The sequence below is a fragment of the Crassostrea angulata genome, chromosome 9 (genome assembly GCF_025612915.1).
Source record: "Crassostrea angulata isolate pt1a10 chromosome 9, ASM2561291v2, whole genome shotgun sequence".
Taxonomy (NCBI): Eukaryota; Metazoa; Mollusca; class Bivalvia; order Ostreida; family Ostreidae; genus Magallana; species Magallana angulata.
Window position 1 is genome coordinate 18,452,970 of NC_069119.1, and position 141,490 is coordinate 18,594,459.

General features: G+C 33.2%; 6 protein-coding genes, 1 long non-coding RNA gene and 1 pseudogene across 7 annotated transcripts; 3 read left to right on the forward strand and 5 right to left on the reverse strand.

Moving 5' to 3' along the window:
* Window positions 1-4,475: 4,475 nt before the first annotated feature.
* LOC128162373 (uncharacterized) lies at window positions 4,476-8,698 on the forward strand. Its single transcript, XM_052825541.1, has 3 exons — window positions 4,476-4,694; window positions 5,176-8,388; window positions 8,585-8,698. Exons 2-3 carry the CDS (start codon window positions 5,719-5,721, stop codon window positions 8,597-8,599), a joined length of 2,685 nt encoding a protein of 894 aa, XP_052681501.1. The 5' UTR covers window positions 4,476-4,694; window positions 5,176-5,718; the 3' UTR covers window positions 8,600-8,698.
* An 8,001-nt stretch (window positions 8,699-16,699) lies between these two features.
* Window positions 16,700-48,674, forward strand: LOC128163488 (uncharacterized). Its single transcript, XM_052827103.1, has 25 exons — window positions 16,700-16,788; window positions 19,007-19,145; window positions 19,928-20,181; window positions 20,914-21,095; window positions 24,252-24,361; window positions 28,804-29,069; window positions 29,432-29,593; window positions 30,125-30,165; window positions 30,324-30,424; window positions 30,737-30,884; window positions 31,688-31,735; window positions 32,112-32,192; window positions 33,002-33,265; window positions 36,142-36,405; window positions 36,602-36,865; window positions 36,956-37,216; window positions 37,754-38,011; window positions 38,304-38,564; window positions 39,663-39,920; window positions 40,185-40,446; window positions 41,205-41,272; window positions 42,243-42,463; window positions 42,825-43,118; window positions 43,804-43,951; window positions 48,529-48,674. The coding sequence occupies exons 2-21, from the start codon at window positions 19,020-19,022 to the stop codon at window positions 41,254-41,256; spliced, it is 3,663 nt and encodes a 1,220-aa protein (XP_052683063.1). The 5' UTR covers window positions 16,700-16,788; window positions 19,007-19,019; the 3' UTR covers window positions 41,257-41,272; window positions 42,243-42,463; window positions 42,825-43,118; window positions 43,804-43,951; window positions 48,529-48,674.
* A 3,318-nt stretch (window positions 48,675-51,992) lies between these two features.
* LOC128163487 (interferon alpha-inducible protein 27-like protein 2B) lies at window positions 51,993-57,180 on the reverse strand. Its single transcript, XM_052827102.1, has 4 exons — window positions 57,033-57,180; window positions 54,794-54,946; window positions 54,231-54,367; window positions 51,993-52,778 (listed from the first exon to the last, which is right to left on the reverse strand). The coding sequence occupies exons 1-4, from the start codon at window positions 57,109-57,111 to the stop codon at window positions 52,626-52,628; spliced, it is 522 nt and encodes a 173-aa protein (XP_052683062.1). The 5' UTR covers window positions 57,112-57,180; the 3' UTR covers window positions 51,993-52,625.
* Window positions 57,181-60,049: 2,869 nt separating this feature from the next.
* Window positions 60,050-63,240, reverse strand: LOC128162178 (uncharacterized). The gene is made up of 4 exons (XM_052825365.1): window positions 63,053-63,240; window positions 60,821-60,973; window positions 60,267-60,403; window positions 60,050-60,091 (listed from the first exon to the last, which is right to left on the reverse strand). Exons 1-4 carry the CDS (start codon window positions 63,129-63,131, stop codon window positions 60,050-60,052), a joined length of 411 nt encoding a protein of 136 aa, XP_052681325.1. The 5' UTR covers window positions 63,132-63,240.
* Window positions 63,241-86,351: 23,111 nt separating this feature from the next.
* LOC128163773 (uncharacterized) lies at window positions 86,352-89,407 on the forward strand. Its single transcript, XR_008240861.1, has 3 exons — window positions 86,352-86,824; window positions 87,879-87,945; window positions 89,212-89,407. It is a non-coding gene; the product is annotated as an uncharacterized LOC128163773 (long non-coding RNA).
* Window positions 89,408-94,369: 4,962 nt separating this feature from the next.
* Window positions 94,370-100,922, reverse strand: LOC128162179 (uncharacterized). The gene is made up of 4 exons (XM_052825366.1): window positions 100,835-100,922; window positions 96,816-96,968; window positions 95,869-95,996; window positions 94,370-94,555 (listed from the first exon to the last, which is right to left on the reverse strand). Exons 1-4 carry the CDS (start codon window positions 100,920-100,922, stop codon window positions 94,403-94,405), a joined length of 522 nt encoding a protein of 173 aa, XP_052681326.1. The 3' UTR covers window positions 94,370-94,402.
* Window positions 100,923-103,311: 2,389 nt separating this feature from the next.
* On the reverse strand, window positions 103,312-112,654 carry LOC128164362 (uncharacterized; annotated as a pseudogene).
* Window positions 112,655-132,843: 20,189 nt separating this feature from the next.
* On the reverse strand, window positions 132,844-136,286 carry LOC128164361 (interferon alpha-inducible protein 27-like protein 2B). Its single transcript, XM_052828158.1, has 4 exons — window positions 136,102-136,286; window positions 134,052-134,204; window positions 133,434-133,570; window positions 132,844-133,054 (listed from the first exon to the last, which is right to left on the reverse strand). Exons 1-4 carry the CDS (start codon window positions 136,178-136,180, stop codon window positions 132,902-132,904), a joined length of 522 nt encoding a protein of 173 aa, XP_052684118.1. The 5' UTR covers window positions 136,181-136,286; the 3' UTR covers window positions 132,844-132,901.
* Between the last annotated feature and the right edge of the window lie 5,204 nt (window positions 136,287-141,490).

Below are 141,490 nucleotides of genomic sequence, written 5' to 3' on the forward strand. Positions count from 1 at the left end.
TTGTAAAAAGCGTATCTCTACTGGTATCAGTACTCTGCAAAAGTTGTGCCAAGAAATAATTGATTTGCAAAATTGCATGAAGTGCAAGCGCTAATAATAAGATATCGAAAATATTTTCTTCACTCTAACAGTGCTACAAAATTTATTCTTTAAGTATCATCGGTTTACATCAAGGTTTATACGCAAGATATCAGAAACGGAAGTAACTGCTTGACAGTAAAATACCGCTTCAATTACTAGTATTTTTTTTAAAGTTATAGTTTTAATGTTTTAATTAAATGCGATTCATATCTTAACACAATCAGATTTGATAAATTTTTTGAACATTTTTTTAAAAACTCTAAATATAAAGCTGTACAAAGACCAAACTAATCACTAGAAACTTAAGGAAACCAAACATAGTCACTAGAGACCAAAATATCTTGTTGTACCACATCGTATCAATACTATTTTATTTTGTATCTAAAAAAAAAACACCAATATTTCCGTTTGTACTTGCTTTATTCTTTACTATTAAAATTTTAAAATATATTGAAATGGAAAGAAAAATTCTAGCAAAAAAACCTAAAATATATAAGGAATACGAAACGAAATATTTACAAGAGATAGGAAAATCTCAAATGCCTGATTATATACATTGTATAGTCTCACAATGAATTAAAACATCCTACTGTCCCAGTTCCACTCTGTCAAGTTGTTTACAAAAATAATAAATTTTTTTACCAAGCCAGTGCTACTGTCACGGTGTGACTTTCAATCTTTAGGACTATTTCTAATTATTGTGTAAATTAACTTTTTCGGACTTTGTGTTAATTGCTACAAAAACTTTTCATCTATTTCGACAACTGTTTTATAAACGTTATAAATTCCTCACAGCATTAATCCCACCTGAGGCTCAATCAGTGATGGACAGCTCACCTGATACGAACAGAGTTACAGCTCTGAACCGACAAAAAAGTTAACGGGGTTACAGCTCTCAATGCTGTCTGTGGTATTACCATTACACCATATACTATTGGGGTTAGCGTTCAGAACAGTAACACCAGGTTTGCGGAAAACCTCGGTCTTAGTAGACTAAATATATCGTTCTACTTTTATTCGTATAAATATTGTTTTTGTTACACTATTAATAAACATAATTTACATGCATAAATCAATAAGGCCATATATCTTTTATGGCTTTTGGAAAAACCACAGTGACTGCTTCTGCACACTTTAATGGCGTATTTTTTTTTACTAGTTAATTGAAAATGAATTATAATAAGTCGATACTTTAATCAATATTCATTTCAGAATTAATCTTTAACTTGTTACTTTGTTTTACTTCGTTTTTCTTTAAATTTGTTTGTAGAGTAGACCTGTAACATTAACCTAACGATCGTAATCAACCCCCCCCCCCCCCCCCCCCCCATTGATTATAAATATCTTTTTGTCATGTTTGTTATGGAATGCCAGATGCTCGACCACCACCCGTGTTCACTTTGATCTATTTGTTACTTACATGTTTATGATAGAAATATGATAAACTAAATTTATGACCGGGCTGTAATGATTTATCACGTGATAAATTGATGACCGGTTGATTCCTACAAGTAGCCTCATCACCTTCGCCATTTTTATAATCGCACGTGCGCTTTCAAAAAGACAACAGAAGAGATCGAGTAACCTCTAGGCCTAAAAATCCCGTCATATTTTTTTTTATATCTATTGAAGAAGAATTAAGGATGGAGAAGGTAAGTGTAAAACATTTGTTTTTAAGACATTTACGGATAGTTAAATAGGTAGAAAGCCTGTAGATCTGCTCCTAGCCTCATAATATGTTTTGCAAACACAGTAAGTGATTATAAATATAATCATATGTTTATATTTTCCCATTCATATTTATCTGAGAGGAATCTTTTTCACTGAAGGCCCGAAGAAAAATCGGGGGGGGGGGGGGGGGGTGTTACGTACGCCAGAGAGTAGGCATTGCTTTTGCACTGAAGGCCCGAAGAAAAATCGGGTGGGGGGAGGGGGTGTTACGTAGGCATCAGAGTAGGCATTGCTAAGGAAAAAAGGTTATCAGGGGACACATCAGTAGTGTCTTTGTTTTATATAACTTACTACATGTCAGAAAAGGGAGAAACCCCCCCCACCCCAAGTTACATATTCATCAGCTGTTCTGTATGTAGTTGGCATTATGAATGTGTACATGTATTTTTGAATTGACCATTTTAAAAGTATTACAGTTTAGTGTTTATTCACCAATCAAGGTCCCTCAGGGGGCATATACATAAAAAATAATATCATAATTATAACAAATAATGAATGAAATAAAAGCCTAGAATGTCCAGGATCATATTACAAGCAACCATATGCAAAATGATTCGATCAGTGTAAGGTGGGAACATAGTAAAGGACTATGTGCGGTATGGTCTAATATCGGCCCCGAATTTTAACCAATTTTTATATAGTGTTGTATAAAAATCAAATCTTCATAAATCATTGTACAGTGGACGCCTATCACTTTAATCTTGATTTTAACCACCATTGCTCATTAATTAGCAATTTATCTATGACGTCAACTTCATGACGTCATTTCTTCACTATGACGTCACTGTGGTGATAACCTTTTGCACCCTTATTTTAATATGATTCTAACTATCTTCACCCTTATTTTTAAAGCGCTTTATAAAACTTTAATTTTGGGGACAAAAAATGCATAAAACCGCACATTGTCCTTTTTATGGTCAAAGTGTTACATTTATAGGAGTATATTGATTTTACACACTTATCTACAATGTACAGTGTACTGGTTGTGAGTACGGTATAGTTATTTTATCAAACCTTGACAGAAACTAATGTATACATGCAAGGTTATTCTCTCGCCATATGTTAATTTCACCTTTCTAAAATTGCAAAACATTTGCCCATTTTATATCACCCAAACACAGTTGTTATTTTCATTAAAGATTGTGTACCTGTTTTTCAATGTTTTAGCAAAAGAGGACAGAATTTACTCAAGAACAAGTAAAGATGTTGGAGGAGGCATATGAAAATGGTTTGAGGAAGGGAAAGACCTGGTTGAGTGGTCGCCAGGAATTGGCAGGGAAATTAAATTTAACAGAAGTTCAAGTTAAGGTATTTTTTTTCATATGTTAATTGTTTTCTTTTAAATAACAATCACATTATTGCTTTAAATTGATTAAATGCTCTAGGTTCATCTACTGTGGAATCATTAAAATTCGTGGTGGCTCAATTTTCGTGGTATTCGTGGGTAGCCCTCGCCCACGAAATTACATCCTCAACGAAAACTAATTATAAAAGGTTTGGCTTACCTACTGAAACTGAAAACTGACTCATCCATGAAATTAGATCCCCACGAACAAGCAAAAAACCCACAATCCACGAAAATTGGCCCCCACGAAATTAAATGATTCCACAGTATATTGTTTTCAAAGCAATGCCCACTAAACTCAAGGCCAAAGGCTTGACTGCGGTTTTCTGAAGGTTGTCTTTTATTGTTGTTATAAACTTGTCACAATCTAACTTTGTTCTCAAGAACCATAGAGTCAGTTTTTAATGAAAAACAACAAAAAGCATTTTCTCTCTTTAGTCGTATTAGCTAATGACGTCATGTTACTGCAAACTTGAGCTGACCCAGCTGTGTATAAAATAGACTGGCACAAATGATTGATAGGGATAAATATGCGGTATACTGTATTCATTCTTTTCTCCTTTCCTTCTATAGAAGGTGCTGATTGCTGACCCTAATCAGTAAGGCAATATATGTATACAATAAGTATTACATCCTCAAAAATTTTGTTATTTGTCGATCTTCATAGGCAATTTGAGCTAGGAAAATATATTATAAGGAGGGAGGAATACAGGAGCTGTAGATGTGCCTTTTAGTTTTGCAGGGGTTCCTGGTTCAACTCTCAGTCCAGATTTAGATTTTCATTTTTTAGTTTGTGTTTGTGCACTCAAATCCTAGGTATATTACGCACATTACATGAAATATTGTAATGGTTTATAATGCTGTTTAGTTTTTATAATAATATATATGCAACTTTATTTCAGAATTGGTTGGGAAATCACCACAAGTCCAAAAGTGGACGTACAAAACTTATTAAAAGGACAACTCTTCCAGCCGTAAGGCCAACTGCTTATTCCTTATTTTGTAAGGAGTACTCCAAAGGTTAGTTTGAAATGTTTTTTTTTCTTTCAAAAAATCATGCATGCTTTGAGCAGTGGTTAAACTAAGTGGCATATCTAAACATTAAAACATGAAATATATCAAAATGTGCTTTTTATCATAATACATGTAATACAATAGTGATTGTTCACTGACTCCATCTGAATCTGTGATTTTAAAAAATGCATACTTATGCTATAAAAATAACAATTTAAGGCCTGCAACTAGCCCCCATTGCCATTGTCACAAATCAGTATCTACTGGTATTGTATTTGTCTTCTTTACATATTAGTATCCTGTAGGGACCCTCTTTAACGTTCCTGTGTAACTAGTTTTTTTTTACCCGTAGTGTACCTCTCTGGACACGGTGTCAGCTATAGTACGTATTGGTCAGCTTTTTTCTATTGTTCGTTTACTTTATTTAAACTGCCGCATTGCAGACCTGGCAGACAGTGGCCACGTTTTCCCCATGACAGGTATGAGCAGCTAAGGTTTTGAGTAACCCTTTCTCCTATTAGGGGTAAGTTAAACTATTTTATACTTTTGTAATTTAACTACGGCTCAGTCTTTTTATATTACTGTGGAGTTTATATTAAGTATTTTTTGTTACTTTTGATATACTGGTTTTACGGGGTAGAACTGTTAAACATAGGTGCTTGCTCGCGCGTGTTCCTGTGTGGTCACGTGTCGAGTGTGTGTGCTTTATATTGCGATATAAATGCATGATATACTTGTATTTTTGCCGTGTAGTTCGGTGTACTTGTATATTGTCCGTGTAGTACGGAGTATTTGTATATCGTTTTGACGTGGTTTTTCTGTGTTAAGTAGTGTGATACTCTTAACGTTATGCAGTGATCGTATTCGCTGTGGTTTCGTGCTATTGTATGGCGTGCTGTTGTTGCCATAATGTTATATTTTAAGTCCGTGCGACTTAGCCTATGTTTATGTAAGGTATATTAATCATGTAACTCAAAATATGTTTATTTGTTTAATTTAATAAGGTCCCTATCCAGTTTCTGGCAGTCCATCGCCGTGGTAATACCTGTCCGCCACTGTCTCACGCCATGCCATATCTATCCACTACTCTTCTACATGCCTGTGACGAAGACTATGGACATCAGAAAACTTAAATATCTTATTGTTTATAATATGTATATTTGTTTGGTTTTATTTTATATAAAAATTGTAAATATAAAACGAATTCTTGTTGTGTTTGACTGAACAGTCACGACGGCTGTCGTGACAAATGGTGTCAGAAGTGGGATAGCTGTTCAGTCAACACATTTTTATTTGTAGTTTATTTTGAATATTGTTCTTAAGAACTTATACTTCTGTTATATTTTTCAGTGGAATGGCAGATTTTTTTTGTGGCGTTGATATATGGAAGGGCCCCGAACGGAGAAAGGTTGCTCAGGTTGTGTATATGAAATAACTCTCGAGTGTTGAGAGGTCAGGTATATTGATACTAGAAGCATTGTTTTTATTTAAGCTTTTTCTTTTGTAAGAATATTTTGTTGATCGTTGTGTTAATTAGCGTAGTTAAGATGGAGTCGCCAACACTACAGGAGCTAACAGAACACGGGAGAAAGATGGAGTTGAAGGGGACAGACCTTCAGAAATTCATCATAGATCAGCAGACTCATTATCGGGAGTTGAGAGCAGCAGAGAGATCTAAGGAGAAAGAGGAGAGAGAGTATCAGCTGAAGAGAGAAGAACTGGATTTGGAGAGGATGAAGTTAGCGGAAGCTAAAGGTATTGCTGAAGCTGAAAGTAAGTACAAAGAGACGTTACTTAAGCTTGAACAACAGTTACAAGAAACTAAAGCTGATATTTCTAGTAATGCTTCTGCTAAAGTGCCTAAAATGCCTTTCTTTGAAGAAACAAAAGATGATATTGATTCATATTTACCTCGTTTTGAGCGTTATGCTACAGCACAGAAGTGGAGCGGCGAAACGTGGGCGGTAAACCTTAGTGCGTTGCTACGGGGAAGAGCGTTGGACGTATACTCTCTTCTGCCACAAGAGAGGGCCCTAGACTATGCAACCCTGAAGGCAGCTCTGTTGAAACGTTTCGAGAAAACCGAGGATGGGTTTAGACAGCATTTTCGCAGATGTCACCCAGAGAGAGGTGAGACGTTTACCCAGTTTTCTGTTAGATTAGCGAGCTATCTCGACAGATGGATAGAAATTGGGAAAGTGAACAAGACTTTTCAAGGACTATATGACTTAGTACTTCGTGATCAATTTCTATCAGTATGCAACAAAGACTTGATTTTGTTTCTTAAAGAACGCATTCCCAATAATATACAAGATATGTGTGCTTTGGCTGATCAATATAAGGAGGCAAGATGTGCTAACATTCAAACCTTAGTCAATTCTAGCAGAAAGGACACATCAGTTGATTCTCAGAATTCTAGCCAATCCAGACCTCAGCTTCAGCGGGATCAGAAGGAAACTGCATGGAACCCCAAAGATCAACCACCCAAAGCAAGGATGGATATTACGTGCTACAAGTGTAAAAAACCAGGCCACTTCTCATATCAGTGTTCAAAGGGACGGAATTCTGTTGGGATGGCAGTCGACGGGAAAGGATCTTCGGATTACAGTAATCCAGGCAAGTGCGCTGCATTTACTACAGTAACTACTACATCATCCGTATCCGCAGCAAACAATTTTAGTATACTGAACACTTCTTGTAACGCTAGTGCATCAGTAGGTAGCTTGCCTACAAGTGATGGTATACTTAATGAACATTTTGTGAAAGTGTTGAGAGACACGGGGTGTAATGGGGTTGTTGTTCGTCAAGCGTTAGTTCCAGAGGAGCAACTGACAGGGAACAAGCGGCTTTGCATCCTTGCAGATGGATCGCAGATTGAGGCACCTATAGCTCGTGTGAGTATTGATACGCCATATTTTGTGGGTGAAGTTGATGCTTGGTGTTTGAAAAATCCTCTATTTGAGCTTATAATAGGAAACATCCCAAAAGCCAGAGACCCATCTGATCCAGATCGAAACTGGAAGCCGATTCAGGTGAATGCGGTGATGACGCGTCAGCAGGCGAAGCGGGAAGGTAAGAAGGACAAACCTCTTCATGTACCTGACATAATTGGTCCAGAACTTGCGTTTAGTCCAGATGACGTCATCCGAGCTCAAGGTGAAGATGAATCGTTGCACAAGATAAGGCAGCTAGCTGAACAACCTGCAGACGAAAGCAGCAAAGTCCGATTCTTCCGGAAAAACGGTATTCTTTATCGATCTTTTCAATCACCTACAGTTGAAAATAATAAGAAAATATCTCAACTTATTGTGCCAAAACCTTTGAGAAACAAAGTAATGTCTCTTGCACACGATTCATTAATGACTGGACATTTAGGTTCAAGTAGGACAGCTTATAAAGTTATGTCTGAATTCTATTGGCCTGGGGTGCAGGCAGATGTGCGTCGTTATTGTAGATCGTGTGACATTTGTCAGAGAACGACTCCTAAAGGAAGGACAACAAAGGTTCCTCTAGGTGAAATGCCGATTATCGACGTCCCTTTTCAACGTGTTGCAGTGGACTTGATAGGACCGATACAGCCAGCTACGGACCGGGGCAATCGCTACATTTTGACGCTGGTGGACTTTGCTACTCGTTATCCGGAAGCCGTAGCACTTAAAGGTATAGAGACAGAGAAAGTTGCTGAAGCTTTGATTGATATATTTTGTAGAATTGGAGTTCCGAAAGAAATGCTTACGGACCAGGGTACGCAATTTACGTCAGAGCTGATGGCAGAGACGAGTCGCCTTCTTTCTTTTAGGCAGCTTACGACTACACCTTACCACCCGATGTGCAATGGTCTTGTTGAACGCTTCAATGGGACGCTGAAACAGATTCTACGGCGTTTATGTGCAGAACGACCGAAGGATTGGGACAAGTATTTATCAGCAGCTTTATTTGCATACCGTGACGCTACTCAAGAAAGTTTAGGTTTCTCGCCTTTTGAACTGGTGTATGGACGAACAGTGAGAGGACCGATGAGAATTTTGCGTGAACTCTGGACTAAAGAGGTAAATGATCCTGAAGTTCGTACTACTTATCAATACATTGTAGATCTCAAAGAGCGGCTCGAGTCAACATGCACGATGGCCAAGGAGAACCTGGAAAAGGCAACACAACGGTACCGCGTCAACTACAACAAACGTGCGAAGAAGAGAGATATGAAAGTGGGTGAAAAGGTACTAGTCTTGTTGCCGACATCAAACAATAAACTTTTATTGCAATGGAGAGGTCCGTATGAGATACTTGAAAAAGTTGGTAATGTAGATTACAGAATTAACATGGACGGTAAAACTAAAACATTTCATGCAAACATGTTGAAATTATACATTGAAAGAGACAATGAGAATGATGCAGGTGTTTTAGGAATTGCAGGAGTTGCAGTCGTAGATCTTGCTGACGACGAAGACGATGGTGAAGATGAGCTGTGTGATTCTCCGGGACAAGAAAGAACAGAAGGTGCTAGGGAAGTAACAGTAAGTGATGAACTCTCTGAAGAAGAAAAGACTGAAATACGAACATTACTTGACGATTTTGAAGATGTTTTATCAGATGTTCCTGGTGTGACGACTTTGGGAGTCCACGACATCAAGTTGACGACAAATGAACCAGTTCGTACCAAGCCATATCCTCTTCCTTTCGTTTCCCGGGATACCGTGTGTAAAGAAGTGCGGAAGATGATAGAAGCAGGCGTAATTGAACCGTCGTCAAGTCCATATTGTTCACCCATAGTTATTGTGAAGAAGAAGGACGGGACTAATAGATTCTGTATTGACTTTCGTGCAATCAATAAAATCACTGTTTTTGATGCTGAAACAATCCCTAACGCTGATGACATTTTTGTTCAATTGTCAGGTTGTAGATATGTATCTAAATTCGATCTTTCTAAGGGCTACTGGCAGTTACCATTGGGGCAATCTTCGAAGGAGATCACAGCGTTCCAGACTCCGATGGGTTAGTCAATGCGTCTGCTAGTTTTAGTCGCCTTATGAGAAAACTTCTTGAAGGGATGCAATGTGTTGATAACTTTATTGACGATGTCATTAATATTGTTTTTACTCGTACGTTTCGAGAGCATGTTTGTGTTATGAAAGACTTTTTACAGAGACTTCGTGCTGCGAACCTTACTGTTAAACCTAGCAAATGTTTCATAGGATATAAAAGTCTTGAGTGTCTTGGGCATATTGCAGGAAACGAGGAACTTCGACCACTTCCGGACAAAGTGTCAGCTATTTCGAATTTTGCAAGACCTTCTACAAAGAAGCAAGTACGTTCCTTTCTCGGTCTGGTAGGATTCTATCGCAAGTTCATACCAAACTTTTCTGCTGTGGCAGCACCACTGACAGATCTTACCAAGAAGGGCCTATCAAACAAGGTGGTGTGGGGTGAAGCACAGGAGAACGCCTTTACAGCCCTCAAATCGGCGCTTATGGTAACGCCTGTTTTGAAATTGCCAAATTTGAATGAAACGTTTATTTTACAGACAGACGCTTCTGATTTGGGAGTTGGCGCAGTGTTACTTCAGTACGAGGATGGTGTAAAGAAGCCGGTCGCGTATGCCAGCAAGAAACTTACTAAAGGGCAAGTCAACTACTCCACGATAGAGAAAGAGTGCTTGGCGATAGTATGGTCAGTGCAAAAGTTCCTGCGATATCTATACGGAAGGGAGTTTCTTTTAGAAACAGATCATCAACCGTTAGTATACTTGACACAAGCTAAAGTATCCAATGCTCGATTGATGCGATGGGCATTATTATTACAACCTTATAGATTTCGAATTATATCTATTAAGGGCTCAGATAATGTTGGAGCCGACTGTTTAAGTCGTTTGTAAATATATTTTTGTAGATTTTGCTTATGTATTTTTGAATTTTATTTTTGTGTTTTAAAAGTTCTTCGAACTTTTTTTTTGTTTGGGGAGGTGTTGTCACAAATCAGTATCTACTGGTATTGTATTTGTCTTCTTTACATATTAGTATCCTGTAGGGACCCTCTTTAACGTTCCTGTGTAACTAGTTTTTTTTACCCGTAGTGTACCTCTCTGGACACGGTGTCAGCTATAGTACGTATTGGTCAGCTTTTTTCTATTGTTCGTTTACTTTATTTAAACTGCCGCATTGCAGACCTGGCAGACAGTGGCCACGTTTTCTCCATGACAGGTATGAGCAGCTAAGGTTTTGAGTAACCCTTTCTCCTATTAGGGATAAGTTAAACTATTTTATACTTTTGTAATTTAACTACGGCTCAGTCTTTTTATATTACTGTGGAGTTTATATTAAGTATTTTTTGTTACTTTTGATATACTGGTTTTACGGGGTAGAACTGTTAAACATAGGTGCTTGCTCGCGCGTGTTCCTGTGTGGTCACGTGTCGAGTGTGTGTGCTTTATATTGCGATATAAATGCATGATATACTTGTATTTTTGCCGTGTAGTTCGGTGTACTTGTATATTGTCCGTGTAGTACGGAGTATTTGTATATCGTTTTGACGTGGTTTTTCTGTGTTAAGTAGTGTGATACTCTTAACGTTATGCAGTGATCGTATTCGCTGTGGTTTCGTGCTATTGTATGGCGTGCTGTTGTTGCCATAATGTTATATTTTAAGTCCGTGCGACTTAGCCTATGTTTATGTAAGGTATATTAATCATGTAACTCAAAATATGTTTATTTGTTTAATTTAATAAGGTCCCTATCCAGTTTCTGGCAGTCCATCGCCGTGGTAATACCTGTCCGCCACTGTCTCACGCCATGCCATATCTATCCACTACTCTTCTACATGCCTGTGACGAAGACTATGGACATCAGAAAACTTAAATATCTTATTGTTTATAATATGTATATTTGTTTGGTTTTATTTTATATAAAAATTGTAAATATAAAACGAATTCTTGTTGTGTTTGACTGAACAGTCACGACGGCTGTCGTGACAGCCATTTTCTGAGGTTGTAAGTATCAAAGTTCAAATATGTCTATCTTAGTTTCAAATTGAAATAATGATCTTTAAGTCTTTTTATCCTTAACGGTTTAATTCTGTTCTTAAATGGACCACTATAGTGTTTAAAAGGATTTTCATAAAGTGTAATTTAACTTTTGAAAACTTCCAGCCATGGAAGAGCTAAAAGTTCACATATAACTAACATTTGGTAGAGGTAACAAGATATCTTATTTTTCTGTGTAGGTAAGCAAAAAAGATGAAAAATGAAAAATACCAGCTAATTCAACTGTTGACAGCTGTATCGTGATACATGTACATGTTGTTTCACATGACTAACTCCTGGGCTGCACCAAGATCGTAGCAGCTAGCCTAGCCGTCAGGTCGTTGATATCTAAGTCTATTGAACGGACTGCTAGGTCGAAGATTTGAAGTTGGAAAGCCTACTTACATCGACATAATTTGTTAATTTCAAGTGGAAAATGACATGTTAGAATTCATTATAACTTAAGGGACAAACAAAATATCACTAAATAAATAGATTTTATATTTGATACGAATATCTAAGTAGCGGCTAGGCTAGCTTACGGTTTAACTACTAGCCCTAAGTAGCAGCTACGATCTTGAACGCAGCCCAGGTCTAAAACAAAAAATTGAATGGTTGTCCAGTCTGGGAGTTATATATATATAGACCTGCAGTCATGCATGAGCAATTCGCAATATGTATTGTATCATATTAGATACATGCGCGGATCTAGAGGGGGGTTAGGGGGTCCAGACTCCCCCCTGTAAAATTCGAATTTCTTTAAATTACATATAAAAATAACAAAAATATGTCTCGGAACCCCCCCCCCCCCCCCCTGCACACTGAAATATCCGTCGGACCCCCCCTCCCCCCCGGGAAAAATTTTCTGGATCCGCGCATGAGGTAGCTTGCGATACTCAGGCCCAGGCAGAATCTTGGTGAATAAAATAAAGTTTACTTTGCAAAAAATTTCTCCTGTTTAATGACAAAATTCGCAAAGGCTACTGAAAGAATTCATACTCTTTAAATATTAATTCCCTTTACAATCAGCCAAAGATGGCGGCCAAGGGACAAAACTCAAGTATTTCAACTATTATATTGAGTTATTAAAAAAGATTCATTCCTGAGATCAAAAGACAATACAAGCCCTCCTTTCAATAAGATGTTTTAACATCCTTACCTTTAACTGGACAGTTGACGAATTTTAAAAAGGGATGCCTTTGAACAAATACTGGCGTCTACCCCTTGACCGCGTTCTGAATCTTCATCTTATCACGTGACTTCTCATATGGTGCGAAAAAAAAAACACGTATGCTTCGGTACGGGTATGTGAACGATCAATAAAAAAATGTTAGAAGACGCATGAACTTGTAGGTATTTTATTAAAGAGTTTATGATTATTACCTTCAGATACCCGTGTTGCGTTTTGTTTTATTTTATTAATAACACCGCTTAATTGTGTTAACCAGCGGGTGTGTGTGTGTGGGGGGGGGGGGGGGGGAGTCTTGCGCCCATTTATAAAGCCTATTTGTGGGGGGCCCATTCTACATCTTTTTTCTCTGCATGATGTAGGTGTCTCATCTGTTTTTCATAAAATTACACCCCGCAGCAAATTATATGGGCAATATTTACAAATATTTATTATTTCTATCACAGTAATATAACCATTTGTAATCTAATCTAGAGGAATCAGTTAAACAAAATAAACAAATTATACCACGTAGGAATTAAAACGTACTTTTTATCAAATATGCGGTCTGTGCTCAAAGTCCAATCACAGACCAAATTAATGTTAGGTCATTTGACCTCTATGCAAGATCCTAAATTTGGCTTTCATTGATAATGTGTTTGGCGCACATACATGTATAGTTTTTACTGAGTTTAAAACTGTATGTGGATAAAAAATGACTCCGCAAAGGACAAAAATGTTTTATGATAATTCAGTATATATATATAGACATAAATATTTGAAAATGATAACTATTAATTCATTAAATAATATTAATGAACACAGTATAGATAGATATTACGAATCATATTTGTTTCTTTTCTTTTCTTTTTTTAAATTGAAGGTAAGTCTTTTAAGCCATTCCTCCTCTGCTCAACGAGCTATATGCCGTGTGCGAAAAAGAACGAGGCTTTCCGTACTGCGTCTGGTGTTACTGTTCTGAACGCTAACCCCAATAGTATATGGTATAATGGTAATACCACAGACAGCATTGAGAGCTGTAACCCCGTTAACTTTTTTGTCGGTTCAGAGCTGTAACCTTGTTCGTATCAGGTGGACAGCTAATCTTTTAATTGACTTCTGTTTATGTTTATTTATACTTAAGCTTCTTTCATCTTATTAATCCTTTTATGTACATGCTGCTAAAATGTCCCGAGTTACTCAATAGCTGTTTGATATTTGATTTACTTACATCTGTACTTATTATATTAATCCTTCATTGTGTTGTTCCATTGTTCATTATATATTATTCTGAATTGTAAATTATAGTCAGTTGGAATCAGACCTTCGGTGCTGATGTATACCAAACTCATGTAAAAGTATATTTCATGTAAAGTCTATATAAAAAAAAGTGTGAAAACTAAATCGCGTGTTGGCTTGTTGGAGGTGTTATGAGGCTGGGTCCAACAACAAGAGAATAAGTTCACGGTTGGCCCAGTGTTAGTACTGTACGGGAAAGAGAGCCCCCCGTAATACTACCCCTAGAATCACAAAAGTGACCTTTTAGGTATACCATTTTCTCATCCTTTTCTATTTCATATTTTGAGCCCTAGATTGAAAAGAGGTTTGAAATAGCACCATTAAGAAAAGTTACTATTACAAGACTTTTAGGATGTTTTTCGAAATTTTAAGTTACTAGCACTGTTGTGTGGAGCTGTACTTACACTGGATCATCCTTTGATTATTCATCAAAGTATCAATAAGACCTGATCAATAGAGTTGATTTGGGGGGGGGGGGGGTAGCAGTAGTGGTGAAACAAACTTCTCTGCCTTTTCAGTACCTCATCATCTACGTTGGTAGACAAACGAAATCACAAAACGCTACACTTGATACTGCGAGATTAACACATTTACATATAATTTAAGAAAAATTCAGACAATCTCTTAATCGTTTTTATCCAACATCACCTTGGTTTTGGTCCATTTTTTATTTTATATTACAGTGTGAAATAAAAGATTGGTCAATTTTTGTATAGACTTGAGGGCCAGTTAAATATTCTAATATGTATATACTAGTAGCATATCTCTGCAATATTTTAAACTGAAATGGCCCAGAAAGTGTAGGAACGTAATGTCAGATATCATTCAACATCGGGATTGCAAAGCTGCATGAATGGTTTGACATACAAATGATATAAGATGATCATTAAAGTCATTTGAAACAGTGGGTCTTAAATCCTACTTACAAAAACTCTCTAACATGCATAAACAATGGGAAATTTTGAGATCCACGCATGTTAAGTCGTATATTAATATATATGCAAATTTATAGTTTTCATTAATATCTGTCACGAAATAACGTGAACGTTAACGATATATTGAGACTCGATAGAATGGGAGAAAGTGTAAGGAAAAGGAGAGCGTGAGAATGTGAGAAGGAAGCTGTAAGGGAGGGAAGAGTGTGTGAGAAGGAAGGGTGTGTGTCTGTGTGTGTGTGTGTGTGGGGGGGGGGGGTATTAGAGGGGAGAGTGTGTGAAATAGAGTGTGTTAGAGAAAAGAGTTTGTGGGAGTGAGGGGAGAGGATGAGAGTGGAAAAGTGTATGAGGGGAGAAAGCATGAGGAGGAAAAGAGTGAAAGTGTAAGAGTGGAGAGTGTGAAAGAGGATGGTGTGGTAGATGGAAAAATGTGTATAATAGGGAGGAGAGTGTGAGAAAAAAGCGAGTGGTATACAGGTAAAAATGCAACATATTTTCAACATATGTCTAACATATGTTACTCGAAACATATGTTGAACATATGTTGCAATTTTACCTGTGTAGAAGGGAGAGAGTTTAAGAGAGAAGAGTAAGTGATAGAAGAAATAACGTGAGGGAAAAGTTTGCGAAGAGAAAAAGAGGGGACGGTGTGTGAGAAAGAGAGCCGTTGGGGGGACAAAAAGTGTTTTTGTGGGGAGGGAGTGTGAGAGGGGAGAGTGCGAGATGGGGGAGAGAAAGTGTGAGATGAGAAAGAGTGTCATGGGAGAAAGCGTAAAGGAAGGGAAAAGGTGGACAGTGTGAGATAGGGAGACTGTGAGGAGAGAGAGAGAGAGAGAGAGAGAGAGAGAGAGAGAGAGAGAGAGAGAGAGAGAGAGAGAGAAGAGTGTGTGAGAGAAAAGATTTTGTGAGGGTAGAGAGCGTGTAAGGGGAGAGAGTTTGAGAGTGTTGAGTGTGAACAGGAAATTGTAAGCTAAACAGTTATGCCAAAACTGAAAAAAAACCCAGTCAAAATAATTGTTTGAATTTAACTGCACATCAATATGCAGATATACATATTTTGTCGGCCCCAAGTAAGCCCTTAAAAAAGTAAGGGGACTATAAGACTTTTACTTTAGATAAATTCATGCTGTGTGTCCTCTCATTTGAATAATACACGGACTTTCTTAGCTGCAAATGCAAAGGCGGGATTTTGCACAGAAGGACTTTACTTTGTCCCTCGTTTTTTCTCTCCCTTACTTTTTTCATGAGCTTAAAATATATATATTTGTCTTTTTATATATTGCTGTAAGGAAGAAAACATTCACAAAAACTGATAAATTTGTCATTCCCCTCTTTTTTAGGCAGTGAACACAATCACATCTATTACATACAATTGCTTTAATGTTTAATCTCTCAAGCAAAATTGACAAATCATATCAAATTCATTACCAAAAAAAATTTCCCCGAATAATTCATTGTCCATACATAAAATAATTCAAATATCCTTCCGGGATAGACCTGCTGACGGAACATCTTGCGGTTAATTTATAAAATTGCATAGTTCGACATTTTCTTTCTATTCATAACTTTATAACGCATTGTATATGCTGAAATTTTATTATTCTAGCCGAACAAAGTTAGACTTTTTAAAATTATTTCCAGGCACGTAGCACTATTTTTGAAAGTTGAGGGGAGGGGGGGGGGGATAAACAGAAATCTTAAAATGCAAAAATAAAAAAAATAAATGAAATAAATAAATAGAATTAAATAGAATTATAAAAATAACTTCCTCAATCTTACATTTTACTGATAATTTCAGTGACCCCCCCCCCCCCTATAATTTTTCTCATGCTTTAATCTATGAGTAGATCTAAGAAAAAAAAATTCTTGCGAGAAAAATGGTGAAGGGGATACCTGGCACTATTTTAAAAAAAAAAATATCTGTAGATTTCAATCTAACAATGCTACTGTAGCCAAGACTCGCGGGTGTTGGAATTTACAGGTAAATCTGATCGTCGTCATTCAGCTCATTGTGTTGCTTGTCTTGCTTATGTCAGGTGATTTTAAAAAAAAAAATAGAGGGAAACGGTACATGTATGCGAGAGACAGTGAGTTGTGTTCACAAACAAATAATAACAATACCGCCCTACCTGTGACTTCACCTCTCGAGTGACACTAAACACATCGAGAATCATTTATTGTGCAGGATATATGTAGACTGGTAAGATGTATTTCGATATCTCTTAAAAAGAATTCAAAGTTTAAAATTATATTATAATTATAGTCATATTGAATTAATTCTTTTTAACGTATTGTAATAGTGCCTTAACTCATCTGTAGACGAAATATAGTTTCTAAACTACTAAATATTGTGGAATGTAAAATAAATATATCATGCTTTTGTATGAAGTACAAACCTGGAAGGGGGAAGGGACTGGGTATTCAGAACTGCATACGTTTAAATCAACTCACATGATCTAAAATTACCGAAAATAGCCCCCCCCCCATCCCCCCGCAATCAAAAGTGTCTCTCGCCCCCCCCCCCCCCCCCCCCCCATGTGATTTTTTTTCTCGACCCGCACATGTATGTATGCTATTTGTGATTTATCCATAAAGTTCAAAAATTCAATGTCTAAGTTCTCACGCTCAGCTGTTTGTTTGTCACAACGTACGCTGAACATTGCGATTAACTGCTCAAACATTTTCTGCGTGGATTTATTACAATTAAATCCTACCAACTGTATTGATTGCCATCATACAATGTATAAGGTACTTATAAACTAGTTTTAATTTCATGTAAGAACAGCTCATCGTTGATTAAAAGATAAGAAAAAATTGTATGAAAAGATTGGTTAAGACAATCGATATGTTGTTGTATATTAATAATTTGAATGAAAATCTTTGCAAAAAAATACTAAATATTTTAAATTTTATTTGGTATGAAAGTTCCTCAGGTAAGGGTTCTCGTTCCTAAGTCTCAAGGCCCAAACACCTTGGGGACTTTTCATTTCTGAGTTGACGAAAATTTCCTAAATATAATGTTGGAATGAAAAATTCATACATATTTCATTATAGGCCAGAATAAGTGAATATATTTGCTTTAATGCAAAACTAATTCAAATAAATAAAGGGAAAAATTGACTAGCTAATAGGATTTATGTATCCCAAACTGAGAGAAATTCAAAGCAACCCTCCCATCCCCTTAAGGTGGTAAGGAACATCTGTCGATATTAATGTGCATTAAAGTATATTATAATTGAAATACTTTCACCGGTTTAGAATTTTCTTTCACAGTATTTAACCAAAAAATACGTTTTAGAAAATTTCGGAAAATTTAAAAAATCATTGTTCTCAACGGAATTCGAACTCATGACTTACATGTTTGTAATGAACCCACTAACCCACTGCGCTACGGTGTAACATATCAATGATAGGAAAGAAACTATTAAAAGAATTATACTTGATTGTATTGTTTATTTCGATAAATTATACCACACAACGTAAAGGTGTCACATACCACATTACTTGTAAGTAATGAATTTTCCAATTATCAAATTAAATCTATTCATTTAACAAATTTTTCAAAATAGCGGTCCCCATACAATTCGCCTCAGATGAAATCAGCCAGTACCAGAATTGCATGCTTCCAGATTTACTTTTTGCGTACTGCGTCATCAAAAAGTGGTGTATAGAGCCACCTTAACCGGATTTATGAGTGAAAATTCTTGCATTATTTTCCATTTGAGACTGTTTGGGATCTCAGAAAACTTCGCACAATTTTTGCATCAATATCATTCAGATACTTTCATGCCACGAACAAAGCGCCTTAATCAAACTTTCCTTCAGCTTCATTTAACCTGAAAGGCTAGAGGGAGGTTTTGAAGGAGAAATCTTGGTGTTTTTTTTTTCAGAACATATTTAATAAATATAAAACAATTTTGCAAAATGTGATGCAAGGATATCTTTTGACAGAAGTAAAGTACATGTAATAAAAACATGCTACACCATGTTTAAAAAAAATCTGCATGGGGACAATAACTGCATTTATTGTAATTCGCTACCCTGGATTGGTTAACCCATTTGATAACTTCACCAGAGTATGCGTGGTTTCTTTTTCTTTTTAAATTGTTTAGTATTTTTTCGGAGATACATGTATTTTCAAACAGCGTCTTATAATATCTGCTGTACATGTACCATACTTCTTGGTTTTTCACATGTCACACAATTTGGGAAAATGGGGGTAAATATGTAGCATTTTTATTTGCGTCATTTAATCTTAATTTGCGAATAATTTCTTACAGTAAACATGCAACGGGTAAAAAGCGAAAATTAGATCATCGCGAAAATAACCTAAGATACGGTATTAATTCACCAAAGTGTGCGTCTCTTCATTTTCAGTTCCAATGCATCCTCTTTAATTTTTGTCGTTTGCTGTCTAGATCTGATGGAGAGATGTTGACGATGAAGAGAGTACCGCTGTCAATATCACTGCTGTGTGCGTGGCTGCTGTCGTCTGCTGACTGTTCTCATTTTAGGGGCGGTTCTATGTCGTGGAAACCGACATCCAACGCTTCACAGGTATTATGTACTGATTTATATCAACATTGTAGAAATGATGAAATTTTGTTTTTCCAAGATTAGAATGGTATTGTGTATATGTAAAATTGTACCGAAAGATTATTCAATTTCTTTGAAAGGGTGGTGGTGGAATTAGGGGCGACTTTTTACTTTTACTAAACGACGAACGGTTAGCTGAAGGATTTTAAGGGGATCGGGTGGTAAATGAAAATTGCAATAAATGGCTTTTATATAAGAACCGATGATTTAAACAATGAAATGCTCTCGTTGGTGATCCATGTAGGTATAAAGATATAGAATTTTACATAAACCGCGTTAGCCTGTTATGTATTTTTTTTTCTGCAATGACCGCTTCCTTCATACTCACATGAATCACCAAAAGAAAGCATTTAATTGATTATGCATGTATTTTAATCTTTCTATTAATTCATTTTTGAATTATTCTTTCTTGAAGAGTAAGTACAAGTACCCGAAATTTTCTTGATATAACATCAATAAGTTGATAGAAAAAAACCCCACAATTCTTCGATGAATGGAGTTTGAGTATGACATTATTAATTTTGTGCAGTCCGTGATTTTTTTTAGGTTGCTGAAAATTTTGATCGATCGATATTCATAAACTGATTACAAACGGAATCGTGTAGATTTCAGCCCGGTCAGTTTCTGTATAGCTATGAATCACAATCGATCTTCTTACATAAGAAATAGAGGAGAAAGTACTCAGATAGGATGAGAATATATGATTTTATAAGTTTAAATGCACAAGTTTTCATTTGTTTTAGATTGATATCTCCCACCAGATGGCGTGGAGACGATCCTCCAGTAGCTCCTCTTTTTGTAACGACGCAACGATAGCGACCCAGGGAACATTGACTGTGTCGGCATATTTGTACTGTAGGGTGGGCTGCAACTCATCAAGCAGAATCAGCCTTATGCACGGTAAATGCATTGCTTACAGCGCATCGGAAGACTGGTCCCTCGGAGAGGACTCATTTATATTTAATGTCCCCATCCCCGGAATTAAGTACACATTTAGGTGAGTTGGATCAGGTTCATCAATATTCTTTAAAAACTTCAAAGTGGTACGAAACACTGTTTTAGAAAAAACATCTTAAGGAGTCCACCACGTAAACTTTAACTTTCTTTGAATAATTTTCTAAAATACGGTAGCATGACATTGGCATTCGATCAAATTTAATCACTTCATAGTAAAAATGTCTATTGACAGATCCTACCACAACTTTTTTCGAGCGTAAAACCAAGAATAGATGTAAGAGAGGTAAATGCCAGGGTCAACTGAAGGGCTGAAACACCTGAACTCTTCTCGAAGCTGGATGGTCAACCGATTAACGATCAGATCTACCTTAAATTTTTAAATATGATAGTTTGGGCCATAAACTATTGTTCAGTGAAGAAAAAATCCAAATATGTTAGCTTTATAATTTGAACGTTTTTCGATATCGTTTTACAGATATCTTCATTTAAAGGAGGAAAATATAGCCTAAATATAGCTACGACCATCCGGCCCCTTAATTCTGGATTACGCGCTCTCGAGGCTTTGCAAATTTTGCTTAAGTCGTCATTTTTCAGAAGAAAAAAATATTTGAAAAATTGCAATTGTTTTATTTTTTTTAATATTTAAAACACGCTTAACTTTGTGTGTCCAATCCTATTTTAACGCCAGAAAACTAACAAGCTACCTAAATCATTTAATTTAGAATACTTTCAAGTTTCATAATTTTATGTTTGTTTTACCCGAATTGTCTAGATTAGAAGATTGTTGTTGGCAAAGCATAAGAAATCGCGGCTCGTCCGATAGCATGAGAATGACCATGACTGCTGACCTCCGACCCCGAGCTGACACTGGGGTCATGAACTCCTCACCTGTCGCCACAATGTCACCAATAGTTCGTCTTCTGGCTGGGTGCCAACATTCCTTTCGAATACCAGGTAAACATTTAGAACTTACTGCATCGAGTATGTACATAGAAAATACAACTGAAAATGGTTAATGAAAAAAGATTTTTTTTTCGTTCCTATCTAAACCTTTTCACGTTTTATTTTCTACATCTAAATATTTTTACATTTTATTTCCTACATCTTAAACTCTTTACATTTTATTTTCTAATTTTTCACCTTCTACTATTTTACATCTTCTTAAGTGTTAAACTTACGATGCAGTGCAAGTTATAATTTACTATATTGTCTCCAATCTCCTCGACTTCTTGCGATCGTCATCGAAGTGAAAGAAAATCTAGTGCTTATTCTTAATTATTAAATTTCATTTTTTCAAAGTGATGACAGATTTTACTTTAGTTTGTTTTGCAAAATGCCTCCATTCAAAGGTCTTAAGGAGGCTATATGGTCCACAAAAAGATGGTCATGAAATCTATCTTAAATTTTATGAATGATTTTTGAAGCTACAAACTACATGTATTAACACTGGGCCGGAAAATTATTGCCAGTGTCAAGGTAGCATTTTTGCACCCGCTTAGTTTGCAGTTTCGTAAAAATCAATATACATGTATATAAAATGATAGACCATTGTCTAGAGAGTATTTAACCACTTGTTTTTAAGTGTGTCTCACCTGGCAGGTGAGATATTTACCTTAAAAAATCAGATTACGTATCGGATTTTAAAATCATATGGGAGTTTTGTTCAAATCCTGTCGGAATTTAAACTCCAATAGGTAGTACTTTCAATTTATTTCGGAAATTCCAAATATCCCATACCACCTTAAGCAACGATCTATCATATGGCATATTTGAATTTTTCGATACATGCAGCTTAGACGGATGCAATTATGTCACCTTGGTACTGGCATATTTATCCTGCACAGTGTTTATTATAAGTTAAAACAAAATTCCTTACAATGTCACTTTTTAAAAATTTGAACGGTTTCCTATACAGTACATGTATTTTTATGTGTACATAGCTCGTCTTCTCGAGGAGATCAAAATAGTCTTAAAATGGCCACCACCATCGAACCCTGTTTAATTAGAATCTTGTTATCAGCACATTTGTCGCCCTTTGCAAATGTGACAGCTCCAAAACGTACACAAGCACTTTAGACCAGAAACAAAGGTTTTTATTCTATACCATATTAAGGAGGCTGTATGGGCAGCAAATTAACGTCAGATATACTAAACTTTTAAGATATGATTTGTTTAGCTATAAACTACCGTATATCCGGTAATTTTTGCGATGATCTAATTTTCGCGATCATTTTTGCATCGCAAATATACAACGCAAAGAAATTTAATCCGGTACTGTTTGCTATTGGAAATCTTTTTAAATTGCAAAAAATGAACAGACGCAAATAAAAAAAATTACACATTTTTCCCATTTGCGCAAATTTTATAACACGCGAAAAAAACCCGGATATTCGGTATTATTTAGTAAAGAAAAAATCCATATATTTCACCGCTTAAATTTGGTATTTTTTTATAGTTTTATATTGAGCTCTTTTTCAAAAGGAGATCAATACAGTCTGAAAATGGCTGTGACCATCGAGCCAACTTACATGGTTGTGTTACGAAAGGCTTTACAATAAAGGCTTAAACATAAACAAATTACAACCCTTCCAGTGATGTTTTAAACGTACAAATTATCTGCAATCCCTTTATTGAGATGTTTTAAAGATTTATATTTGGCAATTAAGGAGGCTGGATAGTCAATAAATTAACCATCAGATAAACCTAAAATTTCGAAATGTGATTTTTTTTTTAGCTATAGACTATTTTTTGAAAAGAATGAATCAAATCCAGTTACTGATTTACAAATCATACTGAGACTTTTGCATCTTTTTTTTACTTTAAGGTTTTTAACTGCTCTATGCTGTTTAACATGAATACAATGAAAGAAAAAAAACTGTATTAAACTAAATCGTAATTGATCATTCGAAAGAAGTAAAGTTACCTAACATTATGGAGGTGTCTCATACCTTATAGAGACTGGATGGTCAGCAAAGGACAAGAGCGTACAAGGCCTGACAAATCCCCCGTACCCAGGATTTTGAAATCGCATATGAACATATAAAAAATCTTTACATTTGAAACTGTGCATCAGTACATGTATAATATAGAACTGCATTCTCTGACAAATAAATAATATACAATAATAAATGAACTTGGTATTCATCTCCTTTGTTTTATTTGATTTCTAAGCATTACAGAATGATTTCATACTTGTGCAAGCGCTATTTTTATCCGACATTGTATGTACAGAACATGAACATTACGTAATTGTTGTCATTATGTAAATGGTATTAGATGTTTCTCTCATAATCAATCAAAAAACAGAACAACTTTTACTTAAAGGCAAATGAATTAAAAATAAAACGCCGTCTATAATTCGAACACCCTCTCCATGGAGAAGGATGGACTGCGACCCTCCGCTTATCACACTGAGCTACGTTGACACATAAGAGCACGGGTGAATAAATTTAACTATTTGACAATAATTAATGAAGTAAAACGTTTTTGACAAAAATCAAGAATAAAAGTCAAACTAAACTTATTCTTTAAATAAAAGTACTTTTAGGATGGAGTCAGGACCCATTCATACCTATTTTGCAATTAAGAACAGTGGATGATCCAAGATATAGGCAAAAAACGATGTGCAGCTTAATTTGGAATCCAATATATGTCGTGTTTATAGAATGAAAGCACAATATTGACTTCCATCGTGAAATTTATAATGAAAACAATGCATATAAGTCAAAACTTAATATTCTAACTTGAACTGAAATTCTTTCGTCTTCATTGCTCCGAATTGGGGGTATACAACGCCTTGTACGCCCCTGTTCTTTGTGGTCAGATCTACCTTAAAATATCAAACATGATTTCTGTAGCAATTAAACTATTATTTAATAGAATACAAAAAGTGTTCCCAATATTATTGACATTTTCCTATCTCTTCCTACAAAGTTCGTCTTCTAATAATGGAGATTACTAAGTATTAGTGGTCCTGTATACTGTGTAAGAATGGCGGGAAACCTTATAGAAATGTGTATAAAAATGGCGACGGCCATCCAGTCCTCTTTAAAACTGTGTACGACCCCGGTGTGCCTAGTGATTTTCTCTCTCTCTCTCTGTCTTCCTCAGTCATCGATGCAGACAATGATATCGTGCGCTGCCGATTACCAAATACAACGTTCAACACCAACGAGTGTGGATACCTCTGTGCCGGGCTGCCAGGCAGTGCATTGGACACGGTTCGTGTTTATTTCTGAGGCTAAGTGGTCAAACAACTTACTTATCAAATCAATCTGATTAAGATAAGATTTTTGATCCGCTCCGACAAATTCGATGTCGCTACACAATCAGATCTTTGATCCGCTCCGACAAATTTGATGTCGCTTAATCTTTGTGTATAGAGCGACATCAAATTTTTCAGAGCGGATTAAAGATCTTATTTTAATCAGATTACCCATTGAATCTGCCTTAAACTTTTAAAAGTGATATTTTTGCCAATACACTACATGTATATTAAGTAAAGAAAAAATCCAAATATTTAGCCTCTAAAGTTTGAACATTTTACCATCTTTTGTACAGAGCTCTTCTTTTGAAGGAGGTATATATAGCGGCCTAAATATGCCACAACCATCCATTCGTCTTAAGGAATAAGAAATCATTTTTAAACGTTTATTGGAATATATTAACATATTCAACGTTCTTTGTCTGTGATAACATTACGAATCACTTTTGGAGCCTACAGCCCAATAATTTCATAAAAGATAAGCGACACAAAATTGGAGTGTCTTCTAACATAACCGAAAACGGTATTAATACATAGCAGGTGCAACATGAAAAAAGTGGTTTTAAAATGTTGTTTTAAACATAGCAGAAATTCGAAATATAAATATAAGTAAAAAGGAATCTTTGAATATTATGAGGTGGTAATTTCGGTCACAGCATGGTCAAATCTATCATACAACTCTTCGGACTTTATTAGATTTGACCATGCTCGACCAAAATAATCAGCTCATAATACCCAAAGAATGATAATTTATTCCTTAAAGTCTCGTGATCGAATCTTTTAAAGCACGAAGAATAATTGGTTGATTTAATTTGATCACGTAACTACATTGTACCTGCATATGTATATAAATAGTATTGTAAAGATACAAGTATCAGAATACATTGCATTAAAGGGTAATCATATTTGTTCTTATATGCTTCAGTTAAATACTACATGTAAAACATCGGTATAAATCAATTTACTACATAAGAAATACTTTATAATTTTTTTTCATCTGTAACACTTATACGTACGATAAAGAGAAAGTCCCCAGAAAAATTCAAATTGTTTAAATTGGTTAAATTACCAAAATTATACCTTAGATCCCCGTGGCAAAATTAAATATCCCTCGGACCCCACCCCCTCCAACCCATCCTCCCGAAAAATGTTTCTTGGTTCGCGCTTGCGCATGTGCCACAACCACGTTTTTACCAAGCGAATGATAATTGATCTTTTTATGATATAATGAAACCGATAGGACTTTCTGAAAAGTTTTGTAAACTGCTGGATGCATGTGTATTTTTTGTAAACTGTAGGGTGCATGTGTAATTTTTGTTAACTGTAGGATGCGTATGTGATTTTTGCCTGTGAAATTATTGTAAACTGCAGGATGCCTGTGTAATTTTTGTAAACTGCAGGATGCGTGTGTAAATTTTGTAAACTGCAGGATGCGTGTGTAGTTTTTGTAAACTGCAGGATTCGTGTGTGATTTTTGTAAACCTGTAGGATGCGTTTGTACTTTTTAGCTCACCAAGACGAAGTCAAGGGGAGCTTATGCTATACCCCCGGCGTCGGTGTCGGCGTCCGGACCTGGTTTTTGTTGCAGGTCCTGTATCTAAGTTATTACTTGTCCTATCTTTACCAAACTGGCACGGATGATGAATCTGGACCTACTTATGGACTTGAAAAACTTGGATGCTCCATTCTGGGTTCTAAATTCCAGATGCTGGAGGAGGTTAAGGTTTTTAGAGCTGGTTAAAGATTTTGTTGCAGGTGCCCTCTGATGATTATATCTCAGCTACTACTGGTCTTAACTTCACCAAACTTTAATGGATGGTGTGTCTTATGATACTGGGCACCAGACAGCTTGAATGCTGAATTTGAGCCATAGGTTTCGTATGCTGGAGGAGGTTAAGGTTTTTAGAGCTGGTTAAAGTTTCAGGAGCAGGTGCCCTCTGATGGTTATTTCTTACTTACTACTGGTCATAACTTCATCAAACTTGCACGAATGGTGGGTCTTACTTCACCAAACTTGCATGGGTGGTTGTGTCTTATGATACTGATGGACCTGACAGGCTTGAATGCTGAATCTGAGCCATAGGTTTCGTATGCTGGATAAGGTTAAGTTTTTTGGAAAAGGTCACATGTTTGATAGATAGTAGTACTAATTTAAATTTGCATAATTGATTAAACTATAATATGAACGAATCGCAGAGGTAGCTTCAGATGCAGAGTTTGATCTCCATTATTAAGGATGCAAAAAAATTATCTTGGTTATTTCTGGTCCTAACTTCACCAAACTTGCATGGATGGTGTGTCTTATGATAGGTTTCGGATGCTGGATGAGGTTTAGTTTTTTGGAACAGGTCACATGTTTTATAGATAATAGCTTGCGTAGTTGATTTAACTATAGTATAAATGGAACGCAGAGGTAGCTTCAGATGCAGAGCCTGATCTTCATTTTCAAGGATGCTAAAAAAATATCCTACCTCACTCAAACCTGTTTGTTGGATAGATGTGTTTGTTGTTAAATAATATGATTCGTATGATATAGTATTGTATAATATGATACACTTTTGTTTAATATGATACAATATAATATCATAAGTTATATTGTTAAAAGTTATGATACAACATGATATTGTATCAATTTTTGGTTATTTTATGATATGATATTGTATCATGATATTGTTATATATAGTTTTGTATGATATGATAATATATTGTATTATATGATATTGTATTATTTATTTATTATATCATCACATGATACTGTAACTTATAATATTCAAAAAAATTATTTTGTAGTATATGATATGATATTATTTATTATATAATATTGTATCATACCATATTGTATAATATGATATTGGTTTCTTTAATATAGTATTATATCACATGAAATTGTATTATAGGATATTGTTATATTATATATTATTGTATCATACGAATTGTATAATATAATATTGGTTTATATTATATTAGATTATATCACATGAATTTGTATTTTATGATATTGTTATATATATTGTTGTTTCATATAATACAATATGTTTAATATAATTTTGTATTATATAAAATTTTACTTTATTACATGATATTGTATCAATTGATATGATAAATGTTGTATCAAATTATATTATCTTATGTAGCAAATATGATACAATATCATACTATATCATACAATAAAATGTCATATGTTACAATATTATGATGTATTATGTGATGATATTGTATCATATTATTACTTATTAGGTTAGTTACTGACTCACTACGTACGGAAATATATTGGGTTGATCAATCTCATGGATAGCGAGGCGAAGCCTCTGATTCACTACGAAAATATATTGGGTTGATCAATCTCATAGATGGCGAGGCGAAGCCGAGCTGTCTATGAGACTGATCAACCCAATATATTTCCGAAGTGAGTCAGTAACTAACATAATAAGTGTTTTGTTTTCCCGAGGGCTATTAAGAGACATATTTATTCACAAATAGCGATGATCTACGCAAAGCCATGTACAAGATGCTTGACATATCGTCCAATTTAACTAATTTAAACTCTTCAAAATTTTCAATCTCACCTTTCAAATACTCTTTAAACATTTTTGCTTTATCCATCTTTACTTACAATATTTTGTTGCTATTCAATTTTAAATGTGTTCTCCCTTTCCTCTGCAGATATTTGAGCAAATTTCGACGCTACCATTGTTCTGCTCCAGACAAAACAGTGTATCGTCAATATTCTAAGGGCAACTACTCTAATTTTAAAAAAATTTCAAAGGGCAACTACTCCAAATACTTTTTAAAGAACTTACAGCATGTGGTTTACGTATTAAATACTATGAAATGTCGAAATGAGTAAGCGAAGCGTCGGTTAATGACGGCCATATTGCCTAATATTATTTCTCACCGAACAAATAAAGAGATATATGAGGCAATCACGTGCTATGTGTAAACCAATGAAAGTATGATATTTCAATCCAAGGGAAAACAAAATACTATATTGTATTATATATTATGATATTTTATTATGAGGTAAAATACAATTATTTATAACACAATGCAATGTCATATCATATGTTACAATTTCATATCTCATCATTGTTTATTACAGTAATTTATTGTACTATATGATATACATTTATATTGTAAGTATGATATTGTATTTAATATTATTGTATTTATTAATATTTTATCTTATAATACCGTATGAAATGAACATATGATTATCATACAATTTTTTAACAGATAATATACGATATTGTGTCAAAACAGTATCCAGGAATATCCAAGATCATAAAGTATGATTTTCATATAAAATGATAGAGGTGGTCTCATACAGGTGGTGTCTCATAAAGGTGATGCCTCGTCTCGGTGAGCTTTGTAATCGGTACCTTTGTTTGTAAACTGCAGGATGCGTGTGTATTTTCCTACAATGCAACGTCTGGAACAGGGATCTATGGAGTCAGTCTCTATATCGAGGACTTTTCTGCCGCCTCTCCCTCAGTCGTTCTAAGCTCCGTCCCAATACAGTTTTTGATCTTGGTGTTTTCTGACTCATTGGCTTGTAATGATGGACCCACCTTTGTATCCCCTACCCCACCTGAGGCTAGCTGCCACGTGGTAAACACGACCTTTACTACAAGATTGGTAGCGAGAACCAAAAGTGCAGCTCACACGTAAGACCTAAACCTAAGTCAAATCTTCTGCTGCTCATTTTGGAAAATATTGCAATATAATTCTAAATTTAAAAAAATTTGGGGGGGGGGAACTCATGACGTTTCAAAATTCATTTTATTCATTTATAAAATAACCAGTTATTTACACGTACCTTTGTTATTGGCAGGATTACACATGTATATCGAGAACAAAGCATTTGTCGCTAAATATGTCTTACTGGTTAAAAGGCTTTATATGTTTAATTCATTATTATTATCATTATCATTATCATCATCATCATCATCATCATCATCATTTATCATTATTCAAATTATAATTTATATAAAGGATGTCAATTTCATTACGAAACATTTCATTTAAGAATAACCAAAATATTCCTTACTGGCCCTACTGGAATAACGAAGAGCAATTTAGCCCCGTACGGCAAATCCGGTCGGGAGTGGTCGATATCAGTCAAGTGGTCACCCACGCAGAGTCAAGACGGATTACATCTTGTGTGTTTTAGTGCCGAGATCAATAACAAGTATGTTTCATTTTAAATTCGTAAATTGAAAACTGATCTTAAAGAGGCTGGATGGTCAAAGAAAGAAAAACAACCAAAAAAAAAAAAATCCCATCAAATCCTCTTTACAATGTTAAAGATGATATTTTTAAGCCATAATTTAAACTATTTTTAATAGAGGAAAAATTACTGTATGCAGGGAAGTATACGTTTTATTTTCGCCCTCGTTGTCAATGGGCGAATTAAAGACTGTGCAAATTCAAATGCCTAAAACTATTTATTTCTTAACACAACTGTACCTGGGCTAATATAAGACTGGGCGAAGCTATTTGCAAGTATAGAAGGGCTAAAATAACACGGGGGCGAAAATAACTCATTATATAGTTAATATTTTAGGTGTGAGAATTTTCCTATATACCTTAAGTTTATAAAAAACTTTTTAAAAGAAGACTAATATGCTATGAGTCTAAAAATGGTCTCGACCATTTAGTCCTCCTGAATAATGCAATACGTTAGTTTATCTTGATATTTGAAGTTTTGTTTTACTTTCAGACTCTCTTCAGGCATGATGTGCTTTGATGTGATGAAAGGGAGTGAGTTAGACCTTATGTTAGAAAGCATTAAAAAAAAAGCTCGAATTTCTCAATTTGCGACATCTCAGCATAATAAAGATTCCAAGATCATGAAAAAAATAATCTATATGCGAAATATCATGTATCTTATTGTGGACAAAAAATAATTTCCATTCTAGCACCACCGTCTATAAATCTTCGACCAAATTGTTTGACACCAACTGGAGAAATTGACAGTACTACATCCAACATTACATTTAGGATGTGTTTCGATAAAAAGGTGTAATTTTATCTTGTGTAAAACAGTTAATGTTGTACCCCAAAATTAAACCATTTTAGAAAATCTTAATCAACCTGATTAAAAATTAATATAATGCTCAAGCAAGTAATATATATGTTAACTTTATATAAGAAATAAACAAACCCAAACAATAACCAGTGAGGGATATAAAAGTAAGCATTTTTTTTAATAATTTCAAATTTCAAATTACATTTTTTCATTAAAAAAGAAATAACTTAAAGACAAAAACTATGTATGACATGTTCATGACATATTATACATGTACATATGCTCTTTAAATTATATTGATAGTTTAATCGACCAACGACGAATAAATACATGATTATTCATCATTCAAATGGAACTGAAGCCAATAGACTGAATCTAAATGATCCAAGTGTTGCCTCGTTTTCGACTTTAGACGATCGCATGGTTACTGTGACTTTGGGCAACTCATCAGGTAATTTAACCTATCATGTTCATTTATGTTGAAGACCGAAGTAAGGTTTTCTGACCACAATGTATCAGTTTCGTCGTCTAATGAATTTGATATTCATATGTCCATCACATCTTCTTCAACTCTGGATCATTTTTATTCAAACATAACTTTACATTGAACTCAGGTTCTGTTTAAATAATAAGACACTGTTATCTAAAAAAACATTTTTAAGAACTGTATCTTTGAAATTTGTATAAATGCAAGATGATTTTAAAGATATTCAATGACATTTTAGTTTATATATACCATAACATCTACAAAGTTCAGAATATGGGATGGAGCAATGCAATATAGAAACATATATAAAGATGGTTTTTTTTCTGTCAAGAAGATATTGAAGGTAGTTAAACTTTTAAGAGCTTGATTCTCAGTCAAACTATCAAACCTTGTTGGGAAGAGTAATGCTTCATAAGAATGTGCAATAGAAAAAGTAGAAAAGATATTTGTATTTATTTAGTAGTTAGATCATGACTGACACAGTTTGTGTATCTTACATGAATATATAAGCAAGCTAATAAGTAAATAACACATCTGGAAATTCAATACATAGGTATATGGGTAGATGATAGATAGATGTTTGCGTTTGCATTTAAATACTTTTTTTGTTGCTTTTGACTAAGAGAAAGTTAATAATTTAATGTTGCTGCTTCGGTGAGCGATATAGACTCGTTTGATTGCATTTTTTAATAAAGCAAATGAGATATGATGTAATGTTTTTTTTCGGAAAAGTTTTTTAATTAGCGACCTTATTTCATATTTTAAAGGACCCGATTTATTAGGAAGTGGACAGTATTACATTATCCTTGAGGCAGGTGAGTCAATGCTCATTTATAAAGCCATTTACAAGTATATATATATATATATATATATATATATATATATATATATATATATATATCATACATTTTGTCCTTAAGAAATCTAAATATTTTAATCTGTAATTTGTTTATTCTATTCAAATCAATAAATGGCAGAGAAAACTTTCATTTTCACAGAGGTATAACAATAATTACATTGTATTTCATTTGAATTCGCAAAAACATGCGCAATGAAAACAAAATTCGGCCTCTTAATCGAAAATATAATGCTTTATTTCTGTATTAATTAATATGATACTTAATTAAGGCTGGTACTGTGATTTATAATTTTTATCATGAAATATAATATTGTGAAAACCTAATTTACTAGGATCCGTAGCCGCGCAGCCTTTAAGCTGTATCATTGAGTGGCCTGGTATAACTCAGCCCTTTTATTGGAACTTCACCGTAGGTATGAGAAACCAACGCTTTTGTCATGTACCTAGATATACTATTCCATTGTCGATCAACATACATGGCCATGATAATCGTTAAAATGAATTATACTATTTGGATGATTAAGGTGTTTTCTCGTTGCGTGTACAGGTGTTTCTAATATCAATAAAGAAATAAATAAACGTTTTTTTTTAGAATTTTCAGAAATGTTTCGTATTTTTGCAAGTATTATTTGCAAGTATATTGAAAACAAGGTTGTTTGCTTACAATAAACTTTTACAACATAGTATCCCTAAGTTTAAACTTTCTTTGCATTTTGGAATATATATATATATAAGTGAAATCTTTCATTTTGACTGAAATTCGCGAATAACGGCAAAATGTATAATGTGCTAAAATAAGTTGCATTTGAATTTTCTTCTAAATCCTTTTTGGGAGGGGGTGTTTACAAATTGAAATATACTATTATTTGACGATTACTTTAAAATTATTATCTTATTAATGATTTCTTTTCTCTATGAAAATTCATGATTTCCAATGTTATTATCTCGCAAATTCATTCTACATGTACGAAAAAAATGTGACGATACAAAATGATTAAAGATTGCTATAGATACAGTCGATCTTTCAACATAATGTGTTTGACGTTGATTTTTAGATGTTCTTAACTTACATATACTGACTTAGTTTTATCTCAGAAACACTCTAAGAACATCTGAGAAAAATTTTGTAAACATGTCTGTAAATGTATAACTATAATGCATCAAATTCTATCTAAATTATGCTATTAATAAAGGATATTCTAACTAACTTATCATTACACAGTTGATCGAACTCCACCTTCCCTCAATTTTGTATTTAACCCAAAACAAGTCAGCGACAACGAGACGTTCTCTATGACTTGGACTGTGAGCGAATCTCTCTCTATGGAACGCTGTTACCTGACAACACCTACAAGTTCATCATTAGTAAACTGTCGCAGTTACATCAGCCAAAACAACTTGGTCGCAGGAAACTATTCCATTAAAATCGAATTAGAAGATTTGAATGGAAACAAAGCTGGGCCGTACGAACATCAGTGGCTTGTTGGTATGTTGTTTTCTAAGGTACAAATAGTTTGTTAGTTGGGACATATTACGAAGATTTAAGATGAGATAAAGATTACTTGGTTTCAATCACGAAATTTTTTAAATATGTATCTATATGGTTTGTGTATAACAACCTGTTCATCTACATATTTAAAATATCACTTTTTAAAACAAAACATTGATTTAGACTGCTAATCTGCCGTTCACACAATTGATACTTTAACCACTGAGCAGCGATGGTATTCAATCTAATCGATTGAAACAAACAATTTCACAACACATTAAAAGGGGCATGGTCACGATTTTGGTCAAATTTTATTTTTCTGTTTTTAATTTTTGCATTGCTTTAGGCATGCATTTCTAATGATCAAATGAAATTTGGGTGCCAGTCGTTGAGTTTTAAGCAAGATACAGGGCTTACAATTCTTCGTCATGTAAACAAGGCTCGTGCCCTGTTTTTGTTTACAAAGGTTCAATATACCAGTAAAAAAAAAATTAAGCTGGTTTGACCATCTAATTATTCATTTTAAGCAGAAATAAACAGTTTCTAACGATTAACACATTCATTTTTGGTCTAAAACTGGAATTTTCACTTCAACATTCAAAATGTAAACAAACGCTTTGTTTATATAGCGAAGAATTATAAGCTCTGTTACTCGCTTATGACTTATCAAATGACACTCATATTTTGGTTGCCTATTAAAAATGCCTAACAGAAGCATTGTAAACATTAAAATCGAAAATATAATTTTTGACCAAAATCGTGACCATGCCCCTTTAAATCGCCATCTTGGGACGAGGTGTTTCCAAAAGTAAAAGTCTTGATGCAGTGAGGTACCTTAAGTGCGCTTGAAGTCGTCGCCCTGCCATTCAGTCACATTTCAATCACTGCAGTAAACATGCTGTTGATTGATAGGCAGATGTTCATACTGTGAATTTGTCTGTTGGAATAAAATGCCTGTCGTAACTTATTGTGACTTTCATGGTTTAAGGGGCATGGTCACGATTTTTGTCCAAAACTATTTTTTCGATTTTGATATTTACATGTACAATGCTTCAGTAAGGCATTTTAGTAGGCATCAACAATTTGAGTGCCATTGGTTGAGTTATAGGCGAGTTACAGAGCTTACAATTCTTTACTATGCAAACAAAGCTTTTTCTACATTCTGAATGTTGAAGTGAAATTCCAGTTTTTAACCTAACATGAATGTGTTAAACGTTTATTTATGCTTAAAATGAATAAGAAGATAGACAAATCAGCTTGCAAAAGAATGTTACTTGTGTATTAAACCTATGTAAACATAGGAAGAACACGAACCTTGTTTACATGGCAAAGAATTCGAGCCCTGTACCTTGCTTAAACACTACAATTGACTTTCAAATTTCTTTTGTTCATTAGAAATGCAATCTTGAGGCATTGTAAATAAAAATTACAGAAAATAGAATTTTACCAAAATCGTGACCATGCCCCTTTTATGTTACTCTAGATATGACACAAAATGCTGAGAAGTTTATTTTTATTAAAGTATATGCATGTAATATATGATTGAAAAATTAAAATATGATTTTAGATAAAAATAAAATAAATGATTTAGAAAAATATATAGTATACTTTTATTTAAAGGGACATGGTCACGATTTTGGTCAAATTCTATTTTTCTGTTTTTATTATTTACAATGATTTAAGAATACATTTCTAATGATCAAAAGAAATTTGGGTACCCGTCGATGAGTTTTAAGCAAGATACATGACTCACAATTCTTCGTCATGTAAACAAGGCTCGTGTCCTGTTTTTGTTTACATAGGTTTAATATACCAGTAATAAATCTTTTCAAGCTGATTTGTCTTTATTCTTTTTCATTTTAAGCATAAATAAACAGTTCCTAACGATTAACACATTAATTTTAGGTCTAAAACTGGAATTTTCACTTCAACATCCAAAATGTAAACAAAAGCTTTGCTTACATAGCGAGGAATTGTAAGCTCTGTAACTGGCTAATAACTCAACAAATGACACCCAAATGTTTGCCTATTAAAAATGCCTAACTGAAACATTGTAAACATAAAAAATAAATCAAAGTACTGAAGAACTGACGGGAGTTGATTTTGATGTTTATTTATTTTAAAATTAATGATATGATATTTTGCATGACAAGTACATGTTTACGTAGTTTCTAATTTGAATTACGCACATTTTTCTAATACAAATTTTTGAACTTTTTCGACTAAAATGTCGAGAAACCTCCATATGAATCATGTTAAATAATATTTAAAGATAAAATTAATTCAATCAAACTATGTATCAGTGGTAGAAAGATTTCTCGAAAATTGTATGGATCCAAGCAATTATTTTATATTGAACTCTAGTCTCGCTCAACCAAACGCTCGCAGACACCGTAAATCTCCGACAAGGGTTTACGGAGACAGCCGAGCGTCGAGTTGAACGAGACTATATTGAACTCTGGCGTAGGAATACAAACGACTACAAAAAATATTTAAATTGTTCGTACCATTTAAAATCTGACTATTTTAAAGGTATTTGTAAATAAGTTTCCTTGAAAAACAATGCTTTAGCATACATTACATCGAATTCATCAATTATTTTCAGGAACTAAGTCTTGTTAGGAGCAATGATTTGTGCTGAGGTCCAAACACTGTTTCACTTTCGGTTTGTTTGAGTGACTGCATAGGAGAGTTGATTAAAAATCAACTCCCAAAAAATAAAAATTCTGATCAAAATCGTGACCATGCCCCTTTAAAATTATATGTTAATGTTCTTGTTTCATATAATGATACTATAAAAATGATATTGTTAAAAAAATGGTGATGTATCGTCTTGATGAGCTCTCAACCCTTCATTACCATACTCTATACAGTTGATCGAACACCACCATCTCTCACCTTTGCATCAAATCCAACACAAGTCAACGAAAATGAGACGTTCTCTATGGCTTGGACTGTAAGCGAATCTCTCTCTATGGAGCGCTGTAACTTGACAACACCTACAAGTTCATCAACAGTAAACTGTCGCGGATCTTTCAACCAGATCTTCTTAGACCCAGGAAACTATTCCATTAGCATAGAATTAAAAGATGTAAATGGAAACAAAGCGGAGCCGTATGAACATCAGTGGATTGTTAGTACGTATTTTGCCTTTTATGCATTTATCCCCTACGCAAAATAAGGAATATGGCTATTAATATGTTAAATGTGATGTAGTTAAGTTCTTGCAGCAATAATAGAATCTATAATTAGATATTGACCAGGTGAATTTAGTATTAACTCTATTCATTGTTTGTTCATTCTCTTGTTTTCAATTGCATTATCTTTACACAGTTGATCGAACTCCACCCTCTCTCACCTTTGTATCAAATCCAACACAAGTCAACGACAATGAAACGTTCTCTATGACTTGGACTGTGAGCGAGTCCCTTTCTATGGAGCATTGTAACTTGACAACACCTGCAAGTTCATCAATAGTAAACTGTCGCGGCTCCTATAGCCAGAACATCTTGATCCCAGGAAACTATGCCATTAGTATCAAGATAGAAGATTTGAACGGGAATAAAGCCGGACCGTATGAACATATATGGGTCGTTAGTACGTATTTTTCCATGCACATGTGTATTGGTTATGTATTTTTTTTCTTATTGAATAAAATGTTAATAAATAATATCTACGTTTTTATAGTTGACGTAACGCCGCCAAGTCTCAGATTTGTATTGAATCATTCACTGACAAGGAGCAATGCGTCTATCACTTGGACCGTTAGTGAGCCAGTTGTATCATCTAATTGCACTGTAACATTTCCAAACGGTACCTTAGTATATGAATCCTGCATTGACCGATGGGAAGCTATTGATTTACGACGTGGTCCTTACCAAATCAGCATCGTTCTTGTCGATACGGCTGGTCACATCGGAGGACCATTTAGGCATACATGGACAAACAGTATGTATATGTTAATAATGATATCACTTTCTTACGCCGGACTGTCTCGTTATTTTAAAGTGTATACTGGAAACTTTCAGACTTTCAGAATTTCAGACTGGGCGATTTAAAAAAAAAATTCTCAATTAATTGGTAATGTGTCGGAACGAATTCAAGACGAGGCAAAACTGTTTGCTACACTGTGGTGTAGAAGGGGGTCAATTCAACGCGAGAAAAATCTCTAGTTTAACAGTAGTGTATTAGGCATTAAAATGTTGTATCATATCATTATTTGTGTAATGTTACGCTGTTAAAGGGGCTGGTTGTCGTGGCCATTTATCGACAGTTTTAATCTCCTTTAAAAGAAGAGTTCTGTATAAAAATATAGGAAATAAAACATTCAAATTTAGAGAATAAAATATATGGAATTTTTCTTTACTAAATATTTCATTTATAGCTTAACAAATCGTTTTTGAAAATTAAAGATATATCTGATGGTTAATTTGTTGGCCAGAACGTCTCCTTAACTTCGTTTTCTCTATTATGATTTTATCTAAGTTGACGTCACGCCACCGATCCTGACATTCACAAGGAAGCCCGCCCTTTCTCTGAGCAAGGCTAACATCACCTGGGTGACTAACGAGGAAGCTGATGGAGTATGTGAAGTCCAGGGCCCTTCCTCTTTTTATCGGTCAGTAGTCTGCGACAAAGTCTGGAGTGAGGACTATTTACCGGAAGGAGAGTTTATCCTTAACGTCACTGTTTATGACCAGTCGTTAAACATGGCAGGTCCATTCCAACACAAATGGTACAACAGTAAGAGTCAACTTTAACTTCTTATTCTATTTACGTGTTTTACATTTTTAGACCATAAAAGTCTGAATGATTATGTCTATTTTAACAAAATCAATTCAAATGCAACGAAAAAGAAATGCTAAAAATAATCAGTAAAATACTCATATTTTCAAGCAAAATATTTCGGAAATAACCAAATAATTTAGTTGATGTCTAGCTAAATATCGTATTTTAGATTATAAGGTAGATCTTATAAGTAATGTTTTACCATCCATCCTCCTTAACATTTTGGATTCTTTACTTTTTCGTGAAGGAGATGTAAAACCCCCAGAGCTGAGACTGACAAGTTCCCCATTCAGGGACAAGTCTTACGATAACGCCACTCTTACCTGGACTTACAATGAGTACGCAGCATCAACATGCGTGATCAAAACTTCTTTAACCACTGAGTTTGCTCCCTGTGATAATAGTTGGAGTGGAACATTTTTGCCAGAAGGGAACGTTACCATTGAAATAGATGCTCGAGACAAATCAAGGAATTCTGCACCAACATACAAGTATACCTGGTACAATAGTAAGTCTATCTTTCAGGTCTCTGTATATACAAAGTCAGTAGGTGTTTCTGTTACTACCTGTAAGAAAGTTATCCAGATATAATTTAATTTTGATTGTAACACCTCATTTGATTGGCCAAACAAATTCATATATATCGTATAACATAACTTGCATACGTCACAATACGACGCGCGTGCGAAACGTATTAATCCGCTTGACGTTACGTTTACATTTTGTACAAATTAACATAATTTTTATTTTAAGGACGTTGGATCCTGCGTTGAAAAGTATAAAGCCTAAACTGTCCCAAATTCTGTTATTAATAATATCGTATAACATAAGTAGAAATTAAATTCATTCCTTAAGTGTCTGTCTCACCTTAACCCATAGTTTCAAGTGAGCCTTTAGGTCCCAATCCTTCCGTTACTTGTCTCTTTGTGAGATTCATATTTTATCATCTTTTCTTCGCCTTCAATGTCTAAAGAACTAGGTACAGTTTCAGTCATATTTTTTAAAAATATCACAAACAATTGAATTGTAATAGTCATTTACACAAGAAAACCCATGAATTAAAAATCTATATATAAAAAGCAACCTGATAAGACTTTCCAAAGGTCAGTTGTGACGTTATTAACAGTCCTTTTCCTGTAGTTTTTAAAGAACGGACCAGAAGACACAAGTTCCTAAGTGGGGTTTTTTGAATAGTAAAATGTGTCTTCAGCTGTCGCCCACGATAAAACTCAAATTGATATAATTTTATCATGTGATATAACATAAAATATGATAGCTACAAAACTGAGAAAAAGTGCCATTCTTCATCAGTATGGACCAAATCTTAGAAATATGCCAAAATGTTGAAGTCATAATTAGTTTTTGAAACAAGATTCATGTAAAAGTGCATAACTTGGTTCTTTTCAAGATGGTATATGTGTATTTTATGCGATTTAAAAAACTTTTGAATTGTAGGGAAAATATTGCAATTTCTTTTTAAAAAAATTGGCAAATAATTTTAAAAAAGCCAGAATTTGCAATTTTGAGTTTAAAATACGTTTTAGGATGGATGCGTCATTGCAAAACTTCAATTGTAGAAATCCTGTTATTATTGTTAATATTGCAGAAGACACGACTCCGCCAGTACTTACTTTTATACGAAAAGAAGCTCTTACTGTAAACCATGCATGGATCACGTGGTCAGTAAATGAGCCAGCATCAGCCAATTGCACGCTGACCACGCCATTTACGACTGCGGTGTTTTCCTGTGATTCTGGCTTGTGGTCTGGATTCGGTCTTCTAGGAGGGAGCTACGGACTCGGTATTCGCTTGCTGGATCGAGGAAACAACGCTGCAGGGCCATTTGTTCATAAGTGGCTAAACGGTGAATATTGGAAGAAGAAAACACACACATAATTTTATATTTATATCTTATATGCTCGTACATGGTATTGTCACGCATAACTTTTAATTTATTAATTGAAGTCACTTTATAAGTAATGTTTTTTAAACACTGAACATTTTTAAAGACTTGACAAATTTTCTAGTATAAGAAAGTTGTTTTCCTCAATGAAATCATATCATTGTTCATATAAGCAATGGAATATTATAAAGAAACATTGAAACATATAATTATTCTTTTCTTCAGTGGATACGATTAGACCAAGGGTAACTTTTACCAAGATCCCAAGTAAAACTTATAGTAACGCAACAATACAATGGAATGTCTCTGAACCCGTAAACGGCAGCTGTGAAATTCGGGGACCTGCAAACTTCTACAGGAATGTATCATGTAATGGGAGCTGGGTGGGCGTTAACCTTCCCCCGGGATCTTTTACTCTCGGTGTTACCTTGATAGACACTTCTGGAAACGTCGGAGGGCCGTCCCGTTACCAACCAATGGATCAATGGTAATAGTTGATCGAAGTTTTTTTTTTTTTCAAATGACTTAAAATGTAAGAGAACTAGGCGGTTGTTACCAATTTTAGACTACATGAACATGTATATTATAACGCTTTAGAAAAAAAGCTTTGCATTATAATATAAAAACATTAAATTTCTAATTAAATAAAGTGGAATTGTCTTTACTAAATAATACATGTAGTATATAGAATAGCTATAAAAATGATGTTGGTTTAATTGAATATCCAGTTAGGCCTACTTAATTTCTCTTTTTTGAGGTCAATAATTTGCCATATGAGAACTAAAATTTTTTCGTACGAGGATACGAATGATTTAATGTCATATATTATATTAAATGATTGAAATTTAAAAACAAATCTTTAAAACATAACGAAACCAATTAATGCAAACGTATTACCTGATAATGTTAATGCTATTGACCCCCTTGCGCTAACACCCGTGCCAATGAGAGATTTTGGTATAAGTCGTAGAACTTGCTTTTCAATCGTTGTAAAATAAAGGATAAAAGTTAAGTTTTGATACTTTGAAAAATGCATTTGTCAAGGTGGCATTTTGAATGTCCATTTTAATGTTTAATACAGTGTTATTATGTTTGTGTGTCTTTTAAATTTTAAAGATATTATTTATTAAGTTTTTTGATTCAAAATTCAAATTCAGATACTTAGATTACTCGTATTGATTTCAATAAAAATGAAGTCCATCCCTCATTTATCAATCATTGTTGCGGTTTTTTTTTCTTTTTCAGCTTGAGAATTTCTATCGCTCAAGAATTGAGAATTTTAAGTCACTTAACATAAAAAATATCACCGTTGAGTAAGTATACATGTATTAACAATAAAAGTTTGATTTAAATATCTGATACGTACAATAACAATATAATATACTATTGATCAGTTGGATATACGTTGGATATATATTAAAGAGGCTGGGTTGTCAACAAACTAATCATCGGATCTGTCGTAAAATATTGATATGATTTCTTTAACTATGATAATTTAAGTGAAGAAAACCTCTTTATATTGTAGATTTCAAATTTGAATATGATATTTTCTTATATCTTTATGCATTGACGCCTTTCTATTAAAGGAGATTAATAAAGTATTATAAAAAAGTATAAAAATGACCATGACCATCATGCACTCTTTATAACTTTTCTGAACGTTCAACCTTCAAGATCATATGATATTTCAAATATGAACTGTTATTATTACTGTTAATGTCTATATTTGTTACCATTATTTCAATATACGTGCTAGGTACTCGTAAATGTTTGAAACTCGGATACATGTAGAATTGTAATACATGTACGTGTATATGAATGTTTATGAGGGATATTTACCTAATCAAATATTAGTAAACATTGGGGTACACCTTGTACAGTTCATTCATTTGATATTAAAAATTGTACATGTATATGAATGTGGGGATATTTACCTAATCAAATATTAGTAAACATTGGGGTACACCTTGTACAGTTCATTCATTTGATATTAAAAATTGTACATGTATATGAATGTGGGGATATTTGCCTAATCAAATATTAGTAAACATTGGGGTACACCTTGTACAGTTCATTCATTTGATATTAAAAATAGTACATGTATATGAATGTGGGGATATTTGCCTAATCAAATATTAGTAAACATTGGGGTACACCTTGTACATGTCATTCATTTGATAATAAAACTAAGTCTTTTGGTTGATTACTTAACATTTAGAGAACATATTATACACATGTAGTAAAAAAAGTCTCAACTATTCAATGTAACTTACATTTGTATAGATCAATGCCTGCCAGACGTAAAAGAAGAACGATCCCCACGAGGAGTGAGCTAGTTATTTACCATGATGTGGTGCTGGGTGGGAACAGTATGTCTAAAAGTACAGCCTCTCTGTTAAAGGCCTGGTCTACATTCTCTACCCAGGGGTCGTCCCTAACCATTGGAGGATCAACAACAACGTTCGCCAAACTCGTTCTCATGTTAAAGGGAGGAACAACAAACAGTAAGACTGAGTTCGTGTTTGTTGTATGTAGTCGTGATTAAGATAATTAATGATATTGTTACTCACTGTCTATGAGATTTTGTCGGGTTGTCAACGTCCAGGAAAGATGAGCCAAAGCAACAACCCGTTAAATGATTTTAAATCGTAGATAGTACACAAACTTGTTTATATATTAAAAATAAAATGCAATGAGGGACACGTTCTGACTGTTATGTTGCCATGACGGTCTTATTTTACCTTCTTATTTTTTGTAACCGGCAGTCACATGACGAGTATCATCCAATTACAGAGCGTCTGTCAGTCAGAGGCAACAGAACTCTTTTTTGTACAAATTAGTATCATTATGATTTATACATTCCAGTTACATTCAGCGGACGTATCAAAGCCTGTGATATTGTGCAATCGTATGTCACATGTAGAGTCGGAGAACAATGTGACGAATCGACTGCCATGTGTGTGTACGTACAGTCAGACAAGTGCTTTTACAAACTGTGAAGGACATGTGATATATGTGAAATCTATTCCATCAAATTTAGTATCTGTAAAATTTCATTTTATCTTTCAGGGCTAAAAAACATATGCGCCCAGGTATGTGCATATTTTTTTTAGTTCGTTGACAGTGTCAAATGCAGCGTTGGCTTTCAACATAAAAGATGTAAGCTTGCATGATGTTTCGATTGAATCATAGCATACCCCTTTTGACATAAAGAGTCAAAGTACATCAAATTATTAGGCGTGGGAGTCAATTATTAGGCGTGGGAGTCAATTATTAGGCGTGGGAGTTGGTAGATGTTGAACATGTATATGAATAAGTTTTTGTGTACTAACATTTAACAAATATGTTAAATGAAACATATTTCTTCTGATGGACGGATGGAGTTCTAAATTTATAAAATGGAAGCAACCTTAATGTTAAATGTTCAACTTTAAGAGGGTTTAATGGTCGTGTCAATTTTTAGAAGGTATTTATCTCATTTAGAAAGAGCTTTGTATATAAAGCATATATGAAAATATTCCAATATAAAAAATATACGCAAGTTTTCTTTACAACATAGTAGTTAATTTAAATCTAAATATCTAAAATTATAAGGAGGATCTGATGGCTATATCTTGTTGACCACCAAGCTTCTTAAAATTTTAATGACCCCTAGGTTCAGAAAAGTGTCAGATTGTTTTCTTAGCTTGAAAATAAATGAAAATACCATCGCATATCATGAGAGATGCCCATTCTCATTAATCCCCCCCCCCCCCCCGCTTTAGAATTTATTTTTTTTTAAAAATGGCAATCCACCACCATCAAAAAAAGTAAATTAATAGACATGTTTATTTTTTCTCACCAGAAAACGACGGTTTGATATTAAGCGTCGCGCTCGGAGTGTCGGCACTTGTGGTTTTGTTGCTGGGCATTATCATTATCGGTCTGTTCTATCTCCGAAAGAAAGAAGAACAACGCAAGAGACGGAAATTTAAACAGGAACCAAAGAAAAGGTTTTTGATATACATGTATTTGATAAATTATCCTGAATCACATATCTTAGCCATCAAGGATATTTTAAAAAATTCAAATCAATATACATTTTTTTTAAATTGTAAAATTATATTGTTGGAATTTTTCAATTAGGTCACCTGAGTCACTCAACCGACTTTATTAACTTAAAGTATATATATAGGTTTCTAGTCCGTCGTCCAACGTTGCGTGTCATCCATCCTTCTTAGTCCTTATTTTGAACAATTTAAACCTTTTCTCTAGTAAGTATTAAGTAGAGTTGGTGTGTAGCCAAAATGTGTATAGGAGGAAGAGATGAGACCTTCTTGATCCTTTTTAGCTCACCGAGACGAAGTCAGGGGGAGCTTATGCTATACCATCGGCGTCGGCGTCGGTGTCGGCGTCGGCGTCCGGACCTGGTTAAAGTTTTTGTTGCAGGTCCTGTATCTAAGCTATTACTTGTCCTATCTTCACCAAACTTGCATGGATGATGCATCTGGACCTACTTATGGACTTGAATGACTTGGATGCTGAATCTGAGTCCTAAATTTCAGATGCTTGAGGAGGTTAAGGTTGTTGGACCAGGTTAAAGTTTTTGTTGCAGGTGCCCTTTGATAGCAATAACTAAGTTACTGCAGGTCCGTACTTCACCAAACTTGCATGAATGGTGTGTCTTATGATACTGATGCACAAGACAGGCTTGAGTGCTGAATCTGAGCTATAGGTTTCGGATGCTGGAGGAGGTTAAGGTTTTTGGAGCTGGTTAAAGTTTTTGTTGCAGGTGCCCTTTGATAGCAATATCTTAGTTACTGCTGGTCCGTACTTCACCAAACTTGCATGGATGGCGTGTCTTATGATACTGATGCACCAGGCAGGCTTGGGTGCTGAATCTGAGCTATAGGTTTCGGATGCTGGAGGAGGTTAAAGTTTTTAGAGCTGGTTAAAGTTTTTGTTGCAGGTGCCCTCTGATGATTATATCTTAGTTACTGCTGGTCCGTACTTCACCAGACTTCCATAGATGGTGTGTCTTTTGATACTGATGCACCAGGCAGGCTTGAATGCTGAATCTGAGCCATACGTTCGGATGCTGAAGGAGGTTCAGGTTTTTAGAGCTGGTTAAAGTTTTTGAAACAGGTGCCCTCTGATGATTATATCTTAGTTATTACTTGTCCTAACTTCACCAGACTTCCATGGATGGTGCGTCTTATGATACTGATGCACCTGGCAGGTTTGAATGCTGAATCTGAGCCATAGGTTTCAGATGCTGGATATGGTTAAGTTTTTTGGAACAGGTCACATGTTTAATAGATAATAGTACTTTTTCAAACTTGCATAGTTGATTAAACTGTAGTATGAATGAATCACAGAGGAAGCTTCAGATGCAGAGCTTGATCTCCAATATCAAGGATGCTAAAAAATATTTCTTAGTTATTACAGGTCCTAACTTCACCAAACTTGAATGGATGGTGTGTCTTGTGATACAGATCCACCTGACAGGCATGATTGTTGAATCTGAGCCATAGGTTGCAGATGCTGGAGCAGGTTAAGGTTTTAATTTCTAGTGCCCTCTGATGATGATATCTTAGTTATTACTGATCTGAACTTCACCAAACTTGCATGGAGATGCGTCTTATGTTTACTGATGCACCTGACACGCTTGAATGCTGAATCTGAGCCATAGGTTTCGGATGCTGGATGAGGTTTAGTTTTTTTGGAACAGGTCACATGTTTTATAGATGATAGCTTACATAGTTGATTTAACTATATTATTAATGAAACGCAGAGGTTGCTTCAGATGCAGAGCCTGATCTCCATTATCAAGGATGCTAAAGAAATCTCCTACCTCACTCAAACCTGCTCGATAGATAGATGTGTTTGTTGATAAATGATATAACATGATTCCTATGATATAGTATTGTATGGTATGAAACGATATTGTTTAATATGATACAATATAATATCATATCTAATATTATAAAAAGTTATATGATACGATATGATATTGTATAATTTTTTTTGATATTTTATGTTATGATATTGTATCATGATATCGTTATGTATAGTATTGTATATTATGATACAATATTGTATAATATTATATTGTATTATTAATTTATTTTCTAATCACATGAAACTAATATGTTTTACGGTGCGACCGTTGGGGCGAGCGCAGCATTTGATCAAATAATGAATTATGATACATCGATAAAAATAAAAGTATCATCATAACGTAAATGAATTTGAATGCAAAATAAAATATAAACATGCCTATTTTTTCTTGTAAATTTTCATAATTCATAATTCATAAGATTGTTTATTTATTTAAATAGAATCTATCTCAGTTTTTACAATGTTGTTGAATAATAACGATTTTAACATAATGTTTATTGCAGTTTATTTCCTCTTTTCTTGCAGCAGACATTTTTCTTAAACTTACATATAAAAAATTGACTTATCATAGAGCCCCCCCCCCTCGTTTTAAAAAAAATATAATTTACGTATTAATAAAAATAATTGCTGATCATATAAGAAAATCGGTTTTGGACCCCCCCCCCCCCCCCCGAGGATGTAATAAATGTGAAAATAAAGATACCATTGAGCAGTTAAAGAGCTAAATGCATACTACGCACTCACCATTCCTCACCCGGATTAGAATTTCATTTTACTTGTAAATATTTTTTGAATGATGCTGCCGCACCCCTTTTATAAAACGTTCCTGGAAATTAATTACTGTAAATATATAGTGAATAAAATAAATGTGAGCATTCATCCAAATGAGAGCAAGTTACAACTGTTTCCTATTAAAAAAAAAAAAAGATGTCCCAATTCTTTAGCTTTGCAAGATTTTGAGAAGATTTTGGTATTTATATTCCAGCAGATTTACAATAACTACTTATAGTAATTTCCCCTTATTGTGACATCAAAGTTGACGTCGGTCAAGTGTCATCTGTCTCTTTGAAAAACCCTGGAAAAAAAACTAAGTGAAATATACTGTTTTGTTTACTTAAAAAGCATGATATTAATGAAATTACACAATTTATCTGTTTCTCAAAAGTTTTACGTTGATTCTCGCGAGAAGGAATCAAGTCTAGTGAGATCGTCCGACATTGATAAATTGCATTGTGGGTCGAAATTTACTGACTCCGAAAAATTCTGTGGGATCAATGTGCAAGAAATCCATTGTGACGTCACTCGAAGGAACGACAACTCTGTTAGTCTTATGTAATGGAATTATTTTATTTACAATGCATGATGTGCATAGTCTTTTATCTTGTTCTCGTGAGAGTGTGAAATGGGAAACCATATTCACAGGGAATTACTGGGACGATTAAAACAAGGCATTACTGGTCCGATTTACTGACGCCAAAAAAATCCGTTGAATGATTGTGCAACTAGTCCGAATTTTCTATTCACACACGCCTTGCCGGTAGAGCGCGCTTCGCGCCGGCGCGCACGCTATTACATCAGATATTGCAAAATATAATATTGTATATTGATACTATATTGTATATGCTATAATATTGTATCATACGATTTTGCATAATATGATATTAGTTTCTGTGATAGAGAATTATATCACATGAAATTGTATAATATGATACTGTTATATTATATAATATCATATCATACGATATTGTATAATATGATATTGGTTAATAATTTGATATTTATCACATCACATGAAATTGTATTGTATGATATTGTAAAATATATTATTGTAACATATGATACCATATGTATAATATCATATTGTATTATATAATGTTTTACTTTATCACATAAAATTGTATCATTTGATATGATACAATGTTGTATCAAATTATATTGTATCATATGATACAATATCATATTATATATCAAAAATGATACAGTATCATACAATATCATACTATATTATGCAATATAATATCATATGTTTCAATGTTGTGATGTATTATGTAATATGATATTGTAATATAATACTATATTCTATTGTTTTATATATTATGATATTGTATTATTTGATCAAATACAATAACGTATAACACAATACAATGTCATATCATACGTTACAATATCATATCTCATCATTGTTTATTATGGTTTTTTATTGTTTTATATGATATGTTGTAAATATGATAGGATGCAATATTTAATTTAAGTTTATATTATTGTATTGATTAACATATAAATATGATTATTATACAATTTTTTAACAGATGATATACGATATTGTGTCAAAACAGAATCCATGAATATCCAAGATCATAAAGTATGATTTTCATTTAATATGATAAAGGGGGTCTCATAAAGGTGAAATCTCATAAGGGTGATGTCCCGTCTCGGTGAGCTTTGTAATCTGTGATTACCTATGTTTATACATATGTATGTAAATACCAGTTTGCTTTGTAAGAATCGGGACCAATTTATTATCATTCTGCCATGCAGTGCACGTATTTGAAAATAACAGTTCATTGTCTTAAGAGCATTTTATTTCATTGTGGTAGAGAAAGAGACTCAGGTGACCATCACGGCCAAGGGGTCAGCTGTTATATTTGATAAGTTCCTGTGTGTCTATATACATTCCATTTTCTTCTAGGTTTGAAACACCAATAGCCACAATAAGATCTCCATCGCAAACGATTTACAGGCCTTACAACAACTGGCACTGTGATAGGGAGAGATGTAAATGACCATACTAGTATCTCTCAAGCTTTGTTATTTGTGTACAGTCAAAATAAAGCTATCGAGAAAAAAAACCTAGTGTTTTGTGTTATAAATTCATGTATCATGACAAGCAGTTATTGCTCTACATGTGTCATGAATCGAAGCTAAGATAGCCAATATAAATCAAACAGTTCTTTGAGGGGTGTTCGATCGGCTATGATACATGTATGAAAGACGAAAGAAAACTTGTGAAGGTTTTACCACTTTATTTTCTTTTAAAACAAAAATAATACTCAGTATTTTGTAACAATGAATTAATGAAAAATAGTTACATCAATTAGATGCAGAGAGTACAAATAATGTAAAGTATGGAATTGCCATTTCTTTGATAGAATGACTAGTATCGATTTTTCCTCGGTCGATCAAAGTTTTGATCAATCGGTAAATGGGGCGTGTGAATTTCAGTCCTGTCAGGTTTCGAGAGTCTAAGAGCTATGAATTGCAATCGATGTATCTTGTATCTTGCTTATAAATGAATTATGACAAAACATCAAAAACTCATATCAGCAATTCTAAATATTTACATGGAAAAATAAAATTTATGATTTTGAGCTTAAATCGTGTCTAAGTCCCTTTATATCAATTCGGTTGAAATGAATAAATTTACATTTATTTTGTAGAATTTGATATTTGAACATCATATTGACATCGTGCGGAGCATAAAGGGGTTTGTGATAATAATCTTTAAGCAAAAGGCAATTCAAACACTCAATGAGATACTCAACAAAACGGCCATTTGTTCTAGCTATTGGATGAAACATTTATATGAAATGTTTTTTGGTCATTCATATAATTATATTTAGTTAAGAAAAAATTAGACAATTTACGGTTTAGGATTTCAATAAACTACATGTACCTTTACATACATGACTGTCAATTTCATGTTCATGTAAGGGCACTCCAGGCAGGTGTTCACATATTTAACATTTTGCTTTTTAGTACATCATTACATTTTTTCATGGTAATTCTAAATGCTAAATGAATAGAATAATTCATGTATGCGTGAATAATTCAGATATCAATTGTAAAATCAACAGCGAATCGACCCCCTCCCCCTCCCAGCATAATTATTGCTTTCTATTCAGAGAGTTGCTAATAAGACAAAGATAATCAAGAGATCCAGCTAAACGATGCTTCAAATACATCGCTATCAAACTCTAACTGAATACTTGTAAGTTACTGTATATGTTAATTTTCTGGCACAATTCACATTCTTTTCCTGATTATAATGTTGGGTTTACATGCATGTTATAACTAATTTTGACTGATACGTGTACATGTGTGTTTGCATGTTTGTGAGGCTGTTTGCGCAGATTATGAATGGTTTATTTTTCATTTCAACACCCTTTCCTATGTGATTTTCTGCTAATAAAAATAAACTCAAACAGTTAAATGTAACTAATAGATTTAGTCATGTATCTTAATATAAGAAGTTGAAAAACATTCTAGGTCAATAAGTAATCGGAGAATTAATTTGAAAGGCCTGTGGCAAAATGAAATGCCATTTGTGGTGTAATGAAGACAAAGAACATTGTAGGAAAAATACTTGTATATTACAACCCGCCATTACTCTGCTGATACTCCAGAGTAAAGCGTACATGTAGACAGTAGACTTAGTACTAATAAGTTTCTTAAAATTAAACATTTTAATGTTTACTCATTTACTTTAGAAGTTATTAATTTAATATAAAAACCAAGCGTATATTTGTTTTTACGGTATTTCAACTCAATATACATGTATTTAATTACACTTCATCACATTATATATATATATATATATATATATATATATATATATATATATATATATATATATATATATATATATATATTTATATATATATATATATATATATATATATATATATACATATATATATATATATATATATATATATAATATTAATCACTGTACATTTTATAACAAACATTTTCTATAATTTTTACAAACTCGGATTCTTTTTAAATTTAAAATTATCTTATAAAAAAGTACATGCATAACTTTTGTATCAATTTATGTTATAAATGCCGAAATAGATAATTAATTTCTCATTTATCAGTGATATTTTTTTACTTTTATATGTGAAATATGTAAAAAATAGAAATTTCATGTTTGTTTCAATAAAACTCGAGTTAAAAACTTCATGTGAAATAGTAAAAACTGCTTTCCACTGTTATAGGATACAGGTAAGGTACATCATAATTATTTATGCTTGCCGTTTCAGATTTATGCATAATTCTGCAACACCGAGATAATATTATAACGAAGTGTCAAGACCTTCATCAATTTATTGAAATTTGAAAATACATTTGTTCAAAATTCAACACCAAAGTTTATTTTTTTAAACTAGTTTCAATATATTAAATTTTTTTTTTTTAATTTGGAGGCATGATATATTTACTTCTAAATGTACAAAGATCATTAAACAAAAAAATGCTTTCTTCGGTAATTCATATGTTTATATATTATATTTTAATCTTTCTTTTAACAATTAATGAATTGTTCGTAAAACGTAAGTAAAGCTAGCTAAATTATTATGTACTCCAGTGCATTAAATAAAGAAGCTAGCAAAGTCTTCTGTAAATGGAAATCGGAGTCTGACATCATCGTGATTATTTCGTGCTCTCCGTGATTTTTCTTAGGTCGCTGTTGGTTTCGACCAATCGATATACTGGGCAGGATTTCAGTCCTGTCAATTTCTACAGAGCTGTACATTGCAATCAGTTTCCGTTAGAAATGGAGGGAATCATTTTTGGTGGATGTAAATATAATTATATGTTTACAGTGATTTCATTTTAATTTTGCTCACATTGTAATATATTAAGGTATCTCAAAACACCATCATTTTATTTAGTAGACATTCACAATGGAATAAAAAGCGTTTTCATTTTCAAAATATTATTTTCATTAAATCAGACTTTTTTGTCCACTCACTCATATTGCTTTCTTGATCCGCTCACTCAGATCCTGCATTCATCCACTCATTTAAATTGTTACTTTTGTAATAAAATATTTTGATTTTAATCATAATGTTTGACAAGTTATAGCTTTTCCAAAAAGCTCGCCTGACTTAACAAAATTATTTCATGGAAGTATGCATGTATCAATTAGACTTCATATCATGAGGTCAGGCAATTAAGGAAGTACTCCTGATAAACTCCTCTTTTCCTGGCAAACCTTCATAACGGTGAAAAATCTTAGAGTGTATCGGAAGTTTTGCTTTGGTAAGGTTAGGAGGATTTTATTTTGACTATGGCAATATGTTTTTAATTACCGTGGCGTAAAAAAATACATTGGCACCTGTACACCGTAAAAAAGCCTAAAGTAGAACAATGTATAATTGTAGAATCTTTTTATTAGAATGTCAAAAAAGTAAAATTAAGAATACGAACGAAACCAAGAGCAATAAATTCGTGAGTGTCTTTATAAAGATTTAATGAATTCGCTAAAGGTCAAGATCTAGTAAATGTAAGTTGCCTACAGGTTTATGTCATTCAAGGTAGAAAATCTTTTAATGATGCTTCATAATAATAGCTTTGTTTCATAGTTTATACTGGGACTTAAATGTTTGGTAAACACAATGAAAAATCATGTTTTAAACAAGCATTTTATATGAATTATAAAGGAAAAAAGTAACAAATCTTGGAGTTTTGTCTATTTTTGACAAATGAAATATATCTAGAAAGCCTACAGTCTCTCCAAAAACGACATTAAACAAGCTTTTGACCTCCCCTTTAAAATGATGTCAAATTGAATATAGGTACCGGGATTACTTTTCCCATGATTTAACATAAAATGCCAAGAAATTGTTTAATTTTCTTCATAATTCCTTTAAAGCCGTAAAGTATGGGGAAAAGACTCTTCAAATCAATTATTACGTCATAATGGTTCTAGCACCAAAAAGACACTCTGGAATCATTTACTAGATCTTGACCTTAAGCTTTCACAGCAAACACGCCATAATCCAGCTATTCTTCTTCACAATTGGAGAACGCAGAGGACGTCGCATAGGTTATCGCCCCTGTCAATGTCGCCACTGCCCCTTTAGTGGTAGCAGCCGTCCCAACAACACCAGCACTCTGTGCTAAAGCAAACCAGCTACCCGCCGCTGTAAACGGGGCCTGACAATAAAAAATTTATTCTAGATACATGTACAATAAGACAGAACACACTACAGCAGTAGGATAAGGAACCGGAACTTTGGTTTCAACAATTCTCCATATTCCACATAATCTGTCATGTATCTTATCCCAACACGAAAGTGTGCCGGTCACTATACACTCAACAAAACTTTTAAGTGTTCACCCTAATAAATAGAATGATTTCGAAAATACAAAATTTTTCATCATTTCATAACTGATATGTCTTCTACTTATTAGCACAGATAAAATAAAATAAAACAGATAGAATTCATTTACCCGTGACGAAACGTCAAAACATAACATTGGTATTTTTCCGCGCATGCTTAATTTGATTGTCATTATTTTGCAATTGATTTTAGTCTTTGTTGATAGTTTAAAAATGATTACTGCAAACACAGCCTGACCCGTTGGATTATTGGTGTCTGCATTGTTTCCACAACAGATCGTATTGACTTTCAATCTGCTGTTTGTTTTGACCTCAACATTGTTTTAATATTAAGCAATCTGAAGGAAACTTTATTTTTATAAAATGTGTCTATTTCGTAAGTGTAATATCATTTTCATCGGCAACTTAAAACAATCCAAAAGCTCTGAGCTAAATTCTATCAAACCGGAAGTGTTAGTGATGTTTAGCAAAGATCATTATCTCGAGTCGCAAACTGATATCAAGGTCACAGCATCGTTCTTAACAATTTGAAAGTTAAGTGGAAATCAGTCACCCTGACGACAAGACAGATGAATATGCTTGTTTCATATTCCAAATACATTATACTGGGTGGACACTTATACCGGATAGACACTTAGAAGTATTGTTGATTTTACACAATAAAATTAATTTAATTCTGTCCCAAGATATTCTCGATTCACATTTTGATTCATATCATAATATTCATACGTTAAGGTTTAAGCGATGATAATCTAATAGAATTAAAAATTTCTATTTCTAATTTTTGAAACGCCCCCTCTAACTTATCAGGTTTCAAAACAATTTGTGATGTCTGGGGGAATTTTGTATTGCAACAGATAACTTTGAAAAATTGTACGAGATATTCCGAGTGACTTCCCAACGGAGAATGTGTCAACATTCCCCATCATAAACCTCCGCAAGAAATAAGTTTTCCTTCATTTGATATGTGAAAAATGATGTGTGAATGAATTTATCTTTGACATTTTCCCTTTCATCTATAATTTTTTGCACCTCTTACACATGTATGTGATTTTTTATTTAAAAAGATCATCCAAATGTGCTGCCTAAATTAGATAGATTAATTATAAATAAATTATTATATATGCCTTGAAGAAAAAGCAAATATTTTATATTATCTTAATCCTTACTCTTCAATTTATTATACTCTTAAATAGTAATTATTAAAATTAAACCTTAATGACACATACCATATCATGCGGTCAAAACGACATAATGATTGTTACCTGTAGCATAGCAGCTATGGACCCAGCTGCTACCCCTGCTGCTGTAAACCCAGCTCCCGCTAAAACAGCGGGGACAGCTAGGACAGCCGCTACTCCAGTTCCCACTGCTACTACAGTCTTCCCAGACACAAGAGACTCTAGATTTGTTTCATTTCAAAAATTATTGATATATAAAAGATATATATGTAAATGCAACATAAAACAATGCAAATGCATTCACTTAGTCATATGAATTAGCTATTATAATAATAATAATTTTATGTGGTATTTTTCATGACAAATACTAGACTAAGTATTGTTATATATTGTTGAACATATCTGAAATGAATATACACGTAATAGAATTTTTATTATAATGTAGATCTAATATCTGAAATGAATATACACGTAATAGAATTTTTATTGTAATGTAGATCTATTAATATCGATTGATTCGATTTTTGTTTTCATTTTTTTTTTGGGGGGGGGGGGGGGGGTATTTTACTTGTTTCTGTTTTTTCGTGTGTGTTATTTGAAATAATATTTTTTTTTTGGGGGGGGGGGTTGACTCGCTCATGTCTTACTTCTTTCACAAGTAGGGACATCGTGGTTCCATTTCCTTTCGTTGTGTGAGTATCGTAGTACATGACAGCCTGAGGGTTCGTATCCGTCATCACACTTCAAAATACAGCGCCCGTCGTTGTTATGTTCCACCCAGAAACCATAACTGCTGGCTCCTTTCAAAATAAACATACATGTATTGTTATTTATATAAGCACATGTCAAGTGCTTGAGGACGGGATCGACCTCCCCCCCCCCTCCCCCCTTCCTTTCTTCAATCACACACTTTTTTTTCATTAAATGTTCCTTTTATGACAAATTTCGAATCTAATTTATTAAAAAAATAACAAATATTTTGATATAAAATTAAGTAGACTCTCTCTCTGTATATACACTGTAACAAATACTACATATATTCATACATACGTATATGTATCATATATAAAGCGGGTCCAATTTAAAAAAAAAAAAATTGGGGTAATATATTGTGCTACGAATGTATAAATTTGATCAAAAATATGTCATAAAAAGATAATTTTAATAAAAAAAGAGAAAAGATTCAGGGGTTTATACGTAGGGGTGGGGCTGGGGGTGGTCGGCCCTGTCCTAAATAACCTATGGTTTTAACGAGTGCAACAACGTACGCATATGTAAAGTTTTTAAATATAAATTCAGGACTAGCCTCTTATTATATCACCACTGCGAATGTGTTCGGAATGTTTTCTTTATCGTTGCTAAGCATCTAATAAATCCAGAGGTGCTCGAATGAAAGTTCACGAGACTTCACCGAGATTTGTTCAGTTCCTGTGAAATTTCGAGCGGAAATATAAGTGTTCGGATAATATTCTCAAAATACGTAAGTACTGGTCGATTTTCATATCATATTCTAATTTGATTTATGTTAAAACATTAACATATTGTCTTATTTCACCATATATCGTTTTTTTTTAAATTAAACGATGATATTCAGAACACAGTTATCGTCCGTGTTCAACCACGTGTAGAGTGGTTGATAATATAACAATTGGGTTGCTTAATAAAATCGTAGCAATGTTTGATGCTTGTGGTGTGCAATACCATGTTTTTAAACAATTAATGGGTCAAGTTTTGGAGGAGAGACCAGACACGGGGCAAACTTTATCTTTAGACGAGAACAAATACGTATATTTACTCTCTCTCTCTCTCTCTCTCTCTCTCTCTCTCTCTCTCTCTCTCTCTCTCTCTCTCTCTCTCTCTCTCTCTTTATTTTAATTACGTGTAGCAAGATTGAAAAATACAATAAATATTTAAACTTGCAGTCACGCAAAAATGAAATGAAATAATCATTAGCAAAATGAAATGAAATAGTCTTTAGCAACCGTTTAAACTTTTTTTGATAATCTTTATTTATTAAACTGAACCTTTTTACTGTACATGTACGAATTTGTATTATCTCCTCACACTAAACACACTGCCAGATTCTTAAATAGATAATATTGGCACTACGACGGCTCCATACTTCGCATGCTAGCAATACTTATTATTAAACATACTTTATACTGAACACTTAAAATTCATGTCATTTTGCTATCGATCTGAAAGATATCATATCATTCCAAACTTGAAGTGCTTTGTGTATTGTCGTTTTAAAAAATAAGCCCATATGCTTGTGACAAGTATATATAATTAAAGGTTTTGTTTTAAGTATCGTTTTAAAGAATTACAATTTAAATGATGAAATTTTCTCTTTAGAGGTGAAATTTGCTGTAATGTGATACATGTATTTTAATTGCCATTACATCAGACAAATGAAGGAGACATTTTTGCGCATGTGCAAAACGCGTTTCCAAAGCCCCTTGAAACACAAATTACTTTGTAGACGTAGATCCTGGAACTAGACAAAAAAAAAAGTTTTGTTTTTTATGACACGGACCTGCAGAAGTTGTGAAAAATCCTCAAGTTCTTATTTTTAAAAACCCAAATATGCAACATTCCTGACGTATGATGCAATCAATATCATCGATTACAATTTTGGAGAACACGATTTATCATTGTTTCAATAGGGATAGAAGGAATTAGATTGACAGACATTGGGTAGAAGGCACCTAAATAACAATCAAATATCTCTATTACCCCCCCCCCCTCTATTTCTCCGGGTATACACTAATAATAAGGGACAAATTTAATCGAAAGTGGAATTTAGAAAGCATTGCACATGCAATGTGATTAAACATCGTCTTGATATGCGTAAGCTTTTATCATGCATTTTAATAGAAAACTTACTTGGACATTCGGAATCAACGAATGAAACCAGTCCCACACACAGACAGACCAACAACACACCGTTCACTGCTGACGCCATGTTACAATGGCCACTGCTATCTTGGTTCCGTCAAATCAATTACTTATACGTCGTGCTTGACTGGTTTCTAAGGAAGCGTACTGATCTGTAGATTTACACTTTGATCGGTTGTTGTATGCAATTTACTCTACAGTTTATGATCAGTTCTATAACCAAAGACATTTAAAAGCCATGCCAGAATAATTTACATATGTACCGAGATTTCGTTCTGTAAGGTTTCTGAGTCCGATATGGGATTCGGCTGCGCTGTCTAAGCTAATCAAAAAGTGAATTAAATAAACAATTTCCTCAATCACCGATTTTAATTAGTATTACGCACAATAGTTATCCCCCGTTTCTCTGTAGCACACGCACTAGCGTGTGCGCTGCTCTGAGACAGGCGCACGCGGCGTTCCAGTAATGTAGTGGACCACGATCAAGAAGCCAATCTGTATACTGTATACAGGGAAATATTTGCCCCATTTTCGCCCCGTTCGCTATCGTTGTCAGTGTGCGGATTTTAGACTGGGCAAATCCAATGTCTCGAATCAAATTATAGTAAACACAAATGTGTCTAGATGAATTTAAGACAGTGCGAAGGGCGAATTTAAAACAGGGCAAAACTGTTTGAAAGTATAGAAGGGCGAAAATTACACGGGACGAAAAAAACGGTATACAGTAATTATATATATTTATTTAGTTATAAACGACAGTATTGAAGGCCTTTTTCAGGCACGTAAAATCACAGACAAGGAGAGCTTACAAACCTTAATTTTTGTTCTGACTTCCAATGTCGACTCTTTTGCCATCATACACAAACTCTTTGATCATTCCGGTTGTCTTAGCTTATATACCCTTCAGCTATCACGTGACCTTCCAAGAATAAAATGAGATGGTGTATGTGAAACCGGAAATCAGCACAATGCTACTACAGAGAACCGAAGAAATATGTTCGCTTTTGATTATAACTTCGTTGCAGGTTTTTAACAAGTTGACATAATGATATAAACTGTACATGTTTATATGATATGCCGTACATGATTTGCAATATTTTATTTTAGAACCGCTCCATTAGTGACCCAAATTTTCGTTTACGAAATATCATCCATATACTAGTAAGCATCTTGTTCCACTAGTTAGGCCCATTGCCAGTTACATCTGACACATTTTTCTACTGGAATGTTAGATCAACATATTTCTCAACTGTTTGAAAATTCTAGATAATGAAATTGTCAAGTTGGACCAATTATTTAATATCACGAGTCAATAACTATTTGCAGTTGGCTGTTTTAAATTAGACAGTAGTAGTCACAAAGTATCTTCATTTACATCACTATTTTGATCCGCTCACTTAAATTGCAGTATTGGTCCGCTTACTTGAATCGCCACATTAATTAACCTTAATCCAGTTACTTAAATTAGATTGCTATCTTAAACAGGCCACCTAAATTGCTCTTTTGATCTGCTCGCTTTTCCACTCATTTAGATCGCTCCACTCACTTTGATTTCTATCCTGATCCGCTCACTTAGATCCCCATTTTAAACCGCTTACTTAAGTCGCTTCCTTCCACATAAGTTGGTGGAATTTCAACGTTTTTAATTTTTGTCATGTAGATGTGCAAAATCTTTATGATTATTATAATCATAGATATGCTGTTAAATAAATCCAAAGAATGTATTACTTCTTTGATGTTTGAGAACAGAAATTGTGTCAAAGAAGTCATAATTCCAGAAATTAGGTTAGGGGTGATTTGATTTCTATTTTACATGAAGTAAATATATCTCCATTGAATACCAACATGGTTGCTATGTATTCATTTTTTTAAATATGTTATAAAGCACATGTTAACTTTGATGTATAAATCTTCAAAGAAAATCAACAGTGTAGTTTTGATGTGTAACCTTCTTTTAAAGTTTAGAGTCTGCAACTCTTCATTTGAAATATTAATGTTATTATTTTTTTCATATCATATCAGCTTGTTAAAAGGTCAATCCTATTACCATTTTATATTTGTTTCCATTTTTAAAATCATTGAATAACAATCAAAAATAAATTTCATGAGATTAGTTTTCTAATTTCAGAAAATTGAAATTAACATAAAAGTTGATAATGCCAGAAAAGGTGGTTTATGTATATCAAATTATCTCCTTTGAAGGCATGACAGTGGCCACGAAAATAATATATGTTACAGAAGACATCTAAATATTGACGTATTAAAAATATCCGTGACATAAAATTTTACACCTCACCATCATGTTCCCCCTAATTGTAGAAGCATCTGAAAAAAAATTAATATATAGATGTCGGCTGTACACTGTAGAAAGCCTATGAAGAACCCTCTAATCATTTCCAATAGAACATTTCTCAGTACGTCAAATGACCAAAAAAGAAGAGTAACATATAAACTAATCCAAAAGCCACGAGTCTCTGAGTAAAGAATTTAATGAAAATGCTTATTACTAAGCTTTTATTGTCAAACAAAACCAGCTACTCTTCTTCACAAATTGAGAACCCAGTACCCATCACATCAACACTCCATGGTAATGGAAACCAGCTACTCGGTGCAAACGCGATCTGAAAATAAAGATGGGTGTGTTATTAAACAAATGTCCTCGGAGAATTTTGATAATACACTGGCCAGACAAGATATCAAACCACCAACTACTAGTATATGAACAAATAGCAACAACAACCCAAATATCAGAACTGCGTTCGCCTGGGCCCCTGAAGGAAAAAGAAGGCGAGGAAGGCCAAGGAACACCTAGAGTCTCTCATCATAAACCTCCACAAGAAATGTTTTCCTTCATTTGAATTTTTCCGAGTGAAAAATGATAATGTGTGAATGAAATTATCTTTGAAATTTTCCCTTTCATCTATAATTTTTGTTGCACCAATGTGGTGCATAAATATTTTGAGACAGACTGCATGACAGAACTGTGCCAATTAGTAACTATTTCGTTACATTTCATTTACTTTTTGATTGAATGACAGGGTATCACCCTGTGCAAGTAATACACCATTTAAAAATTATATATGCCATGAAGTTTTTTAAAACTTAAAATATTTTATATTATCTAAATCCTTACTCTTCAATTTTTATCAATAATGATTATCAAAATTAAACCTTAATGACACTTACAATATCATACAGTCAAAACGACATAATGATTGTTACCTGTAGCATAGCAGCTATGGACCCTGCTGCTACTCCTGCGGCAGTAAACCCGACCCCCGCTAAAACAGCTGGGGCAGCTAGGACCGCCGGTACTCCAGTTCCCACTGCTACTACAGTCTTCCCAGACACAAGAGACTCTAGATTTGTTTCATTTCAAAAACTATTAATATATAAAATATATATATGTAAATGCAACATAAAACAATGCAAATGCATTCACTTAGTCATATGTATTAACTATTATATTAATAATTATATGTGGTATTTTTCATGACAAATACTAGACTAAGTATTGTTATATCTTGTAGAACATATCTGAAATGAATATACACGTAATAGAATTTTTATTATGATGTAGATCTAATATCTGAAATGAATATACACGTAATAGAATTTTTATTATAATGTAGATCTATTAATATCGATTTATTAGATTTTTTTTTTCATTTTTTTTGGGGGGGGGGGGTATTTTACTTGTTTTTGTTTTTTCGTGTGTGTTATTTAAAATGATATTTTTTTGGGGGGGGGGGGGGGGTGACTCGCTCATGTCTTACTTCTTTCACAAGTAGGGACATCATGGTTCCATTTCCTTTCGTTGTGTGAGTATCGTAGTACATGACAGCCTGAGGGTTCGTATCCGTCATCACACTTCAAAATACAGCGTCCGTCGTTGTTATGTTCCACCCAGAAACCATAACTGCTGGCTCCTTTCAAAATAAACATACATGTATTGTTATTTATATAAGCACATGTCAAGTGCTTGAGGACGGGATCGACCCCCCCCCCCCTTCCCTTCTTCAATCACACCCTTTTTTTATTAAATTTTCCTTTTATGACAAATTTCGAATCTTATTTATTAAAAAAATAACAAATATTTGAAATAAAATTAAGTAGACTCTCTCTCTGTATATACACTGTAACAAATACTACATATATTCATACATACGTATATGTATCATATATAAAGCGGGTCCAATTTAAAAAAAAAAGATTTGGGGTAATATATTGTGCTACGAATGTATAAATTTGATCAAAAATATGTTATAAAAAGATAATTTTAATAAAAAAAGAGAAAAGATTCAGGGGTTTATACGTAGGGGTGGGGCTGGGGGTGGTCGGCCCTGTCCTAAATCACCTGTGGTTTTAACGAGTGCAACAACGTACGCATATGTAAAGTTTTTAAATATAAATTCAGGACTAGCGTTTTATTATATCACCCCTGCGAATGTGTTCGGAATGTTTTCTTTATCGTTGCTAAGTATCTAATAAATCCAGAGGTGCTCGAATGAAAGTTCACGAGACTTCACCGAGATTTGTTCAGTTCCTGTGAAATTTCGAGCGGAAGTATAAGTGTTCGGATAATATTCTCAAAATACGTAAGTACTGGTCGATTTTCATATCATATTCTACTTTGATTTATGTTAAAACATCAACATCTTGTCTTATTTCACCATCTATCGTTTTTTTTAAAAAAATTAAACGATGATATTCAGAACACAGTTATCGTCCGTGTTCAACCACGTGTAGAGTGGTTGATAATATAACAATTGGGTTGCTTAATAAAATCGTAGCAATGTTTGATGCTTGTGGTGTGCAATACCATGTTTTTAAACAATTAATGGGTCAAGTTTTGGAGGAGAGACCAGACACGGGGCAAACTTTATCTTTAGACGAGAACAAATACGTATATTTACTCTCTCTCTCTCTCTCTCTCTCTCTCTCTCTCTCTCTCTCTCTCTCTCTCTCTCTCTCTCTCTCTCTCTTTATTTTAATTACGTGTAGCAAGATTGAAAAATACAATAAATATTTAAACTTGCAGTCACGCAAAAATGAAATGAAATAATCATTAGCAAAATGAAATGAAATAGTCTTTAGCAACCGTTTAAACTTTAATTGATAATCTTTATTTATTAAACTGAACCTTTTTACTGTACATGTACGAATTTGTATTATCTCCTCACACTAAACACACTGCCAGATTCTTAAATAGATAATATTGGCACTACGACGGCTCCATACTTCGCATGCTAGCAAAACTTATTATTAAACATACTTTATACTGAACAATTAAAATTCATGTCATTTTGCTATCGATCTGAAAGATATCATATCATTCCAAACTTGAAGTGCTTTGTGTATTGTCGTTTTAAAAAATAAGCCCATATGCTTGTGACAAGTATATATAATTAAAGGTTTTGTTTTAAGTATCGTTTTAAAGAATTACAATTTAAATGATGAAATTTTCTCTTTAGAGGTCAATTTGCTGTAATGTGATACATGTATTTTAATTGCCATTGCATCAGACAAATGAAGGAGACATTTTTGCGCATGTGCAAAGCGCGTTTCCAAAGCCCCTTGAAACACAAATTACTTTGTAGACGTAGATCCTGGAACTAGACAACAAAAAAAGTTTTGTTTTTTATGACACGGACCTGCAGAAGTTGTGAAAAATCCTCAAGTTCTTATTTTTAAAAACCCAAATATGCAACATTCCTGACGTATGATGCAATCAATATCATCGATTACAATTTTGGAGAACACGATTTATCATTGTTTCAATAGGGGTTAGAAGGAATTAGATTGACAGACATTGGGTAGAAGGCACCTAAATAACAATCAAATATCTCTATTACCCCCCTCCCCCCCTCTATTTCTCCGGGTATACACTAATAATAAGGGACAAATTTAATCGAAAGTGGAATTTAGAAAGCATTGTACATGCAATGTGATTAAACATCGTCTTGATATGCGTAAGCTTGTATCATGCATTTTAATAGAAAACTTACTTGGACATTCGGAATCAACGAATGAAACCAGTCCCACACACAGACAGACCAACAACACACCGTTCACTGCTGACGCCATGTTACAATGGACTCCGCTAGCTTGGTTCTGTCGAATCAATTACTTATACGCCGTGCTTGACTGGTTTCTAAGGAAGCGTACTGATCTGTAATTTTACACTTTGATCGGTGGTTTTGTGCATTTTACTCTAAACTTCATGATCAGTTCTATAACAAAAGGCATTTAAAAGCCATGCCTGAATAATTTACATATGTACCGAGATTTTGTTCTGTAAGGTTTCTGAGTCCGATATGGGACGGCGCTGTCTGAGCTAATCAAAAAGTGAATTAAATAAAAAATTTCCTCAATCACCGATTTTAATTAGAATTACGCACAATAGTTATCCCCCGTTTCTCTGTAGCACATGCACTAGCATGTGCTCTGAGACAGGCGCACGCGGCGTTCCAGTAATGTAGTGGACTCCATTACCACGATCAAGAAGCCAATCTGTATACTGTAAACAGGGAAATATTCGCCCCCGTTTATTTTCGCCCCTTTCGCCATCGTTGTCAGCGGGCGGATTTTAGACTGGGCAAAATCCAATGTCCCAAATCAAATAATAGTAAACACAAATGTGTCTAGGTGAATTTAAGATGGGGCAAAGGGCGAATTTAAGACGGGGCTTAACTGTTTGAAAGTGTAGAAGGGCGAAAAACACACGGGGGAAAAACCCGGTATACAGTGACTATATGTAAGTTTACACCGACAGTATTAAAAGCCTTTTTCAGGCACGTAAAATTATAAACAAGAAGAGCTTACACACCTTCATTTTTGTCCTGACTTCCAATCTCGACTCTTTTGCCATCATACACAAACTCTTTGATTAATCCGGTTGTCTTAGCTGATATACCCTTCAGGTATCACGTGACCTTCCTAGAATTAAATGGGATGGTGTATGTGAAATCGGATATCAGCACAATGCTACATGACCTACAGAGAACTGAAGAAATATTTTTCGCTTTTGATCATAACCTCGTTTCAGATTCAGATTTTTACCAAGTTGACAATGATATAAACTGTACATGTAAATATGATATGCCGTACATCATTTACAATATTTTATCTTAGAACCGCTCCATTAGTGACCCAAATATTCGTTTACGAAATCTCCATATACTACATGTAGTATACATCAAATAAGCTTACTAGTAAACATACTATTAAACATTGTGTCCAAGTAGCGTAGAGGACAATGCTTTCGCTTTTCACCGCTGCGACCCGAGTGCGATCCCCTTGATAGACAGTGGTTGTATGTGATAGGGTATGACGGTCGCCCGCTTGGACAATTGGGTTCTCTCCGGGTACTCTGGCTTCTTCCCACACGAATGACCACCTCGCGCTAACATCCGTGCCAACGAGAGATATTAATATAAGTTGTAAAAAACTTGTTTATCAATCGTTGTTAAATAAATAAATCTCAGTTTCTTAGTAAACATCGTGTTTTACTAGTTAGGCCCAGTGCAAGTTACACCTGAGACATTTTTCTACTTGAATATTAGATCAACCTATTTCTCAACCTTTTTAAAATTCTAGATAATGTAACTGTCAAGTTGGACCAATTATTATTATATCACGTGTCAATAACTAGTTGCAGTTGGCTATTTCAAATTAGAGAGCAGTAGTTACAAAGTATCTACCAACCAAACATAAATTAAACAAGTTTCTACTTTTTGGAAGATAAATATACCAGCAATTTAATTCGAAAGAAAAAAATTTAAACATTTAAATATGTCTTAGAAGCTATATCATCGCAAAAAGGAAAAAAAAATGATCGCTGTTTGGTCTGTTTATTTGTATTACTATTTTGGTCCGCTCACTTAAATTGCAGTGTTGGTTCGCTTACTTGAATCGCCACATTAAGTAAACCTTAATCCAGACACTTAAATTAGATCGCTATCTTGAACAGCTCACTTAAAGGGGCATGGTCACGATTTTGGTCAAATTTTATTTTTTCTGTTTTTATTATTTGCAATGCTTTAGGAATGCATTTCTTATGATCAAATGAAATTTGGGTGCCAGTCGTTGAGTTTTAAGCAAGATACAGGGCTTACAATTCTTCGTCATGTAAACAAGGCTCGTGCCCTGTTTTTGTTTACATAGGTTCAATATACCAGTAAAAAATCTTTTTAAAGCTGGTTTGTCTACCTTATTATTCATTTAAAGCATAAATTAAAGCTATACACGCTATAATTTACGTCAATTTTGAATGACAGTGAAAACGCATGTGTTTGTCTACTTATAAAAGTTATCCTTAATCTGTAAATTACAATGGTGAATTCCATCTCGTTACAAAGATATAGATTTTTAATTGTTTATTTTCCTGCCAGGAAAATATACCTTTTCATGAATATTGATGAAGGAAGAGCGAAACCGACCTCATTGCGCATGTCCGCGGAGAACTAGGTGGTCGTTATTGCTTGCCTAATTAAATATCCAACTTGATTTTTAATATGCTTAACAGTTGTTAATTTGAAATACATACATGTATAATGAGTAAAATACGTTTGTCATTCACGATACCCTTACTTCTGCATTAACACTTATACGATCTATAAATAGCACACAGGGGAAAAACACAGGTCTACGTCATTTGTTTAAAGGAAGTATTCATATCTACTCACAGGCTTGTATTTTTTTCTTTTGTTTGTACTCGTATATCGGACAAATTTATGCTTTACTGAAAATATCCTTTCCTTTGTGAAACTATCACAATTATGAAGATGTTGACCCTTCACCAGTTGTGGTATGATAGACTAAATTTAGCTGTCGATATCACCTGATAGATTGATATTCACGAGGAGGCATTACTTTCCTGGCAGGAAAATAAATATTTTTTATTGTTTAATATTTGATATATTTGTTACGTGATCGAATAGAGCATTATAATTAACAGCATAAAGGTAACTTTAATTAGTAATCAAACGCATACATTTTCCCCTCTATTCAAAATTGACGCAAATTATAGCGTGTATAGCTTTAACAGTTCCTAACAATTAACACATTTATTTTGGGTCTAAAACTGGAATTTTCACTTCAACATTCGAAATGTAAACAAACGCTTTGTTTACATAGCGAAGAATTGTAAGCTCTATAACTCGCTTATAACTCATCAAATGACACTCAAATTTTGGTTGCCTAATAAAAATGCCTTACTGAAGCATTGTAAACATTAAAATCAAAAAAATAATTTTTGACCAAAATCGTGACCATGCCCTTTTAAATTGCTCTTTTGATCTGCTCGCTGTTCCGCTCACTTAGATCGCTATTTTGAACCGCTCACTTAAGTCCCTACCTTATATATAATTTGGTGGAATTTCAACGATTTCTATTTTTGTCATGTAGATGTACAAACTCATTATGATTAATATTATCATAGATATGCTGATAAATAAATCCAAAGAATGTACATGTATTACTTCTTTGATGTTTTAAAACAGAAATTGTGTCAAGAAGTCATAATTCCAGAACTAAGGGTAGGGATGAGTTTGATTCCTAATGTACATGTAGTCAATATATCTCCTTTGAATACCAAGATAGTTGCTATGGAATCATATATTTAAATATGTTATAAAGCATATGTTAACTTTGATGTATAAATCTTTAAAGAAAATCCATAGTGTAGTTTTGATGTGTAACCTTCTGTTTAAGTTTAGAGTCTTCAACTTCAACCCTATTACAATTTTAAAATTTGTTTCCATTTCTAAAATCATTGAATAATATTTATAAATACATTTCATGAGATTATTTTTCTAATTTAAGAAAATTGATATAATCATAAAAATTATAATACCGGAAAAGGGGGATAATCCATATCTAAATATCTCCTTCGCATTAAAATGGCCAAGGAAATAGTATTTGTTACAGAGGACATCTTAGTATTGATATTTTAAAAACTATCATTGACATAAAATTTAACACTTCACCATCCTGTTCTACCTTAATCGCAGAAGCGTTGAAAAAGTTAAATACTGATTATATGTTACATAGATGGCGGCTGTACACAGTAAAAAGCCGTATAAAAAAACCTTTAATCCCATTTGATAGAACATTTTTTAGTAAATGAGTATGTCAAAAGTAAAAAAAAAGTAGAGTAACATAAACTTATCCAAAAAGTCAAGGGTCTCTGATAAAAGAATTGAATGAAATTGTTTGTTAATAAGCTTCTATGTCAAACAAAACATTCTACTCTTCTTACACAATTGGAGAACATAGCACCAGCACCAGAACTCTGTGAGCATGTAAACCAGCTTCTCGGTGCAAACGGGATCTGAAAACCCCTCCGGCTGTAAACCCGGACCCCGCTAAAACAGCAGCCCCCGCTAGAACTGCCGCTACTCCATTCGTCATTGCTGCTATAGTCTTTCTACACACTAGCAGCTCTGGGAAAAAAAATTAAAAAATTAACGTGGATGGAAATTTTTAAGATGCGTTTTCTGAAAGATTGAACTTAATAAGAGTTTCAATTGCAACCACTATTGCTATAAATTGTTGCATTAAAATGTGACAATACCAAATCGCCGCTGAATGATAGAATTGAACCATGCACAGCAGCCCTAACGCTCAATGAAACAAGCAAGTATCTGCAATATATCAACTGCTAATAATGATAACTTTTTCCCTTAATCACAGTAAATCGCGACAACCGCGCCTGTAAATGATAAAAAAACTTAAAACCGAAGTCTTATGTATGAAACATCTTTTTGTTTCTTAAAATTCGCTGAACATGTATTAGCAATGTGTTTTTAAAACTACTGTATACACGAAAAAAGTCGTCCCGTTTTATTTTATCCCCTTTCGAACTCTTTGTGTGCGGGCGAAGTTAATTAACTAAAGACTTTGAGAATTAAAGCAATTTATAAATGTCAATCAGAAAGATTATTTATCATATATTCCATTGTTTTTAGAAAACTCAAGACGTGGGGGGATGTAAAGGGGCAAAAAAAAAAAACCCACAAAAAACCCCCCAAAACCACGAACTGAAAATAAAAACGCGGAATTATTATTGTATTGTTTCTGTACAAGTTTTGTATTATCAATAAATCTTATTTCAACCTACAATAAAGCAATAAGTGATAGATAGATTGATAGATAGATAGATAGATAGATAGATAGATAGATAGATAGATAGATAGATAGATAGATAGATAGATAGATAGATAGATAGATAGATAGATAGATAGATAGATAGATAGATAGATCTTTTTGGGAAGTTCGTATGTTTGGATTTTTTGCTGAGATACTTTTGCGCAGACTCATGTCCTCACCTTTTTGACAACTGGGGACACCATGGTTCAATTTCCCTTCTCTGTGTGAGTATCTGATAACATGACATCCCGAAGTTTCATATCCACCATCACATCTTGAAATACAACGGTGTTTGATTTTATCTTCATCCAAATATCCATGCCTGGGGTCTCCTTTCAAAAGATGCCTATAATATCTATATTAATAAAAAGATAACACAGTGACTGCTGCTTCACCTATTCAATATATCCATATTCGTGTTATCTATAATGTTTAAGAACACATGTTACCCTGTTCGAAGATGAGTCAGTTTAATAAGTGTTTACTTACTAGCGGGATGAAGAACGGACCTCAATAAAACATTCAAATGTATATATTCTTTTCTGCTAAAAAAGATATCAAAATTAAAGGCTTTTTTTTAAATAGATGAAATTTGAATAAGATTGAATGAAAAATATACATGTTGATCTTATTGACTTATTACTTGTAATATGTATATTATGAAGAAAAAAAGCGTAAAGAAAGTTTAGAATTTAAAATACAGTGCGAGTTTTACATTGTCTCGATCTGCGTAAATTCATAACATTCTGATTTAGAGAAAAACTTACTGGGACTGATGGAATCAACGTTTGAAACCAGTCCCACACACAGAAAGACCAACAAAACACCGTCCACAGACACCGCCATTGTCTTACAAATTACATTGTTTAATCACACCTACACTCCCCAAATAATGATGGCAACAAAAACGCCTTACAGATGGGTAAATCTAGAATGAAAATCTGGCGTCAGTCTAGTCGAATTAATCATATAATAGGTGATCGAAGTACATCTATCAGCCAATATAATCAAAGATGGATGATGACATGGGTGACTTCGAATCATAATAACACGATTCATTTATTCGAGTTTTCACGGGAGAGCCAATAAATAATAATTATAGGCAAGGATATTTTTACATCATTTCTTTACAAAAACGCAGATGACGAAATTTATTTATCAACATGCAATTTCAAGGTGTTACCAAAGCATAATAAACGGGCAGGAACAATATTCGGTACATACATTTGACTCTGTATGCATAAGAGTTTAAGATGTCTATAATTGATAAAGATTCACAGCAGTTCGTTTAAATTGTTTTATTGCAAGAATTGGTCAACACATTGACGTTTCCATTATATTATCTGGTGTACTAATTTAAGAAGCGAATTCATCTTGAATTGAAAAAAAAAATTCATATTTTCTAGCCGTGTACAAACTTTTATGCAAATATGTTCCATTACCTTTGTTAATAATGGAAAATTTGTGATTTCAGCATTTGAACAATAGTTAAAACATTTCATCATCCAATCAGCAGTTGGTAAATATTTATATCAATTGATTTCTTGTAGGTCACTGCAACGTCAAAGTTTTCATAAACAAAAGAGAGGTGACATTTGATTAGCAAAGACCTTTTGATCAGCAAGCGACCAAGTAGGTTACTGTGGAATCATAAGATTTCTTGTTGGCTCAATTTTCGTGGAATTCGTGGGTATCTCTTTTCCACGAATTAACATCCTCCAAGAATGAATAAATTAGTGTATTAAGTTTGATTGTCTTTTGTAAGTATAAGAGAATACACAAAATTACGTCCCTACGAACCTGTAGAATTTAAGCAATCCATGAAAACTGGCCCCATGAATTTTAATGATTCCTCAGTATGTTCTAAGTTAGTTTAGATAAAATCTTAGCTTCTAAGGGTTCGGTCGCTTCTCTCCCTTTGTCTCTTTTTAAGGAGTCTTGATGGTCAACTAATAGACTATAGGCCTTAAATATACCGAAATTTTTAAGATTAAAAGTTTTTGTATCAGGTAGATATAAACTATTATCTAGTGAAGAACAAACCCATTAATTTTACAATTAAAAAAGGTATTCTTCTAATGTTTTATATAGAGCTCTTTTTTTTAAAAATATAACATTCTAAAAACGGCCACGACCATCACGCCCCCCATAATTGCTATATTTGTACTTTCTTTGCTCTATTACTTGATGTTAAAATACTTCTATGAGGGGCGGAGCCAGGGTTTAAGGTTAAGGGGACAAAAAAAGTTGTTTTCAAGTCAAAGAATAATTGCCTCAACTTTTAAATGGTAGAAATTGACACAAACAAGACCTTTGTAAATCTGCGAAAATATTTATTCTTTAGTATGTAAAAGATATCTGTAAAACGAGCTAAATTTAAGTCAATTTCAAAATTGACTTAAAATGTACAAATCTAACAAAAAATATTTAGCTTTAAATAACGATATCTTTTTAATATTTTAAAGTCAAAGACCGAGAAATCCGCCAATAATTTTATTATTCGATCAAAGTCTCCCCGTTCTCCCCCCCCCCCCCAAAAAAAAAATCAAAACATCGTGCAGGTAATTGCACATGTGCCAGCTCCTAAAGCACCGTTTGCACTCATAAAAAAACAAATGAAGAACCTTGTATAATCGTGGTATCTGTGCACACTATCTCAAAAAAGGAACTTATTCAATAAACCAATCCAAAGTAATAAACTCACGAGTCTCTGAAGAAAGAATTCAATAAGTTCACTGATTAAGATTGCTTGTCATACAATTAAAACAGCTATTCTGCTTCACAGTTAGAAAACGCATCGGACGCCGCATTGGTTATCGCCCTTGTTACAGCCCCTTTAGTGGTAGCAGCCGTTCCGACCACACCAGCCCTCTGTGAAGGAAACTGGCTATCCGCCGCTGTTAACCTGGTCTAGAAAAGAAAGAATTGTAATGTTTTAAACCCGCTTAAAAGTCATTATAATTCAATATTATTGAATTGAATTATAATTCAATATTTAAAAACTGATGATTCAACGCTACTGAATGATATAAATATCATTAACGGTTTCAATTGCAACCACTAAATATAAATGTTATAAATTGTTGCATTAAAAGTTGACAATACTAAACCGTCGCTTAATGATAGAATTGCACCGTGCACAGCGGCCCTAACGCTTAAGGAGACAAGGGCAACTCTATGCGGAGCATCCCCGCGCAAAATGAAAATATTGTGTGAGGAAATGCATTATTTAGGAATAAACATGTAACTTGATAAAAATAACTTTGAATTAAAATAATTTGTTTATTCATATCTTCATGCACGCTCTGGGCCAAGGGTGTATCCATGGGTGCATTTACGTGGTTATACAATTCCTCCCATTACTAGCGATAACACACCACAAACGTGTTAAACTTTAGTAATACATGCATATAGTTTTATAAATTCTCTATCCAGTGACATACATTACGCATTTGGACAATTAGTGAAGGCAAATTTAAGTTTCATATTCAGAATGTCTAGTCTGAAATTCGGTTCAGACGACTGCTTGTTTTGATTAAATTAGAATGAACTTAATCTCCTGCTTGCTTTGGTTTCTCACTTTGGTCATCCAACTCCCCATTTCTCAAATGTTCGTTTGATTCTTACCTTTACAGGGCCTAAATCCAACAAAATAACAATTTGCTGATTTAAACTTTCACAAACCAGAAGTCGTACATAAAATTTCTAAGTGTTGTAATTCTAACGAGATTTTGAATCATGGGCCACATCGCTCACCTCAACACAATTCCTTGAAACATTATTTCGTACCATATGCTATTTTTATTTTAAACTTTAAACCCTTTCTGGGTCCCTAGCATTGTTCCGTGGTTTTTGGCTGGCTTTAACAATTAAGAATTTCCACTATCTTAGGATGTTTGCTTAGTAATCTCACAAACTGCACATGTAGCTTTCCAGTTCTCAAAAAGAAAGTTTTTACACATTTTCCATAATATATAACAGTATACAAAGAAATAATCGCTCCCGTTTCATTTTCTTTTCTCCCCTTTCGCCCTCTTTGTGAGCGGGAGAAGTTAAGATTTGGCGAGTTAAAACAATTTTTAAATTCCCATGTTAATCGAAAAAGTCCTAAATAATTTCCATTGTCTTGGCAAATTTAAGACTTTAAGAGGGGGTGTAAAAAGACAGGCAGGCAGACAGACAGACAGACAGTTTGATAGATATATAGATAGATAGATAGATAGATAGATAGATAGATAGATAGATAGATAGATAGATCTTTTTAAGGACTTTGTATGTTTGGAATTTTGATGGGTGAGAGGGAGAGTGCTTCTCTTGCGTTTGCCTATAAACGCATGTCTTACCTTTTTGACAACTAGGGATATCATGGTTCCATTTTCCTTCTCTGTATGAGTACCGGATAACATGACATCCAGAAGGTTCATATCCAGCATCACATCTCAAAATACAACGGTCTTTGGTTGTATCTTCATCCCAATAACTATGTATGGGGTCTCCTTTTAAAAATACATATAATATCTATATCCAAAAAACCACATTGGGTGTAGCTTCACGTATTGTGATGATTTTTTTCGCTAATTAAATATACTAATATTGTCATACACACGGTTACAATGTTTGAAAATAAATCAGCTTAATAAGAGTGATTAATGTGATGAACAAAGGACCTAACTAAAACATTCAAACATTAAAACATTAAAAAATTAAGATTTAATGTAAAAAAAAAAAAAAAAGCATATTTTCATGCTCTCTCTCATTCTCTCTCTCTCTCTCTCTTTTTCTCTCTTTCTTGAATCAGAAAAAATTATTAGGACAGAAGGAATCAACGTATGAAATCAATCTTACATACAGAAAGACCAATAAAACGCAGTTCGACGCTGACACCATGTTATTCGATATCTGCTGGTCTGGTTATGTAAGTCTAACAGATATGGGGGGGGGTGCTTTTTTCTCACACTTCCAACCTCCGCCGACAGACAGCATATGACGTATAGAAGGGTAAAACTAGAGTGAAAATCTGGCGTCAAGCTAGTCAAAGTATACGTGTAACACGTGATTGAAGTATAAGCTAATATAAACAATCATATGGTGGGCGACTTGAATTCATATACATGTATCTCTTGTCCTAATTCTCAAGGTGAATTCATCTGTTGAATTCAAAATTTTAATATTTTTACCAGCTGTGTATAAACTTTTATGAACATATGTTCTTCTACTTTTGATAATAATGGGAGATTTGCAATTTCAGCATTTCAACAATAGTTAGAACATTTTGTTATCCAATCAATAATCGGTATTTATATTACATGTAAGCGATTTCTTTTAGGTCACAGCAACGTCAAATGTTTCATTAACAAAAGACAGATAATATTTGATTGATCAGCCAGTGAACAAGTGGGTTACATGCATGTAAGAAGTAAATTTAGATCAAATTTCAGCGACTAAGAAAGGGTTTGGTCGCTTCGCTCCTTTTGTCCCTTCTTAGTGAGACTGAAATGACAAGTAATAAACTATAAGCCATAGTTCGATTTTTAATAATATTGATAAGATTTTTTTGTAAAGAAAAAACCCATTAAGTTAACAATTAAAAGGAATATTTTTCTATATTTTTATGCAGAGCTCTTTTTCTAAAAAATAGAAGAAAATCAGTACATTCTAAAAACTGTCACGACCATCAAGTCCCCCTAATCGCTAAATTTGTACTTTCTATGTTCTATTACTTAATATTAAAACACTTATTTGAGGGGCGGATCCAGGGTTTGAGGTTAAGGGAACAAAATAACGGTGTGTTTTAAAGTCAAAAAATAATTGCCTCCATATTTTAGAGTAAAAATTGACAGGAACAAGGCTTTAGTAAATCTGTGAAAATACTTATTTTCTAGATTGTTAGAGTAATCTGTAAAAAGAGTGTTTCAAAATAAACTTAAATGTACAAATTCAACAAAATTCATTTAGCTCTAAATAACGATATCAACTTGATATTTGATTTAAAAAAAAAAACTTGGTCATTAGGGTCTTCCGTTTCCAACGGAAGACCCTATTGTTTTTGTTAGGTTTCTTTTTCTCTATTTTTCACTATAATTATTCTTTTTTTTCTTAACATTTTTCTTAAAACTCAAATATCTCAAAAATGCTACAATGAATTTTTATGAAAATTTCACGAATAATACAAAATATCAAGGTCTTTTATCATGTATATTTTTGTTGATGACGTCACTTCCGGTCGGCCGTTATATTTGTTTTTCTTTTTGTAAAAAGTGATCTTGTCCTCCCTTTTTCGCAAAAACGATTAAAGATAGAAAATTGAAAGTTTCAGGAATGATAGATCTTCGAATTTCTAGGGCCGATCAGGTAAAACAACGATCGTCCGTCACTTCCGGTCCGCTCAAACAGCACTTTTGGAAAATTGTGTTTTAAAATTTTTTTAAATCAAATAATCTACAATTTTTTTTCCACCAAAATATGTTTTAAACTTATCAAATTTTAATATGAGCAGGTCGTCCGTCTAAAATGATTCTAATATTTCGATTTTTGGAATTTTAAAGCTTATGCGTTTTGTTGACATTTTTGTACTGAGTACAAAACTAAAAACCGATTTAAAATCGGACAAAGCATTGCAGAGATATTGAATTTTAAAAATGCCGTTTTCCGGAAAAATGCATTTCGCAGTGTAAGTTGAAGAATTAGTTTAAAAGGAAGTTAATATGATAGTAAATCGTACAAAATGTCAACAGTTTAATTGAACCCTATCAATTCAAAATCAAACAAAAGACCCACTTGTCCCTCGCAACAAGGTGCTTTCAGGTAATTCAGACATTCTCGAGAAATTAAGCGTCAAAGTTCAGAATTGAGAGTCTGAGTAGCTCAGTTGATAGAATCGTGGACATGGCCAAGGTGATCCAGGTTCATGCCCCGATTGCCGCAATTTTTTTTTACTATTTTTCGCTTAGATCTACGATTCTATCTTTGAAGTGATAAGTTTAATCTAATCTATTCAAAAATCGGACGGAAGACCCACTCGTTGCTCGCAACGAGATCGTGTCTAGTTTCTTCTCACAATTCGACCAAAGCCCCCCCCCCCCCCTAAAAAATAATAAGATATTCAGATGAAAAATTTCATGAGCCTCTGAAGAAATAATTTAATGAATTCGTTGACTATGGTCGCTTTTCAAACAGTGAAACAAGCTATTCTGCTTCACTATTGGAGAACACAGAGGACGTCGTATATGTTATCGCCCCTGTTACAGCTCCTATAAAGACTCTGTGGCAACGCAAACCAGCCTCCCGCCGCTATAAACGGAATCTGAAAAAAGACAGAATAATGTTTTAAAGCCATTAAAAAGTTAATATAATCTGATATAAAAAAAAAACTTAAAATGTAAGGAATACCGATTCGACCCTCTTTGTTTCCTCCAACCTGATTCAAAATTTTGAAGTGAGGTAGACTATTATTTTTTATGGCATGTGATTTAAAAAATAAAATTATTTACTTTTTTTAGTGTCTTTATCTGTGATTAATAGGATCATTCACCATTACGAGTGTGGAATTCCACTGAGGGGTCAAGATACACGGTCTAGGACGACGCTCTGCCGAGTCCTAGACCGTGAATCTTGGCCCCAAGGTGGAATTTCACTACCCCACACGAGTATATAATGAATTATTATTTTTTTCGCATTATCTTACATTAAAAACGATGTCTGACAACTTTCTGTTATGACGTTCAAAAGAATACTTTCGGTTTATTTCTCCGCGTGCTTCAAATAGTGCAATTCAAAATGAGAGCATAGACAGTTTTATATTATATATTATAATAAAATATAATATATCAATAAGTATATGATAAATTGTAATTAAGCAAAACAATTACTTAAAGGATAATTTCAGTTTCAATAAACATAATTATACTAAATGTCAATACCTTATTGAACAAGTAATAAGGAATCATTCCATAGATATATATCATATGAGATGATCAAATACGGTTTGATGGGATTAAACTTATTGTTAACCCGTTCAGGCTTAGTCTTATTAATTTGATCACCCCTACCGTATTTGATCACTTCATAATACTGAGAGAATGATTCCTTATTCTTAATGTGAAAACACATCATGCTCTGTTAATGATTTTATTTATGAAAATGAAAGTTTTACGTTTTAAATTGTTGGAGCCTAAAAAGTTAAGCACTTGTTCTGATATGAAATGATAATTATACAAGATAAAGTTGCATGATTTCGTTAAAAAGTCAGCGTTCTATAATTATAGTGAAAACAAAATTTAAAACGATTCCGTATTTAATCTTCGCCAGTCTATAGTATACATGTACCTGACGCATAACAGCTATTAAACCTGCTGCCACTCCTGCGGGCATGAATCCAGCCCCTGCGTGGCTACCACAGCGGCAAATCCAGTCCCAACTGCCACCAGAGTCTTTCCTGATACAAGCCACTCTGATAAAAAAAAATCAAAGATTGTAATCATTAAAGGAGCCTGGATGGCCAACAAATTAGCCATCATATCTACCTTAAAATTAGTCCACATGACTTTTTAGGGCAACAAGTTAGTTATACTTGCAAAATACAATAAAACTACATCATGTGATTCTGATATAAGTGCATCCTCTTTTTTGCTAATTAATTATATATTTTATTTTTGGTTTGCATATATTTGATATTTATAAGCATGTACATGTATCAAAATGCATGCCTGCGTTGACGTTCTTTAAATAGCATGCACAAACACAAAGATGAATTACGTTGATATTTTTTTATTTTACCCGATCGAACCTCTAGCATACCACAAACATTGTTATTTTATTAATAAAAAGGGAGATACTAATTATGCAGATAGAAGGAATGTAAGAACCGTCGACACGAAACAATGACTAGATCAAAATGGTGCTCTAGGACCGAAAAAAAAATATCACTTTAATTATAATCATTATGATTAACACATGCAAGTGACTTTATTAATTTCTTGTTAGTGGTAACGGTTACTTTTCTTATAATTTGTAACTTTAAAACGCATTTTAATACAGCTGTAAAAAAAAGTAGGGTTAGCTTACAAACTTACAGTAGTGGAGTTTGTGATGTCGGTAAAACTGTTGGATTTCTGCACTTTGGTGTCGATTTTGTGAAAGGTATTACATCGGACTCTCCGTGCTGGAATTACCGTATGTTATCAAGTTGTTGTCTCGGAACTGAGAGACTCGGAGGAGGGAAGGGGGTGAGGGTGTATTTACATGTGATTTGCTCATGCCTTTAACTTCTTGACAAGTAGGGACAAAAAGGTTCCATTTCTTTGTCCAGTAATGGTATCGGATAACATGACATCCAGAAGGTTCAAATCCAACAAAACACTTCAGAATACAACGGTCATTTCTTTTACCTTCCATCCAGAATCCATATCTGGGATTTCCTTTCAAAAGAAACAATAATATATACAAGTAACTATATAAATCGATTAACACTTTCAAATAATCAAATATAGGTCCAATCGTTAATCTATCCCGGTAGAGCGTTTCTTTACACAGGACGTAACCAATTACGCCAACGTTAAATATAAGGGACACCGATACGATATTCTTTGTTTCTTCCAACCTGATTCAAATTTATAAATGGAGAGGGGGTGAGGGTGTATTAACACGTAACTTGCTCGTGCCTTTACCTTCGAATTCTTGACAAATAGGAATACCATGGTTCCATTTCTCTTTCCAGTAATTGTATGGATGACATGAAATCCCGAAGGGCGTTCATCACGAACCGATGCGCTTTGTTGAGATACATGTAGCGTATGATAATAAGGGCGATTCTTTTCACGAAAAAAATGGAAAGTAATCACCATTTGAGCTACGATTGGACCAACGAATGAAATTAAAGTAGTTCCTCTAAGGTTGATTCAGATCATCAAGAGCAGGGGCACGATTAAATGCAACATGTTGCGTTTGGTAACAATGCAATTTGATCTAATACGATGGTAACGAATAATTATGATTGAAATAGTGCTGGTGATATAATAAATCTAGTACCTTATAGCTATGTTAAGCATACAGATGATTAGGTAAATATTTTTTGCTTACTTAAACTGAAGGTTTGAATAAGTGTGTCTGATCACCTGTTATCTATCATCCGTCTATTTGTAAACTTTTCACATTTTTATTACATGTACTTGTACTTCTTCAGAACCAATGGGCAAATTTAATCAAACTTGGTACAATATCCTTATAAGAAGGAGATTCTTAATTGTAAAAGCAAATGGCGAAACCTTTTTCAACAGGTAGATATTCACAAAACTGAAAATATGGCGTGTGTCTTCAAAAACCTCTTTAAGAAACACTGAACGTGAAATATCAAAATTTAAACTAAAGCTTGTATTTAAAAAAATGGTTCTAATCTGTAAAAACCCTAACCCACTCTCTTATTGGGGCCCAAAAAGGGGTTCAAATTTTAACATTGAAATGTAGAGTAAAATGTTTTGATAGCTTCTTCTGTAGAACATCTCACGGACCTGTCAAACACATATTTTAAATAACCTTTAAACTACCATTGCCACAATACTTTACAACCGTAATTAAGTAAGTTACATTCATGACGTATGCTTTCGAACGGAAAGAGTCCATACCATATGTTAAATGCGTATTGCCAAACTTTGTATTATGCATTTAACATTTAAAATATCCAAATATGTGAACATGTCGACTTGACAATTTCAATAGGCTCGCCATTTAAATCTCACCATTCATTATCAAAATGTTGTGATATGTGTAAAATTTAAAATTTCATAATGAAACATTCTTCATTTTATGCTTTTTAAAAAATGTTTTCAACTGACACTTAAAAGGAGTTCAATTGGGTACAATTTTCAGAAATTGTAAGCAAATTAGACAATATATATAGAAGTAAAAATGTGCTAGACTCAGTTTCAAAAAAAGAAAAAAGAAATTGAAAAATTAAAGTATGTGTTTGTAGGGGGTGGGGTGGTGCTGTTTTCTTGTATTTATACCCGAAGTGCGAGTGATATCGTAAGAGACATCTTTGCACATGCGTGCAGTGCGTGTTGCCAAGGACACCGTGCAACGGAAATTAGGCCTCACTTAGTGTTATAAAAGTCAACAACAACAAAGTCTACAAAGTAGTTAACTTTGACGAAGCCTTTTCAAAATTCCCCGATCATGTCACCTCCCTTTAGTTTTATTTGATTACTTGATCCATGTCATTAAGTAGAAAATGTTCGTGTTTCAAAAAAGAATAAAGCTGAATAAGATTGAAAAAACATTGGAAAGATATAACCTTAATAACAATCTCTCTCTCTCTCTCTCTCTCTCTCTCTCTCTCTCCATTACCAAGTAATGTAATGAAGTATTTCCAGAGTAAATCGAAAGTAGGATTTAGAATGCATTGTGAATGCATGTAAATTGTGTTTGAACGTCGTTTCGTTATGCGTAAAGCTAAAACTTACTTGGACATTCGGAATCAGCGTATGAAACCAGTCCCATACACAGACAGACCAAAAATACACAGTTCACTGCCGACACCGACGCCATGTTAAAAAATGGACTCCGCTAACCTGGTTTCCCAAAATCAATACTTCGTGCTTGAATGGTTCGTACGGAAGCGTATTGAACTGTAAATTCAAACTTTTATATGCAGGTTTATGCATTTGATTTAAAAATTCACAATCAGTCTATAATCAAAAATTGCTAAACGCACTGACAGAGTCATTTTCATATTTACTAAGATTTCGTTCATCTGAAAGGTGTAAATACTCAAAAGGGCATGGTCATGATTTTGATCAAAAAGTATTCTTATGTTTTTTATGTTTACAATGCTCAGTATGGCATTTCTTATGGTCAACCAAAATTTGAGGGATCTAATTTCGTTATTGTTGTTTACAGTATTTATTAAATGAAATTAAATTCATGACGAATGTTTCACCCTATTATTCATAAATACAGAGTTGAACTTTCATACATTTTAAAAGAGCACCATCTTCATATAATAAAACACCATCTTCATATAATAAAACACCATCTTTACTTTTAAATATATTTTCTAATTTGCTTACCATTTTCTGAAAATTGTACCCAATTAAACTCCTTTAAAGTATCAGGTGAAACCATTTTTTAAAGGCATAAAATGACGAATGTTTCATTATGAAATTTTACACATATCACAACATTTTGATAATGAATGGTGAGATTTGAATGGCGAGCCTATTGAAATTGTCAAGTCGACATGTTTACATATTTGGATATTTAAAATGTTAAATGCATAATACAAAGTTTGGCAATATGCTAATAACATTTAACATATGGTATGGACTCTTTCCGTTCGAAAGCATACGTTATGAATGTAACTTACTTAATAACGGTTATTAATTATTGTGGCAATGGTAGTTTAAAGGTTATTTAGAATGTCTGTTTGAAAAGTCTGTGAGAGATTGCGGTATTGATTTAAATCATTTATTATCTATACGTAAAAGAAGAGGCCAATGGGCCACATTGCTCGCCAGAACAACAATTGTGTATCCCTTTCAAATTATTTAATTATGAAAAATAAGAATTTTAATCATCTCTCTTTCTCTCTCTCTCTCTCTCTCTCTCTCTCTCTCTCTTTCTCTCTCTCTCTCTGATTTAGATCAAGCAATACGTAATGTTAACAAACAAAAATAAAAAGAAAAAAGGAAAAGCGAAACCAAAAGTTAGAATTCAAAATTAATGTAAGCTTTACATCGTTTTGATCCAACTGATTTAGAGAAAATCTTACTAGGACAAAAGGAATCAACGTTTGAAATTAGTCCCACACACAGACAAACAAACAAAACACCGTCAATCGCCGACGCCATGGTTTTACAAGATTTTTTTTCACTTACACCTTCAGCCGACTGATAGCAACAAAAATGACGTTCAGGTATGAAAACTATAGAGTGAAATCTGGCCTCAATCTAGTCGAATTTTCTATAAAACAGGAGATCGAAGTATAAGCCAATATAACCAGTCATGTATGTTGGGCGACTTGAAGTCTTAACAAGGTTCGCAGATGACACAAGTTATTTATCATTACGCAATTCAAAGTGTTACCAAGGCATTAAAGATAGGCCGGACTATTATTCAAAATATAGATTTAAGTCTATGCATTTATCTAATATACTTATAAATTGAGGCATTTTGCAAAAAAACCTATAAAAAAAATGCCTGCACCAGCGTAATTGTTTACACCTTTGGTATTTCAACGCATACGTGATGATGACCGTAAGTTATAATTGAATTTTAAAGCTGCTTGGTCCGATTTATTTGTTATTACAGTATCAAATTTTTTTCCATACAAACCATTTATCGTAGAAAGTTATGGACTTTCTCCTATTTACACCAGCAGAATCAATCTCCTTTCAAAGTTAGAAGTATTCAAAGTAAATAAAAATAATTTCTCTTTGGGAAAACGAAAAAACAAACCTAAATGCATCACGGGAATGTTTAGAAAAAGAAACCATTTGGTTTCGTCCCCCGAATGATTGGGGTCATTCAACACGCATGCTCTGCATCGATTGTAAAGAAAACAAACTTCAGAAATATTAGCGAACAAAACGTACACATGTTTATTTGTAATTTGTCTGATCATTTCGACCTTTATTCAAAGCGATTCAAAGCGATGACAAAGTCGTAATACAACTATACCCGCCTCGTCGTCAGGGGTGAAATTTAACATGAGGCGAAAAAACGCGATACCCTTTTATGTCGTTTGTTTTGTTAGCAATAATGTGTACGTATTTTTCTTCATTGAAATTTGGCTTAATTGACTGGGAAAACAACTGCAATGTCTATTATTATACATATACTAAGCATAACCATCATTTAAAAGCGTGCATAAAATTTGATAAAAAAATCGGACCAAGCAGCTTTAACTGATAAGTTTTCATTTTGAAATTAATCAAAAACCTACTCTATCTTAATAAACAACCCCGAAATAGCAAAAATGAGAGTAAGGTGGTGAACACGCTTTGGTGGATCCAAGTCAGGGATACTTTGCATCAAAATATATACTTGCGATGAAATAATATTGAATGATTAAGTAAAGAGTGAATATATCTACTGTGATTCTATTAACAGAATACATAGAAGTTAAGAATTGACAAATGTTGAATACAAAAATGAGTCAATTCGTTCCTTTAGTGGAAGATTTTAGTTTTGATACACATTCGCTTGAGAACTTGCCAAAATGGGGTAACCAAGAACGCAGATTGACTATTTAACGAAAAGTGAAGGACGAGTTTATCATGCATCGCAGATACATTGGATCGGACTTCTATTATTACAAAAGGTTAATAAATGGAATAATTAATGCAATTAGAGTATTAATGGAAAGAACTTTCCAGAACGGGGTGCCCGGAAACGGGTTGACTAACTGACATCATGGCGGAAAATATAGAGCGAGTGAACCATCGGCCAGATTCTTTGAATCTGACAACTTTGGTTTAAATATACGCATGCAAATGAATAATATTTTATGACCTAGCGTGTTTTCATTCATACTTTTTTATACCACGACAGATTGGCTGCAAACCATTGACATTAATTTGTAAACATTAATGAACAAATTATTGTATTCTACGTCTATAAGTTTAATGGGGATGCCCCCTTCCCCCTTCCAGATTGTTTTTCAAAATGGTATTTTATCTGAAATTCTTATTTGGGAGAGTAATACAAATTATATTGAAAATTGACCAAAAGAACCAAATTCAGAGAGAAATATCAAATACCCATTCACTTATTTGAAATAAATACAATTAAAAGGGTTTTTTTCAGTCAGCTGCAACAAACAGGACGAAGACCACATACATATATATTATCCATTTCAGTTTAGATTTTTCATCCCTGCCCGCTCCTCTATATCCAACAATGCAGTTTTTGATTTTAATTTTAAAGAATAAGATAAGGAAACAATCGGCCAAAGTATATAAAAAACTGAACAAAAATATGGCTCAACATATGAAGCATTATATGATAATAGCATTTTGGTTAAATTCCCGCGCTTGCACAGCGTATCATCTAGTATATATTAGTTTAAGATGGTGCTCAGTAGTTCGTTTAAATGTCGTTTTGCTGTAAGGCTTCGTCGATATATCGACATTTCAATTGTATCCTTTGGTGTCCTTATTTTTAACATGAATTCATCTGCTTAATTTAAATTTAAACATTTACTAGCTGTGTATAAACTTTTATGAAAAAATGAAAATAAAATGCTATTATATCACTTTTGCTAATAATGGGAAATTTGCGATTTCAGCATTTGAGCAATAGATAGAGTATTTTATCATCCAATCAACAATCGGTAAATACTTATATCAACTGATTTCATTAGTTTACTGCAACATCAAATTTTTCATAAACAAAAGACAGATAATATTTGATTGGCGAAGAACTTTTGATCAGCCAGCGAACAAGTAGATTATTTGCTCTAAGTAACTTAAAGATAAAATTTTAGCGATTAAGAAGGGGTTCGGTCGCTTCGCTCCCTTTGTCCCTTTTTAAGGAGTTTGGATGGTCAACTAATAGACGATAGGCCTTAGATTTACACAATTTTTAAGATGATAAGTTTCTGTCACATGTAGATATAAACTATCATCTAGTAAAGAAAAAAACATTATTCTTACAATTAGAGAAGGTATTCTCCTAATGTTTTATATAGAGGTCTTTTTCTTAAAAAAATCATATTATTCTTATAACGGTCACGACCATGAAGTCCCCTTTAATTGCTATATTGGTACTTTCTAGGCTCTATTACTTGATATTAAAATACTTATATGAGAGGGGGATTAAGGGTTTGAAGTTAATGAAAAAAGTTGTGTTTTCAAGTCAAAGGATAATTGCCTCAACTTTTAAATTATAGGAGAATTTGACACGAACAAGGCCTTTGTAACTATGTGAATATATTTAATCTTTAATATGTAAAGGGTATGTATAAAATGGACAGAGCATAAAATTTCAAATTTGACATAGAATGTACGATTCCAACAAAAAATAATTTAGCTTTTAAAAACGATATCTTTTTAATATTTTAAACTTAAGTCAAATAGAAATCGGTCATTAATCTTAATTATTCGGCCAAAGTCCTCCCCACCCCCCCCCCTAAAAAACTCCAAACGTCGTGCAGGTAATCCCACTTGTGCCAGCTCCTATAGCACCGTTTGTACTCGTAAAAACCCCAATTGAGAACCTTGCATAATCGAATTATCTGTGCACACTCTCAAAAAAGGAACGTATTCAATAAACCGATCCAAAAGCAATAAATTCACGAGTCTCTGAAGAATGAATTTTATAAGTTCATTGCTTGTCAAACAGTTAAACCAGCCATTCTGCTTCACAGTAAGAAAACGCAGAGGACGCCTCATTGGTCATCACCCCTGTAACAGCCCCTTTAGTGGTAACAGCCATTACTACGACACCAGCCCTTTGCGACAATGAAACTCGCTACCCGCCGCTGTTAACCGGGTCTAGAAAAGAAAGAATTGTAATGTTTTAAAGCCGCTAAAAAGTTAATATGATTTGATATTAAAAAAGTTAAACATAAGGGACATTAACACATTTTTTTTGTTTCGTCCAACCTGAATTAATATTAAGAAGTTGGGTAATGGCATGTGATTTGAAAAAAAGGTTTGCTTAAATTTGGACTAGTAGTTCTGGAGAAGTTAAAAATGTTATGAGTTTCAGAACAGACAGATAGACGGACACAAGATGATCAGAAAAACTCACTTGAATCTTCCGTTCAAGTGAGCTAAAACGTTAAAAATTCCATAAGCTATATTAGTTAAAAATAGAAAATTAACCTAAAACAATTGTCTGTAAATGATCAGAATATGTTAGCCTACTTAATTAGAACTAAAGATTTTTGATAATTTAGATAGACAAATCAACATAGAGAAATCATTTTTATTATATCCATAGAATATATAATCATAGGATTTAAACAACTTGGTGTCTGCGATGCTACAGTAACTTATTTTCCGTTGAAGTCTTGTTGCAGGTCAAACAATTAAATAAACTATTCTTTTTCACAACTGGAGAACAAATAATCTATCACAATAGCAGACAATGCAAGCCACTTGTATCCGCTGTGAATTTAAACACAGACATGTAATAAAAAATTACAGCTTTTTTTTTCTTTTTTTCCGCTGTAATCCTACTGTATGATAAAAGTACAATGAAAGCTTACACATTAAGTATATATATGTAATATGACTACCATTTTATATCAACACTTGCAAGAAACGTTGGACGAAACAAAATTAATAAACTGATTTTTTAATTCCACAGAAAAATCAACAAAATTATTTACTTATTGAAAAAAAAACAAAAGTTTTAAAAATCAGTACTTATATAACAAAATGGTCATAAAACGACATTCTTAATTAGTTACCTGTATCCCAGCAGCTGTTTGCCAAGCTGCTAACCCTGCGGCTCCAAACCCTTGTCCCAATAAAAGATTGGTTCTTGCTACTTCTAAAAGAGCGTCCCATGGTATATGTAGAACTCCCACAACTACAGTCTTCGTTGCTGCTACAAGAATGGTCTCCTCCAACGCTAGTGGAACGAAATAGGAGTAAAAAAATTAACATGATAAACTTTAAGACTAGAATAGATGGTATCTACGTTCCCTGACACACTGAACGAAAGGTGACCAAACGGTCCAAGTATGCTTCAAATTAAAACAGAACGCCATGTAACAACCACTGATGATTCAATGCAACTGAATGATATAAATATCATTAAACGTTTCAGTTGCAACCAATAAATATAAATGATATAAATTGTTGCTTTAAAAGTTGACAATCGTCGTTAATGATAGAATTGTGCCGTTCACAGCGGCCCTAACGCTTAAGGAAACAAGGACACCGCTAGACAGAGCATCCCCGCGCGAAATGAAAATATTGTGCTGGGAAATGCCATATTTAGGAATAAACTATGTAACTGAAAATACCAAATATATAACTTGATAAAAACAACTTTGAATTAAAATATTTTGGTTTTTTTTTTATCTTCATGCGCGCTCTAGATCTGGGCCAAGGGCGTAGCCATGGGAGATGGGTGCATTTACGTGGTTATACAATTCCTACCATTACTAGCGAAAACACACCACAAACGTGTTAAACTTTAGTAATATATGGGTATATCCCTCTAACTATTTTTAGAATCGGTAGGACAACAAAGAAGTGCCTTTAAGCAAAATAGTCCCTATACTTGCAGAGTGTATATACATTTATTGGGACATTTTAAATCAGAATGCTTGACACATGTCAGAAAAGAGGATTTGCAATTTTTAAAACAAGTGTCAAAATTGAATTATCATTTGAAGAAAAGAATTGAAATTGTTTGATGTACACCCTTTCCAAAACTGAGAAATTCCCTACTTTTACTTTCATTTTCAGAGTTTTTCAATACAGACGCATTTTGCCGGAAAACGAATCTGACTTCAAACCACGAAATTTTAACAGGAAAGAGACAATTTGATGAGCTTTCATTCAAGAGGTCCCTCGTTGCTGAACGAAAATTAGGGCCGGAGCTATGAACCATAACGTTAACATTACCGCCTATGGAAAATGCATTAGTGGACTATACCCATATTGAGCTCCATGCTGGTAAGGCAATATTTCTTGTTTATTTGCAATTATTATGATAAACGTGCATTTTTCTTTTGTACATTTTCTCATTTATGTGAATAAACTAAATTTCCAACAAGTTCAACAAGTTTAATCATTTTAATAGCATATTTTCCAAGAAAATATCCATCACAACACCCCCCCCCCCCGGATTTTCAAAAAACCAATTAAATTAAAGAATTTGTGATTTTAACTTGAATGTAATTTATTTTGAGTTTTTACATTTAAAAAAATGAAAATGTAGGCGTGTTTCTAATTATATATGAGTTTAGAAGACATTTTTATAAATTTTGAGACCAAATACATGTATCACTTTGGGTTTTTAGTGCGATCATTTCAAGCGAGCAAAAGTGAAAGTAGAAAAGCAGAAAGTTTCCGGTGAGGAAAAATACTTCATTCTAGCAGTGTCCAGCTATCTAAGATTAGTTTGCATTGTAAGGGAATTGTATTAGTGTCCGGTAGGTTCCAATTGTATATTTATGATGATAGATTTGCATTAAATTGGAGTAAATTTATTTGTCATGCATGTGACATGACTTATGTACCGAAGATGTAGGTATGCACTCTTTAACCTGTAGAAGCCTACCATGTTGGTTAGTACTTTAAAATCCACAAAATCTATCTTTGTTTATCATAATCAAAATTGAATGAAATTATCAGTAATCATTTTAAGTAGATATTTACTAGTATTTATTTATTCATACTATTGAAAAAATAGATCAATATGTTGGGGTGGGGGTTGATATTGAATGTTATTGGGGGGGGGGGGGGTGTTGGTCTTTAGGCTGTATAGATGTGTTGTGCATGAAGATGTAGTTATTGTTGCCTATCTGTTCTCTCTTTCTGTATCTTTCCCCCTCTCTCTAATTCTCTCTGTCTCTCTGTCTGTTTGTCTGTCTCTCTCTCTCTCTCTCTCCCTCTCTCTCTCCTCTCTCTCTCTCTCAACATATGGCTGCTTTTGATATGGAATTGCAAATGTTGGGAATAGTGTTGGATAATGTAGAATTAATTAATTCAAAACATTTCATTTTAGATAACATGTAAATTGAAATGGAAGTCTTCTTCAAAGAATAAATACACAACAATGAGCCACACTTGATGTAAGTAAAATTTATTTTTGTAACTTCACTCGTCCAAGTTTAAAAGAAGGAACCTATCAAAACTATATACCCTGCATGGCCAGTATTTTACATGCAGATAATTTAGAATATTATAGATACTGGGAAACTTTACATTGATTATACATATTTCACAGTCTTTGTGGGTATTTCTTGTTCTTCTGGATTTTGAACTTTAGTTAAATGTAGACTCTCTTCCACAGGATATGTCTTTTGATAATTTTGTTAAATTTGTTACCATGGTAACAATATACAAGAGTAAAAGAAAAAATCCTTATTAGCAAGTTTCTTTTCCCTATGACATATATTTAATGAGTTAAGTCATGGTGCATTTGTTCCGAAATTAGTCTTAAATAAAAGTTCAGCAAATTTTACACTTATATGAGTAAAAACAACTCATCACTATGACGTCATTATGACGTCATAGGTGAGGTAATCTCAAGCTAGCATCAAAATGGAGCAAAAACTGAAATGAGGGCCTCACATTATAGAGTCATATAACTTTATTATTTATAAACCAATACCTACATGTAATACCTTGATGGATAGGGAAATTCCTATACTTTTCTATTTTACCTTTTTCGTGGTGTTTGAAAACATTTCTTTTTTGTAACTAAAGAAAAACTCATGATTTTTACGACAACAATTTTATAAAATCATACATAATTGAGCTTTTTCATAAGAATATGAACAAAATAAATTTGGTAAAATATTGAATGTTTATGTTTTACATGTATTTTAATCCTTGAGATTAAAGTTTCCTCAATTTATGCAATTTGAAGAGCATCGAGTGCCAATGAGATATATGTTGTTTAGGTAAATTATGACTGGACTGTTTTTTCAAATTTCATGCATGTGTATCAATGCTGCAAAATCCATAGTTATGTATTGAATTTTTCCAAATTTGGAATCATGGTTCTTTATAGTGTCTAGAGTGAATATATAAGCTAAGAATTGTAAATTACCACAATGACTGTTTTATATTGGGTATATCCCTCTAACTATTTTTAGAATCGGTAGGACAACAAAGAAGTGCCTTTAAGCAAAATAGTCCCTATACTTGCAGAGTGTATATACATTTATTGGGACATTTTAAATCAGAATGCTTGACACATGTCAGAAAAGAGGATTTGCAATTTTTAAAACAAGTGTCAAAATTGAATTATCATTTGAAGAAAAGAATTGAAATTGTTTGATGTACACCCTTTCCAAAACTGAGAAATTCCCTACTTTTACTTTCATTTTCAGAGTTTTTCAATACAGACGCATTTTGCCGGAAAACGAATCTGACTTCAAACCACGAAATTTTAACAGGAAAGAGACAATTCGATGAGCTTTCATTCAAGAGGTCCCTCGTTGCTGAACGAAAATTAGGGCCGGAGCTATGAACCATAACGTTAACATTACCGCCTATGGAAAATGCATTAGTGGACTATACCCATATAGTTTTATAAATTCTCTATCCAGTGACATACATTACGCATTTAAACAATTAGTAAAGGCAAGTTTAAGTTTCATATTCAGAATGAAACGTAGCTAAGATCTAGCGATTTATAGTTTGCTCTATGAGAAAATTTAAGCTAACATCGTAATTTTAACACCAATATTTTAAAAAGAGTAGCGTATTCTCAGCGATTTATATGAAATGAATTCCCGGTTAATCATGTTGACGATATTCCTCAAAGTCTAGTCTGATATTCGGCCCAGACGGCTGCTTGTTTTGATTAAATTAGGATGAACTTAATCTCCTGCTTGCTTCAGTTTCCCAATTTGGTCATCCTTCCAACTCCCCATTTCTCCAAAAAAACTTTTGATTCTTACCTTAATAGGGCCTAAATCCAACAAAATAATAATATGCTGATTTAAACTTTCACAAACTGGAAGTCGTACATAAAATTTTTAGGTGTTGTAATTCTAACGACATTTCAAACAAGAGGTCAATGGGCCACATCGCTCACCTGAACAACAGTTTCTTGTAACATTTTATTTCGTAGCATATGCTATTTTTATTTTATACTTTGTACCCCTTCTGGAGCCCCAGCATTGTTCCGTGGTTTTTGGTTGGCTTTAACAATTTAGAATTTACACTATCTTAGGATGCTTGCTTAGTAATCTCATAAATTGCACATGTAGCTTTCCGGTTCTCGAAAAGAAACTTTATATATATATATATATATATATATATATATATATATATATATATATATATATATATATATATATATATATCAGGCTTGGGGTAATGCTAAATGTAATGGTAATGCATTGCAATGCATTACATGTTTTCAAAGTAATGCTAGTAATGTGTAATGCCACAAAATTAGCATTACAAGTAATGGTAATGTAATTCATTACTTTCCAAAATTGAGTGTAATGCTGGCATTACATGGCATTACTTTGCATTACTATGCTTATTTATGCATGTTCACTTTAAAAAATGTTATGAATAAATGAATAGCTGAAACAGAGTTTGATTAACTTTATTATAAAGAAGAAAGAAATAATTCTTGAAATAAAAATGTTTTAGTTGTATAATTTAAAAATGATTTATACAATTACATTTCTAAATTGTTCATATTACTAGATATAACAACACAGTTTCATAACATTTTTATGAGTGTTGTTATTAAGAGTTTTAAATCATTTAAACAATTTACTCCAATTAGTTTGCACTTCAATAAAGATGTGTCAACAACACACTATTCCCCCAGGATAACCTAAGTATCAAAACAATCTATTGTTAAAAGAAGTGCTAAACACCCCAATTCCCTTCCCTACGCCAATAGAATAGAAGACAGACATGCACCTTTAAGGGCAAAATGAATGCACTGTCCATCCATGATGAAAATCAAAATCACTTCCAATATTATAACCCATTTGAAAATACTCTCTCTCTCTCTCTCTCTCTCTCTCTCTCTCTCTCTCTCTCTCTCTCTCTCTCTCTTGTATATTAAGTACATTAATTTGGACTGATAGAAAATACAAGATTCATGTATTTTTTCTATTTTTGCACTTTATCCTAAAATAAAGATTGTCAAACAATCTTTCAGTCCCCACTTCCACTGCTCCTGTAGAACGTTTATTTAGTATAGCTGGGAAGATCTTTAAACTAATAGGATGCAGTTAAAAGATGAAACCTTTGAAACTTTTATCATAAAGTGCAATCTTTTGTCTTAAAGTGTCCTCAGCATAAAGAAATCCGATTAAAATGTATGAAGAAATATATTTGGTAAAAACCATCTGTTTATGAATTAATACAATTAAGTGTCCAAAATTATAAAGATTTGTGTGATCTGGGGAAATATCTCTATTTAGATTTTAATAACCACAACATTATTCCATAAATTGTTTTCTATCATGCATGAATTCTGTGTCTCTATTTTATATCTGATATTGTGTTATGCCAAATGTTTATGAATATATCTTTTTACTTATGTAATATGTTGTTCATAATGCCACAAGATGATCATATATTGAGCGAATTAAGAATGAGTCATTGAATTTGAACCCGATACTGAACATGAACCTGTAGATATGTTAAAGAGTGTATCATAATTGAAACATTTGCAAAAACTCTTTATTAGCTTTACTTTTTTAAAACAAAGTAATGGTAATGGTAATGCATTACTTTACTCTTGTAATGGTAATGTAATGCATTACTTCAAGAAAATCAAGTAATGGTAATGGTAATTTAATGCCCAAATGCATGAAGTAATGGTAATGTAATGCATTACTTTACAATGTAATTCGCCCCAAGCCTGATATATATATATATAACGTTAGCAAAGTCTCTGGTGTTGACGTCACAATTTTGGCGTATTTTTAAGCATAACACATATCAATAAAATAAAAAACCATGTAATTTAACACAAACATTAAAATGGTACACGGATGTTATAATAAACTGTTTAATTTAGGTTTATATATTCTTATTAAATGTTTTTTTTTCTCTTTTTTTCTTTCTTTATAAGAATATATAAACCTAAATTGAACAGTTTATTATAACACCCGTGTATAGGTATGTGCTTCAAACATGATTATGATTATGAAGTGGACGAAGTTTGATAAACATGCTTGCGAGGGTTTTCTTTGAATATTGTTTAAAAGGCCTAAATGGACCTACCCACCCAAACACCCACCTATATAAAAAAAAACACATTGGATGCAGCTTCACGTACTGTGAAGTTTTTCCTAAATATGCTAATATTGTCAAGCACACGGTTACCATGTTTGAAAATAAATCAGCTATACGTGTATAAGGGTGATTAGCGTGATGAACAAAGGACCTAACTGACACATTCAAATATGTGTTTTGTATCTTTCTCCCTATCAAAAAAACCAAAATCAAAACAGGATTTTTTCAAAGAATTAGATAAAAAAAAAGATTTAATGGGAAAAGCATATTTTCACGCTCTCTCTCTCTCTCTCTCTCTCTCTCTCTCTCATTAGAAAAAAAACTTATTAGGACAGAAAGAATCAATGTATGAAACCAGTCTTACATACAGAAAGACCAATAAAATGCAGTTCGACGCGGACACCATGTCATTAGATATCTGCTAGTCTAGTTATGTAAGTCTAACAAATATGCGGGGGGGGGTGTTTTTTTTTCACACTTGCAACCTCTGCAGAGAGACAGCAAATGGCGTACAGGAGGGTTAAACTATAGTGAAAATCTGGCGTCAATCTAGTCAAATTATACGTGTAGCACGTGTTTAAAGAATAAGCTAATATAAACAGTCATATGGTGGGCGACTTGAATTCATAATAACAAGGTTCGATTATTCGATTTTTCACCGGAGAGTTTAAAGGTTTAATAGGGTAGAAGATCTTAATTTTACATCATCTCTTTACAAAAAAGCAGATGCCACAAGTCAATTATATAATTACGCAATTTCAAAGTGTTACCAAACCAGGAGAGATGGGCCAGAATATAAGTATTTTATTATTTAGTGTCCTAATTTTCAAGGTGAATTCATCTGTTGAATTGGTTTTTTTTTTTAAATTTGCTAGTTGTGTATCAACTTTTATGCAAATATGTTCCATTACTTTTGTAAATGATGGGACATTTGCTATTTCAGCATTTGAATTAAGAAACCACTAAATGTTCATGTAATTCACCGATTGTTGATTAGATGAAAACATGTTTTAACTATGTTAGCTATTAATTTTAAAACAGGCAGTTTTAAATGTCTGTAAAACTATAGGCATTACATCTGCAAAATTTTTACAATAGGATTTATTTTGTAGCTACAAACTATTATTTTATAAAGAAATAAAGCAATTTTTTTTTTACAATTTAAATGGCATTTTCGTTTATATAAAACAAACAGTACATTATTAAAGCTGCACTACAATCAAGCCCCTTTTGATAGCTAAAATCCATACTTAAAGGGGCATGGTCACGATTTTGGTCAAAAATTATTTTTCCGATTTTAATATCTACGATGCTTCAGAAAGGCATTTTAAATAGTCAACCGAAATTGAGTGTCATTTGTTGAGTTATAAGCGAGTTACAGAGCTTGAAATTATTCGCTATGTAAACAAAGCGTTTGTTTACATTTGAATGTTGAAGTAAAAATTTCAGTTTTAAACCTTAAACGAATGAGTTAAACGTAAGGAACTGTTTATCTATGCTTAAAATAAATAAAAAGATAGACAAATAAGCTGGAAAAGGCTTTTTTAATGATATATTAAACCAATGTAAACAAAAACAGGGCACGAGCCTTGTTTACTTGACAAAGTATTGTGAGCCCTGTATCTTGTCTATATCTTTACGAATGACTCTCAAAATTTATTTGAGCATTCGAAATGTATTTCTTAAGCATGGTAAATAATAAAAACATAAATATAGAATTTGATCAAAATCGTGACCATGTCCCTTTAATATTAAAACATTTATATGAGGGGCGGTTCCAGTGTTTGAGGTTAAAGGGACAATAAAACGTTATGTTTTCAAGTCAAAGAATAATCGCCTCAATTTTATAAAGTAAAAATTGACAAGACCAAGGCCTTTGTAAATATGAGAACATATTTATTCTTTAGTATGTAAAAGTAATCTAAAAAAGCATTTATTTAATCTTTTGAAAATAACTAAAATTTTAAAACTCCAATGAAATTCATTTAACTTTAATTAACGATATCTACTTGTTATTTTTAAGTAAAGTCAAAAAGAAATAGCCCCCGTAAAAAAAAACTATAAACGTCGTGCAGGTACATGTAACCGCACTTGTGTCAGCTCCTATAGCTCTTTTTGGTCTCCGTAAAAAAATAATAGAAAACCCTGTATAACTGTAGTATCTTTGCCCACTATCTCAAAAAAAAGAAGAAGAAAAAAGGGAATTATTATAAAAACAATCTAAAAGGAATAAAGTCACAAGTCTCTAAAGAAAGTAGCTAATGTGTTCAGTGATTAAGGTTGCTTGTCAAACAGTTTAACCAGCTATTCTGCTTCACAATTGGAGAACGCAGAGGACGTCGCATAGGTTATCGCCCCTGCTACAGCCCCTACTGCCCCTTTAGTGGTAACAGCCGTTCCTACCACACAAGCACTCTGTGCCAAAGCGAACCAGCTACCCGGTGCCGTACAAGGGGCCTAGAAAAAGTAGAATAATGTTTTAAAGCCGATAAAAAGTTGATATAAGTTGATACAGGTGACGCTCGATGGCTCGAACTTCGATCTCTTGAAGTGAACTCACGGTCCCGATTTTTTGCTCTATATAACTAAGCAAATTTACTCTTGATCTCTCGAACTCCGATCTCTCGAAGTTCTTGATCCCTCGAAGTAAAACCCAAGTCCCGTTATACATAATTCATTGTTTTTCACTCTTGATAACTCGAAGTGGTTGCTGCATGTGTACACACGTTGCCGATCTAGCGTATAATTATAGCTCCGCGTGGACCTTACCTGAATGGTTGAGTGAACTCTTGGGGGTTAGCGTGATAGTGTTACATGTAATTGGTTGATTACGTAAGTGACACTATCCATTGCTCACTTCAAAGGGTAGATTGGTAATTTGTAACTGATCTATGAATTTCAACAACTTGTGAAAGTTACAGTCAACTGCTCTTTATTTAAAATATTCTAACGTTATGATTAAGAAAACATAATATGCCTGAAAGTTTTTTAACGTGAAAAAAATATACTTAATAACCACACAACTAAGTTCTGTATTGTATAAATTGAATTAATGTAGCATAAAATACGATCGAAATCATGTCAGACTATCCTTCCATGTTATAAATATAAATTTCCGGCTACTATAATTTTAGAACCAAAATGACCGGAACAAAAATTTCCGGATTTTTTTAAACTTTCGATCTCTCGAACTCTTGATCTCTCGAAGTTTATTCATGGCCCCCTAAAGTTTGAGTTATCGAGATTCAACTGTATTTTAAACGTGTACGGGTACGTGTACGAGGAGAATAACATAAATTCTTCGCGTATTGTGTCATCAGTTTTTGTGAGGACATGGTGTCCTCTACACGTAAGTATAAACGTGCAGCTTTTTACAACAAATAAAATCTTATTGCTGAGTAAAATTAATGTATTCTTGTGATACATTATATAGATATTTAAAGTTCATTTGCATGAAAATTGATAAAAAATTAACCATTTATTTGGAATTAACTAATAATTACCTTATTTGATCACCTCATAATACTAAAAGAATGATTTTTACACCTTTTATCAAAACCCACAGTCATGCTCTGATAATGATTTTTTTACGAAAATGAAAGTTTTACGTTTGAAAACACTGGAGCCACAAACGTAAAGCACTTGTTTTGATATGAAAAGATAATCATAGGATATAAAGTTGTATTGTTTTTTTAAAGGCAGTGTTATATTCAACAGTAAAAAAAATTAAAAACGAATTTGTATTTAATCTTCTCCAGTTTAAATTATACCTGAAACATAGCAGCTAAAGAACCCGCTGAGGTAAATCCAGCCCCAGCTAAAACCAAAGGCGTGGCTACCACAGCAGCGGCGACTCCGGTCCCTACTACCGCCATAGTCTTTCCCGAAACATGCCACTCTGTTATCAAAAATCATAGATTGGAATCATTTAAAAAGCTTGGATGGTCAACGAATTAACAATCATATCTACCTTAAATTTTTTCCACATTACATTTTAGGTTATAAACTATTGTTTAGTATGGAAAAAGTCACACGTATACTTTAAATCTTGACAATTTTTATAATCTTTACACAAATCTCTGAAAATATTTTATTTTAATTCACATGAATTGGCTAAAAGTCAATAATTATTGCATGAAACCGTGCAACTACATCATGTGTTTCTGAAATAAATGCATCCTCTTTTTTCGGCAAAATTAAAAATTTAATTTGTTGGTTTGCTTATATTTAATATTAATAAACAAGTACATGTATTAAAATGCATGTGATTCTCTTTGTTGACGCTCTTTAAATTAACGCGAACACAAAGAAACAAAGATGAATGACACTAATTTCTCTTATATAACCTGAACAAAATTTCAGCATACCACAACCCTTATTGAGGACAGGGAAAGAATCATCAACACTGAACAAATTTTCAACTACTACTTCATCAAAATGATACTCTAGGATCAAACAAAAAAATTCACTTTAATTGATACTTGGAAGTGACTTCTTTCTTCGAATAGGTAATGGTTTCTTTTTTAATGAAAAAATTTGTTATTTAAAAGTACATTTTAAAACTGGTTTATAAATCTTGAAATGCAGCGTGACCCTTTATTCCTGAAGTCGGGTGTATTTAAATGTAACTAGCTCATGTCGTTTTTTAAAGGAGTGTGTTTGTTTCTTGTAACGGGGGAGGTAAATAGCTTAAAAAAACCCAAACTCATCTCTTTACTTTTTTGACAACTAGGGACTTCATGGTTCCATTTCCTTTCTTTTTGTGAGTATCGTATGATATGACAGTCTGAAGGTTCATACCCACTATCACATCTCAATTTACATTGGTTATTTCTTGTATCTTCATCCCAACAGCCATGCAATGGGTCACCTGTCAAAAGATACAAATATTACATACATGTATGTCATTATATAAATCGATTAACATTTCTAAATAATAAAATATACGTACAATTGTGGACCTATCCTGGTAGAGCGTTTCTTTACACAGGACGTTAACAAATGATTCATTGGCAACGTTAGACATAAGAGACACCGATACAATTTTGTTTCCTCAAACCGGATTCATTTTTTTTTATCGGGAAGGGGGTTGAGGGTGCAATAATATGATACTTGCTCATGCCTTTACCCTCGTAACAAATACGAATACCAGGGGTTTTTTTCTTCTAATTGTATCGGATAACATGTCATCCTAAAGGGCGTTCATAACGAAGATATGCTTATGCAAACGAAAGCTGTAGAACTTAACTCATAATACTTTATAAATCATTGTCGGAAATCCCCGATCGATCTTGCATTCAATTGATAAGTGTGTGCTAGACGCGCGGTGGATTTCCAACGATGATTTACAAAGTGATTTCCGAATTAGAACATATTATCGTATTTTCGGATAAATCATTAAAAAATTAATATATTTCACTTTGAGATGGACCCTAAAAAGAACCAGAAGGTCGATTATCTTGAAACTTCGCAAATAAACTAGAGTTGGTTTAAATTCCTTATAATTAAAAAACAGAGTTTTGCTATCGTAGTTTTTTGGCCGAAAAACCCAAATCGCCCTCCTTAATTAAGGAAGCCAACTTTAGTTTTCATTGCGCATGTTTTAGTATAATACAGCTGATTTAAATTTCATATGAAATTTTTTCGATATCATTTATAAAATTGAACACAATGAATAGAAAACAGATAATTATATTTATATTTTTAAGGACTTTTTTTAACAATATTTCCGTTGTGGGGTAGCGGAGCGTTGCCATTGCGCTTTTATGACGTTATGATAAAATAAAGCTATATAGGCGTACGTTTAAGAAATAACATAAAAGAAAAAGGAAAATTTGTACGCCTTTTACATGTTACATGTAAATACAGAATGGTATTATCCTCGAGGACATTTTCCTTGTTTTTTGAATGATTCCATTTTACCAATCTTCATTCGTAACGATCCAAATACTAGTATATAGCAAAATTTGGTGCATTTTAATATTTTGAGATGGCCCCCACTAAAAACCAGACGGTAGAATTCCGGGGTTTTTCTTACATATTAAGTAGAAAATTGTGTTACTAATCATATATAACAGTTTGAGAAAAAAGCTATTTTAGTATTTTTTAAAATCTGCTTTGATTTGCGGAAAATGACAGTTTCCTATATATTCCGAGAGTAATTGTACCTCTACTTTCAGCTAAAAAGAACCAGACGGGCGATTTTCTTGAAACTTCGCAAATAACCTAGAGTTGGTTTACATTACATATGGTGAAAAAATAAAGAGTTTTGCTATTCTAGTTTTTCCGCAAAAAACCCCCAAATTTGCCTCACTAATGTTTATTTGTAATAATTGACGAAAATTCTTTTTTTTAATCGACGTATCTAAGGTAGGTCTGACTCCAATTATTCAAAAACACAACACAGACGCAGAAAAAGGGAAAAGAAAAAAAACTGCGTTTTCAATACCGCAACTTTGACGTCGTTTTCTGAACATTGCGACATCAAAAGATAAGGACCCTTTTTTCGTGACGGTAGTCATATGTACTGCGGTCTAAGATGATAAAATTGACCAGTTGATGCATTGTTGATCTTTGGATATGATGTCCAAAATAAACTAAGATTCTTTTCATAAATTATTCAATGTATTGTAACCCGTGGAATACATGTACTTGAGAAAAGTTTTATATTTAACTAATTTGAAAGGGATACACAACTGTTGTTCAGGCGAGCAATGTGGCCAATTGGTCACTTGTTTTCATGTATAGATGATAATTGATTAAAATCAATACAGCAATCTCTCACAGACATTTCAAACATATATTCTAAAACTACCATTGTCACAATACTTCACAACCACAACTATGTTAAATGTTATTTGCGTATCGCCAAACTTGTATTATGCATTTAACACTTAAAATATCCAAATATGGGAACCTGTTTACTTAACAATTTCAATAGGCTCGCCATTTAAATCTCACCATTCCTTTAAAAAAGAATGTTTTCAACTTACACATAAAAGATGTGTCATGCATTAAAAAATTAATAACAAATCATATAGAGTTGAGTTGGGTACAATTTTTAATCAAAGTACTGAAGAACTGACGGGAGTTGATTTTGTCGATGTTTATTTATTTTAAATTCAATGATATGTTATTTGGCATGACAAGTACATGTAGTTTCTAATTTGAATTACGCACATTTTTATAATATGAATTTTTGGACTTTTTCGACAAGAATGTCTAGAAACCCCCATATGAATCATGTTAAATAATATTTAGAAATAAAATTAATTAAAGAGGTTCGATCCTCTGATTTTGGGTAGCCATTTTGGGTCACCTCTAGTCTGGAAATTCTGTGTCATATATGACTTCTACTTGTAAATTCCTTGTTTACAATGCCAAATAAACTATACTGAATAAAATAGTGAAGGAAAAATTCCATATTTAGAGAGTATAGTAAGGGACTATATTTTGTGGCGGAAGGTTTTAAGAAGAAAATGAACATTTTTCATAACTCAGTTGTTTTAGAGTACCGTAATTTTAGCTTTCTTATTTTCCGTGCAGACCAAATTTTCAGATAGTTTATGCATTTGGATATCTTCATGTTGTTTCAAAAAACATATTTCAACAATATTTCAATATTTCTATTGACATATATTGGCATGTGTAAGTGATATTTCATAAAAGTAAAGAAAAAATCTACAATATTCCCAAAAAATTATCTTATTTCATGCCATATCTCAAAATGTACATTATAGATCCATACTTTTGGTTTTATTTTCTGAATATTTAAGGTTTTTTAAGGTCAAAATATCAATAAGGTGAAGAAATTGCAAACTTTTTCATTATGATAATTTTAATTTTATTAATTCTAAATAATGTTAATTTGCATTTGATACCATGGTTCATTTCGATAAAAAATTATAAAGGGAAAAGCGATTTATGTGCAATTTGCACTTTCAGTGCAGAAAGGTCATATTAAATACACAGTAGCACAAAAGGAGCATATAAACCACAAAATTTTGTTTTGAATTTTGGTTTAGATATGTGTGTAGATGTTAAACAAATACATTAGAAAAAAACTTAGAGACTTTTGATCGCAGGATCCAACGTACCTAAATCAAACTATGTATCAGTAATAGAAATATTTCTCGAAAATTGTATGGATTCAAGCAATATTAAACTCTAGTCTCGTTCAACCAAACGCTCGGATGACACCGTAAATCTCGGCAGCCCAGTGTCGAGTTGAACGAGACTATATTGAACTCTGGCGTAGGAATACATACGACTACAAAAAATATTTAAATTGTTCGTACCATTTGAAATCTGACAATTTTCAAGGTATTTATGAATAAGTTTCCTTGAAAAACAATGCTTTAGCATACATTACATCGAATTTATCAATTATTTTCAAGAACTAAGTCTTGTCAGCAGCAATGATTTGTGCTGAGGCCCAAACACTGTTTCACTTTCGGTTTGTCTGAGTAACTGCATAGGAGAGTTGATTAAAATCAACTCCCAAAAATTACAAACAAATTAGACAAATACATATAAGAGTAAAAATGTGTTTGACTCAGTTTCCAAAAAAATGGAAAAATGAAAATATATCTCTCTCTCTCTCTGAACATTCAAAAATAATGAAGTATTTTCGAGAAATATTAATTCGAAAGTAGAATTTAGAATGCATTGTACTTGTTATGTGTTTGAACATCGTCTCGATATGTGTTAGCTAAAGCATGACAATAGGAAACTTACTTGGACATTTGGAATCAACGAATGAAGTCTGTGCCATACACAGATGACACAGGCGGAAAAAATATACACAGTTCACCGCCGACACCATGTTAAAATGGACTCTGCTAGTCTGGTTTCCCCCAAAAATTACAACAATATGTCGTGCTTGACTTGTTTGTAAGGAATAAAGAGAATTGAACTGTAAACTCAAACTTTCAAAAATCAATTTGTTTTAACTTTCAAATTTACATGCATTTTTTTCTATACTTTTATAGAGAGCTCTTCTAAAAGGAGATCAATACAGTCTAAAAATGGCCACGACCAGCGTGCCTTCTTAAATCACAGCGTTCCCTCTTAAATCCAAACGAAGTCTTTTCTTTTTATCTAAAAACAAAGACATTTAACCGAACGAATAATATGTTTTACGGTGCTACCGTTCTGGCAAGCGCAGCAAGAATTACACATACGTTGCATTATGTCAACCTAGTGTTATTTAAGTATCAACGAACGTCAAAGAATTTTTGAGAGTGTATTGCTATAAAATAAGTATGCCAAAGGTACTAATTTTAATGGTTATGATACATACAGCGCAACCCACTATCCCGAGAGAGAGAGAGAGAGAGAGAGAGAGAGAGAGAGAGAGAGAGAGAGAGACAGACCGGTTCCTGTTTGTAGGTGACTGTGTAATTTCCCACCTTTAAATTTAATGCTTTGACTTTATGCAATATCTACATAAATTTTTTATTTAACTGTTTATTTTTTCTCCTTATTCCTTTTTAGTTAGTTCAAAATGTCCTATGGTTTATTTCCTCCCTACCCATATACTTACCTGCCTACTGTTCATGCATGCACAATTAGTCAAAAATGGAGTAAAGTATAGCTCTTGCTAGTATTTATTTATATAATCTCTATATAAAAAAAATAAAAACAAATCAAATGTCAATGAGGCAGATATCGCAGTCTATACTGAATTAGCTAGTACAAGCATTACAGATGTTTGATCCACCTCTAAATTTATCGCGGGAAATATAGCGCGAGAGCACTGTGACGTCATCCATGATTTGTTCGTCTTTGTTTATGTATCTCGACTCAATATAAGAAGGTATTGAAGCATGTAACAAATCTCTGGAGTCTCGCCAAAGCATATGCGGAACTTCAAACCTTTAGACACCGTAAATTACGAGTTAAAAGTCGACCATTTTTGGCATAGCACCACGGGTGAAAACATTAGAGAGCATTATGGGACGTAGACAAAAAATTTTGTTTTATGAACTGTAGGTTTAGCTCGTTCTTTTTCCCGCGCACACTGGTTCTTAGAGCTCGCTTCGCTCGCCGGCGCTCGCTATAATATGTGCTTCTACAGTATAATACTCGTATTCTACTAATAAGATCAATCAGGTGATACTGTATTTGAATTCCTTTTTCTATTGGAATGTTAGATCAAGTTGACCTTTTTTCTCGACCGTATATACAGTTGAACTTTGATATCTCGAACACTGATATCTTAAATACGATGGATATGTCGAGGTGATTTGTAAGTCCCAACTACTTATTTTTAAAGTATTTTACTCTCGATATCTCGAATACTCGGATATCTCAAAGTTGTAAACAGTCCCATCTAGTTCGAGATAACGAAGTTTGACCGTAGTAAAACTGTCAACTTGGACCAATGATTTACAAATGTTATACTGTGTATGATTAAACAATAACTAGTTGCTGTTGACTATTTTGAATAGGGGAAGAGTAGTTACAAAGTATCTAATAACTATAAAGCATAAATCAAACAAGTTACAGGTAAGTACTGCTTTTTAAGAGATGAATCATAACCCAGCAATTTAGCAAGGAAGAAAAATATCATAACACCGTAAATGCTATTATTTAAGGTGGTATTGGACATCTCTCAATATTAAAGTGGATTATAATTAAAATACTTTCACTGGTTTAAAATTTTCAATTTTTTCAATATTTAACCAAAAAATACGTATTAAAATTTTTTGAAAAGGAATAAATTAAAAAATTCTACAACGTGGTTTGAACTCACAGATCCGTAGTGAATCCTCTTATCCACTGCGCTACGCTGCGACGACTTCGGAAAAGAGACTACTTTTAAAATTATACTTGATTTTATTTTTATATTGATAAATATTACGCAACAACATGGAAATGTCCCATACCATCTGTTTTGCCACGGTCATCTTGATTCGCTCACTTGATCGTTACATTAACCCGTTCAGTAAACCATGATCCACTCACTTTGATTGCTATCTTTCTTCCGCTGAATAAGATTGCTACATTGAACCGTTCACTTTGATTGCTACCTTAATTTGCTCATTTCGATCGCTAACTTAGACTATTTTGATCGACGGATTTGATTTTAATCAGACTGATTCTAAAATGAATTTACTGATCCCTCTCTTTCCGCAAGAATTTAACAATGTTGTATCCTAGGGTGTATTGGGTATTCATTCTGGACTATACAGAGAAGTTGTGACTCACAGTCTGTCAGTAAAAATTTATTGAATTTGCTACTTGTAGTACAAACAAAAGCCATTTATTCTTTTTCACAATTGGAGAACATAGAGGATGCTGCATAGGTTATCGCCCCTGTTACAGCCCCTACTGCCCCTTTAGTGGCGACAGTCGTCCCTACCACACCAGCACTCTGTGACAAAGCGAACCAGCCACCAGCCGCTGTAAACGGGGTCTGTCAATAAAAATAAACATACAATTGCAAAAAGAAACGTTAAAACAACTGATGGTTATTACGCTTGAAACGAAACTGAAACGACATTATTTTCATTTTATACTGTCTAAAGAATATCAATGTAACAAATGATCGAAGTAAAATAGTAAATGTAATATCTATTATCTTCTATATCATTATCAGCTAAAAATTCTTGGTGTACATATTTTATTTCATAATTAAAAAAAATATCGTTTGCATTCTGTACAGCACAGCACAATTTCTTTCCAGTCACAACGATCAAGTTTAAAAACTTCTTAGCATTGAGAACATCACTAAATAATTATCAAACGACATATTCATACCTGCACCATAGCAGCAAATGATCCGACTATCACCCCTGCGGCGCCAAACCCGGCCACCGCTAAAGCAGCGGGCACTGCCACCACTGTGCCTGCTCCCACTGCTAAAGCTGCTTTTGTCCTACCCGACATAAGCGGTTCTGGAAGTATTTTCATTTCGCATAATTAGGCAAAAAAGTCAAGTAAATTTGCATAAAACGATGGAATTACGGAATTTATGAAACAACTGCATCATTTTTGAAATGCAATACAGTCACGTATTTTTGATTTGCATAGACGGCATCAATATTTAGCACGTGAATGCACATGTAATATATGCGTCCACTTTCTTTAGATAGCACAAACACGCTAATTAATGAAATAAAAGTATATCAAATTTTTATTTAACCTGAACGCAACTTTAGCTTACCATGCCACAAACTTCATTATAATATATTTTATTGAAGAAAAGGGAAATACAAGTTACTAGTATTCAGATTGAAACAAAGAGATAAAAGATATGCAAAAACCACAGACACGAAACAATGTCTAGTGCCCGATGGAAATGTTGCTCTAGGTTCGAACAAAAACAAATCCCTTTAATCAATTGATAATTGCAAGTGACTTCATTGTAATCAATTCATAATTGCAAGTGACTTCATTCCTGAAAGTGGTAAATAAATGGTTTCTTCCTTGATAATTTGTTATTTAATGCGCGTTTATTTAACCCGGCACAACTTTATAACTTAGTACATGTAGGTTTACAAGTCCTAAATGCAGCGCGATGCTATTTATTCCCCAAAACTTTTCAAGATAAAACCAACTTCATTTAAAGAACTTTTTACTTATGTCCTAGTCCAATTGAAATTAAAGAAATATAAAGATGAAATTAACAAAAAAGTTCTCCATTCATCGATTAAAAATTTCCCTATAATTTTTGCGCGGTCTTGATTTATGTCGGTTTTTATCATTGAATGTTATCCTGTACTGTTTTTGTGACATTCGGTTTTTTGAGGGGTGGGGCGTTGGGTTTGGTGTATTTATATGGCATTACCTTCTTGACAACTAGGGACATCATGGTTCCATTTCCCTTCTCTGTGTGAAGTATCGAATAACATGACATCCAGAAGGTTCAAATCCCCCAAAACATCTCAGAATACAACGGTCATTTCTTGTGTCTTCTATCCAGTATCCATATCTGGGGTCTCCTTTCAAAAGATGCAAATATTACATTAATTTCATCAATCGATAAACCTAATGTTATAATGAATGCTACATTTACAATGAACATAGTGTCTTGTAAATCTTATTGCAATCCTTTTAGGCCTGTTTTTCGTTAGATTTCTTTTATAAATGGTAGACTATTCGTACAGTGATAGATTAAGGCCGGAAGTTTTATCGAAGAATGTTTCTTCACACCAAAGTGTTACTTCTACTGAAACTGGTACTTATCCGTCTCCTTTTTTTTGCTTGTCAAGCTTTCTGATAAGTCTATAAGTCTACTCCCACTTTCATTTACTTCCGACGCCACTGTTCCTCCCATCCTCTCTCTCTCTCTCTCTCTCTCTCTCTCTCTCTCTCTCTCTCTCTCTTTGAGAACATATATATTAAATTTTAACAAAAAACTAAATCGGAAGTAGAATCTTTAATGCATTGTAATGTGTTGAACATCGTCTTGATATGTGTAAGCTTTAAACAAATTTCTTAATAAAACAGACAGAACTTGGTAAAAATGACGTTTTTTCCACACAAAAAAAACGCTTTCTCGAACTCCTCCTACATTTACAACAATAGACAAATCACTTCTTGGAATATGTTTTGGGCTCTCCTATTGATGCGGAATATGGTTTTGCAAATTTCAATTCTGGCCTGGGGGTGGCCGAAAAAATACGGTTTTTTGTGGTTTTTGAATTTTTTTACAAAAAATTCTGGTTTCAATAACGTCAACATTTTTCGCAGTAGCATAATGCTCTTCAAGAATATGATACGGGTGTCATTTTGATGTGTGATCAAATTTCAGATATTCTTTTAAAAAAGGACTTTTTTGGCACAAAAGTATGGTTCCAAGAACTCCTTTTACATCTTATATATAGAGTAGCTACATTATATCTTGAGATATCTTGAGATATGATTGGGACTGTCCTATAGATGTGCAGAAAACTTAAGGTTTTAGAAATTCAAATAAAATCCAGGGAGCCAAACAGTAGAGCAAAATTGACGTTTATCTCTCCTACCCCCCCCCCCCCCACCCCCGGATCCAAGAACTCTTCTTATGATTTAATGAATAGAAACATCAAATCTTGGGATATGATAGGAGCCGTCCTATACATGTGCAATAACCTTTTAACAATTTAAATTTCATCAAGATATCTTAATAAATTTATAGTTATTGGGGACATCTGGTTTCAATGAGAGTCTACTAGCTCATGATATATGCCACGCTTCATTATTTACATTCCCCTGCGCTTGCGTGGCCAAGAAGCGGAAACTTTATATTATTGAGTTGGCCTAACACTTCATTTTTCTCTTTTTCATTTGATTTATTTTCTTTTAAACACTGTAACTTTTCGAAAGTTCACCACAAAATCGCCATTTATATATCAAGGCCTTAGTAAATATTTGAAGTATTTATTCTTTAGTATGTAAAAGTAATCAGTTAATTAAAAGAGTATTTTTGAAAATAAACTAAAAATATACGAATCTAACAAAATTGATTTAACTTTAAAGAACAATATCTACTTGATATTTTAAAGTAAAATATTTAAAACGGGGTCATTCCTTTCCACAATTCGACCAACCCCCTCCCCCCCTCCAACCCCCCCCCCCCCCCCAAAAAAAAAAAACAACACAAAACTATAAACGTCATGCAGGTAATCGCACTTGTGCCAGCTCCAAAAGTACCGTTCGTACTCTGTTAAAAAAAACTATAAAGAGCCCTATATAATTGTAAGATATTTGCTCACTATCTAAATACAAACAATAAAAAAAAAAATAGGAACGCATTTAACAAACCAATCAAAAGTCAATAAAGTCACGAATCTCTGAAGAAAGAATTTAATGAATTCACTGATTAAGGTTGCTTGTCAAACAGTTAAACCAGCTATTCTGCTTCACAATTGGAGAACACAGAGGACGTAACAGAAAGACCATTAAAAAGTTAATATAATCTGATATAAAAAGGTTAAATTGTGAGGAACACCGATACGACTTCCATTATTTCCTCCAACCTGATTTAAAATTTTTAAGTTGGGTAGACTATTATTTTTTATGGTATGTGATTTGAAAAATAATTTTTTTTACATTTTGCAGCGTCTTTATCTGTGATTAATAAAATCATTCACCATTACGAGTGTGGGATAGTGAAATTCCACCTCGGGGCCAAGATTCACGGTCTAGGACGACGCTCTGCCGAGTCCTAGACCGTGAATCTTGGCCCCGAGGTGGAATTTCACTACCCCAGACGAGTATATAATGAATGATATTTTTTTTCTCCTATTATCTTACATTAAAAACGATGTCTGTCTACTTTCTGTCTTGACGTTCAAAAGATTACTTTCGGTTTATTTCTCCGCGTGCTTCTAAAAGTGCAATTCAAAATGAGAGAATTCGACAGTTTCTTTTGTTATTAAGCAAAGAATAACTTAATGGATAATTTCATTCTATCATTTTGCAGTCCCCAACAGCAACTGACAACGTTTGTTTACGTTTTAAAGCGGCGTAGTTATACACACTGCTGTCGCACACTAGACAAACTGACCTCATATCGGTGATAATGCGAGAAAACAGGATTACTGCGAATGAAATTTGTAACCTACATGTATAGTTATATAAATTTCATCAATGACGCAAATGACTACTTGGGTTGCAAACGGGGTTTGCATAATTATACCAAATGTCAATATCTAATTGAACAAGTAATAAGGAATCATTCCATAAATACTGTGGAATCATTAAAATTCGTGGGGGCCAATTTTCGTGGATTGCTTAAATTTTACTGGTTCGCGGGGATGTAATTTCGTGTATTCTCGTATACCTACGAAAGAAAATATGACTTTATTGCCTTGATTTATTAATTCGTGGAGGAAGTTAATTCGTGGTTGAGAGGTACTCACGAATTCCACAAAAATTGAGCCACCACGAAATCTAATAATTCCACAGTATATATTAAATGAGGTGATCAAACACTGTCGGATGTGATTAAATCTATTATTTACCCTTTCGGGCTTAAATTCTAATTAATTTGATAAACCTGACGTATTTGATCACCTCATAATACTGAGAGAATGATTCCTTATTCTTAATATGAAAACACCTCGTGCTCTGTGAGCTTAAAAAAGTAAAGCACATGTTCTGATATAAAATAATAATACGAGATAAAGTTGCATGATTTCGTTAAGAAGTCAGCAAACTACATAATAGTGAAAAAAAAACGAATTCGTATTTAATCTTCTCCAGTTTATATTATACATGTACATGTACCTGAAGCATATGGGCTATAGAACCTGGTGCCACTCCTGCTTCCATGAATCCAGCCCCGGCTAAAAGCACCACAGCGGCGACTCCAGTCCCAACTGCCACCAGAATCTTTCCTGATACAGGCCACCCTGATAAAAAAAAAACCCTCAAAAATTGTAATCATTCAAGGAACCTGGATGGTCAAAAAATTAACCATCATGTCTACCTTAAGTAAAATCATTCCACATGACGTTTTAAGTTATAAAATATTTTTTACATATTGTAGTAAAGAAAACTTATGTGTTTAAATCTTTAAATCTTGACAATTTCCCGATATCTTTATAGGAAAGTTTACATAAATAAGAAAAAAACATAGAAATTGCATAAACAATTAAACTACATCATGTGATTCTGACATAACTGCATCCTTTTTTTGCTAAATTAAATAAATAATTTTTGGTTTGCATATATTTGATATTAATAAACATGTTCATGTATTAAAATGCATGCCTGCGTGGACGCTCTTTGAATAGCATGCACAAACACAAAGATGATTTACGGTGATTTTTTTATATTTAACCCGAGCGAAACTCTAGCATACAATGTACCGCAAACCTCGTTAAAATATTTTATTGATAAAAAGTGAGATACTTATTATTCAGATAGAAAGAATGCAAGAACTGTCCACACGAAACAATGTTTACCTAGATCAAAATGGTGCTTTAGGATCGGAAAAATTAAATTATAATAGTTAATACTTGCAAGTGACTTGATTTCTTGGGAGTGGTAATGGTTTCTTTCTTAATAATTTGTAACTTTCAAACGCATTTTAAAACTGCTGTTAAAATTAGGGTTAGCTTAAAAACCTCGGTAGTAGAGTGTGTGATGTCAGTCGAACTGTTGGATTTCTGCACTTTGTATCGATTTTGTGAACAGTATTACATCGGACTGTCCGTGCTGGATGTTATCAAGTTGTTGTCTCGGAACTCCGAGACTCCGGGGGTGGGGGTGAGGGTGTATTTACATATAACTGGCTCATGCCTTTACCTTCTTGACAACTAGGGACATCATGGTTCCATTTTTCTTTCCCTAATTGTATCGGATAACATGACATCCCGAAGGTTCATATCCACCAAAACACTTCAGAATACAACGGCCATTTCTTGCGTCTTCTCTCCAGTATCCATATCTGGGACTCCCTTTCAAAAGAAACAAATATTATATACAAGTAACTATTTAAATCGATTAACATTTTCAAATAATCAAATATAGGTCCAATCGTAAATCTATCCCGCTAGGGCGTTTCTTTACACAGGACATTAACAATTAAGCTATGCAACGTTAAATATAAGGGACACGGATACGATTTTCTTTGTTTCCTTCAACCTGATTCAAATTTTTAAATGGAGAGGGGGTGAGGGTGTAATAACATGTAACTTGCTCATGCCTTTACCTTCTTGACAAAAAGGAATACCATGGTTCTCTTTCCAGTAATTGTATTGATGACATGACATCCTGAAGGGCGAACCGATCATCACGAACCGATGCGCTCTGTTGAGATACATGTACGACATGATAATAAGGGCGATTCTTTTCACGATAAAAATAGAAAGTAATTACAATTTGAGCTACGATTGGACAAACGAACGAAATTAATATAGCCCGACTGATAAAACGGACACATCGCAACTGAACGCAGCGCATTGTGCTGTCTGTCTCCTCCAAGATTGATCTAGATCATCAAGAGCAGGGGCACAATGAAATGCGACATGTTGCGCTTGGTAGCGATGCCATGCGATCTAATACGATAGTAACAAGTAATTACGATTGAAATAGTGGTGGTGATATGAAATCTAGTAGCTTTGTTAAACATATAAATGATATTAGGTAAATATTTTTGCTTACTTAAACTGAAGGTTCAGATAAGTGTGTCTGGTCACCTGTAATCTATCATCCGTATGTTTGTAAACTTTTCACATTTTTACTACATGTACTTGTACTTCTTCAAAACCGCTGGGCAAATTTAATCAAACTTGGTACAATACCCATATGGGAATGAGATTCTTAATTGTTAAAGCAAAGGGCAAAACGTTTTTCAACTGGTAGATATTCACAAAACTGAAAATATGGCGTGTGTCTTAAAAAAGTTCTTTAAGAAACACTGAACGTGAAATATCAAAATTTAAAGAAAAGGTTCTAAATTTTTAAAACCCTAACCCAGACCAGTATTGAGGTCTAAAAGGGGTTCAAATTTTAACATTGAAAGCTAGGTAGAGTAAAATGTTTTGATATCTTCTTCTCAAGAACATTGCTACAATTTTTGATATAACAATGGTAACATCTTCAGATATTGTAGATTTTAAATTGTTCGAACTGTTACCCCGATGTTCAACAATCAAATATACTGGAAATAATGGGGTTTTTAGATTACCGAGGAAAAGCAATGCTACATGTACGCATAGAGATATGTTAACATATAAGGACGTTTGTATAGTAATATTACTATACAAACGTCCTTATATGGTCATACCCTCATATCAAGGTCACAGGGACCTACTTGTACTCTTTATGATTATTAAAGGTTATTTTAATTTTTGTTTGTATTTGATACATATGTATTGCGGTCTAGGATAATAAAATTGATCAGTTGGTGCATCTTAGATCCTAGGATATGATTTCCAAAAAAAAAACTAAGATTCTTTTCATAGATTATTTAATGTAATGTTAACTTTTGGAATACATATGTTTGATAATTTTGTGAGTTTTACAATATTTTAGAAAAGTTTCATACTTAAATAATTTGAAAGGGATACGCCATTTTTGTTTTGGCGAGCAATGTGGCCCATTGGCCTCTTGTTTTTCATGTACATATAATTAATGAATAAAATCAATACCGCAATCTCTCACAGACTTGTCAAACAGATATTCTAAATAACATTTAAACTACCATTGCCACAACCGTAATTAAGTAAGTTACATTCATGACGAACGGAAAGAGTCCATACCATATTTTAAATGTTATTTGCGTATTGCCAAACTTTGTATTATGCATTTAACATTTAAAACATCCAAATATGTGAACATGTCGACTTGACAATTTCAATAGGCTCGCCATTTAAATCCCACCATTCATTATCAAAATGTTCTGATATGTGTAAAAAAGTAGTTTAATTGGGTACAATTTTCAGAAAATGGTAAGCAAATTAGACAATATATATAAACGTAAAAAAGGTGCTTGACTCAGTTTCAAAAAAAAAAAAAGAAAGAAAAGAAATGGAAAAATGGAAGACTTAGTGGGTGTTTTTTGGGGTGGGTTTTTTTGGGGGTGGGGGTTGGGGGTTGGGGTGGTGCTGTTTTCTTGTGTTCATACCCGAAGTGCAAGTGATATCGCAAGAGACATCTTTGCGCATGCGTGCATTGCGCGTTGCTAAGGACACTGTGCAACGCAAATAAGGCCCCACTTTGTTAGCGTTATAAAAGTCAAAAACAACAAAGTCTACAAAGTAGTTAACTTTGAAGAAGCCTTTTCGAAATTCCTTTAGGTTTTTTTATTACTTGATCCATTTCATCAAATTAAAACTGTTCGTGTTTCAAAAAAGAATGAAGCTGAATACGATTGAAAAACATTGGAAAAAATAATCTAAAAAACAAACCTCTCTTTCTCTCTCTCTCTCTTTCTCTCTCTCTCTCTCTCTCTCTCTCTCTCTCTCTCTCTCTCTCTCTCTCTCTCTCTCTCTCTCTCTCTCTCTCTCCATTACCAAGTAATATAATGAAGTATTTCCAGAAATAGTAAATCGAAAGTAGAATTTAGAATGCATTGTGCATGCATGTAATGTGTGTTTGAACATCGTCTCGATATGTGTAAATCTAAAAGCTAAAACTTACTTGGACATTTGGAATCAGCATATGAAACCAGTCCCATACACAAACAGACCAAAAATACACAGTTCACCGCCGACACTGACGCCATGTTAAAATGGACTTCGCTAGCCTGGTTTCCCCTAAACAATTACAACAATACTTCGTGCTTGACTGGTTTGTACGGAAGCGTATTGATCTGTAAATTCAAACTTTAATCTGCAGCTTTATGCATTTGATTTAAAAATTCACAATCAATATACAATCAAAAACTGCCAAACGCATTGACAGAGTCATTTTCATATTTACTAAGATTTCGTTCATCTGAAAGGTGTAAATACTCAAAAGGGCATGGTCATGATTTTGATAAAAAGTATTCTCATGTTTTTGATATTTACAATGCTTCAGTAAGGCATTTTTTAAGGTCAACAAAAATTTTAGTTATATAATTTCGTTATTGTTGTTGACTATTTCTCAAACGAAATTAAATCCACGACGAATGTTTCACCCTATTATTCAAAAATACAGAGTTGAACCGTTATACATTTTTAAAAAGCACCATCTTCATATAATAAATCACCATCTTCATATAATAAAGCACCATCTTCACATGAAATAACCACAGCATAATATAATAAAGCACAATCTTCATATAATATAACACCATCTTCAGATAGTAAAGCACCATCTTCACAAGAAATAACCACAGCATAATATAATAAAGCACCATCTTTTCATGAAATAGCCACATAAGGCAGCTATCGCGTTTAAGTTAACTCCGTACCTAAAAAATTATGGGTTCAAAGTTAAAAAACTTAACTTTTTAAAACTTATTGGACTTGAATTTCCTAAAAAAATAAATAAAATATATATTTATCCATACTGTTTAAGATGTAAGGTAATAAAAACCAAAGGCTGAAATTATCATCTGAAAATCACAATTTTTTGTTAAAAAATTAAATATCAGTGGATGCATACTTCTTTGACTATTTAAATTTCATTGCTTACTATGCCAGAAAAAAACTAAAATTAATTTTAAAAAAAGAGAAAAAAATGTTTACATTAGTAAAATTATAGCATTTAGACATATCACTTAGAGAAAAATAGAAAAGAGTTATTTCCCTTTGTCATTATTGAATTATGTCGAATATAAGGATGAAAAACGCTTATTAAATATCTCCAAGTAAACAATGATTTGAGTTTTTGATGTGAACCTATAATAACATAGAAATTACAAATCTACTTGCAAGAATTTTTATGAATTCATGGTTTATGTAAAATGTATGACGTCACAGGAGGGTGGATTTCTTCTTGAATCCCAAAGAATTTCTCTCATTTATAAACAAAGAAACATACCAAACAAATATACATATATGTGCTTCTACATTATAAACCCCGTGTTCTATACAGATAGATCCATTACAAGTGATACTGTAAGTGAATACCTTTTTCTATTGGAATGTTAGTTCAAGTTGACCTTTTTCTCGAATGTAGTGGTCAAGATGTTGACCATTAATGTTATAATTTTATCATTAACGAACAACCTAACCGTCCGCAAATGATATAATGTTAAATTTATATCATTAGCGGTAAAAATCCTAACCTGAAATGATATGAAAAAAAAAATGTGAAATAAGTACTACCTTGACCACTAATATACATTTGCACATTTTCAATTGCAATATTTAGTGGATGGATTTGCAACCTTTGATATAAAGTGTAATATAATGTAATGTAATGTAATGTAATGTAATGTAATACAATACAATGCAATACAGTACAGTACAGCATAGCACAACACAGCACAACACAACACAACACAACACAATATAATATGAGTATATCTGCGCTCTATACTTACTAAGGCAAAATATCTAGGAAAAAATGACAATTACATTTGCAAACAAGATGTACTTCAGTGATGTCTTAGATGGACAAGCCATGGAATTATCTGCTAAATCGTGCCCACTCCCTTACTCTCATTTTTTCTATTTTGAGCTGGTTTATTGAAAATGAAAGTAGGTTTTAAATTAATTTTACACTAATTACTTATAGGGTGAAATTCAATTATACCTTACGGACATCATATCACACGTGTTGAAATACCAAAGGTGTAAGACGTTACTCTGGTGCATGCCTTCTTAGTTCATTTGCCAAATTTCTTAATTTATAAAAATAGATTTGTTTGAATTTCTGTGCCCGCTTTGCCACTCATAATTAATGCCTGCACCGTTAACATTCTGTACCTAAAGTGTGTGAATCTGGTATCTTAGTTGAGTGCGTGATCTTGGATAGGTAACATGAAAAAACTCTGGTTCCACTAAATACGATGATATGTACCAGTATAACAGTTATTTTATAATATAGCATTGAATCATGATTTTTGAAATATGCAGTCTCATAACTGCAGCGGTGTGTGCATACAAATTGAGTAACGTGCGTTAGCTCATTAAGAAATTTTGTATGCACACATCGCTGCAGTTGTGAGACTGTATACTTCAAAAAATTATGATTTAATGCTTATATTTACATTGCCTTGTCTGCAAATGCGATTTATTCCTCAAAATTCCTTTCTTATCCTGAGGGAAAATCAATTTTAATGGAAAAGCCACAGTAACATCCACAAGCGTGAACTTTGGTTTTCGCTTGTGACGTTGCAGTTTTCAGCTTTGAGTACCCAGTGATAAGTTGTTGCATTTAGATGCATTTAACGATCACAAAACACAGTTGAATGTAAATATATTGTTTTATCTTTATTTTTTATCCCAATAAATCGTTAGGTTTAACAGTCCAAGGCTTTGTTTCTGAAATGCCAAGTCACTGAAGAAAAGATAACATCAACCATTGACCTGTAATACACGATTTTATTCGATTTCAAGTAGCTACATGTATCTCAACTGCCTTCTTTTCAATTTAGAGGTCTTTTGCCTGAATGTTTATGAAAAGTCTCTGGAACTAAAATGAACAAGGATGTACTCTATGAACAAATTGGTTCTCTGTCAGTTCCTTCCAAGACAACTCAAGAACAGATGTATATAGAGTATTTGGGCTTCTCTAGCAGAGAATTAATGGCCGTACCCCGAATTGTTGAAACTGTAGACACAGGGCGTAACTTTTTATCCAGTGTAGCCTGTCTAAGTGACGAGAAAACATGGACCATTGGTCACAGCAACGCGATGACATTCCACAACCTGCAGTGACAACTTCTAGAGTCAATCAAAACGAAGTCAGGAAACGCACCACAAGACATAGAAGTTACAAAGAGGGGAAACTTAGTTTACACTGTTCCCAAAAATAAAGTATTAATAGAGTGAATAACGAGATACATACTTTAATCAAGTTAAGAGAATGGAGACCTCTAAAAGTCTGCAGCACTTCCTCTGATGATCTTTTAGCTCTCATGTTAAATGATGATTATACTGAAACAAAGTTGTACGATACGATGGTCCCAAAAAGAAACAAACCATTCAGTTTAATGAAAGAGGTCAGCCTCACTATTCATCCAATTCTCCGTTTGGTTACACGAAATACATGATTGAAAAAGGAAACCAAGATATATGTGTAACTGACAATGGGGCTTCTGCAGTGGTTGCAGTGAATAAGGCCGGAAAACTCAGATTCACTTATACAGGGGTTTCCTCTACTACCAATGGAATATTTGATCCTGTCGGTATCACTTCAGACAGCAATGGTTGGACATTGATATCAGACTGGTAAAATTGCATTGGTCCTTGATAAAGACGGACAGTTTCCCCGCTACATTGACAACTACGATTTACGATATCCATACGGTATATGTGTGGACTCTAGAGACAACCTTTTGGTAACTGAAACTGGAACAAGTAAATTAAAGAAGATCCCATATCATAAATAAACAAAATGTTTTTCTACTTCAAACTTTGGTTATACAACGTTTAAAATACGTAACGTAATATAGGTGTTCTTAAGTGAACAGATGCAGATGCCCCTCAAAACGAATAAGATCATGAACTTCGAATACTGTGCTTACTTTGGGATTTAATGTCTTTGTATTGTATATTTCAGTGAACTAATCAGGAGAATGGTTAACATCCATATACCATACAGACCAGTCAATCTTCATTTAAAAGGAATTGGGTTTATATGACCATAATATGAACATCTACAGCTAGCCTGGTGAAAATAGTAATTTTCATAGAATACGGTAATGATGGGTACTATTCAAGATCTCCGTCTGTCCTGGAGCACAATTTTGTCCAAAGATAAAGTTTTAAATAAATTATCTCTGGGATCCTAGATATTAGCTAACCTATTAAATATTGTTTACATGAGTTTCGTATCCTATGGAAACGAGTCTACAATTACCTAGTGTTCCAAAAGAACACAAAAAAAAAATAAAGACTAAGTCCGTGAAATATGTATAATCAATATAAAGTTTCCCGGTAGTTAATATTCTAAATAATCTGCATGCCGAATACTGGTTGTATAGTTTTACAGATTCCTTCTTTTAAACTTGGACGAGTGTAATTAGACATCATTGTTACAAAAATAAATTTTACTTACATCAAGTGTGACTCATTGTTGTGATTAAATCTTTGAATAAGTTTCATATAAACTTACATTTTATTTTGTATTCAAGAATGCGTGGCGTGTTTTTCCATCACATAGAAAATCTTAATTTCCAATCGCATAACTATCTGTGTGGATCAAATTCCTACCAGGAATCCAATTGTCCGATGGGAAATATAATTCCTATATGATTTTTAGATTTTTGTTAGAAAAAATAGAAATTCCAATTTTTGATATTTTTTGTAAACATAGATCAAGTTTTATCGTTTCGAAAATCCGGTGGTATTATTGTATGTATTATGAAATCTTTTTCTGGGTTTTGTAGTATCGTTAATAATGATTGTGATCATGTACTATGGATCAGATTAGAAGGTAAAGCGTTTGGTATCAATACATGTACACATATTTTGCTAGGAACCGTTTATATATCTCCTATTAATTCTAGGATTTCATCGGCTGAGATTTTTTATTGATTTTTTATTCAAAGAAATGGGTGTGTTTGTCTTATCGGTGACTTTAACAGTAGAACATCAACATTGAGAGACTATAACGAATCTGACGGAACACCACACATACTTTATAACACAAAGAGTGGCATTAATTTTAATTGGGTTTTGATGAGTTAGATGTACAGTCTTTAAAAAAAAATTCTATTGAAAGAAAATCTAAAGATCTTATTGCTACATGTAATTCTTATAGAAAAAAGTTTGTTGAAGTTTGTAAACACTGTAATATGATTATTTTAATGGTAGATCTAGTAGTGATCAAGAGGGTGAGTTTACATGCAAGAAAATAAGTGTTATTGATTACTGTATTTCTAATACTGAATTTTTAAAACATGTTCAAGATTTAAGAATATTACCCTTTTCTCCATTTCTATCAAATGTACATAATCCTATTGAGATACTACTAGCACTTGGGAACCAAGATAACACTGAATCAATATATCAACAGGTACAAACGAAAGAATGAGCAAAACATGGAATTCTGAAATGAAAGATACATATCATAACTATGTAAAAGATAAATCAGAAAAATATCTTAATGTTAACAAATGAACAATGAAATATTAGGCATATATCACTAGAAAATATATCACTAAAGTTTATTGATAATGCTGTTGAACAGATTTGTGATATTTTGGTCGGAAGTGCTTTAGATGTTTTTGGTTAGAAACCAGTTTATACCAATGTTAAAAATACTTTTAAGAAACCATGGTTTACATACGACTATAAAATTGTTCCACGTAACTTTAGAAGAGCAAAAAAGGTTGTCTAAAACTTTTGTTGAAATGAAAAAGCAAATGTGTAACCTAAGAACAAAAAATCCTAAAGAGTGTTAGAAAATTTTGAACTCTAATGTTGACAAACAATGGTCTAAGCCTAATGTATAAAATGCCACCATTTCGTTTCTATAGAATGATGCACTGAACATTAATAATGTATTCTTTTTACTACTTAACTGTATACAAGGAAAAAGTCGCCCCGTTCTATTTTCTCCTCTTGCATTGGTCAACGGGCGAAGTTAGGACTTGGCAAATTAATACGATTTTCCCGTGGTAAATCGAAAGAGTTTTTATCATGTATCCCATTGTCTTGGCTAAAAGTCAAGTGTAAAAAATTGAAAAAAAAACCACGAAGCGAAAATAATCATGTATTATACATTATTTACTGACAATTGTACTATTGTTTCTGTATTAATAACAAGCCTTATTTTAACCTGCAGAAAAAAGATAGATAGATAGATAGATAGATAGATAGATAGATAGATAGATAGATAGATAGATAGATAGATAGATAGATAGATAGATAGATAGATAGATAGATAGATAGATAAATTCCTGCCTTCACCTTTTTGACAACTAGGGACACCATGGTTCCATTTCCCCCGTCTGTGTGAGTACCGGATAACATGACAACCGGATGGTTCATATTCACCATTACATCTCAAAATACAACGGCCTTTAATTTTATCTTCATCCCAATAGCCATGCCTAGGGTCTCCTTTCCTCTAAATCAACATGCTATAATTATTGTGACGCACACGGTTACCGTGTTTGAAAATAAATAGGAGTGATAAGCATGATTAACAAAGGACCCAACTGAAAATTTCGAATGTATGTTTCTTTCTTCATATCAAAGAAAAAATTCAAAATCAAAATAGGAATTTTTTAAGGAATGGATCAAAGGTAATTAAAATTTATGAAAATAAGCATTCTCTCTCTCTCTCTCTTGTCAGAAAAAACTGATTAGGACAGAAGGAATCGACGTATGAAACCCATTTTACACACAGAAAGACCCAACTAACCCATACACAGTTCGACGCGGACACCATGTTATTAGATATCTGCTAGTCTGGTTATGTAGTTTTAACAAATATGGGGGGTCACGCTTCCAACCTCCGCCGACGGACAGCAAATGACGTACAAGAGGGTAAACTAGAGTGAAAATCTGGCGCCAGTCTAGTCAAATTATACGTGTAACACGTGATTGAAGTATAAGGCGCTCCTTTTATCCCTTCTTAGTGAGGCTGAATGGACAAGTAATAAACTACAAGCCTTAGATCAATCAAAATATTTAATATAAGATTTTTTGTAACTATTTCTTGTTAAGAAAAACCCATTAAGTTTACTATTAAAAGGGGTATTTTTCTATATTTGTATGCAGAGCTCTTTTTCTAAAAAATAAAGAAAATCAGAACATTCGAAAAACGACCACGAGCATCAAACCCCCTTAATCGCTAAATTTGTACTCTCTATGCTTTATTACTTAATATCAAAACACTTATATGAGAGCAGATCCAGGGTTTGAGACAAGATAACAGTGTGTTTTTAGTCAAAGAGTAATTGCCTTCATTTTTAAAGTAAAAATTGAAAGGAACAAGGCTTTAATAAATATGTGAAAAAACTTATTTTCTAGAATGTAGGAGTAATCTGTAAAAAGAGTCTTTCAAAATTAATTAACTTAAATCTACAAATCCAACAAAATTCATTTATCTCTATATAACGATAGCAACTTGATATTTTTAATTTAAGTCAAATAAAAATTGGTCATTCCTATTTACAATTCGACCAAACCCCCCCCCCCCCCCCAAAAAAAAAGATAATAAGATAAAAGGCTGATAAAAGTTATGAGTCTCTAAAAAAATAATTTAATGAATTTACTGACTATGGTTGTTTTTCAAACAGTTAAACAAGCTATTCTTCTTCACAATTGGAGAACCAAAGGACGTCGTATAGGTTATCGCCCTTGTTACAGCTCCTATAGTGACTAGTGGCAACATAACCCAGCCTCGCGCCGCTAGCGCTATAAACGGATTCTGAAAATGAAAGAATAATGTTTTAAAGCCATTAAAAAGTCAATATAATCTTATATTAAAAAAAGTGAAAATGTAAGGAACACCGATACGACTTTTTCTCCTACCTGATTCAAAATTTTGAAGTTGGGTAGACTATTATTTTTTTTATGGTATGTGGTTTGAAAAATAGAATTATTTACATTTTCCAGTGTCTTTTTCTGGGATTAATAGGACCAATCACCATTACTCGTGTGGGGTAGTGAAATTCCACCTCGGGGTCAAGATTCACGGTCTAGGACGACGCTCTGCCGAGTCCTAGACCGTATATCTTGGCCCCGAGGTGGAATTTCACTACCCCACACGAGTATATAATAAATGATAATTTTTCTCGTACTATCTTACATTAAAAACGATGTCTGACAACTTTCTGTCATGACGTTCAAAAGATTACTTTCGGTTTATTTCTCCGCGTGCTTCTAAAAGTGCAATTCAAAATGAAAGAATACGACAGTTTCTTTTGTAATTAAGCAAAACAATAACATAATGGATAATTTCAGTCTATCATTTTGCAGTCCCCAACAGCAACTGACAACGTTTGTTTAGGTTTTAAAGCGGCGTAGTTATACAGTGTAATACACACTGCTGTCACACAAGAGACAAACTGATCTCACATCGGTGATAATGCGGGAAAACAGGATTACTGCTGTCTATTACTACTGTATAGTTATATACATTTCATCAATGACTCAAATGACTACTTGGGATGCAAACGGGGTTTGTATAATTATACCAAATTTCAATATCTAATTGAACAAGTAATAGGGGATCATTCCACAAATATGTATTATACATGTATCAGGTGATCAAAAACGGTCGGATGTGATTAAATCTATTATTAACCCTTTTGGGCTTAGCCTAATTAAACTTGATCTTCCCTACCATATTTGATCGATTACTTATTCTTAATATGAAAACACATTATGCTCTGTGAATGATTTTATTTACGAAAATGAAAGTTTATGTTTTAAATCATTGGAGCCTAAAAAGTAAAGCACTTGTTCTGATATGAAATGATAATTATTCGAGATAAAGTTGCATGATTTCATTAAAAAGTCAGCGTTCTATAATAGTGGGAAAAAAACAAATTCGTATTTAATCTTCTCCAGTCCATATCATACGTGTAATTGTGGCATAGCGGCTATAAAACCTGCTGCCACTCCTGGGTTCATGAATCTAGCCCCGGCTAAAAGCACAGGCGTGACTACCACGGCGGCGACTCCAGTCCCAACCGCCATCAGAGTCTTTCCCGATACAGACCACTCTGATAAAAAAAAAAACCTCAAAGATTGTAATCATTTAAGGAGCCTGGATGGTCAACAAATTAACCGTAATATCTACCTTAAACATTTTCAACTTTACATTTTAGTGTATTAACTATTGTTTAGTCAGTTAAAATTCACACGTTTTACTTTAAATTTTGACAACTTTTAACATTAATAATATCTTTGTGCAAAGCTCTGAAAATATTTTATTTTGATTCACATAAAATGGCTAAAAGTCAATAATAATTACATAAAACAATCAACTACATCTTGTGTTTTTGAAATAAATGCATCCTCTTTTTTCGGCTAAATTAAAAATTTAATTTTTGGGTTTGCATATATTTAATATTAATAAACAAGTACATGTATTGAAATGCATGTGATCGTCTTTGTTGAGCTCTTTAAATAACGCAAACACAAACAAAGATGAATTACATTAACATCTTTTATATAACCTGAACAAAACTTTAGCATACCACAAACCTAGTTGATGAAAAGGGAAACAGTAATCATTCCGATAGAGAGTATGCAAGAATCATTAACACGAACTAAAATTTCAATTACAATGTACTACTTCATCAAAAATGATACTCTAGGATCAAACAGAAATTGATCACTTTAATTAATACTCTGGAATGACTTCTTTCTTGGACTTGGTAATGTTTTCTTTTTTAATAAATAAATTTGTAATAAAATTTAAAAGTACACTTAAAAAAATAGGTTTTTAAATCTTGAATGCAGCGTGAACCTTTATTTCTGAGGTGAGGATGTATTTAAATGTAACTTGCTCATGTCTTTTTTGTTAACGGAGTGTGTTTGTTTCTTGTAAAGGGGGGGGGGGGGTACCTAGCTTTAAAAAACCAACTCATGTCTTTACCTTTTTGACAACTAGGGACATCATGGTTCCATTTCCTTTCTTTTTGTGAGTATCGTATGATATGACAGCCTGAAGGTTCGTATCCACTATCACATCTTAATATACAACGGTTATTTCTTGTATCTTCATCCCAATAGCCATGCAATTGGTCACCTGTCAAAAGATACAAATATTATATACATGTAGGTAATTATATAAATCGATTAACATTTATAAATAATAAAATATAGGTTCAATCGAAGATCTATCCTGGAAGAGCGTTTCTTTACACAGGACGTTAACAAATAATTCATTGGCAACGTAAAACATTAAGGACTCCGATACGATTTTGGTTCCTTCAACCTGTTTCAATTTTTTTTATCGGGAAGGGGGTTAAAGGCGTAATATAACATGTAACTTGCTCATGCCTTTACCTTCTTAGGAAGTAGAAATACCTTGGTTCCTTTTCTCTTCCCAGTAATTGTATCCGATAACGTAACATCCTGAAGGGCGCTCATCACGAAGACATGCTTATTTAAAATGAAAGCTGTACAACTTAACTCATAAAAGTTTAAAAATCATTGTCGGAAATCCCCGGCCAATCTCGCATTCAACAGATTAGTGTGTGCGAGACGCGCGGTGAATTTCCAACGAAGATTTACAAAGTTATTTCCCAATTAGAACATATTATCGTATTTTTGGATTAAAGATTCGTATTTGGCGATAAAATTAATATATTTCATTTATATAAGGAGGCCGACTTAAGTTTTCATTGCGCATGTTTTTGCGCATTCCAGTTTTATAATGCAGTTGATTTATACTTCTTATGTGATTTTTACGATATTATTTATAAAATTGAACACAATAAATAAAATACAGATAAAAATATTTATATTTTTTTAAAGGAAATTTTTATTTCTAAAACAATTTTTCCGTTGTGGGGTAGGGGAGCGTTGCCATTGCGCTTTTATGACGTAATGATAAAATTAAGTTTATGTGAGTATGTTATAAGAAATAACATTAAAGAAAAAGTAGAGATTGTACGCCGCTGGAATTTTATACACAAAATGATGCTATTCTTGAGGACATTTCCCTTATTTTTGGAATGAATCCATTATTCAAATCTTCATTTGTATTGATCCAAATATATTGCAAACTTTGGTGTATTTCAATATTTTGAGATGGACCCACTAAAAACCAGACGGTAGAATTTAGTATTCTTTACATAAAAGGTAGGAAATGATTTTATAATCATATATAACAATTGGAGAAATAGGCTATTGTAGTATTTTCTAAATCTGCTTTGATTTGCGAAAAATGAGTTTCCTATGTATTCCTATAGTAGTTGAATTTAGGCCCCTACTTTGAGATGGTCCCAGAAAAGAACCAGAGAGTCGATTTTCTTGAAACTTCGCAAATAAGCTAGAGTTGGATTAAATTACATATGGCTAAAAAATAAAGAGTTTTGCTATTGCTACGGCCTCTTTAATGATTTTCTGTAGTAATCAATTGTATGAAAAAATATTTTAATCGTGGTATCTAAGTAAATCGGACTCCAATTATTCAAAAACCAAACACATAAGAGAAAAAAGGAAAAGAAAAGAAAAAAAACGCGTTTTCAATACTGCAACCTTGACGTCGTTTTCTGAGCATTGCGACGTCAAAAGATAAGAACCCTTTTTTCATGACGGCAGTCATATGTATTGCGGTCTAAGATGATAAAATTGATCAGTTGATGCGTCTTAGATCCTAAGATATGATGTCCAAAATAAACTAAGATTCTTTTCATAAATTATTCAATGTATTGTAAACTCGTAAAATACATGTTTTTGAGAAAAGTTAATTTGAAAGGGATACACAACTGTTGTCCAGGCGAGCGTTGTCGCCCATGGGTCTCTTGTTTTCATTTATAGATTATTAACGATTAAAATCAATACAGCAATCTCTCACAGACTTTTCAAACATATATTCTCAATCAACATAAAACTACCATTGTCACAATACTTCACAACCGCAATTATGTTATTGCCAAACTTTGTATTATGCATTTAAAGTAGATCCAGTGTTCTGTGATGTCATACTTTTTTGTAAAACTTTGAATTCTTTAAAATTTGTGCAAGATAGTTTTATTTATTTTTGTGAATATAACCATATTGGATGTAATTAGAATTATTGGTAGGTTCAAGATATTTTTGCAGCTTTATTTTATCCTAAATTTCCACTTTTTTATACATCTTATCTATGCAAAGGGGAAATAACTCTTTTTCTGACTTTTCTCTCAGTTGTATGTCTAAATGCTATAGTTTTTCTTATTCTAACGATTAATTTAAAAATATTTTTGTAGTTTTAGTTTTCTGATAAAGTTGACATTAAAATTAAACAAGAAAAACTAATTTCTTCCTACAAGATTTTACTTTTAAGAAAAAAAAATACAGTTTTCTGATGCTAAAATATGCTTTAGTTTATGTTTATCTGGAATCTTAAAAAGTGCGATGACATGTATATTTTTTCTAACAATTGATGACATTTGAGTCTATTAAGTTGAAATCAGTTCAATTTTTTAACTTTCCTCAGAGAATTTTACGAGTATGGAGTTACCTTAACACTTGATATATCCAAAATATGTGAACCTGTTAACTTGACAATTTCAATAGGCTCGCCATTTAAATCTTACCATGCATTTTAAAAAAAGAATGTTTTCAACTTACAGATAAAAGATGTGTCATGCATTTAAAAATTAATAAAAAATTATTTAGAGTTGAGTTGGATACATTTTTAAAAAATTACAAACAAATTATAGTCTGTCCCAAGTTATTGCTTCCATCGCTTTTTGATGATTTTTCATAAAATTACACATACTTGTGAAAGAAATACAGTTGAAATCGTTAAAAGGGAATATATCCAAGATATCTTCATTGATCAACTATCCCTTTCCACTCAGAAAAATTAACAGGAACGAAAACAGATTCCTTACGGAGATTTATAATGGGGAATGTTTACATCTTCTCTCCATTCGGAATACACTCGGAATACATCGCGCAATATTTTAACGTTATCATCCGGGCTTCTTAATGGCTGTTGCAATGCAAAATCTCCGTAGGCTTTCAATTTTGGGATGTGTATTGAAACCTGAAGCGGTAGAGGGGGCGTTTCAAAACAGATAATCTAGTCTAAGACATTTTTTATATTAGTGGATGAACCTAGTTTGAGCACAAAGGTATTTACTGTTATTGAAATATCAAGCAAAAAGTGGTGGAAGCAAAAACTCGGGACAGAGTATAGACATATATAAGTGTAAAAATTTGTTTGACTCAGTTTAAAAAAAAGGAAATAAAAAGAAACAAATAGAAAAATGGAAGTCTGTGTGTGTGGGAGGGGGATGGGTGCTGTTGACATGTATTCATCTTTACGCATGCGTGCATTGCGCGTTGCCAAGGACACCGTGCAACGCCAATTAGGCCTTACTTTGTTAGCGATATTAAAGTCAACAACAAAAAAGTATTTAAAGTAGTCAACTTTTAAGAAGCCTTTTAACATTTCCCTATGTTCCCTTTTTTATTTGATCACTTTATCTATTTCATTAAATAGAAAATGTTCATGTTTTAAAAACGAATGAAGGTGAATAAGATTGACAAAGATAGGAACCTAAATAGCAATTTCTCTCTCTCTCTCTCTCTCTCTCTCTCTCTCTCTCTCTCTCTCTCTCTCTCTCTCTCTCTCTCTCTCTCTCTCTCTCTCTCTCTCTCTCTCTCTGAACATCTGAACATTAAAAATTAATGAAGTATTTACCAGAATTATTAATTCGAAAGTAGAATTTAGAATGCATTGTACATGTTATAGGTGTTTGAACATCGTCTCGATATGCCTAAACTAAAGCATGACAATGGAAAACTTACTTGGACATTTGGAATCAACGAATGAAGTCTGTCCCATACACAGATGGCATAGGCGGAAAAAATATACACAGCTCACCGTCGACACCATGTTAAAATGGACTTTGTAGTCTGGTTTCCCCCCCCCCCCCCAAATTACAATATGTCGTGCTTGACTGGTTTGTAAGGAATAAAATGTATTGAACTGTAAACTCAAACTTTCAAATATCAATATGTTTTAACTTTTAAATTTACATGCAGTCTATTTCTATACTTTTACAAAGAGCTCTTCTAAAGGAGATCAATACAGTCTAAAAATGGCCACGACCAGCGTGCCCTCTTAAATCCAAACGAAATGATTATCTTTTTTTTTTTATCTAAAAACAAAGAAATTTAACCCAACGAATCTTGATTCGCTCACTTTGTTCGCTACATTGATACGTTCAGTAAAGCATGATCCACTCACTTTGAATGCTATTTTGATCCGCTGACCTAGATTGTTATTTTTAACCATTCACTTTGATTGCTATCTTAATCTGCTCACTTCGATCGCTAACTTAAATCACTGACTTTAATTACTATTTTGATTGATTGATTGAAATCAGACTGACATTAAAATGAATTTAGTTCCATTTACTGATCCCTCTAGACCTCTTTCCGCAAACACCAACAGTGGAAAATCGATCCGAGGGTGCATTGCATATTTATTCTGGCTTAGAGAATCGAAGTTGTTCTATATGTTTTACTGCATGTGACTTTTTAAAGTACAAAGACTCCTGTACACCATTGAAAGCCTTAGACTGAACCATGTAAACATGTCGCGTTGTTACAACGCACATTGAATAAAAAAAATTTCAAAGTGCGTTTACTTAATTTTGGGACCAAGTCAATTCACTTTGAAATTTTTTTCTTCAAAGTGCGGTGATATATATTGATATTGGTCGAAATAATTGAAACTTTCATACATAACAATTGTTTTAACCTTGTTAAGCTCAATGGGAGATAAAGTATTTATAAATAAACCCAAATGCATTCTCGGCTAACTTGATAAACTGTTTCTCGATTATAATTTTTTTCCTTTCTCAGAAGCTTGTGTAGTTTGACAATTTACATATTAAGAACACATCGGTAGATTTTATTTATCCAAATATAACATAAACTGCATCGCTTAGCAAATGCCTAGTTCTTTTATATATGTATGCAGCAAATTCATTTCTTATCTGGTACACCGGGCTATGCCATAAACGAAAAGGACTGTGTATATATATTGATAATGGAAATCAATGTATAAAATATTTCAACTGGCTTCAATTGCATGTGCTTATAAACAAGCAAGATGTGAAAAAAGAATCCGATAGTAATGTTTATCATAAACAATATGACTTTTTGGAACATCAGTGCGAGAAAAAAATCCCACATCTTACTCTTATTTTAGACTCTAAATTATTGAATGTTTGGCAACGTACCTTTTTTTTTTTTTTTTACAATGAAGCGACTTATTTGATTAGAATTTGAAAAGAGGTATGTTGAAACCCTTACAGATGCATTAACATACCATTGGAGGAATGATTGTATGGCCAGCTCTTTTCTTCTTCTTTTTTATCACTGTACTTGATTTACAACAATTTTTCTTTATTGCTATATATTGTATGTTTTGGAAGGAAATATGAGGGGTAGGGGGCCTTTGTGTCAACGCTCTTTGAAAAAATGAAGCACTTCGAAAAAAAATTGCAAAGTGCGTTATGAAGGTTAACAATTTTTAGTATTTTTTTTTTTTTTTTAGTAAAAATCACAAATTCTGGAATTAAATTTCTAATTTGTTGATAGTGTGACGTTTTGTTAACAGTAGTGAATCTACTGTCTTTGAGAACGGGAATGGGGGGGGGGGGGGGATTAACCAAAGACACAGGTCAATTTCCAGTGTATCATTTAATCAATTACAGAAAGACGGTCCTCTACCCCTCATTTTTTTTCTTCAAAAACATATGATATTCATCAACTTGAAGTAAATGTTTAAGTTCGGAAAAGAAACACGCTTTGTTGTAAGTTAAGTACAGTGATATTGAAAAAACGAGCTGGCCAAACAACAATTTCTCCAATGGTATGTTAAAGAAACTATAAGTGTTTCAACATAAACCCTCTTTTCATTTTCTAATCAAATAAATTACTTCAATCAAAAAAAAAACATTAACACACATTTAATTATCATAAACTTAAAACAATGCATTAGGCTGCACAGATCTTTTAAATAATCATTATTGTTTTTGATAAACACCACCAGGGATGGGGTAATCATAATCAGTAATCGTATTCAGCTGTAATCGATTACAGGTTGCTGAGTAATCATGAGTATTCAGTAATCATCCATTTTTGTGATTACAAGTAATCGTAATTTAATCGATAACTCTGTGAAAAAATCCTGTAATCATGATTAATTTTTGATTACTTTTATGATTACAATGGCAAAATTCAATAGGTTGAAATCATTATTCAATTGATCTTATATTTAGTGAATAAGGATCAGTCTTAAAGTTAGCTGCAAAACTGCAGCTCTCCAAGAAAAAAAAAATATTGACAGACCGGAGAGCTACAGGGCCACCCATTGAAAAAATTGTATATTTATTGCGCAGAAAAACGTACGCTAGTTTTGGACTGATTTACCTTATTTATACGCAAAATCTGTGAAAACAATTAGTACCATTAAATTCGACATGCAATTTACTACTAATATTGCCTCTTTATTTGCCTCAGACTTTCATCGAAACACGCTACCGTCCTCGGAAAATCAAGTATGTTGAATTTACATCGAGATCGAGAGTCGCCATTTTTACATTTAAACAAAGTGCACCACATGAATTTACGGGACTGGTGATAGTGTTTAAAAGACTATCCGAGGCAAGTGAACAGACGATATCAGTAGTAAATTGCATGAAAAATTTATTGGTACTAATTGTTTTCACAGAATTTGCGTATAAATAAGGTAAATCAGTCCAAAACTAGCGCACGTTTTTCTGCGCAATAAATATACAATTTTTTCAATGGGTGGCCCTGTAGCTCTCCGGTCTGTCAATATTTTTTTTTCGGAGAGCTACAGTTCTGCAGCTATCTTAAAGTTGGCCAGTATTCCTTTATTGCCCTTGGGCATGTTTCAATTCATGTCCAGTTACGATACAATGAGTTTGCTATTCAACAGTCCTTGCTTTTAGGCGCATTAGAAAACATTTCACATACTGTGCTTATTTAATTGGGAAAATTATTTAAAGGGTCACTTTTAGTTGGACTTCGTTTAGAGAAAGATGTCTGCTGTACAACAGTTTGAGTTTTCTGATGATCAACCATCATCAGGTATTGTGAAAGCCAAATGTAGATACTGTTATGCATACATATCGGGGAATGCAAAAACTACTTCAAATAGTTAATAATGCAACAAATTACATTGATAATAGAATAAAGAGTCCTGTAAAAAATGCACTGTTTTTTTAAAGATGAAACATTTAAACTATGAAAAAACTGAAAAATAAATAATGTAATCTAAAGTAATCATGATTACAATGAGGAAAAGTAATCTAATGTAATCAATTACTTTTAAAAATGGATGTAATTAGCCTGTAATCGATTACTTTTAAAACCCAAAGTAATTGTAATTTAATCAATTACTTTTGAAAGTAATCGACCCCATCCCTGAACACCACTATCGTTTTGTCCTTTCTGACATATATTATTTTTCAAATAATATCTGCAATATGACTACTTTGCTACTTGGGAAAATTTTTCTGTTACAGATAAACAAACTGAAACTACCCTTACAGTTCCTTCTAAATTTACATTAAACCCATTTGTTCACCGGAAATTAACTAAACTCTTACAACAGCCATTTATGGCGTATGTAGTTATCTTACATAACAACTATGCATTTTATCTAGATAAATAACCCTACAAGTGGATGCTGTCTGTTTAAAGACTTACACTGAAAAGATTAAAGTTAATTGTCATCCCCATATGTAACTTTAAAAATGAGAATCGCAAAACTTAGCCATTAATTGTGTTTTTAGTTCAATTTTTTTTTTTCCATTGTAAATATGTTTTTTTTTTGGTGTTGATTGTCATGCATTGTTTTTTTACATGCATGAATTCTTTTTCTTTTTTTTCTCCTTTGTGCATTTACATATAATGCTCACTATAAATTTGTTTATGTTTTACAAGTGTTGCAAGCAACATGTTAACTGTTTGTGTTTGAAATATGTAAAAAAAATTATTTGTTTTTTCAAGATTTTCGCAAATGTACATTGATTGAAAAAAAACCCAAACCTTTAGAACTATTTTTGTTCATATACCTATTCTTGATCATTATAACTTTAGTTATACAAAGATTTATTTTTTTTTTGGTTATGTTCTTTTAAATTTGAGCTTTCAGGGACGAAAGCAGTTATAGCAAGGGAGAAAGTAGTCATATTGCAGATATTATTTGAAAAATAATATATGTCAGAAAGGACAGTTATAACTTAATGACCTTTGTGTACAAAAGAATTTAATATTTCATTTTTATTTTTTTCTTTAATTACTTTGTCTGTTTTGTTTATGATACATGTAGATGTATAAGTTCCTTTTTTTATTCATTATTCACGGATTAATTGAAGAGAATGATTTGTTTAGACAGCTGTTCTTCCCACAAGGAAGAATTTTCTTGGTGTCATCTTTTTATTTGATAAGTAAAAGGTGTAAAATGATAGGTTTCACGAATGTTTCAAGTTAATCCGTAACCAATATATAGAGATGTCATATATTTGTTTGAGTTCATTCTAGCTGCTAGATTTAATTTGTACATAGGTGTTCATCTGTTAGTAGTTGTTCTTTAGGTTCGCTTTTATCTTTTGTTAATTTTGTGGTCAGAGTAAGTGCCATCCATTAGACCTTTTGTTAGGGGATTATCCTGTAGCGTCAGGTTCTAAGTCGAGCCTCGGTCAGTTTAGAATAAATAAATACATCACGTGATCACCAAATTAATTAGAATTATCTATTCCGAAATTAGTTTTGAACAAAGAATTAAGATTTTGATTGGTCAGTACCTGGGCAGGGAAGCGCGGGTTTCCGATCTAGATAGCGTCCCCTCCGTGGGTCACTCTGATCGGAGACGCCAATAAAACAACAAGTTTAATTTTTATTTTACGTCTTCCCTGGTTTTATATTTAACAGTTATGATTTTTGTTTATTAGTTAAGTTTTACTTTTATTATTTTAGTTATGTGAAACAAAAATATAAATTCATAGCATTTGAGCTTTCAGGGTTGATAAGTTAATTTAATGCAGTCTTATACCAAAATTTATTGACAAAACTATTTAAAAGTTGTTTACCGTATATCTCAGTTATAATGATTAGAATTGATTTCTTATTTAATTCAGTTATTTTTCTTATTACTTAACTTTGACCCGGAATATTTTATGTTGATCGTAGACGTTTAGATTTTACATTTATAATGTATGCACTCTCCGGTGTTTGGAGATTTTACAATTTATTTGTCACAAAATGCAGGTAAATGTTTAAATCGAGTTTTTACATTGTTGTGCGTATTAATTAGCGGAGACAGTAAACAGAATGTTAAAGTTAATTGAGTAATTTGTTTTTAATGTTAAATGTTTCCAGTAATGTGTATATGTTAGTTAGAGTTTAATTCGAATTTTCTCGACTGATATTTTAGTATTAATATTATTGGGTTCTACAATCATTTTTTTGTATTGAATATTATAAATCTGAGGTATAGATATAGAGTGAGTGTTTTATATTTGTTTGATCACTCTATGAGTCACCAGGTTAAGGAAGGTTAGGTTCATTTAAGTTTGTAAATGCCATTGAGCATACAAATTAGATATTGATATTTTATTGTAACTGGTGACTATTGCTTGTAAACACTCTGATCGGAGACGCCAATAAAACAACAAGTTTAATTTTTATTTTTACGCCTTCCCTGGTTTTATATTTAACAGTCATCCCAAACCGTTTGGACAGGAGACTGGATCAAAAAGGGTCCTTCACTACAAGCGAGTTTTACAAATAAAGATTATTCCCCAAAAGTAGACACGACAGTATTCTTTTTTTTCAAATCATGTTTGTTTAAAGCACATGCAATTAACCAGTTGAAATATGTTATATATTGATCTCTTTTATCAATATATATAAATCATACCCGTTCTGACATAGCCCAGTGTACCAAATATGAAGTAAATTTGCTACGTACACAAAAAAGGAAAATGCAGTTGCTAAGAGTTGCAGTTAATGTCATATTTGGATAATTCTAAATAGTTCTTTATGTGTAAATTGTCAATATTGTCTTATGTGAGAAGAAAAATATTCTAATTAAGAAACTGTTTATCAAGATAGCTGAGAATAAAATGGGTTCTTTTTTAAAATACATCACATTGAGTTAAGCAAGGTTAAAACAATTATTTATTGTATATAAAAGTATCAATTATTTGGATTAAACCCTGATCATTTTTTTTTCAAGGTGTGTTAATATCGACGATATCAACGCACTTAGAAGGAAAAATTTCAAAATGTGTTGACTTGGTCCCAAAATTAGCGCACTTTGAAAAAAAAATTCAAAGTGCGTAATTTTTCAAAGTGCATTGTAACAGACCTTTCTGTAATCAATTAAACGATGAACTGGTTATCAACTTGTACCTTCATAACGCAATTTGAATTTTTTTTTAAAGTGCGTTGCTATTCTAACATAGCGTATTTTGGTAGAATGTCAACAACAACAAAATAATTAAGAGGAGCATGCAATAAAATAATAAGTCAGAGTTTCTCAAGAAAGATTTAATGAATTCGCTTATTATAGGCTAATGAAAACAAAAGCTAGTTATTCTTTTTCACAGTTAGAGAACATAGAGGACGTCGCATAGGTTATCGCCCCTGTTACAGCTCCTATTGCCCCTTTAGTGGTGGCCGCCGTCCCTATCACACCAGCACTCTGTGACAAAGCGAACCAGCTACCCACCGCTGTAAACGGGGTCTGAAAAAAAATTGTACCCGTTTAATGTCATTAAAATACTATTACTTGACATCAACAAGTTAAATCTCTAACCTTGCCCTTAATATTATAGTTGGGCAAGCAGGTACGTTGACATTTTATTTTCTACTTACATGTGAATAAACAAAATACATCAAAACACAATATACTGCCAGACTTTGTCAATGATTTTTTTTTACGACATTGACACTTTACTGACGTTTAAACCACTGAAGCCTAAAAAGTAAAGCACTTAATATTCACTTGACTTGATTCACTTGATTCACATGAAACGATATTTTTACAAGATAAAGTTGCATGATTTTGTTTAAAAGTCAGCGGTCTATAATAAAAAAAAAATATTATCCAGTCTATATTATACCTGAATCATAGCGGCTATGGAACCTGCTGCTACTCCTGCGGCGGTGAATCCCGCTCCAGCTAAAACCACAGGTGTGGCTACCACAGCGGCGACTCCGGTCCCTACCGCCGCCAGAGTCTTTCCCGATACCGGCCACTCTGATAAAAAAATGAGATTTTCATAGTTATCTGTCATCTTTAAAGGTGGTTCTACACACTTATTAATATTATTTTATGCATCTATTTAAGTACCTTTTTGACACATGATTTCATAATTAAAAGGACTGAATCGTAACCTAATTATTTTATTTCAATATAATTTAAGTCTCAGAAACTATTGCAAAGAATGTTATGTATAAGTGCAAACACGGCATCTTAACGCCTAACTACATGTGTAGGAGGTATTATCAATGCATTAATAATAATCTAATAATCCATCAACTTGACTTTGAGAGTCATGAACACCTAATCTAAAATCAGAAGCCATCATCTGAAGGAGGAAACGAATGATGAGCTTGACATCCATAAGTCCTTTACAAAAATTAAGATTCTTGTTTTTCTTTCTTCTACTTTTTTTGGAGTGGGGGGGGGGGGGGGAGGGGTCTAGCGTTAGCAAACACGCTTATGACCATGTCCTTACCTTTTTGACAACTAGGGAAATCATGGTTCCATTTTCCCTCTCTGTGTGAGTATCGGATAACATGACAACCGGAGGGTTCATATCCACCATCACATCTCAATATACATCGACCCTTTACTGTATCTTCATCCCAATGACCATGCCTGGGGTTAACTTTAAATACATTCAAATATTCATTTAAATGGATTAGAAGTACATGTAACTGCAGTTATGTATCTCCCAGTCTGAAAAAAAAAATCATCGAATCACTGAATGAAAGACAGGGAGAGTTCTACAGTTATTCGATCAATATATGCGGTAGCAATCTGGCAGAATTTTTTCGTACTCTCGTAGTTTCAATATATACGCTTTAAATGAAATGAAACCAGCGATATGCAAACAACTTGAACAATATCACGAAATGTACATCTGCGATCACATTCAATTTTTTCCCTTATTATTTTTTAGACATTTGCCTTGCCCGCTACAGTCACAAATCAGCAGATTTGCGATTTTGCTGTATCTTTGACGGACTCTGTAGTTGTCAGTCAAAAATTTCTTTTTTCACCCACGAACTGTCTCAGTAATAACCCTCATCTCACCCATAAATTTCCCCGGTCCAAGTCAGTAAAAATCTGCATTTAATTTACCAAAATGATCGAGATTTAAACATTGCTATATATTTACATTTTCCAGTGTCTTTGCCTGTGATAACACTAGACAGAAAGGCTAATATATTTACCATTTAATTACAGAGAAAAACTGATTTTAGTGATTTTTTTTCACAAAAATCAATGTATAGGATGGGCGCTTTAAAAAGCTTATAAAAATGTAATTTGATAGGCAAATCATATTTTAAAAACATATTCTGAAACCCAAGTATCATATCATTAGTTCACATTAGTAAAAAAAATCCAACATTAATGTTATTGTTTTTAAAATGCTAAAACAGACTCATTAACCTGCAGCAATTCTGAATTGCGAAACTTGTGATATTTTCCTACGCCCATATTACATCAAAAATATAGTCCTTGTTGGATTCTAAACATTGATTACTTTTTCTAAGCCATGTTGTATAATAGTAAAAAAGGAAGAAAAATATATTATTTTAATTTCCGTTCATCTTGATTCATCAAATTTACGTTTGACAAGTCGAAAACCAGAAAAGACTCCTTCCTTAAAATGTATAAGTAATAAGGAATCATTCTTTGAATACTATGAGGTGATAATTTCGGTCGGGTCGTTATCAAATCTATCATAAAGCCATTCGGGCTTTATTGGATTTGATCATGCCCCGACCGAAATTATCACCTCATAATTCTCAAAGAATGATTCCTTATTCCTTAAATAAGATCTATTTTCTTTGAAATTCTCAACCCGTTTCCCAACCATTTTTACAACAGTAATCAACGACTGGCTTTAGTGAAATGACTGCAAATGAATAATAATGTACTTGAATTTATTAAATTTACAAAGAGATTCAAATAATCCATCTAGTCCTACTTACATGTATTGTATTATACCACAGAACCTAAACCTGTATGTAAATCTTTTTATTTGTTTGTATTTTTTCTCTTTTTTTTAATATTATATATTTACTAGTTACTAAACTATAATATTATAATATATAAATAGTGCCTGTTTGAGAGGGTAACAGTTGAAATTGACACCCCGAGAAAACCATTGTCAACCGACGCGAAGCCTATTGACACAATATCATATTTCACTCATAAAAGTTCACAGGAACGGACACATTTCTTACGGAGATATATGATGGGAAATGTTTATATTTTTTTTAAAGTTTTCACCATTCTTTTTCGACGTTATCATCCGAGCCATGGCTGATGCAACGCAAAACCCCAATACAGTTTTGTAAGTGATGATTGAACGTGCTGTACATCACGTTACTAAGAATGTTTAATCAAAAAAAAACAAAAACAAAACGAAAGTAAAGCAACATGCATATAACATCCCCTGTTTTGGACAATATACACCCCCTTCCACCAAACGAAAAAATGATAACAACAAATCGAAAGTAGGCCATTTTAAAAATAAACACAAAACAACCTACCAGGACAGAAGGAGTCAACCTTGGTAACCAGCCCCAGACACAAGAAGAAAAATATAGCACAGCCTGTCCTCGGTGTCATTTTGAAGATAGGGACGTTCCTGCTCTCGGCAGAGAGGGGCCTCCTCCAATGTTATACTGTATGACGATAATCGTATTTACTCGTCAATTTCCGAAACTACTCGTTATAATTTCCGCTAGGGTTATTTTTTTCGCGACGGAAAAGGCCGAGTAGTTACGATCATTGGTACTATATAGGTACTCGGCAATAATAGGTACCCGCTTGTTACATATCTATCTTTTTTTTCCAAAGGAGAAGGGATAATTTTGTTTGCGGGGGGGGGGGGGGGGAAGGGGGAGTGTTTATAAAATTCTTGAATTAGACATAGTTTTGTGACTTAAAAATTATGTTAAAATATTTTTTAAAAATAGAAAATTTTTAAGTTTTAATGGCGAAACACATTTCTCGGGCCTTTGGACATGCAAAAACGGAAAACAATCTTAATATGCTCTTCTAAACATTGTCAAAGCCCGCAGGGTGCGATTGCGGCTATCAAGATTTTATTTTTAAAAAAGACGACATTCATTTTATAGTCCAATGCAAAGCAAAAGATAACTCTGTATTTGCAGGTCTTTGTATATATCACCGAGTACCCAAACTCCGTCACTATGAGCAAAATCCATTCCGCGTTTCTCTCTAAATTATTTTTTGCGGTTTTTATCATTTGCAATTACTAAATATAATCTGAAACGTAATAATTTAATAAAATTATTAACAAAAATATATTTATTATTATTCAAATAAGCCCTCTGAATACGACGTTTATCATACGTGCTATCATAACTTATGAACCTTACTCCGTCACCCACATGATCTATGATACTCCAGGGAATGGAGACACATCAACAATTTAGTTTAAACTCAACTTGTATCTAGCCCAGTTATAATAAGTAAAATCGGTGTACATAATTTAAATTGTATTTAATTTCATCAAAGTAAAATGATCGCCAGAATAAAAAATGGGTCCTTGTAACAACAATCACAATGACCTTTTCGGAATGTATGGATGCCGTTTGATTTCTGTCTTTATATATTTCAAATGTATCAAATCAATAATGAATATATTAATGATTGTATCATTTATTTTTTACATTTTTAATAAATGTAGCTTATTCTAAATACAGACATACCGTATATATCTGTAACCCTGTATAAGGCAAAAATTACGGCATGAGCGATTTGACGTTATCATCAAGTGTAGTGCATAAACGCTATCACGGACTGAAAAAATGTATTAATAACCTTAATAAAAAATTACATGTGAAATGTTTCATCTTGACCCCTCTTAAAATGACTGACCACCGTAAATCATCGAATGGGCCCGCATGTCAGAAATATCGTTAATTTAGTGCACCCGTGCAAAAGTATTAGCTGATTTCACGCAATTATTGTTGCATATTTAATGAACAAGGTGTAATTTTGTTATGTTTTAACGCATTCTTAAATTTAACCTTTGTAAATTGTTGACATTTGATTGAAGATATTTGACATGCAAAAAATGATGTCATAATCGCACGTGATATCAAACGGCGAGGAGCTTCCCGAAAGTGACGGAGTTAGGGTAGTGACGGAGTTAGGGGGCTATGCGATATATGTAGGTTGCGGAGAAAAAAACCACAGAGTAATATAAAAGGTAAAGACACAAATGATTCGATTCGTGCAAGATAAGAAACAAACCAGGTTGTACATGTAAGGCTATGAGTGCGTACTTTAACTATTACATGTACCCAGAATTCTCAACATTTTAAACATGCGTATTTCTAGAAGAAGAAAAACCCAACTTCGATGCCGGCTGATATGGTGCTAGTGCAAAACGTAATGTTATTCAGAAGAGAAAAGCAAATGTAAATTTAATATTTTAATTAACGTGGAGTTTGTATCGACTTTTCGCGTAAGTTTATAACGTTTGTTTCAAGTATAGAAAACTGACTAGGACAGAAGGAATCAACGGTTGAAACCAGCCCTACACACAGACAGACCAACAAAACAACATTCCCCGCTGACGCCATGTTATCTGCTATCATCTAGTCTGGTGCTATAAGACTTATAGGTCTGTTTTTTCACACTTCCAGTCTAGTTGGTTCTAAAAGTCTTACAAATACTATATAGTATGGGTTTTTTTCACTCTTCCACTATCCGCCCACTGATATCTGAAAATCAGGCGTCAATCTCCATGAAGTCGACCTACCGGTATTGCTGGTAATCGAACTTTAAGCCAGTGGAAACAGTCACGTATGGTGGGCGACTCAAAATGCATAATTACAAGATTCGTTTTTCGATTTTTCACAGAGGAGCTAATTGCAATCAAAAGGTTTAATATTTTCATTTATAGGTTAGGAAATATTTTACAAATTTTTTTAAACAAAAGCGCATATGTTACGGGCTTTTATCAGTACGCAATTTCAAGGTGCTACCAAAGCATGGGATGGACCAGCATATTATTCAAAATATAGATTTGGCAGAATCTGTACATGTATTGCTAAACACTGTAGTTAAAGATGCGTTTTGATAACGATGCAAAGCAGTTCGTTTAAATTGCCTTGCCGTATGCCGTAAGTCTTAACCAATAAATCGACGTCTCTGGTTTCCTTATTTATTTTCAAAGTGAATTAATTCAACTATTGAATTTACTAGCTGTGTATAAACTTTCATACAAATGACTGTAATTGGTAAATTGCGATTTCAGCATTTGGATGTTGAATAGATTTTTCAAATTGAAAAGCAAGAACATTTTTTCATCCAATCAGCAGTCGCTATATATATGATAATAATCTATACTATTTATACTACTATATTAAAATAATAGACTCGAATTTTTTGTCTTTAATACCGAGAAATCGGAAGAATACTGGCTTTTGTTTTATATATTTTAAACATCATTGGTACTTGAAGATTACCAATTTTTTTTTATTTTTTCTCAGTTAAGCTTCGCTAATTAAAAATCAACGAAAGTTCCTAAAAAAATCCCGGAAATCACCTGGATTCTTTGGATTTTACAATCTTGCGCTTGCGCAAAACATTCACGCTAACGGGATCTTTAGTTTATGTCCACAATATCACATCTGCATGAATAAACTCAGAAATACGGGTAAATTTTCATTGGACTTTTGCTATATATTCTGTTCATATATAATAATGATTTCTGATGAGAGAAAGTATAAAATAACAAATATAGATGTACATTTCAACTAAGTACTTACTTTTGTCTTCGTGATGACAAAAATATTTGATTACATGCAAAAAAGTTACATTATATTTGTTAGGAGAGTGAAGAAGATAGAATATGTTTTATCATTAAAAATAATGTCCTATGGAATACGTGTACATTGGTGAAAAAGTGTTGAATTCTTCCATTTTGTGGATTGAAATTTGTAGCTGAAAGGTATTTGCAGTCTCAAAAAGGTTTGTTGTGATGAATTTGACTGTTATTTTCAAGTCAACTTCATTAACTTTCTCCAAAAGCGTTCCGGAGCAGTTCTGCAATTTTCTGCTACACTACGGGCATTCTATCTGTGATGAGGGCCTTTCCCGAGACACAGATTATTAAAAAAAAAGGAAAGTGTAGTGAAATTAATAGCATTAGTGTAGGCTTATAGCTTCGTTATGTAAATGTAAATAATAACGTGTGTCGATGTACCTATTTCGGAAATGTCCGATATGCAATGTCAACCCGTGCACGCACGGGTCAAAGTCTAGTGATTTTTTACAGTTCATAACGACGTCCAATTTTCCGTAGACAAAAGAGAGAAAATATTTGATTGGCAGAAAACTTTTTATCAGCCAATAAACAAGACGGTTAGTGGGCTATACTCTAAGTTTTAAATTTTAGCGATGGAGAAAGTAATCGGTCCCTTCGCCCCTTTCTTAATCGTAAAAAAAGTTGTCCTATTTCTTCTTATTGAAATGACAACCGGAGAGTTCATATCCACCATCACATCTCAATATACATCGACCACTTACTGTATCTTCATCCCAATGGCCATGCCTGGGGTTAACTTTAAATACATTCAAATATTCATTTAAATGGATTAGAAGTACATGTTACTGCAGGTATGCATCTCCCAGTCTGAAAAAAACCCATCATCGAATCATTGAATGAAAGACAGGGAGAGTTCTACAGTTGTTCGATCAATATATGCGGTAGCAATCTGGCAACCGGAGGGTTCATATCCACCATCACATCTCAAAATTTCATTAAAAAAAATTAACTCGATGCATGTTTAATATGTCTGCATTTAATTCGTATTTAATGAAAGTTATTTGGAAATTAACAATCGACGGCGAACAATAGTTTTCAGTTAAGTAAAAGAGGTTCTCCATGCACGAGTGTAATCCTGCTTTAATCAAAGACAGATAGCCAGGTCTTAACGTTGGAAAGGGGGGGGGGGTATTGACAACAATTTGTTATCTATTGTCCACTTTGATAAAATGTAAGTTATACATGATTATAATTAATATGTTTTACGTTGTGACCGTTGGGGCGAGCGCAGAAGGGACTATATACACATCTCTCATCACTGTTCAATGCAACGTGTGGACTTGCCCAACCAAAAACTTTGGCTTTGTCTCGAAAACTTTAACCACCGCAAGCTAGAAACCCGAAGTTATCAAACATTTATTCCCACCTTAGTCTAATACACTCACACAAACTACATGTATCACTGAGCATTAATAAAATGTTAAACAGACTATTAATTAAAAAAATATATATATATTGCTGTAAAATACAAAGCCGTTTAAGTTTTTTTTTCTATGTAAATACAATAATGTTTAATTTAGCATTCCTTTGCTTTTTATTAATGATCATTAAATCAGTATACAATAAATTGCGCGTTTGTGTTATTTCTCATTTTGTTCCTTGTTGTTATTTGTGTTTTAATTTTTTTCCTCTGTAACATCAATTTTTTTTTTAATTTTTTTGATTTTTTGTATGCTATATATACCGCGTTGTAGACATGTGCTCTCCCCCTTTTTTAGTGTGTGATATCCAATATTATTTAAAGATTTGGCCACATATACAACTATTAAAAAACCCAGTAGATATTCTAACAGTTTATTTTTTCTCATTTTTGTTTTATTCATTTATTACAAAATGACGTGGCTGCACGTAATTAATAATTAATAATTAGAATTTTCTCTTTAGATAAATTTTTGTCACCTAACGTTACCTTACGTATGCATATATATGATTGGATCAATATACAGTAAATTGAGCGTGGAACTTGCATGTGTATTTACTAACCAAAAACAAAAATCAAAACAAAACTAATCAGCAAAAAGAGTCGCCATTAACACTGATACTGAGAAGGCCTACTTCCTACATGTACATCT

Excerpts from the sequence above, each read along its gene's own strand:
- LOC128163488 (XM_052827103.1), top strand. The coding sequence starts at position 19,020 with ATGTTGACGATGAAGAGAGTACCGCTGTCAATATCACTGCTGTGTGCG. Across the intron at positions 19,146-19,927 it reads CGACATCCAACGCTTCACAG|ATTGATATCTCCCACCAGAT; the intron begins GTATTATGTACT and ends CATTTGTTTTAG. Across the intron at positions 38,012-38,303 it reads CCAACACAAATGGTACAACA|GAGATGTAAAACCCCCAGAG; the intron begins GTAAGAGTCAAC and ends TTTTTCGTGAAG.
- LOC128162178 (XM_052825365.1), bottom strand. The coding sequence starts at position 63,131 with ATGGCGTCAGCAGTGAACGGTGTGTTGTTGGTCTGTCTGTGTGTGGGA. Across the intron at positions 60,974-63,052 it reads CGTTGATTCCGAATGTCCAA|GAGCCAGCAGTTATGGTTTC; the intron begins GTAAGTTTTCTA and ends TTATTTTGAAAG. Across the intron at positions 60,092-60,266 it reads CCATAGCTGCTATGCTACAG|GGTGATACCCTGTCATTCAA; the intron begins GTAACAATCATT and ends TTACTTGCACAG.
- LOC128164361 (XM_052828158.1), bottom strand. The coding sequence starts at position 136,180 with ATGACACCGAGGACAGGCTGTGCTATATTTTTCTTCTTGTGTCTGGGG. Across the intron at positions 134,205-136,101 it reads GGTTGACTCCTTCTGTCCTG|TTAACCCCAGGCATGGTCAT; the intron begins GTAGGTTGTTTT and ends ATGTATTTAAAG. Across the intron at positions 133,055-133,433 it reads CCATAGCCGCTATGATTCAG|ACCCCGTTTACAGCGGTGGG; the intron begins GTATAATATAGA and ends ATTTTTTTTCAG.
- LOC128163487 (XM_052827102.1), bottom strand. The coding sequence starts at position 57,111 with ATGGCGTCAGCAGTGAACGGTGTGTTGTTGGTCTGTCTGTGTGTGGGA. Across the intron at positions 54,947-57,032 it reads CGTTGATTCCGAATGTCCAA|GAGCCAGCAGTTATGGTTTC; the intron begins GTAAGTTTTCTA and ends TTATTTTGAAAG. Across the intron at positions 54,368-54,793 it reads TGTCCCTACTTGTGAAAGAA|AGTCTCTTGTGTCTGGGAAG; the intron begins GTAAGACATGAG and ends AAACAAATCTAG.
- LOC128162373 (XM_052825541.1), top strand. The coding sequence starts at position 5,719 with ATGGAGTCGCCAACACTACAGGAGCTAACAGAACACGGGAGAAAGATG.
- LOC128162179 (XM_052825366.1), bottom strand. The coding sequence starts at position 100,922 with ATGGTGTCGGCGGTGAACTGTGTATATTTTTTCCGCCTGTGTCATCTG. Across the intron at positions 96,969-100,834 it reads CGTTGATTCCAAATGTCCAA|GTGACCCATTGCATGGCTGT; the intron begins GTAAGTTTCCTA and ends ATCTTTTGACAG. Across the intron at positions 95,997-96,815 it reads AGTCCCTAGTTGTCAAAAAA|AGTGGCATGTTTCGGGAAAG; the intron begins GTAAAGAGATGA and ends TTTTGATAACAG.